At 47.2% G+C, this 141,742-nt stretch overlaps 5 protein-coding genes and 2 pseudogenes across 7 annotated transcripts; 3 read left to right on the forward strand and 4 right to left on the reverse strand.

Moving 5' to 3' along the window:
- Positions 1 to 2,362: 2,362 nt before the first annotated feature.
- On the reverse strand, positions 2,363 to 8,858 carry HMGN1 (high mobility group nucleosome binding domain 1). Its single transcript, XM_054713553.1, has 6 exons — positions 8,648 to 8,858; positions 8,292 to 8,324; positions 8,167 to 8,196; positions 8,030 to 8,080; positions 4,889 to 5,017; positions 2,363 to 3,213 (listed from the first exon to the last, which is right to left on the reverse strand). The coding sequence occupies exons 1-6, from the start codon at positions 8,660 to 8,662 to the stop codon at positions 3,166 to 3,168; spliced, it is 306 nt and encodes a 101-aa protein (XP_054569528.1). The 5' UTR covers positions 8,663 to 8,858; the 3' UTR covers positions 2,363 to 3,165.
- An 8,235-nt stretch (positions 8,859 to 17,093) lies between these two features.
- On the forward strand, positions 17,094 to 38,109 carry GET1 (guided entry of tail-anchored proteins factor 1). Of its 2 annotated transcripts, none has more exons than XM_028151895.2 (5): positions 17,094 to 17,290; positions 22,740 to 22,905; positions 24,576 to 24,643; positions 26,567 to 26,681; positions 38,031 to 38,109. In XM_028151895.2, exons 1-5 carry the CDS (start codon positions 17,189 to 17,191, stop codon positions 38,042 to 38,044), a joined length of 465 nt encoding a protein of 154 aa, XP_028007696.1. In that variant the 5' UTR covers positions 17,094 to 17,188; the 3' UTR covers positions 38,045 to 38,109. The 2 variants fall into 2 exon arrangements, with proteins under 2 accessions (XP_028007696.1, XP_008143921.1); XM_008145699.3 differs by lacking the exon at positions 38,031 to 38,109 and adding an exon at positions 28,772 to 29,914.
- LCA5L (lebercilin LCA5 like) lies at positions 37,977 to 61,812 on the reverse strand. 2 transcript variants are annotated; one of them, XM_028151892.2, is made up of 9 exons: positions 61,681 to 61,812; positions 54,344 to 54,669; positions 53,744 to 53,890; positions 47,545 to 48,059; positions 45,144 to 45,281; positions 43,177 to 43,261; positions 41,069 to 41,175; positions 40,813 to 40,930; positions 37,977 to 38,717 (listed from the first exon to the last, which is right to left on the reverse strand). In XM_028151892.2, the coding sequence occupies exons 2-9, from the start codon at positions 54,660 to 54,662 to the stop codon at positions 37,999 to 38,001; spliced, it is 2,148 nt and encodes a 715-aa protein (XP_028007693.2). In that variant the 5' UTR covers positions 54,663 to 54,669; positions 61,681 to 61,812; the 3' UTR covers positions 37,977 to 37,998. The 2 variants fall into 2 exon arrangements, with proteins under 2 accessions (XP_028007693.2, XP_008143920.2); XM_008145698.3 differs by lacking the exon at positions 53,744 to 53,890.
- Positions 61,813 to 62,064: 252 nt separating this feature from the next.
- LOC103289906 (60S acidic ribosomal protein P1-like) lies at positions 62,065 to 62,494 on the forward strand (annotated as a pseudogene).
- A 15,096-nt stretch (positions 62,495 to 77,590) lies between these two features.
- On the forward strand, positions 77,591 to 104,285 carry SH3BGR (SH3 domain binding glutamate rich protein). The gene is given in 8 exon segments (XM_054713554.1): positions 77,591 to 77,657; positions 77,660 to 77,832; positions 86,984 to 87,169; positions 93,064 to 93,144; positions 98,501 to 98,575; positions 99,629 to 99,721; positions 100,828 to 100,974; positions 103,837 to 104,285. Coding segments are annotated over 7 exon segments (774 nt in total). The 5' UTR covers positions 77,591 to 77,605; the 3' UTR covers positions 100,942 to 100,974; positions 103,837 to 104,285.
- A 12,593-nt stretch (positions 104,286 to 116,878) lies between these two features.
- LOC129148137 (40S ribosomal protein S26-like) lies at positions 116,879 to 133,474 on the reverse strand. Its single transcript, XM_054712812.1, has 4 exons — positions 133,421 to 133,474; positions 133,211 to 133,312; positions 117,381 to 117,497; positions 116,879 to 117,166 (listed from the first exon to the last, which is right to left on the reverse strand). The coding sequence occupies exons 1-4, from the start codon at positions 133,472 to 133,474 to the stop codon at positions 116,933 to 116,935; spliced, it is 507 nt and encodes a 168-aa protein (XP_054568787.1). The 3' UTR covers positions 116,879 to 116,932.
- A 1,220-nt stretch (positions 133,475 to 134,694) lies between these two features.
- On the reverse strand, positions 134,695 to 137,148 carry LOC103289904 (tropomodulin-2-like; annotated as a pseudogene).
- Positions 137,149 to 141,742: the final 4,594 nt, after the last annotated feature.

The following is a 141,742-nucleotide window of genomic DNA, read 5'->3' on the forward strand; positions in this document are numbered from 1 at the left end:
TAGAAATTACCCATATTTTCATTCTACCATGCTTGTTTCAATGGGAAAAATCTCTAAATCAGACAAAACCATGTTCTCAAAATGCTATACAGCACTTACAAATGCTATAGAATTATACTAACATAGAAGTATGAGATCTGCCCTAGCTGGTTTGGCTCAGTGGATAGAGCATCGGCCTGCGGACTGAAGGGTCCCAGGTTCAATTCTGGTCAAGGGCACATGCCCGTGTTTCGGGTTCGGTCCCCAGTTGGGGGTGTGCAGGAGGCAGCCAATCAATGATTCTATCATTGATGTTTCTATCTCAGTATCCCTCTCCCTTCCTCTCTGAAATCAATAAAGATATATATTAAAAAAAAAAAAAGTATGAGATCAGACACATACACATTTCTCCCCCCTGCACCTGCCCAAACCCCTACACTTTTACACACACTTCTGAACATTGACTTCTACAACCAAATCTTTTCCCTTGGGCCTCCATGAGTACTAGGCACTGGTTCGGTGCTTTAAGACCTGATTAATCCTCATTGGAAAGGACAAATTCCACCTGACAAGCCCGAAGGGTGCTTAGTAACTGGTTTTTCTAGTTAATTAGATTGACTTGTTTGTATCGTTATTAAAGTTATCTTCCTTGTCCTTTTAGGATGTCTGAATTGATGTCAAGCCAGACATTCTTTTTTTTCTTTAGCCATTCTTTCTTATCACAGTTCTTTGTTCAGAACTAGTTGTTGAGCCCTGGCTGGGTCGTTTGGTTAGAGTATGGACCCCATACACTAAGGTTTCGGGTCTGATACCTAGTCAGGGCACATACAAAAATCAACCAATGAATGCATAGCTAAGGGGAACAACAAATCAAAGTGTATTTCTCTCTCTGAAAACAACAAAAAACTAGTTGAAAGAACAAGAGATTTTTTTTGTGTAACTGATCCCACACTACATCTCAAAGTGGATCAGTAAAAGAAAAAATTGTTTTCTTTTGACAATCAAGGGTTGAGGGTTCATTTTATCACAAAAGGATAATGCTTAAGGCAAGTAGCATCTGGAATTACTTCTATTCCAATTTTCTCTATAGAAGACAATCTTTTAGGTATCAATCTATAAGAAATAAAAAACCCTTGTACTATTTTTAAAGAAAAATGTTAGTAGTGATGAGAACAATTGAGAAACTTTGACGGTTCAATTTATCACCATTCCTAGGGCTGAGGAAGCTGGATAGTACAAATCAATACTGCTGGATGGGTGTTAAAATTCAGCAGTTTGTTTTTAGGTATCCCTTTAACTGGTACAAATAGGAGCTAGAGAAATCCTGGCACACACACACAAAAATTGCTCAAGTGTGAGAGTGCTTTACTTAATTTACATATTGGGGAACCTGCTTGAGTCCTTTTCCATGCCCCAGCGGTTGCCAAAGCCCTCCTTTTGCACCTGCTTTTCCTAGTCTCACACTTTTAAGATGTCATTACCTCACCACTCCCTGTGAACTCTGTTCAAAATGGTCATTTGTGCAGTCCTTGAAGAGATGTGATCCCCTAGGAACCCTGTTTTTAAAGCATTCTTGCCTCCCACCCACCAGTCTACAGGCACAATCACACACCGAGTGTAGAGAATCTCTCAACTTTGTCCCAAGGCCCCCTCTTCAGCAGTAATCTTGGCAAGTGCCTTCTCTGGGCCTCATTTTTGCATTTGCCAAATCAGCACTAGTGCCCAACACCAACCATCTCTAAAGACTATTTTAATGGCAAAACTCCAAGTCCAATACACAAGAAAGCAAATTTCAAAAATATGCAAATACAAATCACACTGAGCCTAGATCTAGCCTAGTCAGTCCTTACAAGCTTACTTCCTGTGAATACTTACTTTGCTCCAGAGGACATTGGACTATTTCTCCCATTACTGAACCAATGTAGCCACACCAACATCTTTAAAGTACAATGCAGCCCTAGCTGGTTGGGCTTAGGGGATAAAGCACCAGCCCTCAGACTGAAGGATTGCAGGTTTGATTTGGTCAAGGGCAGGTACCTAGGTTACAGGTTAGATTCCTGGTCCCTGCCAGGGCGCAAGTGGGAGGGAACCAATTGATGTTTCTGTCTCTCCCCTCACTTTCACTCTCTCATAAAAATAAAAATCAATGGTAAAATATCTTCGGGTAAGGATTAACAAAAAAGTACAATGTAGATGTGTTCAAGTAATTTACAACCCTGGCGATCAATGGGGTGACAAATGTCGCAGCCAGATCGCCCACACATCCCAGACTGCCCTCACATCCAAGTAGTTTACAGTAAAATTAAATTTTAAGAAAGTTTTGGAAGTGCATGGAACTTGTTTAAATAAAATTTAAGCCAGAACTTAATCCATGTTCCTCAAATAATTCTTTCATAATTGAGATTTTATTGTTTTGAGGATCAGTACACAGACATTTCAATTTGTACACAATTCTTAACATACGTACCAAAAATGTAAAGTCATGTAATTGTGATTCTTTTCTAAACAGTTATTCCAGTGACTTTCCAGCTTAAAATTTAGAGGCTAACTTTCCTTAATAGAGTATCAAGTACCAATATCTTCAAATGTTGATACGCTGTTACATCAAAGTCCCACTAATTCACAATTTAATATCATATATACTACATAATCAAATCTTCAATCTTTCACAGCACATTGACAAAGTTACTAGGAAAACTGGACTACCACACCAAAGATGTTACAGATGCACAAAATTCTGACAGGGAGAGCCAGGATCAAGGAGTGGTTTTCTTTAGGAAATAATTCTACCAAAAACATGTGAATAGAAGTAATTTAAAATGTTCAAGACATAGCAAACGCACGACTGACTCCAAACTGCCATTTAGTATGCTTTGTATTATAGGATATAAAAACTACCCCCATCTATGGAATGTTAAGCCGACACCCAAGACAATCAAAGTCTCCCATATTCAATATCCCACTATTTTCTGGTTGTACCAAAAAATAAACAACCAGCAAATGATTTCACCTCTTAAAAAAAAGCATTTACACTTAAAAAAATGGGATGAGGTGGAATTCCCTCCTTCTTAAAAATGTTTCTAGAGCTACTAAAAAACTTGCATTTACAAAATAGTTGATAAAAATATTCCTCTGGATTGTACAAGAAGGGAGACAGGGACCACTGATAAGACATGGTATATGACATTAATCGGACTTGGCTTCTTTTTCTCCTGCTTCATCTGAGGTTGGACTCTGCAAATCAAAGGAAAAATATGATTAAACATTTGGTTTCTGTGTCATTGCTATGATCTTTGATTAGAATTTAACACAATGTAAGTTTTACATATATGTAACTAATATATACATGTAACTCTTAGGTCTTAAAAACACAGTCAGCTCTTGCCCTGGCCGGTGCGGGTCAGGTGGTTGATGTGTTGTCCCATGCACCAAAGGGGTGCGGGTTCCATTCCCAGTAAGGGCACACATAGAAGGCAACCAACTGTTATTTCCCCCTCCCTAGAAAAAATGAAAAAAAAAAAAAAAAAAAAGTGCCTCAGGTGAGGATCAAAAAAGAAAAAAGTCAATCCTCATTATCTGTAATTCACCCACTCACTAAAATTTATTTATAACCCCAATCAATGTTCATGGTGCTTCCATGATAACACCAATAATCTCAGTCATCCAACATGCACATTCCTGGCTGAGGTTGTGCTGCCCCCCCACCACCCGCCCCAAATATATTTTTATTGATTTTTACAGAGAGGAAGGGAGAGGGATAGAGTTAGAAACATCGATCAGCTGCCTCCTGCACACTCCCGACTGGGTATGTGCCTGCAACCAAGGTACATGCCCTTGACCGGAATCAAACCTGGAACCCTTGACTCCGAAGGCCAATGCTCTATCCACTGAGCCAAACCGATCAGGGCTGTGCTGCCTTCTTGTTTCAGCGCTAACACAATAAACAAGCATCTTTTCCACACTCTATTTAGTCCCACACATTTCACATTTTTTCTTTTTTTTGGGGGGGGATGGAGTTGGGCGTGGAGCGGTGGGGGATGATGTTGTCTAGACAAGTATAGAATTGTCTTCTTGTATTGTCAAGTGCAAGAATGTTGTAATGTGTGTTATGGAGAAAATACACATGGGGGGGTAGCTTCATGTAGGCATGAGTTACAGTGCTGTTTCTGTTGGCCCCAAGTTCAATGCTAATGTACTGACATGTATTAAACAGAAACACACATGAAATAAGGTTATAATCAGTTGATTGAAGTGTTATGATTAGAGTTGAAGGATTCTAACCCTGCATTTCCCCTAACTGTTCAGTATTCACAGCAACCTCTTAAAACATAACCATCATGAGTCATAAGAATCAACTGTAGTTTGATAACATGTATTCAATACTTCCCTGATAACTAGTTTAGTAATGTCTTCTTATATCACATATTAGATGTTGTGGTTAAAACTAGGAATTCAAAGTATATTGTGATTATAAATCTTACAATTTAGAAGGGGATGATTACATTAAAATTTGATCTTTAAATAGAAAAGTTTAAAATTAAGTACCTAAATTTATCTTTTCTAGTTTAGCCAATACAATGTAAAAAGAGGCTTAGTTGGCTTAAGAAGTTATCAAAACCTTGCAGTCCACTTATTATTTATATACTTTAAAATGTTTTTATTGATTTTAGAGTAGGAGAGGGAGAAAGATATAGAAAAACAGATGAGAGAAACATCAATCAGCTGCCTTCTGCACACTCCCCTACTGGGGATTGAACACGACCTCTCTGTGCATGGGATGTCAGCCAACCACTGAGCCACAAAATATTTAATATAAAAAATAGACCGTCTTATCAGCTACATAAAAGTTACAGCTACATAGCTTACTATCTACTGTCGGAGTAAAAAAACCAACAACAAACATGCCAACCTCCTCGTTTTTAGTTTCTCCGTTTTCCGCAGGTAGATCTTCTTTAGGTTCCTGGTCAGCCACTTCGGCCTGCTTTCCCTTTGCTCCCCTTTTCCCTTTCGTTTGCACTTTTTTGTCCGCAGACTTATCCTATGAAGGAGACAGTAGCCACAAGAGTTGCAATGTTAATGTTCTGTTGCTCGTCAGCCTGAGTCACATGACACTTGTTACACGAGCCACCTTAAGGTCCACCACCCCCAGTAAGCAGGACAACCAAGTGCACTAAGGAGAACTGTAACAGGACTTGCCTAGCAAGCCTTAATGATGTTTAAACCTAAGGCCTGAGCTATACAACTTTCCCCCACACCTTCCTCATCACCCACTATTTTCTGAATTTCCTCACGGCAGAACAAATGAGTTGGAGGGATCTCTTTCCCTGGTAACTCTCAAATTTCTCTTAAGCATGATCAATAATCAAACAGTCAAATGACCACTGAGCTGACAAGACAATCACCCTCACAGTAGCCCATTCACCTGAAAGATGTTGTATGGTCAGGTTGACTATCATATAATGAGTAGCTAAAAGGATCAATTTTGAGTTTATCGTTATCATTTAGGTGTTTTGAAGAATCTGAAAGCACACATATTAATTAGTATGATGATAAAATAGGTTTAAAATTTAAGCCACGTTTAAAGCACTACAGAACAATATTTTTGGATACCACCCATCAATGGAAAGTTTAACAAATATTTTAACATTTCCTATAAATAAAGAATGTAGCAACACCAAAATTAAATTATATTAGGTCACCAGAAGTTGTATCAAGACCCCTATCAATACTGATCAATACCCCCCATACCCGAGTTAAATGGCCACAAAGGCAGGCGTGTGGTCTCACAAACATCAATGCTAAGAGGGAAAAATCAAGTGCACTATATTCTGTACCAGTTGTGGCATTCCATACATAAAGATTGCTTGATAAGTATTAACTCCATACCTTTAGGATAAATACTAAATTAGGTAAACAAACATATTTGGGATGATAACACTGTTCCACAGGTTGCTACCATGAAGTGGATTGAAATAATACTTTTTATTTTATTTTTAAAACATATTTTAATTTATTTCAGAGAGGAAGGAAGAGAAACATCAATGAGAATCATTGAGTGGCTGCCTCCTGCACGCCCCCTATTGGGGATCGAGTCCGAAACCAGGCATATGCCCTTGACCAGAATCGAATACGCTCACTCTATCTGCTGAGCCAAACCAGCTAGAGCTGAAATAATACCACTTTTAACTATTAATAGTCAGAAAACTAGAGGAAACAAAATAAATTAACACATTTCTCTAATGTATGCTTCTACTTTCAAAATCCTTCTAAGGAAATTATCCAAGTCAGGAGCACATATTGGATATATATGCTTTGAAAACAGCATGTCTAACCTGTAGTATAGTAATCAACACATCAAAAGCTTTACTTTCATTTAAAGCTTTAAATGGATTAATTATGGGAACAAATAGGTCAATTATAAAACCAAAGATGTACTACGTAAACTAAAGGAAAAAGCCACTGACCCTCCTTTTCCTTCGGGAAGACGAACTGACAGGCTTGCTCCTTAAGGAACACTGAGACAGGACTTACCTGTTGACCTCTGAGAGGAAGGAAATGAAATGTTTATTACATTTGATGTCCCAAACTGGAGTTAAAATTGAACTGTTTACATTAAAATAATTTTAAGGCAGCCCAAATATAGACAGAGGTCGATAAGAAAGAACAATTTAAGAGATAAGTAAGCATAGTCTTTAATCCAACTGGTTTATTAAAATAAAGCAAAGAATAAGCCCTAGCCAGTTTGGCTCAGCAGATAGAGCCCCATCCCAGTAGGGGTCGTGCAGGAGGCAGCTGATCAATGATTCTCATCATTGATGTTTCTCTCTCTCTCTCTCCCTTTCCCTTCTCTGAAATCAACAATAATTTTTTTTTAAAAAAAAGCAAAAAATAAAAGATGGGTAATAATAGTACACTGTTCTTGCCAACATTTTGCAACATGATCCTTTTTTTTCTTCAGCCCAGAAAACTTTGTGGGGAATCGAACTTCGTTTACAGAGAATTTCTGCGTTATCTTCTGGTGTGACAAATTCTAAGCTAACATACTATGTTCATACCTTCCTTGCACCCTTAAAAAAACCACCACAAAGCAGAACTTTTCTTTTAAAGAAAAATTAAGATTTTTACACTCAGCTCTGTACAATGTTTAAATAAAGAACCTCTTTTAGAAAAGGGGTGTTTTTTGGGGGAAGTGATCGAAAATACCGAACTCTCAAGTTCTGAGTGGACAGAAATCAATCACACCATGTGCTCGCCTTGAAGAACATGGAGAGCTCAGCAGAGGGTGATTTCACTGCCATATCCAAAAACAAAGTTACAAATGATTTACATATGTCCTGCCTTTCCAACTTAAGCTGTCACATGTACACATCCCCAGGAACTTCATTCCAGCCACCTGCAAGGTGAGCAATGCGATCATCGATCTCTTCCAGAGCAGCAAGTGTCATGGTTAACACGGTTTCGTGAACTCCTCTACACACGACTGCAAATGAAATACTTTCAGAATAGCATGTTCTCAGAGAACGCAACTCTGGATCTACCCACACACGAGAGGACCCGCTACCTCGGCTTGTGAACTTTACGTGCAAAAACTTACACATTCCTTTCCTCCTGGCCTCAGTCCCAGCCTCGCTTTTATTGTCAAAAGAAACACAAGCATGCGACCACGGACAAGCACCGACTATACACACGCACACAACACAAAGACGGGTTTCCTCGGCAAGCTCAAGTTAATATTGAATACTTTGTCATCTTAAGTTCCCTCAATTCTGCAGCAGCGTTAATGTGACACATCACAGCCCCTTAAGTCAGGACAATTATGTCCACATTTTATTCAGACCAGAAAAAAAAAAGTTTATAGTTATTAAGATGTAAAGCTTAAAAAGGAAAAAAAAAAAGGGTGAAATGCCGACATTTCAGGAGCCTGACATTTAACTTTCCAAAAATCAAGGTCTTAGTCGCCGGCACCGGCGTTCTGTTAAGGAAAGAGTCCCGCGTTCAGCAGCAGCATTTCCAAGACACGAGGGCCCGTGAAGGCAAGTCGGGGACCCACCTTTCCCGCCGCCTTTTTGGGCTTCGCTTCCACTTTTGCAGGAGCAGGTTTCTGGAAGGCAAAGGGAGCAGCACTGAGTCTCCGCCCTGGGTCCGACCCCGCGAGAAGGAGACGGGGGTGGGGTTTGCTCTACTTACGGCTGACAACCTGGCCGACCTCCTCTTCGGCTTTAGGAGAGAAAAGGAAAATGAGCGACGAGTGAAGGCTGCGGCTCCAGCTCCAGCCGCCCTCTCCCCCCCCAGGCCAGGAGCGGGGCCCTTACCTCCTCCTTGGCCGCCCCCTCCGCAGAGCTGACCTGTGGGAGGAAGCGCACGCGAGTGGGAGCAGCCCGCGAACAAAAGTGCCGAGCGCCCCGCGCCCGCCCGCCCACCCGCCCGCAGAACAATGCCCGGCTGACGTCAGGGGCTTCCCGCCGCCGGTTCGAATCTCCCCCCACCCCCCGGAGCTGCGGGCACCGCGCGTCCCCCGGCACCGCGCACTGCCCGCCCGCCCGCCGCCGCCGGTCCCGGGGCGCCTCTTGGGCCCACACCGCCGTGACCGCGCCAGGCCTGGGCCTCGCGGGCGCCGCAGCAGGCCTGGGCGGCGAGGGGGCGTGTGCGGGCCGCGGTCCCCGCTCACCTTCCTCTTGGGCATCGTGGCGGCGGGCCGGGCGCGTGCTGGGTGCCTGAGGGCCGCGGCGCGCCTAGTGGCTTGGCGAACCTGGGCTGCCTGGCCGCTGCCGCGTCTCCCGCCGCCCAAGCTGCTCGGACCCGCGACGGGGGCAGTGGGAGAACCAGATGAAACCGGATTGGGAGCCCGCCTTCTCCTCCCCCCGCGTCCCCCGGCCGCTCGCTCCCCCTCTTCGCCGGCCGGGCCGGCCCCTGCCCCTTCCCATTGGCTGCGGGGCCCACTCGGCTGCGGTCCGCGCCCTGAATAGGTGAGGCGGGCCGTCACTCGACCACTGCGCCCCGCCCCCGCTCCCGGCGCCCCCACTCCCGCCTGCCATCTCGCGGGGCCCCAGACCCAGGCGAGGGGGGCGGGGCCTCGGAGGCCGCTCTCGCCTCACGGCAGTTTGAAGCCGAGCCGCAAAGTGCGGTCTGCCTGCCGATTGGTGGACGCCCGCCACGTGACCTGTGCGTGATCCCAACCACAGCGCTCCAGGGTACCTGGGCTCCTGCCAGCTCTGCGTGCCACAAGGATTCATTCCCTTCCATCCAGGGTGAATGGCGATGAGACACTTAGTCTCGTAGACTGAGAAGGGAGAGGGAATGGTTGCCAGTAGGATCCGTTTCTCCCACCTCAGTCGGCAAGAAAGGATATCTAGGGTCTCTAGCTTCGCAGGCCGGCGGGAAGCTGGTCTCAATGCGCAGGCGCCGGAAGGGAGGCCGTGGGAAGGAAAGCGGGAGCGGGCGACTCGCGAGGCGCCAACCGCGCAGGCGCGGGTCTTTGCGACGTCCGCCGACTCCGGCCGTGTTCCCTAACCGGCCTGGTCGGAGTCCGCTCTTTCTGCGTAGCTTCCTTTTGGTCACCCATCCATTCAGGAGTGCGGGGTGCACGGGGGTCGACTCAGGAGCTTTGTGGGTTCCTGAGCCACGGTCACCCTCTAGCGCTTAAGTGAAGCGGGAAGCACACCCACGCAGTTCCTGCGTGTTTTTCTTTTTCTTTTTAATATATTTTATTGATTTTTTTACAGAGAGGAAGGGAGACAGTGAGAAACATTGATCAGAGAGAAACATCCATCAGCTGCCTCCTGCACGCCCCCCACTGGGGATGTGCCCGCAACCAAGGTACCATCGAACCTGGGACCTTTCAGTCCACAGGCCAACGCTCTATCCACTGAGCCAAACCGGTTTTGGCTCCTGCCTGTTTTTAACCGCTGCTCCCATAAGCACCTTTTAAAGGTGAAAGAAGGGCTTCTGACTTGGGGGGGGGGGGGGGGGTCTGAGCTAGGAACCCCAGAATCAGTGAGGCCGTGCGTTATTCTGTTGTGTGTGTGTGTTTTAAGTGAAGAAATAGTTACGTGTAAAAGATGGAATTGAGTTGGGTGATTATAGGAAAAGGTTTTAATCGGAAAATTGTCAGCTGGAAATCTTGGAGAGGAAGAAACATTAGGCTACTCCGAACCCAAAAGCTTGGAGATGGACCAAATGTCGATCATTTGAGGGGCCCAGATAAACCATGGCATCTTCACATAGTGAAAACCGAGCCATTGGAAAGAAAAATTGAGGCATTGCTTTACTAAGGGAGTGAATTTTGAAAGTTATTAGACTTAACTCTTGATCAATAACTCAAGTGCCTTCGCTTCTCATTCAAGAAAGCCTGAAATCCTTAAAGTGGCTTATACAGCCCTCTGATCTGACCCACTTCGATGATTTTCACTGCTGCTCACCCTGTTCCACCTTCCGAACCACAAACAGGCCCGGCACTCCTTGCTTCAGGGCCTTGTCATCTGCTGCTCCCTCAGACCACTGCAGTTCTCTTCCTCAACCTCCTTCCGGTCTGCACAAATGCCACCCTCTCAATGAGGCCTTTCCTGACCTTTCCATTTAAAATAGCAACTCCTTATGTCCACCTCAGCCTTGCTTTTCCATAGCATCTATTGAGTATATAGGTATATTGAATGTGAAATTATACACTCATTGCATATCTCAGGGAGAATATACAAGGAAGTTGCCAGTGGATGCTTCTGGAGAGAACAATTGGGGGCAGCAGGGTAATATTAAAATTGATCCTTTTCTCTCCGATCTGCATTTAAAAGAAAATGACACCAGAGAGGGCCTGGCACAGATATGTTCTGAATGCCAGGCATTATTCTTGGCCCTGGGGTAGAGAGACTGCAGGCAGGATACCTATCCCAACGACTCGGGGTGGTAATTTAGTGGGAGAGAAAGCACCCAAACTGGCCAGGGGGACAGCACATTCCACAGCATGCGGTCTTAATAGATCCTGACAGCCCTCTGGGCCTTCAGAGTGGCAGGTGATATGGAGATATGGAGAGTGGCGGTGAAGATTTAAGGGAAGAGGCAGAAAACAGTAGAGCCACAGCCTACAGGAGGTGTTTGATGCCAGGCTAAGCAGTTTGGCTGTTATCCAAGGAGTGGGAGACGCTGCAAGGTCTTAAGACATTGACAGTGCTGAGATCTGAATTTAGCTCATAAAGATCTTTCTCCCTGGAGAACTGAAGATGCCTAGGTTAAAGGTGACAAACTGGTGGCATACAGATTTTTAAAAAATAAATCTTTATTGTTCAGATTATTACAATTGTTCTTCTTTTTCCCCCCCATAGCTCCCCTCCACCCAGTTCCCACCCCACCCTCTGCCCTGACCCCTCCCACTGTCCTCATCCATAGGTGTATGATTTTTGTCCAGTCTCCGCCTGCACCCCCCCACACCCCTTTCCCCCCGAGAATAGTCAGTCCACTCCTTTCTATGCCCCTGATTCTATTATGTTCACCAGATTATTCTGTTCATCAGATTTTTTATTCACTTGATTTTTAGATTCACTTGTTGATAGATATGTATTTGTTGTTCATAATTTTTATCTTTACCTTTTTATTCTTCTTACTCTTCTTAAAGAATACCTTTCAGCATTTCATATAATATTGGTTTGGTGGTGATGAACTCCTTTAGCTTTTTCTTATCTGTGAAGCTCTTTATCTGCCCTTCAATTCTAAATGATAGCTTTGCTGGGTAGAGTAATCTTGGTTGTAGGTTCTTGCTATTCATCACTTTGAATATTTCTTGCCATTCCTGTCTGGCCTGCATAGTTTCTGTTGAGAAATCAGCTGACAGTCGTATGGGTGATCCCTTGTAGGTAACTAACTGTTTTTCTCTTGCTGCTTTTAATATTCTCTCTTTGTCTTTTGCTCCTGGCATTTTAATTATGATGTGTCTTGATGTGGTCCTCTTTGGATTCCTTTTGTTTGGGGTTCTCTGCGCTTCCTGGACTTGTAAGTCTATTTCTTTCACCAGGTGGGGGAAGTTTTCAGTCATTATTTCTTCAAATAGGTTTTCAGTATCTTGCTCTCTCTCTTCTTTTGGCACCCCCATAATTCGGATGTTGGTACAATTGAAGTTGTCCCAGAGGCTCCTTACACTATCTTCATATTTTTGGATTCTTTTTTTCTTTTTGCTTTTCCGGTTGGGTGTTTTTTGCTTCTTTGTCATTCAAATCTTTGACTTGATTCTTGCGATTCTCTCGTCTGCTGTTGGATCTCTGTATATTATTTTTTATTTCAGTCAGTGTATGCTTAATTTCTAGTTGGTCCTTTTTCATATCCTCGAGGGTCTCACTAAATTTATTGGCCTTTTGTAGGAAATTCTTGAAAAACCTTATAACCATGGTTTTGAACTCTATTCAGTAGTTTGCTTTCCTCCATTTCTTTCATTCGTGACCTATTTCTTTGTCTCCACATTTCGGCTGCTTCCCTGAGTTGATAGAGTGGTTTTGTGTGCTAGGTGTCCTATAGGGCCCAGTGGCTCAGCCTCCCCAGTTACCTGAGGTGGACACTCTTGGCGCACCCCTTTGTGGGCTGTGTGCACAGTCTTGTTGTAGTTAAGCCTTGATTGTTGTTGGTATCACTGGGAGGAATTGACCTCCAGGCCAGTTGGCTGTGAGGATCAGCTGTGTCTTTGATGGGAGAACTTCTGTGCTGGAGACACCCTTTTAAGACAAGACTTGCTTCATTGGGGCTTTGGTGCTCACTGAGTCTGCCCCATGAGTGTGTCCCTTATGGATCTGAGGAATTGTAATCTGGATGGTCCTACTCTGACCCCTGGGTACACTGGCTCTTGGATCTCCAAGGAGGTGCTAATTTAGCCTCTGCCTGAGGCCACCCAGCAGGAGCAATGGAAAGATCTGCAGATTCCTCTTCTTTGTTTGGGTTTTGGAGGTGCCCAGATGAGGCCCAGCTGTGAAGCAGTGCAAGTTGCTGCAGGGCCTTGGGCCTTCTTTTGGATGTTCTGGGTCTCACTGACTCAGCTGCAGTTTGTTAGGTAAGTTTAGAATTCAAAGGACCAGGCCATTCATATGCAAATGCCTCTGCGCTCAGCTTGGATGGGGCGGAGTCTCAGGGCAGAGCAAACAGCAATGGCTTCCTGACAGCCCTGCCCTAAGAGGTCCCCGGGTCTCAGTGTCCCTTGGTAATCGTTGCAAGCACCTCTGAGAGAAAGCCGCCCCCGAGTTCCGCCTGCTGCCAGACAGTCCAGTTTCTCCCCATATGAGTCTGGGTCCCCAGAGTCTCGCCCGGAACTGGAGTTCAGAGCAGTCAGGAGCTTGTGTCTCCCTCCGGATTGAAAAAGCCAGCCGCGTCCTCAGTTGCCAGCCCTCTCCTCGCGCGCACACGCCTCCGTACCTCTGCACTTTACTTCCACAGCTCCTCTGAGTCTCAGTGTGCTTTTCTCTTTCTTCCTAGTTGTAGAATTTCCACTTAGCCAGCCTTCCTGTGGTTCTGGATGATGTATGTTTTGTCTTTCAGTTGTAGTTTTGAAGTTGTTGTGCGAGGCAGCAAGTTCAGGTTTAACCTATGCTGCCATCTTGATTTCTTCTCCAGATTTTTTTTTTTAAGTTGCCAACACAAGCACATGGAACAACTGGAATTCAGTAGGAAAACTGGCAGTATCTTTTTTAAACAAATCCATGCCTGAGGACATGCTTATTGATTTTATAGAGAGAGGGAAACGGAGAGAGGAAAACATTGATCAGTTGCCTCCTCTACCTGCCCCAACCAGGGATTGAACCCGATATTTGGGTATGTGCCCTCACTGGGGAATCGAACCAGTGCCCTCCCTGGGGAATCAACCAACTGAGCCATACCAGGCAGGGCAGGACTTATAGTATTTGTTTAGCCAAGTCCACAGGAGAATAAAGACTGGGGATGTTTTGTTCACCATCATTTTATACCTTGTAGTTAGTATAGTGTCTGACACACCCAAGGGTTTCATACATACTTTAATAATTAAAAAAAATTAAAATTGTACTAAAAGACCATTGCATAAAACTCACTTACTTTAAGTGTAAAATCCAATGATTCTTAGTTTTCTAAATTTACAGTTTTGCAATCATCACCACAATCCAGTTAGAGAACATATAAAACACCTGGAAAAACTTCCTCCTGTCCATTTTCAGCCAATCTTTGTCACACTCTCAGGCCCTAGGCAATCACTGATCTGCTTTCTGTCACTAGTTTAAAATTTTCTGCTCCTCAAAGAACATTTTTAAGAGAATGAAAAGACAAGCCACAGAATGGGAGAAAATATTTGCAAAACATATACCAGATAAAGGACTTGTATCCAGAATGAACTCAAAACGCTATCCAGTTCTACGAAAATAACTAAGTAAAAAGGGGGCAAAAGATTTCAACAAATACTTCATCAAGAAAGACGTAAGAGTGACAAATGAGCACATGAAAACCTGCTCAATATCAATAGACATGAAGGAAATACAAATATAGCAAAATAGTCTAATGAGATACCATTACATACCTATTAGGATGACTAAAATGTAAAAGATTGACGTTGGATAGGATGTGGAGGAACTGAATTCAAATCTTGTTGGTCAGAGAGAGAAAGAGAGAAACATCGATTGGTTCCCTTCCATAGGTTCCCGAGTGGCGATCAAACCCACAACCGTTTGATGCATGGGAGGACCCTCAACCAATTGAGGCACTCAGGGCACACTAAAATAAAATTTTAAATGTTATTTGGTTCTAGCAATTATTTTTTAAAATATATTTTTATTGATTTCAGAGAGGAAGGGAGAGGAAGAGAGAGAGAGAAACATCAATGATGAGAATGAATCATTGATTGGCTGCCTCCTGCACATTGGACCGAGCCCGCAACTGAAGCATGTGCTCTTGACCGGAATGAAACCCGGGACCCTTCAGGCTAACGCTCTATCCACTGAGCCAAACTGGCTAGGGCACTAGCAACTATTTTTTATTTTTTTAAATTGATTTTAGGGAGAGAGAGATCAATTTATTGTTCCACGTATGCATTTATTGGTTGATTCTTATATATGCCCTGACCTGGGATGGAACCAACAACCTTGGCTTCTGGGGTCAATGCTCTAACCAACAACTACACAGCCAGGGTGGTTCTAGCAGTTTTTAAAAATTTAGGTGAAATTTACATAATGTGCAACTAACCATTTTAAGGGGCATTTAGTATATTCCCAATGTTCAATATCTTTTTTTCTTTATACCTAGCAACATCAACAGTGCTGCCTTTACATATACTTTAACATTTGCATTTAACATTTTTTCATATTTTTTAACAAGTTAAAAAACAGCAAAATAGCTCAAATTACAATGTTATGTTTTTCATTCTGATTAGCTCCTTACACACACATACACATATACAGTACATATATGTGTGTGCACAGAAAGGGAATACTTGAATATTCATCTATGCTAGAATTCAATTTCCTATGAAATCCTCATACTTCATTCATTGTTAGTTATCCTGGATCCTAAAACAGGCTGCCAACCTATCGGACTGTGACAACTAATGAAAAATATGATGGCTAATAATGTGTGCATTCAAGGTAACTCCCTGAGCTTATTTGGTGCCAGTCACCAAAATAAACACTGCAGATTTCACTTAATTCATTCTGGAAAGATGGTCAGTCTGCTCTTTGATTCAGCACTGTGTGTGCTCATCATCATCACTGTCATCATCATCATTTTCATTTAATAAAATCAAGTGGGCAAACCAAAGACTAGGTAAATCCATTCCCGCTAAATTGTTTCTTCTCATTGTACCCTCTGTTTTCACTATTTTGGGAATAGTCGAGGCCATCTTTGTTTCACCTTGTAGTTCAGTGCTGCCTCTGGTGTGCCTGTCTTGAGAAGAATCCACTTTGTGCTGGCTGTCCTCAGTAACTGACTCTAAGGCACTCAGTTTTGAACACATCTCTAGTTCCTAGATCTAGACTGATTTCTCCTGAGATGTCTTGGCTTTCATATTTTCTTTCCACATGTTAGGAAAATTTAGCCTTCCATTGTGCTTTTTTTTTGAGCCCTGTCCAAATGAAGCAATAGGAGAGAGCTGAGTTATTCAGGTTGGGTTGCTCCTGAAGGCCAGGTCCTCTCCCATCACTGCTGCACAGTCAGGGATATTTCTCTTTTCGGTATGTTTTTTGTTTTTTGTCAAATTATCGCCTCACCAGGAATTGGTGAACCTCTTCCTGGGAGGATGTAATAGTGGTGTATGGTGTGGTAGGGGTAGGGAACAGCTGAAACGCTCCTCTTCAGCCCAAACGGTAGAGACAGAGGGGGAGCTGCCATCACTTTCCATGAGGTGGTTTCTCCCTGTAAATTCTTCTGAATCACTAGAGTGTAGAGGGGCCAGTAGCCTGGCTGCATTTGCTGGAGGGGAAGGCTGTGGAGGAGAGGCAGACTCCGAGCCTGTCTTTTGGGCAGGTCAGCATCACCTACCAGCCAAGATGTGTTTCCACAGAAAGAGTTCACTCTGCAATTATTAAGTAGCTTAGCTTCACGTGTTTTCTTGAAACAGAAATTTGTAGAACCACAGCTCCATGATCCATTTCAATTAGGTTTTAGTTCTCAGACTCCAATCATAGCAGAAGAGGCAGCTAGACATCTTTTATTTACTATACATAAATATGAATTGGTGTTCTTTTTGCTGTACTATCCCATTTTCACCTATATGCAGGGTAACAGGCTGATTGTAAACTGCTTTTTAATTAGATATGCAGTTTTGGAAATCGTTACAGTGTTTAGTTTTGACATGTAAAAATACATTTTACATATAACTCCAAAACATTTCTCTTTACAGATACCTGCCACTATAATCATGGCAGCTTTCTATTTATAAAAAGGTTTATTTTAAATAAAATAAAAGTGAATCAATGTAAAGGAAGTGGTACATAATAACACAAGTGGTTTGCAGATGCACCCAAACTAGAGACAGTGGTACCCGAACCACCAGAGTTTGGGAAACTGGTCTCGCGGGAGTTGAGGGGTGGGTGCGAGGAGACGACGGAAGCCCGGAAGGCCATGGAGAAGGCCGGGACTTAGTGGGAAAGCGGCCCCGCCTCCCTGTCAGCGCGGCGAAGTGCGCAGGCGCAGCGGCCTCAGTGCGCAGGCGCGGGTGCGAGCGCCGCCGGCTGGGTCCCCGGCGTCCGCTGGAGCGGAGCTCACGCTGCAGGCAGCGTCCGGGATGAGCGCCGTGGAGGCCGACCACTGGGCGTGGCTGCTGGTGCTCTGCTTCGTGTTTGGGTGCAATGTCCTCAGGATCCTCCTCCCGTCCTTCTCCTCCTTCGTAAGTGGCTGCCTCGCCTTCCAGGGGCCGGTGGGTCGCGGCCTCAGTCCCGCCGAACCGGGCGTGGACACGGGGGTCTCAGACTGGCCGCGTGATGGCCGCATTCGGCCCGCAGAAGCGTCTTGGTTGGACCCTTCTGTGTTTTAAGAAATACTCAAATACATACATACACACGTAAAAGAAACACCTGGCAGCACTTGGCCACGTTTTCAGGCGGCAGCAATGTTCAGGTTGGGCGTTCTTAGTGTCCCCCCCACCCCCCGCCCGACTCCCCGCACTCATTTCCGTTATTTCCCCGTCTCTGGAGGCATCCGGCAGCCCTCGGCTGCTAGGGGGACAGTGCCCGGAGCAACGCGGCGCCCAGGGGTTGCCGGAGGCCTCGGCCTTCTCGCAGGTCCCGGAGAGATGGATCTAAGGGTGCAGGAGCCCCATTCTGAGGGGTGGGGTAGTTGACAGTGTGGACCGAGAACCTCAGGATGGGGTGATGCCACCTTTCTTCAGGGCAGCGCCGGGCGCCGGGGAGCACTGTCTCAGCGGGGCACCTTGCCAAGGCGCGTACATTACCTCGTGTCCAGCTGTCACGGCTGCGGAGAGAGGTGCATGTCGTCCCCTCTTCCTTGACCTCCCAGAGGAGTCTGACTCAGATAGTCATCCAGTTAGTGACTGTTGGGGCGGAAGTTTGAGCCTTGTTTTGTGATTCTCTTCCTTCTGCTCCTCCCGGAGCATGAATGGGGGCTACCGTGGCAACTTGGATGGGGAATGTGTGGGAGAAACCTGAGCTGTTCCCTGGGGAAGGGCGCCCTCTATTTGCCCACAGTGGGAGTGAGGGGCTGTCTGACCCGGACTGAGACCTTGAACATTGGGTGCAGGGTTGCAGCATTATTCTGGAAACTCAGTTCTCCCTGCTTTTCTCTCCTGATACAAATTGCTGCTGGTGATGGGTATTTAAGACTAGGCAGGATTTCTGCTTCTTTGTGTTTTGTTCTGTCAGTATTCACTTGAGTGCTTGTTTTGTGTATTGCCCGAGGCCCTACTGTTCTGAGGCACAGAGACTTCTCTTAGCGCCCATTCAGAATCTTTCCTGATGCTGCTTAGTCTTTAAGATGATGTCCCAAGTTCTTAAAATTGCAGACTCTTGAAGAGCTGGCTCCTGGCCATTTTTCTTCTTTAAAAAAAATTACGCCCTAACTGGTTTGGCTCAGTGGATAGAGTGTTGGCCTGCGGACTGAAGGGTCCCAGGTTCAATTCCGGTCAAGGGCATGTACCTTGGTTGCGGGCACATCCCCGTTGGGGGGTGTGCAGGAGGCAGCTGATCGATGTTTCTAACTCTCTATTCCTCTCCCTTCTCTCTGTAAAAAATCAATAAAATATATATTTAAAAAATTATGGTGATCCATACATCCTCCTATGTAATAAAGAGCTAATATGCAAATGGTCTTCAAGTCCTCACGCCATAATGGCTCAGACACTCAACACTGGGGAGAGAGGCATGGGGACCAGCCAGGCACAAATGAGCTCGGGAGAGAGGAATGGGGACCAGTTAGGCTGTGGCCCGGGAGGGACAAGCTGCCCACCCCGCAGTCCTGGGTGCCAGCGGCTGTGCCTGCGCCTGCTGCTCGGTGTGGGGCGAGGCAGAGGCAGTTAGGGGCAATCAGGCCAGCAGGGGAGCAGTTAGAGCTGATCAGGCAGGCAGGCAGGTGAGCGGTTAGGAGCCAGCAGTCCTGGATTGCGAGAGGCAGTCGGACATCCCCCAAGGGGTCTCGGATTGGAGTGGGTGCAGGCCAGGCTGAGGGATACCTCCCCCCCGCCCCCATGCATGAATTTCCTGCACTGGGCCTCTAGTATATATATAATAATTTTAACCATTTTTAGGTGTAAAGTTCAGTGGCATTAAGTCCATTCACATGGTTGTGCAGCTATCACCACCATCCATCTCCAGAAGTTTTTCATCTTCCTAAACTGAAACTATATCCATTAAACACTAACTCCTATTCTCTCTCTTCCTGGCACCCACCATTCTACTTTCGGTCTCTATGAATTTGACGACTCCCAGTACCTCATATAAATGAAATAGTACAGTATTTGTCATTTTGTGACTGGCTTATTTTGCGTATCATAATGTCTTTAGGGTTCTTCCTTGTAGTGAGTGTTAGGATTGCATTCCTTTTTGAGGCTGAATATTAGCCCATTACATGTATGTCCTACATTGTGTTTACCTGTTCATCTTTAGATGGACATTGGGGTTGTTTCACCTTTTGGCTATTGTGAGTAGTGCTGGTAGAACTGGTGTACAAATATCTGTGCGAGTCTCTGTTGTCAATTCTTTTGGGAATTGGAGTTGCGGGATCATATGATAACTCCACATTGAATTTTTTGGAGAAACAACCCTTCTACTTTTCACAGCAGCTGCACCATTTACGTTCTCACCAGCACTGCACATTCTCCACCACTTGTCATGTTAGGTTGTTGCTTTGAGAATTGCCATCCCAGTAGGTGCAAAATGGTATATCATTGTGTTTTGTTTTTTTTTAAATATATTGTATTGATTTTTTACAGAGAGGAAGGGAGAGGGATAAAGAGTTAGAAACATCGATCAGCTGTCTCCTGCACACCCCCCACTGGGGATGTGCCCGCAACCAAGGTACATGCCCTTGACTAGAATCGAACCTGGGACCCCTGAGTCCGCAGGCCGACGCTCTATCCACTGAGCCAAACCGGTTTCGGCTCATTGTGGTTTTGATTTACATTTTTCCTTACGATTAGTGATATGGGACATCATTTCTTGTGCTTATGGCCATTTGTATCTCTTCTTTAGAGAAATGTCTATTCAAGCCCTTACGCCATTTTTAAATTGGGCACCACGAGCTGTCCCCAGGGGAAGAGCGCCCTCTGTAGGCCCACAGCAGGAGTGAGGGCTGTTTTGTTTTTTTCTGTTGTTGAATTAGGAGTACTTTATATATTCTGGATATGAACTCTTTATTCCACATGATTTGCAGATGTTGTCTTCCATTTTGTGGGGTTACTGTTCATCTTTCATTTTTCCTCCATTCTTCCTATGTACCCCATCCCATTTCACCTCATGCTGGAGCCACATGCAACTAATCTCAGTTCTCAGAGGCTGTGTTTTACGTTCCTCTCTGAATTGTTTGTAATTGCTCCTTAGCTGAGGGGGGAGTTGAAGTGTGTATGTGGGGTATGCCAGGGGCTATAAATAAGACCGGTTATGTCAGGCTTCTTCACCATGCCTACACCATACACTGTCACAAGAGGTTATTGCTGCAGTCTGGACTCGGGTGAGCTGCTGCCCTGTACGGGTGGCTGTTCATCATTTTAGATGAAAGAGGATTTGGTTTGACCTTGGACCTGTGTCACATCAGTGCTGCTTCTTACAGGCTCTATACCCTTTCTAAACTCAAACTGGTTAGCTTTCTTAAATCTCTTTCCCCTTGGTTATGGCACTATTGGTCGGGATTGTTAGCCAGCTTCAGGTTTTCTTAGTGTCCAGCCCTGTTGCTCCACCTGGTCGCTGGGTTGGTGCTGAGGGTCAGTGCACAGCTGTAAGGAATGTACTGGCCCCACGTAGGTAAAGTGCTGCACCATCACAGGCTGATTTAGGACCCACGTGGGAACGGCTCCTAGGAGGAAGAGTTGGATTGGGAATGGGCCACACCCCTGAACTTCAGATCATAACCTTCTTGCAATGTTTCTGATGGTTTCCGTTCAGCCAGAAGCAAGGGAGGGGTGCACCATCCCACTGGCTGAGCGGCTGGCTGGCCCCCTGGCCCGAGCCCTTGAGGAATGCTAATGTCGGGAATCCTCTGCCCAGCAAAGCCTTGCAAGGTCCTGGGTGGGGATCTCAGCCGATTATTGGGATGGGATGCGTGCTTGGATAAGGACACCCTGGTCCAGTGATGGCGAACCTATGACACGCGTGTCAGCACTGACACGCATAGCCATTTCTGATGACACGCAGCCGCTGAGGCGGCCGCATGCCAAGGATGAAACATTTGCTGCTCCTGAGGATGAAACATTTGCTGCTCCTGAGGATGAAACATTTGCGAAATAATGTTTTTTCCTCAAAATGACACACTACCCGAGTTATGCTCAGTTTTTTGGCGAAGTTTGACACACCAAGCTCAAAAGGTTCCCATCACTGCCCAGTCCCTGGTGTTGACTTGGAATTTTCCTGCGAGCTCTTGCTTTTTTCCCTTCCAGCTGGTCACAGGACACATGGATGAGGGGACCTCGTTCATTTTGCAAGACTTGCTTTAGTCAAAGGCGGCCGAGGAGGAGGGGGACTTCTTGAGCACCCAGTCTGCGTGGGGTACAGGAGGCGCACTGCGCAGGCGCCCCAGGACTGCGCGGCACTGGGCGCTGAGGTCTCTGCAAGCAGTGTGCACTGCGCAGGCGCCCCAGGACTGACACGGTGGAGGGCGGGGTGAGGGTCTCCGCGAGTGGTGTGCACTGCGCAGGCGCCGCATGACTCACCCAGTGGTGGAGGGCGGCGTGAGGGACCCAGCGAGTCGCTTGTTCTGCGCAGGCGCCCGAGGCCTGACGGTGCAAAAACTGGCTCCCCTTATCCTTAATATGTTTATTTGAGGAATCCTTTATAACTACCCTTCCACTGCCACCCCCTGTCGAGAACGGATGCCTCTTGGGCTCTGCTAGTGTTTGGTTGGGTACCTTCCTCTTACCACCTATGTGCCCCTTACCCTGCTCCTTCTCTGACTCCCACATCGGGCTGCGCGTTCTGGAGACCCCCGTAGCACTATGCTTGGCTCTGACCCCCCTCCCCCGGCCCCTTCTAGCAGGGTGCCCCTTTGCAGGAATGCCCTCTCACTGTGCTTGGGCTCTGAGTCCTCCTCAGTGGCACTCTGCGCCCGCACCCTGCTGCCTACCTAACTTAGGGCTGGATTCTTCAGGGAGGGCAGCTCCGGGAATGGGAACAGTTTTTATTTTATGGTTCCGATTTTATAGTTATAGTGAAAGATACACATATTTGTACCATAGCAATCCATTGGCATGTCTTCAAAAGGAAAAATGTAATGAGAATAGCGATTCAAATCACAGGGAGGATTTTTATTTTTTTAAATATATTTTTATTGATTTCAGAGAGGAAGGGAGAGGGAGAGAGATAGAAACATCAATGATGAGAGAATCATTGATTGGCTGCCTCCTGCACGCCCCACAACCCAGGCATGTGCCCTGACCAGGAATCGAACCCTGACCTCCTAGGTCATACGTCGACTCTCAAACACTGAGCCACGCTGGCTGGGCGGAAGGGAGGTTTTATGTTTTGGCTGTAGGGAGCAGGACCAGGCAGCAGAGGCTGGCTCTCTAGGTGAAGGGCAGCCAGCCCAGGAGAGAGAGGCAGCAGGTAGGATGGTGGAGGCGAGGAAGAATTGTACCCCAGGTGGAAAGGCGCTGACCCCTGCGTCCACTCCACCAGATGTCCAGGGTGCTGCAGAAGGATGCAGAGCAGGAGTCTCAGATGAGAGCAGAGATCCAGGACATGAAGCAGGAACTTTCCACTGTCAACATGATGGACGAGTTCGCCAGATATGCCAGGCTGGAAAGGAAGATCAACAAGATGACAGATAAGCTCAAAACTCATGGTGCAGTTTGTTTTGTTTTGTTTTGTTTTGAATTTTTCTAAGAGTTTATTTGAGCCAAACTGATGACATTGCCGGGAAGCAAGACCTCAAATGCTCCCCTCATGGTACTGTTTTCATTTGTAGTTTTTGGAAAGCTTCATAAGAGCTGATTCATAGAAAAATCTTTTCTCTAAGGATTCGTAGAATACATGCACTGATTCTTGGATGTTCTAAATGTTGTTATAAACTTTGAAGTTGTCTAGAAGAAACCCAATAATAATAATTACTTTACTTTCTCTTTATTTTGCTGGTGAACCTTTGCTTTCTAACAGAAACATTCAGGATACTCTTAGAGTTTCTTCAGAGCCAACTTGATAGGTTGTCATTTTCAAATTCAACACTTTTCTGAGAGAAGCCTAGAAAAGAATCTTACAGTGGATACTCAGGGGCTTTCTTTCTTTTTTCAAAAATATATTTTTATTGATTTCAGAGAGGAAGGGAGAAGGAGAGAGAGGTAGAAACACCAATGATGAGAGGGAATCATCGATTGGCTGCCTCCTGCATGCCCCCTAGTGGGAATCGAGCCCGCAACCTGGGCATGTGCCCTTAACTGGAATTGAACCCGGGACCCTTTAGTCTGCAGGCCAATGCTCTATCCACTGAGCCAAACCGGCTAGGGTCTCAGGGCCTTTCTTATTCTGTTCTCTAAAAAGTGCTATCCGAGTGTAGACTCAGGCTAGGGCTCAGGTCTTCCTCATTTTGATGTTTGCCACTGTCCCTAACAGTCTGCTGTGATGACAATGATTTTCACAGGGCAGCCTGTGTGCTGAGAGCATGCACTGTGAGAGAGCCGTCTGCATGGCTAGTAAAACAGGCAGAGGGGCCTTCCCAGCGCCCAGGCAATTCGCCTCCCTTATGGATTAGTGTACAGTGTAGACCGGGGAATTGGGGAAGAACCTTTAGTCCTATTGATTGGTAAGTGCATTGTGAAAAGAATCTCTGATTTAGATGAATAGCTTTTTCTAAAAAATATATTGATTTCAGAGAGGAAGAGAGAGGGGGAGAGAGATAGAAACATCAGAGATGAGAGAGAATCATTGATTGGCTGCCTCCTGCATGCCTCAGACTGGGGATCGAGCCAGCAACCTGGGCATGTGCTCTGACTGGGAATTGAACTGTGACCTCCTGGTTCATAGGTTGATGCTCAACTATTGAGCCACACCAGTGAAGCTAGATGAATAGCTTTAAGGGTTTTTTTTAAATTAAAGCTGCACATTTCCCAATCTGTGTGTGATTCTATTTTATTTTTAATGTTTGAAAAATAATTTTATTGATTTCAGAGAGGAAGGGAGAGGGAGAGAGAGATAGAAACATCAATGATGAGGGGGAATCATTGATTAGCTGCTTCCTACATGCCCCACACTGGGGTCAAGCCTGCAACCCGGGCTTGTGCCCTAACTGGGAATTGAACTGTGACCTCCTGGTTCATAGGTTGATGCTCAACCACTGAGCCACTTTGGCCGAGCTCTATTTTAAATAATAGCATAGTGGGCGATGTAAGACATTCTATTTTATATTTACATGCATAATTAGACAATATCTTGTGAGACAAAATAGCACTTCTGTATATTTGAGTATTTTCTTCTCTTTTTTGGGCTGATATAATCATTTCATCTTGTTTTTCCTTTCAGTGAAAGCACGGACAGCTCAGTTGGCCAAGATAAAGTGGGTTATGAGTGTTGCTTTCTACATATTGCAGGTAAGTGTCCTGTTGTGTCACTGGGGTCATTAAAGTTGGTAATGGACTTTGCCCCACTTCAGCCCCTGGAATCCAGGTTTTTACCTTCAGCTGCTGTGCTGAGTGTCCTGCAGGCATGTAACTCCGAACACTCTGAATTTATCAGTTAGACATAAAGGCTTTCTCTTGATTAGTGTTGTTAACTCTTGGGATTTTTAAGCAAATGAACGCCTAAGCCACTCCTCTGGAGTTCTTGATGTGGCCTTTACTCCAGCGCAGGTTTGGGAGGCTGGGGGATGAAGTGAAAGAAGTTTACTTAGAAATTGTGTTTTCTGAGATGGTCAGTGATTTTGGCTGTGGCTTCCTACATGGTATACAGACGGGTAAGTGACTGTCTGCTCTCCAGGTAGGGAACCCGTTATTGTCATTAAAGTCCAGCACCACTGACTCACAACTTTCTTATGGGGGGACTTTTACTTGCTTTACCCTGAGGTTGCGGATCTGCTATGGCTGCTTTAAATGGTCTCTGAGGTTCAGTGTTATGAATGATGTGGACTGGGGTAAAGGACTCAGGCTATTTGGTTATAGTAAGTACATTGATCCTGAGGCGCTGTCACTGAGGTGAGATAGGTTTTTCCAGGGACTGAAGTTAAGCCAGAGGCCCTCTTTTTATTAAAAAAAAAAAAAATTATTGATTTGAGAGAGAGAGAGAAGGAGAGAGAGACAGACAGAGTCAGAGACATCGACTTGTTGTTCCAGTTATTTATGGATTCATTGGTTGCTTCTTGTATGTACCCTGACTGGGGATCGAACCCACAATCTTGGCGTATTGCAGGTGTGGGGACCTTTTCCTGCCAAGGGCCATTGGGATATTTATAACATCTTTCGGGGCCATACAAAATTATCGACTTAAAAATTAGCCTGCTGTATGTGGTCAGACATTTAATTAACTCACCCCGATGCCTTCATAGGGCCAGACCACATGATTGTGCTGGTCTTACATGGCCCGAGGGCTGGACGGTCCCCACCCTGGATGTTGGGACAATGCTCTAACAAACTGAGACCCGGCCAGTGCTGGAGGCCCTCTTTCAGGGCATATTTGAGTGACATATTCAGGGCCAGAGGGGACAGAAGACAACTTGAGGGAATGCTGCTGGGGAAAGGGGAGAGAGAGCATCTCTTCTCTCCCCACCATTGAAACTTGCAGAGGCCCACTTCTGCATGGGAAGGCCAGCGCTAGAGTGTGGATGGAGAATTAACTACTTTTTCAAGGATCTAGAGGCCTAAGGTTGCTTTTGTCGCTGGTACTGTGTATTTAAAAGAGATATTCAGTGAGAAAAGAACACTTGTGTTATGGGAAATCTTCGTTATTTATCGGCTAATTTAATAGTGTATTTAGTTGATGTTCAAACAACATGGGTTTGAACTGCATGGGTCCACTTTTATGTGGATTTTTTTTCAATAAATATATTGGAAATTTTTTTTGGAGAGTTGTGACAGTTTGACAAAACTCACAGGTGAACCACTGAATAGCCTAGAAATATTGAAAATATTAAGAAAAAGGTATGTCATGAATATATAAAATATATATTTGTATTTTCTCTTCCTTATAATTTCCTTGACATATCTTTTCTCTAGCTTAATTGTAAGAACACAGTATATGATATATATAACATCAAATATGTGCCAGTCAGCTGTTTGTCAGCAGTAGGCTATTAGTAGTTATGTTTTTGGGGAGTCAAAGGTTACACTGGGATTTTGGACTGTGGGGTCGGTGCCGCTCACCGTATTGTTCAAGGTCAGCTGCATATGTTACCGGCGGCTGTGGGCTGCAGGGACTGGATTGATAGGGCTGGAGGTCGTCGCTGTGGAGCGTCCTCTTCTTCCTGTGAGGACTGGCCGCGTGGCGGCAGGTGGTTTGCACTCAGCACAGTGTCTCCGCAGGCGGCCCTGATGGTCTCCCTCATTTGGAAGTATTATTCTGTTCCTGTGGCTGTGGTGCCAAGTAAATGGATAACTCCGCTCGACCGCCTGGTAGCATTTCCCACTAGAGTAGCAGGTAAGAGCTTCCTGGGAAACATAGTGGGAGACTGTGGAGCTTAGGAGGAGGTGTGTGGTAGGTTAAGTCAACTCGACCTCATCATCCATTTCACCAGGGGAGAGGTTGGAGGGGCGGGGTAGGGCTTTGTGTCTCAGCCTTGAAGGCTGGCCGTGAGGAAATGCAGATCCAGAGAAGTTCTTTACCTTGTCCGCTGTCACCGAAATGTTAAATAGCAGAGCTAGAGCTCAAGTCACGTCTGCTTCTGGACTCAACCAGTAAGCCCATCCCTGCAGTTGATAGCCTGCTTATTCAAACACTACTTCTAGTTCCCAGGTTTTGCAGCCTCTTTTCAATTCTAGGCATTGCGAGGGCATTTATGGCTCTCGGTCCTTTTTTTACATGTGAAAGATAATTTCTTGTGGATGTTAAAAGTAGTACATGCCATTGTAGGATGACTAAAAATAAAAGAAAAATGAAAGAAAACCCATTAGCTATGGATAACCCCTCTTAGATTGTGCTATATTTTTCTATTAATTTTTATACAGGGGTGGGCAAAAGTAGGTTTACAGTTATGACTACATGAAACACGGTTTATTCTTGTATTATATATTCCATTCGAACAACTGTAGACCTACTTTTGCCCACGCTTGTATAGTTTTTTCTTTTCATTTTATTGATTTTTACAGAGAGGAGGGGAGAGGGAGAGAGTTAGAAACATCAATGAGACAAACATCGATCAGCTGCCTCCTGCACACCCCCCACCGGGGACGTGCCTGCAACCAAGGTACATGCCCTTGACTGGAATCGAACCCGGTACCCTTGAGTCCATAGGCCGATGCTCTATCCACCGAGCCAAACCGGCCAGGGCCACCCTCGTATAGTTAAGGTTGTCTAGTTTTTTGTCCCTTATAACTTTATATTGTAAGCCTTCTCCCATATCAATAAACGTTTTTTTATTAAGGAATCTTGCATAGCTGTTCTTCATTTGGATGTGTCATAATTTACTAATTTTCCTGTTAAAAATTAGGTCCTAATTTTTTCTACCAAGAATAATGCTGTAGCACACCTCCTTTTCAGTCAGTTTTTGGTTGTGATTTGTGATAATGCTGGAGGTGAATTACTAAATTAAAAGGAATGGCTATTTCACTCTAACCACTTCCCTCCCCCACTTTGTGGGACTCAGCCTTGAGGGCAGTACTGGTGCAAGAGGCCACTCTTCCCGGCAGCCAGCAGCCACTGGCCCCTCTTACAGCCCGTCTGCCTGTCTCTCATTGACCAGTGGGACAAGACCGGTGTGGGTAAACATTGCTTCATTCATGACGCTCTCTGAGACGGGAAAACCAAATAATGTCACAGAGTGGCCTTCTAGCCTGTTAATATCGTAAAAAATAAAGCATATTTCTTGGCAGAGAAGAGGAATTCAAACCAATGCTCATTGTTCTGTATAATTCCTGCTCAGTAAGGAAGGCAGCCCTGTGAATTAATCGAAAGTCTGATGCATTGGAACCCACGAAATACAAACTTTGTCTTAGCCCAGCACTGCTCCAAAAGAATGGAACTACTCTTACTTCCTCTAAGACAGTGATTCCCAACATTTTTTTGCCCATGCCCCACCTAAGCATCTCTGAAATCCTGATTCCCCCCCGTCCCCGTGACATATAATTCTTATTATTCAAAAAGTGAACTCCTATTCACGTGGAGGAAGCCTAAAAGGCCATTAACTTGGTCTAAACAAGATTCCAAAGAACATGGCATCCATGAAAGAGAAAAATAAAAGAACAGAAGGACAGTTGAAGTACTGAGGAAGAAATCACTAAGAAATTGTTAAAAAAAAAAAATGAAGTGATATGAAAAAATAGCAAAGTTTCAAAACATATAATAGAGAACTGGCATAAATATGTCACAATATATATTTATATACTGTATATGAGGCCCCTAGAACCATAAGAAATGCAAAAAATGCACTGTTAATAACTCATTCTCGAATCGCCCCCCTGTGGGGCGTGCGCCCCACGTTGGGAACCGCTGCTCTGAGATGAAGGTCGCAGAGGCGGGGAATGTGGGCGGAACTCTGGGTGTGCTCTCACGTTGAATTTCTTTATTTTTAGGTGGTGTTGGAATTACCTGTTGGATTTTAGTCTGTAACAAAGTTGTGGCTATTATGCTTCATCCTTTTAGCTGAAAAAGAAGATGAATACAGCTCTGATACTTTTAAAAATGAATTTTCACTTAGGTTAAAAACCTGACTTATACTGTTTGATTGTCTTTTGTTTATTTGTTTAAGAAACAAAAGAGCGCAGGTTAGTTCTGTCGATGAACCTGCCTGTTCTTGGACTTTACGTGAGATTCTTTTAGGAATTAGATTTGTACACTTGTCATGGAGGCAGAGAGGTCTGTCACCCTCTGTACTGGCCAGCAAAGCAGCAGGTTTGTGATAAGAAACGTGACGTTACAGGCATCTAGACGTTTTACTTGTGATTTGCACATTTGACATATTTTAAGTATTTTTTTTTTTAAACTGATTTCAGAGAGAGGGAGAGGGAGAGAGAGATAGAAACATCAATGATGAGAGAAAATTATCGATTGGCTGCCTCTCATGCACGAACCCTATTGGAGATCAAGCCTGAAACCTGGGCATGTGCCCTGACCAGGAATGGAACTGTGACCTGGTTCATGGGTCGACGCTTAACCACTGAGCAACACTGGCTGGGCATTCTCTTGGCATATTTTAAAGGTCACATTGCCAATTGGAAAGTCAACATTTTCTCATAACTTAAGTACTTTAAAGACTTCATACTACTTGTAATCCAGATTAGAAAGCAATTTAATATCACTACTAGAATTTGAAAATTGGTTTTTTAATCTCATGCAGTATCACTAAAAGAACACTAACTGACATTGCCTGTGCTTACCTTTGGTTTAAAATGTCACCTGTTGAGCAAGTCTTTGTGGAGTATTATCTCCTTATTTGAAGCTGTTATTTTTTCATTTCTGGGTTTTATAAATGTATTCGTGAGATCATTACATATTGTTTTTGTGCTTAAATTATGTGTTTTGTACTTAAAGCATTTCAAATGAAGTGTATTTATAAGCATTTAATATTTATCCTCCATAGAATGGAACAAAGTTAAAAAACAAAGTAGGAAGCCTGATTAAATGAATTTAAATGGATACATGTTTGGCCCGTAAAGTATAATTCTGCTAAATATTTTTAAAACACTTCTTTACTAATTAAAATCTTTGCAAGTGCTTGTCTGACTTCCTTCTTATAGCCACGCGTTTGCTGGGACCAGTCTGTAACCGACAAGTCGCAGAGGGCTTTAACCATTAACCGAGTCGGCTGCAGCACCTTAAAGCAGATTCCATCACTAGTTTTGAAAAGATCATATTCTTGTGTTCCTTAATGATCCAGTAGGGAGCTCCCTGTGATTTCTGCTGGTTGTACCATGAAACGACAAAGTGCCGTGTTACTTTACTTATCGTGACTGGGGTGGTCTCGGGTTCCCTGATCGTGCAGACGTACCTGCAGCAGGTCCTCGGGGCTTTGAGGGAGGATGCAGAGCGAGGAGCACAGCTGTGTTTCTACGGGCAGCATCGCGAGGATCCGACTCCAGCTTCCCTGTCAGGCACCACAGGGTACACGTGGCCACAAGGGGGAGATGCCAACCTGAGGGGGAGATGGCAGCAGCACAGGGAAGTTGGCAGGGTCCAGGGTCCGTAGAGGCCACAGTCTGATGCCCACTGGTAGTGAGCGGCAGGCAGCTGGACGCGTTTCGTAGTCCCGATCGAGCGGCCAGGTGCACACGTCCAGGGACGTCCTTGGGACACTAATCCGTTTCAAGCCTCCCTGACGAGACCCTTATTTATCTCCTAAGGATATATCCTCTCAGTTAGTACTGCAATTTTGACAGATTTCACTGAGGCTAGAGGAAAAGATTTACATTTCACAGCTGGGAACGCTTTCCACATACATTAATAGTTAATGAAGATTAAGTAGGGCAAGTTTAAATGTTCGTCATATTTCACATAATTGTTTTAAAATAGATAATAAACTTGGTATTGCCCTGGCCAGTGGTCAATGGTTAGAGCATTGGCCCGTGGACCTAAGGGTCTTGGGTTCAATTCCTGGTCTAGGGCATGTTCCTGGGTTGCAGGTTCGTTCCCTGGGCCCAGTTGGGATGGGTGCAGGGGGCAACCATTTGATGTGTCCCTCTCACCTTGATGTTTCTCTCTCTCTACCTCTCCCTCTCCTCCTTCCCTTCCACTCTCAAAAAAAAAAAAAAAAATCAACGGAAAAATATCCTCAGATGAGGATTGAAAAAAACAAACATGGTACTGAATTTAAAACATAGAAAGGGATACGTTTAAAAGTTCATTGGAGGCTGGTGTGGCATAGAGAGGGTCAGTGGGGATAAAGGGGGACATCTATAATACTTTCAACAATAAAGATAAATAAAAAACACCAAAAAAAAATCTCCTGACCCTTTTACTGTTGTGTCACCCCATTTTCCACTGTTACCAGTTTCTTATGATTCTTCCGATGATCCCATACATTTATGGATATTGATATGTGTGGTTTTATTTACCTTTAAAAATATTTTTATTGATTTCAGGAAGGAAGAGGGAGAGAGATATAGAAACATCATTGATGAGAGAGAATCATTGATCGGCTGCCTCCTGCACGCCCCCTCCTGGGGATCGAGCCTGCAACACAGGCATGTGCCCTTGGCCAGAATCGAACCTGGGACCTTCGGTGCGCAGGCTGACACTCTATCCACTGAGCCAAACTGGCTAGGGCGATATGTGTGGTTTTAAAATAAATTTTTTTTAAAAAATAAATTTTATTGATTTTTTACAGAGAGGAAGGAAGAGGGATAGATAGTTAGAAACATCGATGAGAGAGAAACATCGACCAGCTGCCTCCTGCACACCTCCTACTGGGGATATGCCTGCAACCAAGGTACATGCCGGAATCGAACCTGGGACCTCTAAGTCTGCAGGCCGATGCTCTATCCACTGAGCCAAACCAGTCAGGGCTAAAATAAAAAAATTTAAATTATGAAAGTAGTACCTAAAACAATAACTGGTGCTTTTTTTTTTAATCCTACTTGAAGAGTCTAGAAAAGGAGTAAGGAAGCAAAGTCTCCCATGATTCCACAGAATGGGCATTACTGGTATTAATGTTAGTATGTTTATGTATACTTAAGGATAGCTATAGGTTTGTGTTTCTATTAAAAAATACTGGGTATAGTTTCTAGCTTTAGATGGGACATCTGTTTGATTTAAAATATCTAAAGCTCTCTTCATGCCAATTGGGTTTCCTGTATATTTATGGTAAATCAAGCAGGGAAATATTTCTATATACAAATCCACAATCATTTTTTTTTCCTCACCTGAGAATATTTTTCCATTGGTTTTTAGAGAGAGTGTAAGGGAGGGGGAGCGACAGAGAGAGACACACACACACGGATTGGTTGCCTCCCGCAGGCACCCTGACCAGGGCTGGGGATTGAGCCTGCAGCCACAGTACCTGCCCTTGACCGGCAAACCCATGACTCTTCAGTCCACAGGCAACGCTCTATGTGCTGAGCCAAACCAGCCAGGGTGAAACAGATGCTTGTTAAATGTTTTTACTCTCCTCATGTCTACTAAACTCCTATTTCCTGTCTGCTTCCATACTGATCAGTGCTTCAGACCTTTTACTCTCTTCATTCTGGTCTCATCTGCTGTTAAGCCTGTTTGTTAATTTAAATTATTTGTCTTCTGAGTTGTCACATATGCTGAATTCTTATTCTTTTTAACCTTTTGCACTTGGATGTCGAGTATGACTCGACACGGTTAGCATTAGAATAAAGGAATCGAGAAAAAAGCAAGCGAGTGCAAAGGGTTAATTCATGTTTTCCAAAACTATTCTTTCTTCAGACGTTTATTTTCTGTGTATAATTCCAATAGGTGAAGTCTTTGCAGATCTGGTCCTTCTATGTTGTTCTTCTTGGATCTCTTAGCACCTAGTTTTTTTGTGTTTAACTCTCTGGGAATTTCCTGAGGCCTGGGTTAAAGATAGCTTCTTCCAGCCCGGCTGGCGTGGCTCAGTGGTTGAGCATCACCTATGAACCAGAAGGTCACAATTCAGTTCCCGGTCAGGGCACATGGCCGGGTCGATGGCTGGATCCCTGGTAAGGGGGCATGTGGGAGGCAGCTGATCAGTGATTCTCTCTCATCTTTGAGGTTTCTATCTCCCTTCTCTGAAATCAATATATATATTAAGAAAAAAAAGAAAAGATAGGCTCTTGCAGAAAGGATATGTATTTCTACTGCTTGGGCTACTTCCAGCCTAGATCTCTTTAAACTTTACTTTTAGGGTCTATCAACCAATCCAGTTTCAGTCTGTCAGACAGGTGAGGGTGGACTGGCTACAGTCTCCGGGTTTAAGACAATTTTCTGAGCTGATTGAGGCCCGAGGCCCTGGCTGTCCAGGTTCTGAGGGAGGAGCCTTCTATCAGGCTTCTGCTTGGGCTGGTGTTCTTTGGCTTTGGCCCTAGAGGCTTTTCTGATGCTCACTTCTCCAGTTTTGGCAAATGCCCTTCAGGCCAAAGTTGACGTCAGAGCTCTGCTTGCCCACCTCCCTGGGGACCTGCTTCACTTGGTGTTCACCAGTGGATCCGTTTAACACGTTTCTTGTAAGGGAACCTTTGGAGCAGCGTTGCCAGCCGGTGGCGCAGACCACTGGCGGCCCGGGAGGTCCGAAAGGTTGGCGGCCGCTGTGCTAGTGCAGACGGCATTTTCAGCTTTTTTATAGCAGGATCACCAGAGTACCTGTCTACCAGAGTACAGGAAATGAATTTCTTCTTAATATTTTAAAAATATGCCTTCATTCTCAGTGAACAGACTAAAAGGAATTTGAAATCTTAAGAACTTCTCTTAGTGAAATTTTTCCCATTTAAAATACACTGGAACTTAAAATGTTTTGTGAACCCATTCAGTCAGTCTCTTTTCTTCGGTCAGTGATGCTAAGTGTTGAAAACGGAAGATTTAATCAGATTCTTGTTGCTCTTAGTAGCAGTAAAGTAAAATTGTACTTCATTCTCCAGCACTTTCTACACCCAAGTGTCTAAAATATTTCATTTAAACTGGTTATTATTTCCATAAGCCAAATGCTGTATATATGTTAACACACGGGGGGAAATGCTGTTTTCTAACAAATATTAACATTTATGCTTTGGTGCTTGACTTAATTAAAAATATTTATTATAAAAATAGGTTTTAAAAAATATGTTTTTATTGATTCAGAGAGAGAGGGAGAGGGAGAGGGAGATAGAAACATCCATGAGAGAAACATCATCAGTTAGTTGCCTCCCGCACACCCCCTGCTGGGGATGGAGTCTGCAACCCAGGCATGTGTCCTGACCAGGAATCGAACCAGCGACCTCCTGGTGCATGGGTTGACACTCAGCCACTGAGCCACACTGGCCAGGCTGGGTCTCTTTTTATATAAAACTTTTTCCTTCCTATTATACAGCTATATTCAGTATAGAAATTCATAGAAAATACACTGAAAATAAATACACTGAAAATAAATTAAAAATGGACCACAATCTCCTTCCTTAGAGATAGAAGTTAGCATTTTATTATCTTATGCATATATCTTTAAAATAATCTTAATTAGATGACTAGAAAGTAATAAGCTTAGATTATATTTTTATTAAATAGTGCCCTACAGAAGCACTTCTAGGTAGTTCTGATTTAATGTTATGATTGTGCTTTTGTGGGTAGGCTTAACGAAAGATCCCCTGAAAACTCCTCCATCTGCTGTCGGGAGTAGACGTTGTAATATTAAGTAAATGTCTTCAGAATTTAGGGCTAGGCAATTAATCATTTCACGTGCATTTGCATAGTCCCCTGTGTAAGCCTATGAGAATTCTAAGTGTTCTCTCTTCCCCCTCCCCCGTCTCTCCTTCCTTCTTTTTTCCCCACTGTAGTTTTCATAAAGGTCAAAGCTTATGCCATTTGTAGTCTTTTTAAAATATATTTTATTGATTTTTTTTTTTTTTTTTACAGAGAGGAAGGGAGAGGGATAGAGAGTTAGAAACATCGATGAGAGAGAAACATCGATTAGCTGCCTCCTGCTCACTCCCTACTGGGTATGTGCCCGCAACCAAGGTACATGCCCTTGACCGGAATCGAACCTGGGACCCTTGAGTCCGAAGGCAGATGCTCTATCCACTGAGCCAAACCGGTTAGGGTGCCATTTGTAGTCTTTATCTTTGGTTTTAAATACAATTCTTTTCCCATCATGACTTATACTCCCTCCATCCTTTTTTACACTTCCTTTTAAAAGTTTATTTTTTATTTTCAATTTTTAAAAGTGTTAATATTACACACCAATCCATAAATACCCTTGGAAATACTATGGTCTAAATCTAATCTAATAATAGACAAATATGCAAATTGACCACACCTTCGCTACACCTAAGCCACGCTCACCAGCCAAGCCACGTCCACCAACCAATCAGGACGAGTATGCAAATTACCCCAACAAAGATGGCGGCTAATTTGCATATCAAGACTGTCAAAAGAAGCCAAGAGCTGCAGAAGGGAGTAAAGCTTCGAAGAAACAAGCAAGCCAGGGGGGCGGGGGGGAGGAGAAGGGAGGAGCGGAGGCAGGGCTGGGGGTGAAGGGAAACGCAGGCGGGCTGGAGAAGGCGGGGCAGGTGACAAGGGCGGAGCGGAGGCGAAGGGAAATGCGGGCGGGCTGGAGGAGAAGGCAGGGCGGGCAATAAGGGTGGAGCGGAGGTGGGACCGGGGGCGAAGGGAAACGCGGGCGGGCTGGAGGAGATGGCGGGGCGGGTGACAAGGGCGGAGTGGAGGCAGGGCCGGGGGCGAAGGGAAACGCGGGCAGGCTGAAGGAGAAGGCAGGGCGGGCGACAAGGGTGGAGCGGAGGCGGGGTAGAGTGCAGCAGGAAATCCTATTGCAGGATTTTTCCTGCAACAGGAACGCTAGTATATATATAAAAGCCTAAGCGACCATTTGACTGTTTGGCCCATAGCTATGACACGCACTGACCACCAGGGGGCAGATGCTCTGACCGGTAGGTTACCTTGCTGCTGGGGTCTGGCCAATTGGGACTGGCCAGTGGGGCCGGACATGCCCTGAAGCCCTCCCAGGATCCCTCCCCTGCCCCGATCGTGCATCGGTGGGGTCCCTCGGCCTGGCCTGCACCCTCTCACAATCCAGGACCCCTCGGGATGTGGGAGATTCACAGGCCAGGTCGAGGGACCCCACCAGTGCATGAATCTGTGCACCAGGCCTCTAATTATAAATAAGTTGCTCTTATAAATAAATGAAGGCAGCCCTGGCCAGGTAGCTCAGTTGGTTACAGTGTCCACTGATGAGCCAAGGTTGAGGGTTCAGTTCTCATTCAGGGCACATGCAGGAAGTAACCAATGAACGCATAAATAAGTGAAACAATAAATTGATGTTTCTCTCCTAAAATATATAATCTAAAAAAATTAATGAAGGCAAGTTAACTGATTAACATTGAGAGTACAGCCCTTTTTGTATAGTCATAAAATATTCTAGGTGTAAATAATACATTAATTAGGAATGAGAAGCTAACTTGTGTGGACACTATACCCATGTGCTTTAAATTAAAAAAATTTTTTTTTATTGATTTCAGAAAGGAAGGGAGGGGGAGAGAGATAGAAACATCAAGGATGAGAATCACTGATCAGCTGCTTCCTGCACGCCCCCTACTGGGGATTGATGCTGCAACCTGGGCATGTGCCCTTGACTAGAATTGAACCTGGGACCCTTTCCAGGCCGACGCTCTATCCACTGAGCCAAATTGGCTAGGGCCCCATATGTTATTTTGAAAGGACAAGATTACAGAAAAAAAAAGGTCAAGGTGCAGGTATGCAACAAATGTATTAAAAAATGCTGGATCCTAGGTGCACATGGGAAAGTGTCGCCCACAAAGGCAGGATATTAGATGCCCAGTTTAGCTGAATAAGATAACACTCAAAAGATAATTTTTAAAAAGTATTATTGATTTTAGAGAGAGGAAGGGAGAGATTGAAAAACAAATGTGAGAGAGAAACATTGATTGGCTGCCTCCCACATGCACCCCTACCTGGGATGGAACCCACAACCTGGGCATGTGCCCCATCCAGGAATTGAACCATTTACCCTTCGGTGTATGGGATGACACTCTAACCAACTGAGCCACACCAGTCAGGGCTCAAAAATAATTTTCATAAAACCAAGCTTGGTGATCACTGCTGTGTTTGTGGTTTTTAAAAAATATAGAGCCCTGCCAAAACCGGTTTGGCTCAGTGGATAGAGCGTCGGCCTGCGGACTCAAGGGTCCCGGGTTCGATTCCGGTCAAGGGCATGTACCTTGGTTGCGGGCACATCCCCATTGGGGGGTGTGCAGGAGGCAGCTGATTGATGTTTCTCTCTCATCGATGTTTCTAACTCTCTATCCCTCTCTCTTCCTCTTTGTAAAAAAATCAATAAAATATATTAAAAATATATATATATAGAGCCCTGACCGGTTTGGCTCAGTGGATAGAGCGTCGGCCTGCGGACTGAAAGGTCCCAGATTCGATTCTGGTCAAGGGCATGTACCTTGGTTGCAGGCACATCCCCAGTAGTAGGTGTGCAGGAGGCAGCTGATCGATGTTTCTAACTCTCTATCCCCTCTCCCTTCCTCTCTGTAAAAAATCAATAAAATATATTAAAAAAATATATAGAGCCCTCTGATCATATTTTATCTTTCAAAACTGCTTCATGCTTTTAAGTTACAATGCAATTTGATTTTTGATAAAATTGTTATGAGATATATATATCTTGGGTGGACTTGAGCAATGGAGTCCCATAGAATATGAAAACCATAATGAGTCATCCAAAAGATAATGGTCGTTTCAGTTATAGAAAAATAAAGGTGTCATTTTGTATTTGAAATGTTGTCATTGTCTAATATAAAATGGAATTTTAAAATTAGCGCCCTAACCAGTTTGGCTCAGTGGATAGAGCGTCAGCCTGCGGACTGAAAGGTCCCAGGTTCGATTCCGGACAAGGGTATGTACCTTGGTTGCGGGCACATCCCCAGTAGGAGGTGTGCAGGAGGCAGCTGATCGATGTTCCTAACTCTATTCCTCACCCTTCCTCTCTGTAAAAATAATCAATAAAATACATTAAAAAATAAAATTAGATTAGCAATAAAACAAAACCTTAATTATACAAAGTCAATTTATGTACTGAAAACACACACACATACACAGTACAAAATTAAAGGCACAAAAGAACCAGAATGTATTAGAATATGGATTTTATTTAAATAATTATTTTTATTTTTCCTTCTGTAGGTGACGATGACTGAACAGAATTCACCACAGTTACTTTAGAATCTCCAAAAGCATTGCTGGCAGAGGCCTGACTAGGGGGTGGCTGCTGCATCTTCTTACTTTTCCAAGTCTCCTCAGACCCTTCATTAGCAGCACTTGCTTGGTCATTTTTAAAGACACAGCCTGATCCGAAGAGTTCCTCCATCAGGTTGCTTTTCTTTTCTCTGAAAGTTGCGTCTTTTGCTTTGGTTCTGGAAGACTTACCAAAAGAGGGCTCATACCCGCTCCCGGAGTGCCTGGGCTTCAGGTCTTTGGCACCGCCACGCCGTTTGCCTGTGCTGTGGTTGCATCTCCAGGCACCTGGTTTGGCTGGCCCACCTGAAGCAGGAAGCCCGTTATGCAAATTTTCCGTGGCTTCTGTGAATAAATAATGCTTTCTTTGCCGCAGGTGTATCTTGGTATTCTGGGCATTTTTGTTCGGTACCTCATCCATGTCGCTTTTTGGGACACTTTTTTTAAGCTCTTTTGCGGCATCATTTTCCTGTTGGCCTCCCCGTTCGGGGTGAATGACTTGGATTCTTTTTGAGGGTAGTTCTTGTTCTTTTTCCGAAGTGGTTCTCTTCTCTTGGTTTGCTTTTTTCTCTCTCTGTCTTCCAGTATTCTCCGGAGCTGCTGGTACTTTCAGGGGTTCCTCTTCCTTTGATAAATCTGTATTAGAAAAATAGTCAATTTGGCGATCTTTAAAATAATGGCTTTTATGTCAAGATGGCATGCATGTTTGCCACACTTATTCACACCTCCTGACAAGCACATTAAAATGACAAAAAAGGCCAGGCAATAGGAGCATATAACACTAGAATACAGAAAGGTGCTACTAACAGGCAGGAATGTTGCACTCTCCTAAACATAGCAAATGAGTGGGAAAGATGAAACCAAAAGAAAAATGATATTCCTGAAAGAATGAAAAGTTGCCAATAGGTTATTACTAGATGTTCAAACACCACTAAGCTGGATGTAGTGCCAGTTAAAACAATAAAGATGTTTTTACCCAATTGGCAAGTCTTCTCCAGAGCTGGTGAGACTCTCGGGAAATTGGACCTCCTGTCCCCAGTGAGTGGGTGTGTAACTTGGTACAGCTTTATCTGGGGGGCAGTTTGGCAGGACCGATGACAATTCTGAGTGAACATGTTCTCGGCCTCAACAACTTCACTTCTGGGACCAAGCCCTACACACACACACACTGGCACGTCGTGTAAGGATGTTACCGACATGGTTAAGTACCAGCGGAACGTCCTAAATGCCCGGCAGAGGGCCCTGGTTAACTACATGACGGCATGTGCGGCCTGCGGGATTCTGGGCATTCGTGGTAGAGAACGACGGCCGCCAGGAAGAGGGTTCAGTGTGTTAGTGAGACAGCCACGGGAAGAAGGGCTGTCCTTTCCCGTCCTTGCCAGCAGCAGGGAGCCTGCTGTCAGCCCTCCCCTCCCCTCCCCTCCCCTGGGGGAAGGCCTGTTGCAGCCACAGCCCAGCAGCCACAGCCCCGCAGCCACGACCAAGGAGCTGATCAGAGGCGGCTGTCATCTACAACGCAGAATGCAGTCATTGTGAGGGAGAGGGACAGAGCTGGATGTGCAGAACTGGAAAAGTTCCTCGCGTATTCCACACATTCTGAAATGAAACTGTTCACCAATACTCGAAAATAATGAGAGGAATTCTAGCAAGAGACGAGATATGTTTCAAGAATTAGCGGTGAGCAAAGAAGCCAGCAAGATGTGTATTTGGTTCTAAGTAATATTATGCCCTACTGATACTTAATGCAGATGTTAAACTTCGCTAACAGGCGAATTGCTTCTTTTCCACCGCCACTGCGCCCAGCCCCAGTCCGGGCCACCTGCGTCTCTTGCCTGGGTGATGGCACCGGGCTGCGGCCTGGCCTCCCCGCCCTGCCCTTCCTTCACCGCAGTCGGAAGAGGCGCCTCTGGTCCCGCTGGTGAAGGCGAAGCCAGGGTGATGGCTGCACCCCAGAGGCAGAGGGCCACCAGTCTGTTGTGTGTTTTTTAAAAAATATATTTTTATTGATTTCAGACCGGAAGGGAGAGGGAGAGAGAGAAGCAGCAATGAGAGAGAATCATTGATCAGCTGCCTCCTGCACGCCCCGCACTGAGAATCCAGCCTGCAACCTGGGCATGTGCCTTTGACCAGTATCGAACCCGGGACCCTTCAGTCCACAGGCCGATGTTCTCAGAACGGGAGAGTCGGCGCAGCCTGTTCCACCCGAAGCTCTCCCAGCCCCGCAGAGCAGCCCTGCCGGAGGCCGTGCGCTGGGTTCTCTGTGCCCAGGACGGTGCAGGACCTCCCCCTGACAGGCCCTTGTTCATCCGGGGCCAGAAGCCAGCGTCTGCCCCGCTGACCCCTCCCTGGAAGTCTTCGGTTGGTCTCATGAGTGGCGTGTTGCCCTTGACTCAGCTGGGTTTGTCTGCCACTCAGCTTGTCAGGAGTGAACATACTGTTTAAGGATACACACAAGGGCAGGGAATTGGGAGGCAGAGCCAGGGAATGAATGCCGGCGTCAGAGGGAAGGCTGGCTGTTTCTGGGGGCAGGGAGGGGATGTGGTGGGGAAGGGGCCACAGTGTGCTCTGGGGACTAATGTTCCATTTGTTAGGGCTAGTGGCTACACAGCGTTAAAGTCTATAACCGTTCTTTGAACAGTGTATATGTCTTATGTATACTTTTATACACGGACATAAAGAATTCACAACTTACAAAAAAAGAATAATTATGACTTAAAAGTTGCCAAATCACCTTCATATTTTCTCTTGGACTCCTCTTGGCTTGGCAGTTTACTGCTACAGTGAGGAATTACATGGACTATGCCAGTGGCTTTTTCTTTATGACCCGTGTTTCCTGTTAGCTTTTTACCCTAGAATTCAGAAAAGCAGCAAAAGCTCATCTTCTGGGTACAATGAATACAAATACTTTTTGTATAGATCAAATGACTGTAGCCTATTTTATAAAGATATGTTTAATTAGATGTTGCAAAATTTCAGATTGGCTGTACCTTTGTCATCAAAGATGGCACGTCTTCCGATTTCTGGGTCCCCTGTTGTCTCGTACTTGTAAATGGAACGCTTTTCCTGTCTGTCTGCACTGATTTTGTTGAAGAAACTGCAGAACAAGTACATTGCATAGAAGAAACATGGCTGACATTTGGAAGCAATATTGACTGCAAGGATAAAAGGACACTCTGCAGCACAATGAAACGAAGTACACTAGATGCTTTCTAAAACCTTTCCATCTATGTGCGACATTTGCCACTATCCTCTTTCTCCTATCATTCCGCTTTTGTCTTCTTATGGGTGTCCCAGAGGCCGCGTCCAGAGCAAGCTGGCATTAGGATGGGTCTGCATGGCTGTTCGAGGACAGGGCTGTCCCTGCTGCAGCCAAGACTCACACTTAGACATGCAACCATGAGAGTGAGTCCTGCCACCCGTGCCACCCGTGTCAGAGCTCCGGCCTGCTCACCAAGGGTTAGGTGGCCCAGGCGAAGGGGTGACCGCTTTTCTCCCATTTAAACGACCCCATGGGTGGTTTTATCATTTTCTCTGCTGGCTGTTATTCTGGATTGTAAACCAGAGGCAAACAAAGGAATGCAAAGAAATGTGAGGTGGTTGCCTTTAAAAGAGCCGGCTGTTGTGGCTCAGTGGTTGAGCGTCAATCTATGAACCAGGAGGTCACAGTTCGATTCCCAGTCAGGGCATATGCCCAGGCTGTGGGCTTGATCCCCAGTAGGGGGCGTGCAGGAGGCAGCCGATGGATTATTCTTTCTCATCATTGGTGGTCTATCTCTCCCTCTCCCTTCCTCTCTCTGAAGTCAATAAAAACACATTAAAAACAGGTAAATGCATAGTTACTTCCACTGAAACAGGGTGAGTGTCCCCAGTGTTCGGCTGGGAGCTCTGTGGGGTGGGAAGTAAGCACACCTTGTCTGGAGGGGAAAGTGCTGCTCAGGAGTAAAAGTGACTAATGACAGTGGCAGCAACATGGGTGCGTCTCAGAAACATGGTGCTGGACGGAGAAGCCAGACCAAAGAGTAGCCACTTAGGACCCCAGTTAATGGAGCTCTAGAACAGGCACACCACGCTGCTGGGACAGAAGGGACTCAGCGGATGCCTCGGGCCAGGGATGCGGGACTACTGGGCGCAAAGTGGGCCCCAGGGAACTTCCCCAGGAGAGTGAAATGCTCCATGCTTTGACTGTGGTGGTGGTTACATGGGGATAAACATACATTTGTCAAAACCCATTGCATTGCACTCTTAAAATGGGTCATTTTAGTGAGGTAAACTGTAATTCAATAAAGTTGATTTTTATTTATTTAAAAAAATTTCTTTATTCTTTAAATGATTTTCAACTGATTTTTAGAGAGAGAAAGGAAGAGGGAAAGAGAGAGAGAAACATCAATGTGATAGCAGAACTTCTATCAGCTGCCTCCTGCACACCCCCTACCAGGGATTGAGCCCGGGACCCGGGCCTGTGTCCTGATCGGGAATCGAACCAGCACTGGACGATGCCCAACCAACTGAGCCACACTGGCCAGGGCTAAAGTTGATTCTTATTTATTTATTATTTATTTTTAAAATATGTTTTTATTGATTTCAGAGAGGAAGGAAGAGGGAGAGAGAGAGACAGAAACATCAATGATGAGAGAGAATCATTGATTGGCTGCCTCCTGCATGCCCCACACTGGGGACTGAGCCCGCAACCCTGGCATGAGCCCTGACCGGGAATTGAACTGTGGTTCATAGGCCGATGCTCAACCACTGAGCATACCGGCCAGGCTAACGTTGAGTTTACATCCACACTCTGGCTAGTAGATATTCTTAGCAAGTTCAACACCTGGCAGCCACTTTGCTTCAAGTTGAGAGTCCCCCTTTCACTCGCCCTGAAGTAACAGCAGGACCGAGCAGAGGGTGGGGAGACAGGAACGGATTTCTGTTCTTCTCTAGTTGTTGCAATCATAGCACAGTTTTATTATTCTCCTAGTCACAAGATGTGTTTCAATGCCTAATAAAATGATTTTTTAAACATCCATTATTTTGGTGATATAAGGTAGGAAAATCTGACTAGATACTTAAGAATAGATTTTGAGGGAAAATAGTTAAAACATACCTATTGGATAATCTTCTTTGTCATGTAAATTTTTCACTATCCGATTAGTGTAGATGTTTTTAATGTCAAGCTCTCGATCTTTCTCCTAAAAAGAACCACAAAACCAATTTTTCTATAAGTATTTGTTTTTATCAACTTTGATTTCTTCTAAAAAACATTTGAGTTTAGTATTTTCTTTTTTAGAGCATATCTTTTTTACTTTTTATTGATTTTAGAGAAGAAGGGAGAGAGAGAGAGAGAAACATCAATGTGAGAGAGATACATCAATCTGTTGCCTCCATATGAGCCCCAACGGGGATCAAACCTCAACCTAGGTATGTGCCCTGACTGGGACTGAACCGGCGACCTACTGGTGCACGCACAGGACAGTGCTCCAACCAACTGAGCCACACTGGCCAGGGCAAGTTCAGAATTCTTTGAATAAAATCTGTATTTCTAGCAGAAATAGAAATAAGCCAAAACATTACATATCATTCCTGACATAAAAAAACACTTTTTAACAGTGACATATTATTGTGATGGGGACAATGTTTTTGAAAAATTTCTGAGCTAGCTTCTTTCACTTTTTTCCATTCTCTATGTTTCTTATTCTTTTGCATGGTGCAATATAGTGGCCACTAGCCATGTCCTGATTTAAACTAATTAAAAAACATAAAAAAGAATGAACTATTACCATTTGTGTCACATGGATGGACCTAGAGGGTATTATGCTAAGTGAAATAAGTCAGTCAGAGAGAGACAAATACCATATGATTTCACTTATATGTGAAATCGAAAGAAAATAAACAAAATAGAAACAGACTCATATAGACACAGAGGAGGGGGGAGGGGATAGGAGGAGAGGGTAAAAGGACTGAAAAGTACAGATCAGTAGTTACAAAACAGTCATGGGAGCATAAGGTACAACAGAAAACACAGTCAATAACATTGCAATAACTATGCGTGGTGCCAAGTGGGTATTGGAAATATTGGGGGGACACTTTGTAAAGCATATGGGTGTCTAACCACTATATTGTACACCTGAAACCAATACAAAATAATATTGAAAGTAAACTAAGTGAAAAATAAAAACAAACCAATGAAACTAAACTAAAATAAAAAATGCAGTCCTCAGTCACACTATCCATGTTTGGCGTGCCCGGCAGCACACGTGGCTGCTGACCACAGTCCTGGGCAATGCAGGCGGAACTTTCCATCATCTCAGAGCGCGCTGCTCCACAGGCCTGCAGGAGCCCAGCACGTGCAGCACGGGGAAGGCTAGAACAGACGCATCACTGTTTAGCTTTAGATCCCAATATTCTTTCAAAAGTCTCAGCAAAATAAAAGGTTTGAAATCCTGGCTTGTTGAGGAAAAGAAAGATTCAATTAAATACTGAACACTGCTTCTTACACATACATCCAGAGGCACGCCTGTTAGAATCAGGACCACTGAGGTGGGCCTATGAATTAAGGATGTCTCCCACGTCCGAGCAGGGAGGACAGCCCAGGAAGAAAGGGCCCAGGGATGGGGCGTGAAGAGAGACAAAAAAGATCTTGAAGTTTAGAGGGGCAAGTTTTGATGATCTGGAAAATTCAGTTATATCTTTTTATTTGAGGGTCAGCATGTCTGTCAGCAGCAGAGAGAAGGAAGAGGCCGGTCAAGAGGTGCTGACTGACAGGTGCAGGATGGCCAGGTCAAAAGGAAGGAACATGAAGGACAGTCCTCCTTCATGCTGGGAACAAAGGTTTGAGTCGGTACCCACCACAGAGCGGGCCCAGAATGGAGGACGACGGGGTCGGAACGCAATCCAGGATACCGTGTGGGTGTGTTCAATGGGTTAATCAAGAGAAACAACAAGAAAGAAAATCAAATCCACATCTCGGAACGCTCATGGAATGCTTGTTGACTATTCGTAGGAAAGAATAGCCCTGACAGTCTGGGAAGCAGAATTTCACCAATGCTGCTGCCTTTTGCTTTAGAGAAGTACCTTCAGTTTCTGCTGGAGGAGTCTGACTTCCGTCTGCAGCGTCTCCTTAGCGGTCTGGGCGGCCAGCGTCTTCTGGTTCTCGATGGCCAGCTGCCGGCTGAAGGCCTTGTTGTTCAACCGCAGCTGCTTCTCCAAGCTCTGGGAACAGGGCATGTTTCAACCGCTTGTGACCAGTGCGCTTTTATCAAAGCTCCGACTTTAACGGCACTCATCACACTTAGGAGAAGTGCACATTTTTAACACAATATTAGTGATGGCTTGTACAGGGGACATTTATAGAACGAAGTAGAACCACAAAGAGACACAATCCCCGAGCACGACTCTAGAGAATATCATGTTTGAGCTGAATGTTTTTTATATTCTGGAATTTGATAAACATTTTTTTGAACAGGTTCTGAAAATCCATCGATATAATCACTGTCACACTTTCAGCCTAAGTAGGTCTGTTATGTGAAGTATTCTGCTAACCCGGCGTAGGTATAATAAGGCCTCACCTAACGTGGTCAGCAGGCTCTTGGAAACCGTGACTTGAAGTGAACGGTGTATAACAAAACCAGTGCTACCTTGGGCTGATGGATATAAACTAGATGAAGTTCCTATGGCGTATTTCTGGCATAAAAAATCACCAAACCTCTAAACAAAGGCCTGAAACATTCTAATATGAAACACGGAAATAAAGGTGAGCTCTACACACATGTAAGACAGATGAGTAAAAGCAGGCTGGTTCTTTCCAACCTGCTGATTCCGGCTCAGGGTTGTGGGGGGCCGGAGCCTCTCCGGGCAGCTCAGGGCGCCAGGCGGGACCTCCCTGGACCGGACACCCCACAGCCCCGCACGCTGGGATCTCACACGCACATCTCTGGGACGTGGGAGGAAACCAGGGTCCCGGGGCAAACCCACTCAGACGTGGGGAGCAAATGCGAACTCCCCAGAGACAGGCCTGGCCAGGAATGGAGGTTTTCTCCTCACCGGTGCTATGATGAAATGATGCTGAAGGGAAGAAGTCATTCGAGGACCTGCTGTGTTCTTTACAAGTCTCTGAGCCTCTCCTCCCCAAGTCGTGCAGCCCCTCGTGGCCCGCGGGCCTGCTGCCTGGGCCGGCAGGGCTCCTGGTCTCAGCGCCCCACACCCCACGCAGAAGGAAGTGGCCACAGCCCCGGGCAGCTCACTCCCGGGAAGAGGACTCTTCCACTGCACATGTTTGGTCTGGACTCTGCAGAGGCTTGGCCAAGGGCCTTTTCTTTATTTTTCCCCATAAAGTATGGTTTGCCCCATTAAAACATTAATTCCTGCCGAAACCGGTTTGGCTCAGTGGATAGAGCGTCGGCCTGCGGACTGAAGGGTCCCAGGTTCGATTCCGGTCGAGGGTATGTACCTTGGTTGCGGGCACATCCCCAGTAGGGGGTGTGCAGGAGGCAGCTGATCAATGTTTCTCTATCATCGATGTTTCTGGCTCTCTATCCCTCTCTCTTCCTCTCTGTGAAAAATCAATAAAATATATTTAAAAAAAAACACAAAACAAAACATTAATTCCTTCTCATTAAAGGAACGTGGGAAGTATGGTACGTACAAGGGTGATATAATCACTAAAACCCTCATTCCCTAAAATATTAACACTAAAACATACCTACATGTTTTGACCCACAAATCTCTCCCTGCACACAATGCCCTACACCCACACAATGCCCTACAACCAAATGGAATTTCCCACATAACCAAGTGCTTCTCATGAGAAAATACTGTTACTTCTTGAATTCTTGTTTTGTTTATCTATATAAAAACATGCAGATGTAAAGTATGTAGATGAGATAAAAACGCAGTTACTTTTACATGACAGACACATGCTGAGATGGACCCCTATTACCTCACAGCCACACGGAGGACTGCGGTCTCCTGCTAGCACGAGTGTGACGAGGTTGCGCGTTATTTTCTGTAGCTCACAGCCACTTTAGGTGAGAAAATTCTCTTTGAAAATAGAGGAGGATTTGACCAAAGAAGAAATAATTGAGATTAAAAAAGCAGATTGAAACGAATTGATATTTTCTAATTATTTCAAGATTGTAAAAAATACTTGTCTCTCACCAACACATATTAAGGAGTAAAACAGTAAATCAATTCCTCTTATATGTTTATGTCTAAAGAGACCAAAAACTATCCGACATAAGATAGGCCTTTTCAGATCCAGAGCCGAGTGCTCGCTCACTGTGACAGAAGAGCGATGTTCAGATCTGGGCTGTTTCTGTCTTTCCTTTGAGCACCCCCTGCTCTGGTCCCTGCCCCCCGGGGACACATCATCAGGGCGAAGGCCTGCAGAGGGAGGCACTTGGGCGAGTACGCACGCGAACGCTTCTGTGTCAGTTCTGAACCCTTAGCAGGCCTAGGCCTCAGCCGGGATACAGACCTGGATTTGCTTGTCGTTGGCCTCCATCTTGGTGGTCAGGACAGCCAGCCTCTCGGTGAGCTCCTCCCGCTCCGCCAGGCTCCTGTCTTCAGAGAGTGTCTGCAGGGCCTGCAGGGCGTCCTTGGTCTTCAGCAGTTTGCTGTCCGTTTCTCTGAGTTTCCGGGACACAGTTCTTTCCTTTTCTTTGGATTTCTTAAGTAGCTGCCTTAAATTTTTCACTTCATTCTGATGTTTAGCCATAATCTGAGGTACATTATTTTGTGAAGTCTCATATCTTCCTATAGCTTTCAAGTGCCTAATCTCAAGCTGTTTCAATAATTGGTTCTCTAAGGTCGTGGCTTCCATCTTCCGATGTATGTCAGTTAATTCGTTTTTCAATTCTTTAATCTTATGGAGCCTGGCTGAGAGCACGCGCTGAGTTATGGCATCTCTTCTCTGGGTAATCATATTGATTTTAGAACTTAGAAGTGATGCATTCCACTTCTGCTTTTTTTCAACTGAGATTTCCTTCTGGCCTGTGAAGCAGATAATCCAGTTAGTTACTAGTTATATATACAGATAGATATGCAGGTATGCAAATATGTATAACGCCCTCTCCTGCACAGATGTACATATTCCTGAGAGCTAGAAGGGGAAAGAACTAACATTGAACAAATATCCATGCTTAGGCTAGGCACTTCATATATAGCTATCTCATTTAATGCAGTTCTCTAAGGTCAGTAATAGTCTATTTTATAGCTAGACATTTTTAGTTGTTTGTCCAAGGTTATATAACCACGAAGTGACATAGTGGATTGAAAGCCAGGTCTTCTTCGACTCTGAAACCTGTACTTATATCTTTTATAAAGCTAAATTAAAGCTCATGACCATAGGTAACATTTATTAAGTGCTATCATATGTCAGATATTGAACTAAATGTTTTATATAGATTATCGGATGTAATCCTTCTAACAATATCTTATGGGGCAATTAGAGTGTAACATTAAAGCCCAATGTAATATATGAATATCTCATATATTAAAAAAAACATTTAAAAACCATTACACTGCTTAGAGAATATATACAGATATTCAATTTTTCAAAAAATCCAACAAAGACCCTTTTTCTTCCATTACTTTGGCTGGGCACTAAATAAAGTAGTCAGGGGGATTGTGTTCAGGAGTTTATTTAAAACAAAATGTTTCTAAACAATGTTACAACAAACTTATAAGCACCAAGCTTACATAACGGAATTCGAGTATGTCAAATGTGTGTGCAACATCACTGATTGTCATCCTATTTTAAAGATGAACAAACTGATGCTTAGCAATGTCACTTGTCAATGGACACAAGTAAGTGGTGAGACAGAACCCAGATCTGTGTGCCTACACCACTGCCTCATATCTATATTCTTTTGTATGATGTATATGTATATATGTGTATGTGTGCATCTGTGCATGTAAACAAATGTGTGTGCATGTGTACATATTAGTATATCTATATTGAGAGAGACTGAGTCTGGATTCTAGAATGTAAAATATCTGGTCCTCATCCTGGAGAGAGAGGGAATGTCATGGCCAAGGTCACTGGTGTCCTAACCTTAGGCTCCTGGCCAAGTGTGGACACATCCTCTGAGACATGGCTTAGTATGTTTGGTATGGGAAAGGCGATTCTACCTGCGATAGAAACAATGAGCCAAAAGAAATAGCTGGTGCTTTCTGGGGACACAACATTTGAATGTTGGCTGTGAAAGACCACATGGATTTGACCACCATTAGTGCCCGTACACATCAATAATTGATGAACTGTTTTTACAACTGTGCCTCCAATGGCATTTATTTTCCCACTGGCGACAGTTGAGTAGGGCTGTGGCTGAATATTGAGTATTTTGGAATCAGCTTTTGAGTACATTGGAAAGCACAGCAGACCAGACTCTGTAACACCTACGGGAAGGGCAGAGAGCAGGTGCTTGAGGCCACTTGAATAGCCTGGCCACTGGCCAGGGGAACCCTAAACCCAGGCCATGTGAATCAGGCTGGACTAAAACGGGGGGAGGTGGCAGTGTCACATTCTTTGCCATGTCCACCATGACTGAACTTGACCTCCAACTTGTACTGTCTTCCAGCTCTTGCGTGACATGACCCTGAAGAGGAGAGGGAGTTCCCCGAGACTAGAAGGGTGAGGGGTGGTGGGTCACGTGGGCAGTGAGGCTTGTATCCCTGTCTCACATGTATTCAAGTGACTGGAGGGTGGGCAGTCAGAATGAGCGGGTGCCTGGGGACTAACCCCACAGCCCTGGCCAAGGCCATAGGTGGGGATGTATACAGAGGGCATGGGTGCTTTGAGAAGAGGAGGTGTCAGCCTTTTAAAGATCACATGGGCCCGACTGGTGTGACTCAGTGGTTGAGTGTCGACCTATGAACCAGGAGGTATTGGTTTGGTTCCTGGTCAGGGCACATTCCTGGGATTGCGGGCTTGATTCCCAGAAGGGGGTGTGCAGGAGGCAGCCAATCAATGATCCTCTCTCATCATTGATGTTTCTATCTCTCCCTCTCCCTTCCTCTCTGAAATCAAGAAAAAAAATTACATGGGCTTGGACAAGAACACATAAGTGATAAAAATAAAGGACCAGAGGCTCTTCTGAAAATCTTGTCTGTGAAAGATCTTCCATATGCCCTCTACTCCCCAAACACCTGAGATTACATTTCTCGTCTACCCTACTGGGCGGGTCTGAGAGAATAAGCCAGTTTGCTTCAGAAATGTAAATATATCACTTGCCATTTGAGTGGTAGAAAACAAATTCATATTCTACACATCATGCATACTTATGTAACTATAAAGCCTGTAGAAAATGAAAATAGGGTTTAATCCTTAATGCTTTTGTACATCACTATCCTAACCTACACATAATAAGGGTAAAACTTACAATTTCTATCCCACTTCACACAATTAAGGCAGATTTAGCTTAATGATTAAATTACTCTTGGGATACTTAATTTTTAAACCACTGAGCTAAAACACTCAAATTAAGTTAATTCATAATAAACATGTACATTGAAGTCCATAGTTAACCAAAAAGGCGCTCACACATAAAGCAACGTGCTCTTCTGAACATTCCAAGAATGTGCCCGCACTCACGCTTCCCCGTGCCAGCCTCTTCCTTCCCGGGTCACCCTACCCTCCTGTCTAGGAGCTATTGTCCTCCACCCCCACCCCCGTCCCCCCGGCCTCTTCTGGTCTCTTCCTCTTTGTTTCAGTGTCTTGTTCTATCATTAAGGCCTTCCATGCCCTCAGTCTGGTTCTGCTCCTTATCCTGAGCCATGTTCCCATCACTCCTGCGGGGCTGCCCTCCACCAGGTTCTCTCTCTTCCAGGTAACACTGTATCTCACCTTGATCGAGATGCCCACTTCCGCCAAGGCCCGGGGTGAGAAGAGGTCAAAGGAAGGGCCCTTTCCCCTCTGTTCTCCACAGTTCCCGCTGTGAGTCTGCTGGCGAGGGCCTCCAACCCTGCCTCCCCCTCCCACCTGCACCTGACTACAGACAACAGGCCAAGGTGTGCTGGCCATCGCAGGAGTGAAATAACTTCCTTTTCGGTACATGCAGTTTTCGAATGACTACCACATATTTTGGCACTGTATTAGCAAAACACATCAAAGGAGAATATACGGGTGGGGCAAAAGTAAGTTTATAGTCGTGAGTGCGTGAAACACAGTTTATTCTTGTATTATTATTTATTATTGTATTATTTTCCATATGAACAACGATAAACCTACTTTGGCCCTACCCTGTATAATTTGAAAGAGTGCTGAAAGTACATTTTCTACAAAAGGTACAATGAAAAAAAATTAAATTGTAGATATATATTGCTGGCTATTATTTACATTGGTTTAGGTAAATCTCTTAATACTTGACCAAAGCAAAAATCCTATCAAATTGAAGTCCTCATTTCATCCTTATAATTTTTCTCTATGAAATATCTTTCTGCCATAAGCTTTGCTTTTCTAAGCTGGGACTTGAACATGATCTCTGATGTTATTATTCTTTAGTGAATGCCGGGTCTCCATTGGTGGTTCCTAATCCAGTGTTCCCAGCCCCTGAAGGTCAGCCATCGGCTTTCAACATACGAGAAGGATGAGCAGATGCTGCCCATCCACGGAGAAGGGGCTGCACTGGCGAAAACATTAAGCCTCTTAGCTTTGGGTTAGAATTTTATCAATTACTTGCTGCTGAAATTTCTTTGGCAAATACTTGCAAAACATGAGCTGTAAGGGAACAAAAGAATACAAGGATAAACCTAGAAACACTTTCTCATTCTGTGACAAAGCTTGATGTGACAACAAGTGTTTTAAGTTCCTGAGGCACTGGTACCAGGGTCCTCGGGGGCATGTAATTTGAGTTAAAGATGCACCCAATATTTAAAGCAATTTCAGAGTATTCATACACAAAAGAGTGCCCTTCAGAATTTGAGTGCACTGTCAGGTGACTGAGTTAATTTAGCTTACTCCCAGTTTATGGACAGGTATCTTGCATAAAACACATAATAAATATCTGTGGAACAAATAAATGAAGAATCAGTTTTAAAAAGTTAAATCATAAGGTTCTTAGAACTCAAAATGCAGTTCATTTTACGTAGAAAGTTTTACAAATGCTAACAGCCTTCTCACAGTCCCACAAAAGCGTAGACTCAGAATACAGTGCAGTACTGTACATAGATCCATGGTCCCTTGTCATAACCTTGGGGCTATGCTGTTTCTGAATTTGGGGGTTTTGTTTTTTAAGGTGCATGAATGGTATTTTCCACAGTGCTTCCATCCTAGTAGGGTTGGGTTCAGTAGACTTTAATCAAATAATGTTTTTAGGTGAAATAGATTTAACTATTCACACTAAGTGAAATAAAGATCAGTCTCATGTCAGTTCAAATCAGGTTTGTTTTTTTAACGTAAATTTCATGCCCAGCCGGTGTGACTCAGTGGTTGAATGTCCACCCATGAACCAGGAGGTCATGGTTTTATTCCTGGTCAGGGCACATGTCTGGGTTGTGGGCTTGATCCCTAGTGTGGGGCGTGCAGGAGGCAGCTGATCAATGGTTCTCCCTCATCATTGATGTTTCTATCTCTCTTTCCCTCTCCCTCACTTCCTCTTTGAAATCAATTAAAAATATATTTAAAAAACATGTAAATTTCACATATACTTCATGTGTAGAATATATGTGAAAATCCACTACAAACTTAAAAAATTTTATTAATTGATTTTGAGAGAGAGAGAGAGAGAGAGAGAGAGAGAGAGAGAGAGAAACACTGATTTTGTTTTTCCACTATTTATATATTCATTGTTTGATTCTTGTATGTGCCATGACCGAGGACCAAACCTGCAACCTTGGCGTATCAGGATGATGCTCTAACCAATTGAGCTACCTGGCCATGGCCCAAATCAGGTTTTTGTTGCTAAAGTAGTTTTGGTGCCAAACATAGGAAAGATGTTTGGTTATCAGAGCTTCCTAAGTTTCCAGTGCAGTTAAGGGATCGTGTAACCGTGGAAGCTGACTGCGAAGCATGTTCTGGTGTGATAACCGCTTCCAAATGCCAGAGTCCCACTGGCAGAGAGGTGCTGGGCTTTCCGTCTTCTGCCCCAGGCCTTCCCAGGGGGTCTGGGACTCCCACCTTCTAGAAAAGGGGCTTCTAACCTCCTGAGAATCTGCTGCAAGCTGTGGTCCCTTCTCCCTAGAAGAGGTCACAAATGGAACTCTGCATAGAGGTTCATGGGGTTCCCAGGCCAGGGTCTTAGGTTAGGAGCCCTGCTCTCTAGCTAAGAAGAGCGGGAGCTGGAGATTCTAGACGACGCAGAGATGGCACAGTGTCCTAGTCAGGCTGGGGTGACAGCTATCGGGTAAATGTGACAGATGTGCCCCACACTTATAGGCTGTTAGCTACTTTCCACCTGCTGACTCATGGCAGTTCTCATGGCCGCCGTGGAAAAGTCCCGGCTATTTCTCACATAAACAATATTTATAAGCCCAGGATTGCCTGAAAGGGGAGGGAGTGATTGCAGTCTGGGCAGGGAGGCAGGGAGTGAGGCGGTCAGGCCATCACCAGGCTAATTCCGGTTTGGACAGGTAGGAGTGGAAGGTGTTGGCACTTCTAAAATCCACAAGGAAATGAGATAATCAACAGCCTTTTGCCATCTCTGTTTCAAAGGGTGATCTTTGCCAATATGCCTCACCAGAGTTGGAGAACATCCTCTCGGGCTGTTGAGACAGGAATTGGTATTTCATTGGTGATTCAAACCATAACTCTCCAGCTGAGATGAAAGGCAAGAAGCCACTGAAATCCAAGCACCGTGGTGCTCTGTAACAAGGACACCTGTTGGCTAGAAAGGGAACCGGCCTCACTGTGGGCGCCAGCAGGTCAGCGTGCAGAGGGCTGGCGCGACATTTCCAGCCAGCTCTCGGTTATTCTGTAATTACTCTTTTGTCATCAAACATCTATTGAGGGTATGACCATTTTTGGCTAGTTTCTTTTTCTGAATACAAAGAGTGAATTTAAAAAGAAGTCATCTGTGAAAGTAGACTAAATGTCAAGTCTTCAAGTTCTGCACCAAGCACAGCCCATCCTGCTCGTGGGAAAGGTAACCAGCAAAGCACAGCCCTTCGTAATTATTCTTTTCTCTACTTCCATCTCCTTCCGTAAAACTTTGCTTACAATACACGTTGACAATATGGAAAGGTAATAAAACTGAATGTGGCCATTTCAAATATTAGTGCATTAAATAATGATGTCATTGTAAGCAGACATTGGGTCTCGGTTGGGACATTTTGCTTACCTTTAGGTTGGAAGAGTTCAGAAACGTAGTTTTTCTTCTCGTTTTTTTCCTTTATCACAGGTTTCTCTAAATAGTTCTCATTAGCGGCTGTTTCTGAACATTCAGAGAGAAAGTCTTCCGAGTAATCATAGTAAGAAATTAAGCTGCAGGAGCACTGAGATCTGCTGTAGTCGACGCTCTTATCGGAGGCGTTGCCATCCCTGGGAAGGTCGGCCAGGCTGGGGCTGCCCCTGGGCTCCTCGGGCAGCAGGCTGCTTCCCAGGGCCACGGCGGGGAAGTGCTCATCGCCATGGGTGCCTGCTGCGCCAGCCAAAGACATAGCACACCTGATGGAAGAAAGCGGCTTTTAGATCCATAGCCATTGACATTAAAATGGACCTGTGTGTTATTACATTGAACTATCTCTCTATATAAAAGCCTAGCAACCGGAATGGCAAAACGACCAGAATGACTGGTGGCTATGATGCACACTGCAGTAGCCAACCAGCCTGATCCAGGCCCCAATTGGCCCCCAACACCTCAATCGGGGGGGGGGGGGGCTGGCTGCCAAGCACCCATGGTGCCTTCCCCCTGCCAGCCAAGCCTGATGGGCCCCCATTGGGGTGGGCCAGCCGGACCCCACCCATGCACAGATTCATGCACCGGGCCTCTAGTCATGGATAAGTAAGAATTCTGAAGTATTTTCTGGAACCATTTCAGTTTGGTTTTTATAGTTTTCTTCATAAACTATAAGAACCCTGAAACCAGACTTTGGTGAAATTATATTCACAGGTAATATAAGATAAAGTTCCTACCAGATAGAAGCAATGACAACAATTTACCAATTAGTGAAATATACTCTTGTTCTCTAAGCCTGACTGCTTGTTGGGATTTTTTTTTTTTTGGCCTTGCTCAGAACTGAAGAAAGTGACCACACTTGCTGGTCTGGAAGGCTCATATGAAATGCAACGCTTACGAAACCCAGACATATTTGTCCAGATGTATACACTTTTCTTTACCAATGATGAATCACATACTTTTGAGATTAAAGATACAGATCAGGATTAATCTACTTGATTCATAATAATAAGGTTTTTAATATTTTAATTCAGGAAATTTGCATTCCTTTTTATGTTTTACTTAGACTACTATAACATGAACATCATTTCCCTGATTGTATTCTACATGATGACAGATGAAGCAATTCAAAAAAACATGCTGATTTGCATAAGAAAATCATCAGGGATCAGAATCCTTTTGAAGAAAATGCACTGAGTGGATAATTTACATTTGTTTAGCAAATAACTAACCTTATTTTCAGCTGTACAAAACCCAAACTTTTATAAAGAATGGATTTGGAAAAAAATCAAACTAAGTTTGTCTAGTTATTATACAGTTAACTCTTCAATGTGAAAAATAAAAATATTATTTGGGAACTAAACAATAGTACAGTAGACTTCAAATAAATATATTAAAAAGATAAAAAAATAATATTGAGTCCTGGTTGGTGTGGCTCAGTTGGTTGGAGTATTGTCCTGTGCACCAAGGGGTTGTGGGTTCAATTCCTGGTTAGGGCACAAACCCAGGTTTCAGATTTGATCCCCAGTTGGGGCACATATGGCAGGCAACCAATCAATGTTTTTCTCTCTCTTGCTCTCTCTCCCTTTCCCTTCCTCGTTCTCCACTTAATATAAATTTATGTTGCTATGAAAAAAGCTCCTAGATTTATTGAATTTCGAGTCCCACCTATCGTTGCCTTGGCAGGGCCAGACGAAATGAAGTCTCGGGCCTTATACGGCCCACGAGCTGGTCGTTCCTCACCCCTGCCTTAGAGTTTTGCCTGTCCTTGTCCCTCCCCACCTCTCCTTACTCATGACCTTGGCCCCTAATTTCCTCCCCATGCATCTTGACAAATCCAGACTGCCTGAACATGGTTGCTTACCCACAAGAATAATTTGGCTTTTGACCAGTTGTTCCTGCCACAAGCTAAACTTTGGCTGACCTCTCCTCCTCACCCCAACTCCGAACACACCTTTGAAAAATCGCCTCCTGGGCACCGTGGGACAAAGGATTGTCCGGCTGCCACAACCTGGGTGTGTGACAGAGTAGGTGACAGACAATTTGCAGGCTGACCAACTTGGGTTTGAATCTGGGTCGGTCACTTAGCTAAGTGATCTTGCCATTTGTAAATGTAAGAACACCAATGTTACAGGGGGAAATGAGTCTGCAAAATACCTATCCCAGTACTTGTCACACAGTCAGCAATCAACACACAGTAGGCTCCCTTCCTGGAAGGGTAATTCTGGGACAAGACCAGGACTGTCAAGGATGCCACTGGTGTCCGTACGTGACGGATACGCGTTGGTCGGTTTCCCATCACCTATTTTACCTGGAACAACTCCTTGGGTAATCTCATTAGACTGAAACACCCTGAAGACAGACTCTTTTTATTTTTTATTTATTTTTTATTGATTTCAGAGAGGAAGGGAGAGGGAGAGAAAAACATCAATGATGAGAGAGAATTATTGATTGGCTGCCTCCTGCACGCCCCTTACTGGGGATCAAGCCCACAACCCAGGCATATGCCCTTGGCCAGAATCAAACCTGGGACCCTTCAGTCCGAAGGCTGACGCTCTATCCACTGAGCCAAACCAGCTAGGGCGACAGACTCTGTCTTGTTCTGGTTGTAGCTTCAGGCCTAGCGTGGTGCTGCCACCCAACCACTATTGTAAATGCCTGAATGGTGAGCACACCACCATCTACTGTGTGCCAAGTACGGAGGTAGGCGCTTACATATATTAGCTTACTTAATTACGATGATAGTGCTGAGAAAGAGGCACCATTAACCCTGTTTTACAGATGAGCAAATTAAGGCTCAGAATGGTTAAGTAACTTTTCCAAGGTCACTAAGCCGGTGAGTGAAAGCACTGAGTTTTGAATCCAGGTCTGTCTGCCTTTAAAGTTCTTTTCACTGTGCCATACTGCTTGACCCAAAATGGATATAATCGGACTCGACTCATTTATTATTACAACCTTAAGATGTCAGAGTCTGTGAAAACCTGCAGTAAGCCTATGGCCGTGGTCGGCAAACTACGTCTTGCGAGCCACATGCGGCTCTTTGGCCCCTTAAGTGTGGCTCTTTCACAAAATACCATGGCCTGGGCAAGTCTATTTTGAAGAAGTGGCGTTAGAAGAAGTTTAAGTTTAAAAAATTTGGCTCTCAAAAGAAATTTCAGCCGAAACCGGTTTGGCTCAGTGGATAGAGCGTCGGCCTGCGGACTGAAAGGTCCCGGGTTCGATTCCGGTCAAGGGCATGTACCTTGGTTGCGGGCACATCCCCAGTAGTGGGTGTGCAGGAGGCCGCTGATTGATGTTTCTCTCTCATCGGTGTTTCTAACTCTCTATCCCTCTCCCTTCCTCTCTGTAAAAAATCAATAAAATATGTTTAAAAAAATAAATAATAAAAAAAGAAATTTCAAACGTTGTACTGCTGATATTTGGCTCTGTTGACTAATGAGTTTGCCGACCACTGCTTTAGAAGATTCTGTCTGTTAAATATCAGTTTTCTCATTGACCTGATAAAAATTGATCGATTACTAGTACCAGACCTGTAACTCCACTTTTAAGTTGATTACATTGTTTTAGACTGTCTTTGTATTAATAGAAATAGGCTATACTTCACCATTGTTATCAGTAAAAACATATATGGATTTCTGGTTATGTGGTGCATTATTGAAAAATCCAGGTCCTAGGCCAACTGCCTCATGTTCTTCTTCATGAACTGAATAATTCATTAACAGTTTAGTCAAAGAACATTTATTTAGTGTCTGCTGGGCACAAACTTCTGCCTTCAAGGATTTGAAAATAAGCAAAGTTAGTAATCATGTAATCAAGCAAAGTTAGTAATCGTGTAATGCTTATTATAGTTAGCACACTAGATTTTGATACATGAAATTTATGGTAGTATATAGCTCAGTTCTTGACAGCATTTATACTTTGAACCATCAGTGTTTCCAGTATAACACTGCCTGTTGTACTGCACTTGAGGCATAATTTCACTATGTCTCTATCAATATAGGGCAGTGGTCTGTAAACGGCGGCTCGCGAGCCACTTGCGGCTCTTTGGCCCCTTGAGTGTGGCTCTTCCACAAAATACCACAGCTTGGGCGAGTCTATTTTGAAGAAGTGGCATTAGAAGAAGTTTTTTTTTAAAATAAATCTTTATTGTTCAGATTATTTCAATTGTTTCTCCTTTTTTCTCCCCATATCTCCCCACCACCCGGTTCCCATCCCCCCTCTGCCCTTATCTCCCCCCCGTTGTCCTTATCCATAGGTGTATGATTTTTGTCCAGTCTCTTCCTGTACCCCCGACACAGACACCCCTTTCCCCCTGAGAATTATCAATCCACTCCCATTCTATGCCTCTGATTCTATTATGTTCACCAGTTTATTCTGTTCCTCAGATTTTTAATTCACTTGATTTTTAGGATCACTTGTTGATAGATATGTATTTGTTGTTCATAATTTTTATCTTTACTTTTTTCTTCTTTTTCCTCTTTTTAAAGAATACCTTTCAGCATTTCATATAATACTGGTTTGGTGGTGATGAATTCCTTTAGCTTTTTCTTATCTGTGAAGCTCTTTGTCTGCCCTTCAATTCTGAATGATAACTTTGCTGGGTAGAGTAATCTTGGTTGTAGGTTCTTGCTATTCATCACTTTGAATATTTCTTGCTATTCCCGTCTGGCCTGCATAGTTTCTGTTGAGAAATCAGCTGACAGTCGTATGGGTGCTCCCTTGTAGGTAACTAACTGTTTTTCTCTTGCTGCTTACAAGATTCTCTCTTTGTCTTTTGCCCTTGGCATTTTAATTGTGATGTGTCTTGGTGTGGTCCTCTTTGGATTCCTCTTGTTTGGGGTTCTGTGCGCTTCCTGGACTTGTAAGTCTATTTCTTTCACCAGGTGGGGGAAGTTTTCTGTCATTATTTCTTCAAATAGGTTTTCAGTATCTTGCTCTCTCTCTTCTTCTGGCACCCCAAAAATTCGGATATTGGTATGCTTAAAGCCATCCCAGAGGCTCCTTACTCTATCCTCACACTTTTGGATTCTTCTTTCTTTCCGCCTCTCTGGTTGGGTGTTTTTTTCTTCCTCATATTCCAGATCTTTGGTTTGACTCTTCGGGTACGGTGGTCTACAGTTGAGTGTCTGTATATTCTTTATTTCAGACAGTGTATGCATAATTTCTGACTGGTCCTTTTCCATTTTTTTGGTATTCTCATTAAGGTCCTTGAAGGTCTCTTCAAGTTTCTCAGCGGTTTTTAGAAGATTCTTGAGTAACCTTATAAATGTGGTTCTGAACACTGTGTCGTCCATTAGTTTGCTTTCCTCTATCTCTTCTATTCGTGACATACTTCGGTGTCTCTGCATTTTGACTGCTTCCCTGTGTTGATGGAGTGGCTTTGTGTGGTCAGTGACCTATAGGGGCCGGTAGCTCAGCTTCCCCAATCACTCTAGGTGGTCGCTCTTGGTACACCCCTTTGTGGGCTGAGTGGAAAATCTTGGTGTAGTTAAAAGCCTTGATTGCTATTGGTACACTGGGAGGAATTGACCTCCAGGCCAATTGGCTGTGAGGACCTGCTGTATCTATAACGGAAGAATTGCTGTGCTGGAGACACAGTAGGGGTTTGGTGCCCACTGAGTCTGCCTCTTGAATGTGTCTCTTATGAGAGTGGTTGAAATCTGGTGTCGTCCACACCGACCACTAGATGCCCTAGTGTCTGGATCTCCAATGGGGTGCAGGTCTGAGGCCTCCCAGCAGGAGCTACAGCAAGAGCTACAGTTTTCTCCTCTTTGCTTGGGTGGTTTTGGAGCAGTCTGACTGGAGCTGCAGTTAATTTGGTTGAGCTGCCACAGAACAGGCCATTTATATGAAAAAGGCCGCTCTGTGGAGCCTGGGCGGGTTTGTAGAATGTGCGGGGCAGGGTCTCAGGGCGTCACTAGGCTGGGGCGTGGCCAACGGCCATGGCTGCCTTCAGCCGTCTCTGCCTTTCCGCGTTTCCAAGTCCCCGTGTCCCGTGCTCCAGCGCAGCAAACCCTGATTGCTGGGCGCACCTCTGCAGAAAAGTCACTCTCACTCTCCGACCGATGGCCGAGAGTCCAGCTTCTCCCCGTAGGCGTCTGGGTCCCCCGCGTGTCCCCAGAAACGAGTTCAGAGTGATCGGGAGTTTGTCTCCCTTTGGTTTGAAGAAAAGCCGTGCGCCCAGTCGCCCGCCGCCAGCCCGCTTCGCTCGCGCCTTCGTACCTCAGCTCTCCAGCGTTTGCGCTCCCTTCTCTTCTTGTTGTAAATCTGCCACTCAGCCAGCTTTCCCGTGGTTCTGGGTGGTAGACGTTTTGTTTTTTAGTTATATTTTTGAAATTGTTGTGCAAGGCGGCAGTTTAGTTGTTTAACTTTGCCGCCATCTTGGTTCCTCCTCCCAAAGAAGTTTAAGTTTAAAAAAATTTGGCTCTCAAAAGAAATTTCAATAGTTGTACTGCTGATATTTGGCTCTGTTAACTAATGAGTTTGCCAATCACTGCTATAGGGTTTATAGTAGTTTCTTTACTGTTGTGACTCGGGAAAAAACCCACAATTAAAAAGCAGGTGGGGAGGGTAGTAAAGGGAAAAGAGGGCCAAATATATGGTGACGGAAGATGCTGTGACTGTGGGTGTTGGCACACATGCAATATACAGATCATGTATCATAGAAACGCACACTTGGGACCTATATGATCCTATAACCAGTGTCACCCCAATAAATTTAATAAAAACAACAACGATGCCCTAGCCGGTTTGGCTCAGTGGATAGAGCATTGGCCTGTGGACTGAAAGGTCCTGGGTTTGATTCTGGTCAAGGACACATGCCTGGGTTGTAGGCTTGATCCCCAATAGGGGGCGTGCAGGAGGAGGCAGCCAATCAATGATTCTCGTTCATGATTGATGTTTCTATCTCTCTCTGCCTCTCCCTTCCTCTCTGAAATCAATAAAACTATATATTAAAAAATTAAAAAAATTCTAAAACAAAACACAAAACAAAACAAAACAACAACAAAAACACTGTTCTAAAAAAAAAAAAAATGTGATCCAGTTGATCATGCTTTTCTGGAAGACCCCATGGTGAAGGAGTAACTACTTGTGACAATAATACATTTGTATAGCATGTTCATTTAATTACAGAATTAGAAATAAGAATGTTCAAGGTCAAGAAATACATCTGGGTCATTCTGGAATACTCCATTCAGTTGTCTTCAGTTCTGCTTTTGCAACAAGGCAGACAAAAGAATGAACACACGCTAGAAAGTTTAAAAAGGATGCATGCATACCTGCTGCTCTTTATCCACCCTGCTGAAGACTAGGAAGATCAGCTGTGTGTTCGGAGCGGAGGGTTCCTCACACTGCAGTATTTATGGGGTTTCCAAGGTAGTATTTTTGGACATGCTTTGGCCTCTTTTTAAACAAAGAATATGTTTCAAAAAACCTAGAATGATATTACAGAAAGAAAATGTTAAGATCTCACCAATAAATATGGAAACCTGGTGTAAGATCAAGGTGAAGAATGTGGACATTTAATAAATGGTGTTGAGAGATGGGCTAGGAACCGGTCTGGAACTCAGAACAAAAGTGAATCCTTATTTCATTCCTCACAGTAAAACAAATATAAGAGAATTAAAAATGTAAATGTTGCCCCTTTCCCCAGCTGCCAGTAGATGCTCGGTTCTTCCGAGGCAGCTAAGGCCGCGTTGGGTGAGGCCTTCACTTCATCTGGCATCTCGCTGGCCCAGCACTCACCCTCCCCATGGCCTCAGTCTGGGAGCTCCTGCATCTACTCGGCCCTTATCCTGCAGGACGATGAAGTGAGGTGACGGAGGACAGGATCAACGCCCTCGTTAAAGCAGCTGGTGTAAAAGCTGAACCTTTCTGGCCAGGCTTCTTTGCACAGGCTCTGGCCAATGTCAACACTGGGAGTCCCATCTGCAGTGCAGGGGCTGGTGGACCTGCTGCTGCAGCGAGTGCTGCACCAGCAGGAGGTCCTGCCCCCTCCACCGCCGCTGCCCAGCTGAGGAGAAGACAGTGGAGGCAAAGAAAGAAGAATCTGAGGAGCTTGATGATGACATGGGCTTTGGTCTTTTTGACTAAACCAGCTCTTTTGTAACACATTCAATAAAAGCTGACCTCTGCTGCAGTTGGGCTTACAAAAAAAAAAAAAAAAAAAAGTAAATGTTAAAAACAAATCTTAAAAGAAAACATGGAGTGCGATAAGAAATAAAGCCCAGAAACCACAAAGGAAACAATTAGTAAAAATGGTGCATAAAAATTTTAAATTTCTGTGTAACAACAACAACAAAAATCAAGTTAAAAGGCACATCAGAAACTGGGTAAACTATTTTCAATATATAAAAAAGAGCTAATTTCCTTAATTTACAAAGGACCCATAATAATCCATTAGTAAAATGGGCAAAGGATATGAACACATTACATAAAAAGCACGTTACAGAAACATAGACAACCAATATGTAAGATGTTCAGATTTGCTCTAAATTAATCAAATGCAAATTAAGACAATTAGATTCCAGTTTCATCTATCAGAATGGCAAAAGGTAAAGAATTGGATGAAACACTGTCATTGTACAGTAATACTGATTCTGCATAGTTTTTAAAAACTCAAAGAATGAAGTATATCTCTGTAGCTGTGCATATGGAGAGATCTCCAAGACACGTTCATTTGCTAATCAGTGTCTACATGTAGTTCATTATGTGTTATAATAAAAGGATTTAAAATCCCACTTTTAGGATTTGAGACTTGCTTGGCCATATAAAAGAACAAAGTTTTACTATTTGTGATGGCATGGATGGACATGCTAAATGAAATAAGTCAGACAGAGAAAGACAAATACCATATAAGTTCACTCGTGTGTGGAATCTAAAGAGTAAAATAAATGAGCAAACAGGACAGAAACGGACTCATAGATACAGAAAACAGACTGAAGGTTGCCAGAGGGGAGGGGGTTTGGGAAACTGGGTGAAAAGGTAAGGGGTTGGGAAGTACAAATTTGTAATTATAAAATAGTCATGGGGATGCAAAGTACAGCATAGGAAATACCCTATATAATAAAAGGGTAATATGCAAATTGACCCTAATGGCAGAACCACCAGTCACTATGACGCGCACTGACCACCAGGGGGCAGACACTCAATGCGGGAGCTGCCCACTAGTGGTCAGTGCGCTCCCACAGTGGGAGTTCCGCTCAGTCACAAGCTGGGCTGACGGCTGTGAGTGCAGCAGCGGTGGTGGGAGCCTCTCCCGCCTCCTTGGCAGCACTAAGGATGTCCGACTGCGGCTTAGGCCCGTTCCCCAGAGCGGGCCTAAGCCGGCAGGTGGACATCCCCCGAGGGCTCCCAGACTGTGAGAGGGCGCAGGCCTGGCTGAGGGACCCCCGAGTGCACGAATTTTTGTGCACTGGGCCTCTAGTATTTAATAATGCAGTAACTAATATGGTGTCAGGTGGGTAGTGAAAATATCAGGGGGAACACTCTGTAAAGCAAATGATTACCTAACCACTATGCAGTATACCTGAAACTAATACAAAGTAATATTAAATGCAAACTGTAATTGAAACATAAAGTAAAATAAAAGGAAAAAAAGATTTAAGACTTGCATTTGGTAGTGTGGTAGGCTGATTACCACCCCTCAGGACATCCACATCCTATCTTCCAGGATCTGTGAATCCCCAGACCCTGGGGACAGAACCTGTCATGTTATGTAGCAAAAGGGACTTCGCAGAGTGATGGATGGATCTCAAGGTGAGATTATCCACGTGGGCCTGATGTGATCACAGACACCTTTCTTTGTAAGAGGGACACAGGAGTCAGAAGAAGGCACTGTGATGAGGGACGCAGGTCAGAGAAAGAATGCCGACTCTGGAGATGGAGGAAGGGGTCACGTGCCAAAGGCAGGCTGTCCTGTAAATTGGAGAAGCACGGAAATGGATTTCCCCTGGAGCCTTCAGAAGGAGCCACAGTGAGACTCATTCCAGACATCTGACCTCCAGAACAGTAAGAGAGTAAATCTGGGTTGTTTTAGGCCAGAATTTGTGGTAATTTCTTTTTACAGCAGCAATAGGAAACTAATACAGGTTACCTCAGAAGACACCAACAATCAAAATGAGACCAAAAGCAGGCTATTGAAATGTAAGTGAAATGCATTATTATAAACTAGAGGCTTGGTGCATGAAAATTCATGCACTTGCGGGGGCGGGGGGTGTCCCTCAGCCCGGCCTGCGCCCTCTCGCAGTCTGGGAGCCCTCAGGGGATGTCCAACTGACGGTTTAGGCCGCTCCCTGCAGGGAACAGGCCTAAGCCACAGTCTGGCCTCCCTTTGCGGAAGGTGACTGGCGGGCTAATCGGGATGGGGCTGGTGAGTGGCTGGCCCCACCCCCCAATTTCCCCTCTGCAACTGCTTATTGCGGCTGCCCCCGATCGCCGTCCCCCCCCCCCCTTTGCCTGTTGGCAACCACCTTGGCTGGCCTGGCACTGCCCACTTGCCAGCCCTGGCCTCTACCCTACCCCCCAACCCCACCCCCTGCTGACCAGTTGTTCCACCATTTGGTTGATTTGCATATTAGGCTTTTATTATAAAGGATGTCAAGAAGTCAAAGAAGAGGGTGAGTTCAAAGGCTTTGGGGAAGGAACTTCATGCTTCCAGAACCTGTCACCTGGACTACATCTGGGAATATAACGCCAACCCTGGGAGCTGGTGGGACTGTTAGTTTTGGAGAAACCAGCAGGACTAAACAGCAGACTCTCCTGCCAGCATCTGGATGGAGAGTCAGAATAAAGCCAGAAGGCTGGCCTTCATGCAGAGGCATAGTGGAGGCACGCCAGGAGGCTGAGGAAGCAGCGTGGGGAGGGGAAGACTTGGGGAGGAAAAGGTGGTGATAAAAGATGACAGGAAGTTGATGAGGTCAGGATATTAATTACACAGAGCAAATCAGTCAATAGAGGAAATAATATACTTAGACTCATGGAAGCCAAGTTTCTTGGTGCCTGAAAGGGTTTTATTTACATAGAAACAGGGAAGGCTGAAAGAACCTGAGGTGTTGGATCAGAATAGGCAATATTGGGTTAATATAGATATCTATGTATCTATATAGATACGTATGTAGAGATAGAGTTATAGATCTGTGTGTGTGTGTTTGTGTGTGTATGCAGGTATCACTGTGTATTTTTCCTACCTCTGCTCTCTGAGAAGGCCTAGAAGCAATGACACCCCAGTAACCATGAGCACCACGCCCCACTAAAAGGACTCAGGGTTCCTTGCAGAAATGGATGATTCAGGGCTGGGGCAGGTGGAGAACAAGGTAAGGCTGGTTTGTGTCCTTCAAATCTGGGACATCTGAGATCAGAATAAATGAGGGGGATATGAGAAGACAATCTGCTAAATTAAACAAGAATCCACGAGTTCATACTGATATAAATGAGGGAGAACGGAAGAGGAAGCCCTTCCTTACGGAAGAATAACAACTAACAAACACACAAGGAATGGTAGAAATAGACAATGGCTATTTGGCAACTATCCTGGAGGTATATGAAACAGGCAAGAGCTGTCAATAGATGCTAACGACCAGTGAATGTAAATTTGATAAGAACAGGATTTGGCACAATACTAACGAAAGGGGAAGAAGGTGACCTTGTAGAGAAAGAAACCTGGCAGACACCACCCCCTTGATCAGGTCATCAAGGTTCATCACCAGTGGTGGGACAGGTGGACCTCATGTGCCTCCCTGTGAGGGAGAAGGGCTCTGGGTCATTTCTGTGGTCTTCCTGCCAGGAGCTCAGCCTGAGTCCGGTCAGGAAACTCCAGCTGGACCCAGGCTGAGGGTCTTCCCACAGAATGAAAGGCCTGAACTTAAAGTTAAGCAGGATGTTAAATGAACAGAAACACTCTCCCCTTAGCTTATAAAAACAGTATTACATAGACAAGATGATCACATATCCTAGGGGTTCAGGAATACTATTTCAAACGTGCATCCACTTTTGAGATTATATGTCCCAATTTTTTGCTTCATAAACTTGGCCACTCTCATATTGAAGACAAGTTTAAGAATGAACACATTGAGAAGAGAGGGAGTATGCTATGCAAGGACAAATGCTTGTGTGGAAAGACATCTGAGTTATATATAGTACCAGCTCTGCCAGGACAAGTAGTGTTTGTCCTGAGTTGTTTAGTGTATGGTATTAGCTGAATGGACTTCTAAAGTCCTGTCCAGCATGAAAATCCGTGAATTAAATCTACCTATATAGATCAGAAATCTTAAGCTTTATCTGATTACTGGAAATGTACTATGTTCAAAGTTTGGATGGTTATAGACAAGTTATGTAGATTTAGATAATTTAACAATCTCTTCCCACCCGCCCCTTCTCCCCCGTTTCCTCTGAGATTCATCAGTCTGTTCCATGTTTCCATGCCTGTGGTTTCCACTCCTGCGTTGAGCGCCTGCCCCCTGGTGGTCAGTGCGCGTATATGTGCATATTAGAGGCCCGGTGCACAGATTTGTACACTGGTGGGGTCCCTCGGGCTGGCCTGTGGGTATCAGGCCGAAACCTGCTCTCCGACATCCCCAGAGGGGCCCCGGATTGAGAGAGGGTGCAGGCCAGGCTGAGGGACCCCACTGGTGCACGAATCCGTGCACCGGGCCTCTAGTTTTATTTATATTTGACAAAAAGCTTGAATTCCTTGCCAGAGTGAGCATACCAAAGAAGCATCTTCAGAATGAGAAACTGTGCCTCTACTGCCACCAAGTGGTGGCAAATGCAACGGACAGTGCAGGCACTGAAGGAAAACAAGTGTGAGCTCCAGGACTACATTTATAGACGGGTGCGTCTTAGCTCCCCTTCCTGGCCGCCGCCACATTTCTCGTTCATTTTCAGTGTTGATCTAATTATTTTTACTACAATTTTCATTCTATTTTAATAAAACTGTACTAAAATACCACACATTTGATACGTCTTACCCATTGGATGCTCATTTCATTCCTTTTCTACACATATTTGGGTGCTTACCATGTGCCAGGATCTGTGTGAGGTGTAGGGGGTATAATGAGCACAAACAGAAGCGTTTTTGTTTTTGTGGAGCTTATATGTCAGTAATAATCACAGCAGTGACTGTTCTCAGTGTTTTCAAGGAAAGAGAGACAACTCTGTGAGGACATATGACAAAGGCATCTGACCTAGACAGTGAGAGGGGAAGTCCTCTGACAGAAGCACTACCTGAGCTGAGAAATGGAGCATCAGTGGGAATGTCTGAGTGGCTTTTGTTTTAGTAGAGAGATAAGGGCAGAAGGCAGACTCCAGTGGGTTGAGGAAAGAGAGACAGGAATGGATGCACTGAACAGGGCAGCTCTTTAAAAATTTGGCCCTTCAAAGGGGATGGGAGGTTGGGCAATAACTTAGTTGGGAACTAAGTAAGCTAAGAGGGCTGGAGGGGAGGGAGGGAGAACATTGCAGACACAGAGAGGACAGCCTAGGCCAGTGGTTGGCAAACTCACTAGTCAACAGAGCCAGATATCAACAGTACAGCGATTGAAATTTCTTTGGAGAGCCAAATTTTTTAAACTTAAACTTCTTCTAACGCCACTTCTTCAAAATAGACTCGCCCAGGCCGTGGTATTTTGTGGAAGAGCCACACTCAAGGGGCCAAAGAGCCGCATGTGGTTTGTGAGCCATAGTTTGCCGACCACGGGCCTAGGCCTGTTGGGTGGAGAAGACAGAGTCAAGGCCTGTTGGGGTGCAGGAGGCCTATGTGGCTGGGGCCAGTGAGGAGGACCAGTGGTTCCAGGGTGTACAGAGGTAGGTGGGGGCGAGCAGCTGCAGGGTCAAGGGAGGGCACGTGTACAATTTGAATAATTAATCCACGAACAACGGGAAGCCAGCAGTAAGCAAAAGAGGGAGACTGGGAAAAGGATGACAGAGTCAGCAATGCCTTCTGAAGAGGCGACTGGGGCTGTGTGTAGAGCGTCACATGGAGAAATCCAGAGCAGAGATTGCAGAAGCCTGGATGAAGGGAGGCTTGGACTAAGGCGCCAGTGACGATGCAGAGATGCGCAAGATGCACAGGGGACGAGGTCACCAGGGCTTGGTGATCCACCGGATGCTGGGGTGAAGGGAAGGTAGAGGAGGAATCCCAGTTTCCCATGATAGAGGTCCCAGAGGGTGGCCTGGTGGGAGATTGTTCGGACCTGTGGGTGTTGAGTTGGGGGTGTCTGAGAGGTCTTAAGAGGCAATGCCATTCAGCTAGCTGGACATAGGGGTCTAGCTCAGAAAGGCAGGCCAAGCTGGAAGGACAAAGTTGGGATTCAAGATGGCGGGCATGGATTTGTGCCCAATGTCAGAATATAGGGCACATGGGGGGACAACACAATGAGAAGACGAGGAACTGCACTATTAATGACCCCAGGAGAGCAGAGTGAGCAGAGTGGTGGCAGGAGGAGCAGAAGGCTGGGGGTGGGGGAGGGTGCAGCAGCCAAGGGAAGACAGTTTCAAAAGTGAGATGGGAGCAGCAGCAGCAAATTTCAGCTGCTGAGAACCAGCGAGCAAGATGAGGCCCGGAATGTCTGAGGGTTTTTGTTTTAGTAGAGAGATAAGGGCAGAAGGCAGACTCCAGTGGGTTGAGGAAAGAGAGACAGGAATGGTTGCACTGAACAGGGCAGCTCTTTAAAAATTTGGCCCTTCAAAGGGGATGGGAGGTTGGGCAATAACTAGAAAATGAAGGGGCACGTGGGGTCAAGGGAGATTCACCCCCTTTTTTTGTGATGGGAGATTTGAGAATGGGAAAGAGCCAGTTGAGAAGAGGTGGCTGCACAGATGAGAGAATGAAAAGCTGACAGTGACAGGGGAGGGTTTTTGACAAGTGGGAGGAGATGACATCCAAGTCATAGGGTAGCCTAGGACAGGAAGTAGTAAGATGGGTACAAGGTAGGTAAGGCTTTCAGTTCTGGTAGCAGGAGAATGGGGAGCTTCCCACCAGGTAGTGTTAGGTTCCTCTATGAAGTGATAGCATGAGAGACAGGTGGGAGATCAAGTTTGAGTGAAGTAGCCCAACCGGTATGGCTCAATGGTTGAGTGCCAACCTATGAACCAGGAGGTCACGGGTCAACTCCTGGTTGGGGCACATGCCCTGGTTGTGGGCTCCATCCCCAGTGTGGGGTGTGCAGGAGGCAGCCAATCAATGATTCTCTCTCATCACTGATGTTTCTATCTCTCCCTTCCACTCCCTCTCTCTCTGAAATCAATAAAATATATAAATATTAAAAAAAAGTTTGCTAAAAAAACACACAAGTTTGAGTGAAGTGGAGGTTGATAATCTGCTATATCCCATAGACCCTTTGCAGGTTGCAGCAATCCTACCATGTTACTTGGTCAATCAGGGTTTCACTCGATGGAAAAAGAGAGAAAATGGGGGTTTGATATTGGCAAGGCTACAGGTGTGTGGGGGCCATTAGTTCCCCAGGCAGGGACCTGTCATATCCATCACTGCATCACTCTGGGACTGACGGGTCAGAGTATCAGAGCCCAGGTCCTGGCTACCAAAATGATCAGCACAAGGGAGAGCATTTGTCTCCATTTCCATGTGCCTCATTTGGTGCTTCCCTGAAAAAAAACAACACCCCCAAACCCCCCAAAGAGTAGGGAACAAACAGTCTAATTTCCTACATGACTTCTCCTCACTGGGAAGAGGCCCGTGGATTATTTTATCCTTCCGCACAGCCAGCTTTAAGGCTCTTGCCATAGTTCTATCCAGGGACACTGTCACACACCGAAGAAAGCTAAGGGACATCTTTCAACGTTTAGCTTCATAGTTAGGTGCTTATGTACCTGGTTTAAAAATTGCGATTCTCAAAAATACATGCTTAAAACATTGTATTTGTATCCACAGAACTCATCTCCATTTTTTTCTGAAGTTATTTACTTGAAGTGACAGAGAAAGGGAAATAGCATAAGACTGTCTGTCAATCCTGAAGACTGGGGGATGGCACGAGCAGGGAGACCAACCAGGTGGCTGCTGAGATAACCAGGCACCTGGTGATGGTGGCCTGGACCAGGGTGCTGACAGTGGTGTGTGTGTGTGTGTGTGTAAAAACGGTAGGACTGTGCATCTGTTCTGGGCACATGCTGAAGGATGTGTTGACACACTGAATGTGGGGAGGAAGAAAAACAATGGTCACGGAGGACAATGCCTGGACAACAGGGAGGATGGTTTCCAGTAACTGGGGTGGGGAAAGGTGAGGCGGGAGCAGCTTTGGGGGAATGTCGAGGAGCTGTTCTGGACCTGCTTGTGCCGGGGACCCCTTCGACGTCTAAGGAAAAGTGTGGGCAGACGTGTGAGTAAAGGGTCACGGCTGGAGATACTACTGGTGGGGGGTCCATCGCATTTAAATGGGTTTTGAGTCTATGAGACTGGATGAATTCACCTAGCGAGTGCAGACAGGAAAAATGTCCAAGGCCATGCTCAGCGGGGGAAAACTGCTCTGAAACGAGTTACCTGTAGGCACCAGAGCGGTAATGAAACGTTAAAGCACTAACGGGAAACTGTGGGCGAAGAGCTCCAAGGCTGAGCGGGTGAGGGGCAAACACACGGCAGGCATTTCAAAGGGTTCAGAGTTCCACGGGCTGGGGCTGGGGCAATGCAAGTGCTAAGGTTAGAAAGAAAAAACAAAAACAAAAAAAGCAAAACCATGCCCGGTGGGTGTGGCTCAATAAGGGTGGGTGTTGACCTATGAACCAGGAGGTCCTGGTTGGATTCCGGTCAGGGCACGTGCCCGGGTTGTGGGTTCAATCCCCAGTAGGCGGCGGATCAATGACTTTCACTGATGTGTCTCTCCCTCTCTCTTCCTCTCCTAATTCATAAAAACATATTAAAAAAAAAAAAGCAAAAGTGCGTAGGTGCAAAACGGAAGACAGATTCCGATATAACAGAAAAAGATCGGGGAAAGCCTGCAAGTCAGGGGGCGGAGGTGGTGGACGCTGCCCTCTGACCGGGGTGACCCGAGGCTGCCCAAGGGCCAGGCCCCTTCCCCAGGGCGTACCTGGCCAGCTCGGGGCAGCCCCTGCCCGAATGCCCCCAGCGGCCAGTCCTCGTGCTGGCGGGTCCCCGGTCGGAGCAGCGCGGTCTTGCGAGCGTGTTGCGTGGGTGCCGTCCCTCGGAGCGGGGCGGGCCGCGCCCCGCAGGAAGAGTGGGCCGGGCCGCCCGGCTCCGTTCCCCACTGGAGTGCGAGCGCAGCACCGAGGCCCAGCCGAGCAGGGGCCAGGCTGAGGGACCCGGCGACACGGGGAGGCCCGGAGAGTCTGGCAGGAGGTTACGGTTGGCGCTGGGCCGGGCCTGGGGCTGCAGGGGGCGTCGGTGGCGGTGACGGCGGCTGCGCGGCCGTTACCTGCTTCGCAGGGCTCCCGCGGCCTCAGACGCGTCGCCTGGAAACCCGCCCGCGGGGCCTGCTGGGAAAGGAGAGCCAGGGGGCGGGACCGCGAGGTCCGCGCGCCTGCGCACTCCGGGCCACGTTGGCCGGGGGCCGGTGGCCGGGGTCCAGGACGGCGCACTGAGTCAGGCCCTGCCTCTCCGCGAGGGCGCGGGGAGAGGACTTGTGCGGACGTCCTAACGGTGCCGCCCGCCGCCCCTCTTCCTCGCCCGGGCGCGGAGGGGGCGAGCGAGCCGGGCCGAGGCGTCCCCGTGGGCGCGAAGACCCCGCTGTCCCGTCCGCGCTGGGGTGCTGTCGCCCAGGCTTCGGGTGGTTGGAATCCGAGTCCGGGAGGGAGTCTGCGGGCCCGGAGGGGCGGGACCGAGGGCAGAGCGTCCCCTGTAGGCTGCTAGGCGCGCGGTGTGGACGCCTGGTTCCCAGGGAGGAGGTGGGCCCCGGCGGGCAGGTGTGGACGCCCCGTCTCTGCCTATTAACCTCTCCCTATCAAGTTGGGTTTCTTTGGAGAAAGAACATCTGATCACAAAGCAATTCATGCAGAATTTAGAATGAACAGGGAATTGTCAAGAAAAAGTAAAAATTACCTAGATGATGGATTGTGTAATTAGCAAACATGTATTTTTTCTTCTCTTCTACCTCTTCCCTCCCGCCCCCTCCCCTGCATTGTATCAACCGCCTTGTACCCTGGTAGGTGAATCTTGAGGGCGCCCCTGTTTCCTTAGGATAAATTCCTACCTGAGAAGTTGAAGGATCGAAGGATATGCCCAGTTTGAGGCTTTCTGAAGAAAGATGAAAGTTTGCCTTCCAGGCAGATGTTTCCAATCCTTCCCCCACATTGGGGATAACCTTATTTCTTTTTAAAATTCCTGTTGTATTGTCAGAAATGGACATCTTTGATTTGCTCCACTAGGAAGGATAAGCATTTTCCCATATTGCTAGTGACCATTAGTACTTAATCTGTGATTTGCCTTTTCTGGCCTTTTGCCCATTTTTTTTTCACTTGGTGTTTGTTCATCTTTATAAAAAATGATTTCTGAAGAGTTTTTGATGTTCCATGAAACTCAGGCCTGTGATATATGTTGCAAATATTTCCTCCAGCCAATTACCTTTTAATTTTGCTTACGGTGTATTTTGATATTTGTGTAGTCACATTTATAACATTTTCCCTTGATGGTTTGTGCATTGATTTTTCCGCAATAGGGGCAGGGCCCATTTCCAAGCAGACTGTTTCATTCCAGCGTTGTAGGGGTGGGTGGGGCAAGCCTTTCCCTTCAGGTCACCACCCCTTCCTCCATCTGCTGTTAGACTGATTGCCCAGCCTCAATTTCGTTGGTCCTGTGTTCCTACAACCTTAGTTGGTGAGTTCTCCTTATCAGATGGCTGGTGGTATATATTTGTTGTTGGGGAGCATCTCCAGGTAGACATGCATGAGACAGGTGTCGCCCTAGACTTGACATTTATGGAGAGGCAGCTAGTTCATGGCTGGTGATCTGCCCAGGACAGTAACAAAATCAGCAGTTTCCTGTGAAGGGACCATCCCAACACTGGTTCTCAGGACTGGAGGAACCTAAAAGATGGTGGTTTCTCAGAACTTCCTTTCCCGTCTGAATGGTCTCTCTCTGTCTCTTTTACTAGCTTTTCCAGCCTTCTCTTCTGCCTTTAAAAGGGGTGCTACCATCTCAGGTGGCAGGAAGAGAGGCCTTGGGGGTACAAAGTTGAAGAACTGCCTTTGAGGTATGGTGGTCACCTCCATCATGCTACATACCAAACATAGGCATTTATTTCTCTGTAGTAGTTTCCTAAGGTGGCTGTAACAAATTGCCACAGGTCTGTGTGGCTTAAAACAACAGGAACGTCTTCTCTCACAGTTCTGGAGGCCAGAGGTCTGAAATCCAGGGCCATGCTCCCTCTGAAGGCTCTGGGAGAGAATCCTCCCTGCCTCTTCCAGCTCCTGTTGGCTCCTGGGGCTCCAATCTCTGCCTGTGTGTTCACATGGTGTTTTCTTCTGTCTCTCTCCACGTGTCTTCTCTTCCTGCAATGACACCAGTTCCTGGATTTGGAGCTTACCTGAGATCCAGGATGATGGCACCTCAAGATCCTCAACTCGTTTCATCTGCAAAGACCCTGTTTGCAAATAAGGCCACATTTTGAGGTTTTGGGTAAACATGAATTTTTTTTTGCGGGGACACTATTAAACTCACTGCAGTTACTGTGGCGGTCACCACTGTTGTTCTACATAATAAAAATATGCCTTTATTTCTGGTTTTATATTACTCATGAAGTTAGCTAAATCAAATATAGCATCTGGTTTCATTATTCATGAGATCATCTGAGGAGCTCTGTGAAGCTTGGAGGCAGTATCTCATGCTTTAACGTTCAAATGAGGTCAGATCCTCCTTTCATAATGTACACAGATATCAGATCATGCTGATGTACAGTTGAAATATCTTAGAGTTTTGTCAATTATCTATACATATAAAAGCCTAAGTGACTAGTCGACCAGTGCTATGATGTGCACTGACCACCAGGGGGCAGACACTCAATGCAGGAGCTGTCCCTTGGTGGTCTGTGCACTCCTACAGTGGGAGCACTGCTCAGCTGACTGATGGGCACCAGAGGCCAGGCTCACAACTGCTGAGTGCAGCTGCGGCAGTGAGCCTACTGAGCGGTGGCAGCAGGCACAGCGGGGCGGGATGAGCGGCGTGGTACCCACCCAGGCTCAGGCTCCTCCCTGGCCGCCTGCCGCTTCGCACTACTACATCCCTCGGGTGATGTTGGATTGCTGATTTTGGCCAATCCCTGCAGGCCATTCCGAGGGACCCCACCGGTGCACAAATCCATGCACCGGGCCTCTAGTACCTCAAGGCTGGGAAAAAGAAAGTTCTGTTAAAAAACTGGGTCAAACCTGAAAGTATTGTTCTCTGACTTGAACATCAAGGACTAGGGATGTGAAAGGGTTAGCCGCCTGTGTCCCCACTGGATCAGGCAGCTTATTTCTGAAGTGCATGTGCTGTCCGAGAGGCACTGAGCTTTATTTTAGGACTCCTTTGGAATGTTCGGTATTCCTGTTAGTTATCCTGAGGCTCATTGGTGTCCCCGTAATAAATTAAAAGACCTTTCAGCTAGAGTTTTCAAATTTCTAATTAGTACATTTTCATGGCATTATTAAAAGGATAGACTTCTAAAAGTGATTCATAGTGAAAAAAGGGAGCTCTGGGAGTTTGAGGTAGGCTGTCAGGAATTTTTCCGGTACGGTGTGGAGATGAATGTGTTCAGTTCAAATATTGGGTACACCGTTCACTGTGCCCATCAGCGCCAGTGCTGAGTCCTCATCCGGAGGAGAGAGAATCGTAGAGCCCAGTTTTGGGGTGTTTGTGCGGGTGAAGGGAGTGGTTTATGCAAAGCACTTAGAGCAGGTCTGGCACGGGCAAACACCTACACATCGTTAGCTATTATTTCAAATTGGAAATTTATTTCTCCTGAGGGCATGCAGATGGGAGGGGTTTTATTACTGAAGGCAGTGTTGCCTTATGTGATCAGGGGATGTGTGTTCTCTAGGGCACATGAGGATCCAGCTATAGTTCATGTTACTAACTTACAAAGTTAAGAAATATGCATAGCTTGTTACTTTCTTAAATAATATCTGGAGAAAAAGAACATGCTTATGTGACAAATTTTATGACCAAGGTGTTAAAATATATTTTTTTATGTTCTTAATGATTTTTAGAGAGAGAGAGAGAGGAAGGGATTCTAGATTCTAGAACAGAGATAGAAACATCATCGATTGGCTGCCTCCTGCATGATCACCCCCTTGTGGGGATCGAGCCCACAACCCAGGCATGTGCCCTGACCCGAACCACCATCTCTTGATTCCTGGGTTGATGCTCCACCACTGAGCCACACTGGCTGGGCAAAAAAAAAAAAAAGATATTTTAGATGACAAAAACTGTACATACTCATTGTAGAAATTTTGAAGATAAAAGAAGAAAAGCAACATTGACCTATGATCTATGGTAGACTTTAAAGTAAATTCCACTGATCATCTTCGCCAGGGCCTACTCTGGGGAGGGGTTAACCTGGCACGTTGAGGCTCTGGTTACATCATGGAGGAGTTATCTCACGCCTTCGTCCTGATGTAAATGAATCTGAGCTATATGCCAGGCACAGGGAATCCTTTCACACCCAAGGCGCCGGCCGGGGGAGGAGAGCAGGACCCCAGGCCTCTGGTGCTCGGGCGGTGCCTAAGCCTGACATCCCTCCCTGTTCTAGAAGCCAGTGCCCCCTCCTTCTGGAGGAGCAGGGGACTTCACAAACCAGAGACTGGGTTATCTAAGAGGAACGGATACCCCCCAGGGGGCTTTTGCCTCCAATGCCCTTGATCTGGGCGTTGAAACCCATCGGAAGAGTTGGCGGCAGCATCTGGGCTTTCCCGGAGTTTGAATTCCTCCCACTTGGAACATGAGTGAGTGATCTATAGACATGAGATGGACGGAGCCTGTTACAAACAGATCGTTGGCACACACACCCCCTTCTCCCTCCTGCCCCGCATGGCGAGGACAATTTGTTTGCTGGTGGAAGCGCTGGTACTGGTGGCGCGGCCGCCTCGCCCTGCCTTGTCTGGGATGTCAGCGAAACCTTACCCGGCTACGCCTGTCAGCGTCTGTTCTGTAAGAGAAACAGGTGGTAAAGGGGCGAGGTGGAACCGGGCCACTGCTAAAGACATCTATTGTATGGCAGCCCACCGGTTTTCTCTGTAACCGGCCAGACTCCTGTTAACGAAAAAAACCATTGAAACCTGTAAAGAATTCTAGTGAGTTTATTTGAGCCAAACTGTCGACATATGCCGGGAAGCAGAACCTCAATGAATTGAGATAATGCTCCGAAGAATGGTGGGTTACATCTGTATTTATACATTGCCATCAGAGGAGGGACATAGGTCGGCTACATGAAATTCATTGGTGACGGATTAAGGAGGTGGGATAAAGTCAAACGGTGGGAAACCCCTGGGATTGGATAAAAAGTAAAATGATGGACACATACTTAGGTGGGTACAGGAACAATTAACATGATAATGAAGGAATTTGAGGCATCTGTCCTGGCGCCCACCACATCTGGTTGTGCCCCAGGGGCTCCAGCAAAAGAAGGAAGTTACAAGTTACCCAGACATCTCACAGATACGTTATCTTAGAGGCAAAAAGGCAAATGGGCTCAGGAAAGAAGATCTAAGTTGATCTTTGTCAGGGAAGATATCAGCTTAGGAATGACTGCCCACTATAACCTGTTTGTAGTTAAATATTTAATTTTCAGACCATCTTTTGTGGTTATTTCAGGTCTCTGAGTTTTCAAGACTGCCACGCAGGCCTCCCCTGAGCTTGTCAGGTTAGCAGGTGGCTTCTTTCGTTCACACTCCTAAGGGAAGGAAGCTGTTCTTCCTTTGTTTAAAGGCCTCTGTGGCTCCTCTGACCCTCCCCGTGTGTTTGCCAGCAATCCCTGCACACACAGCCTTTTCCGAACCCCGAGCCGGTGTGTTCTGGGCCTTTCCAGCCCCCAAGAGCGCCTCCCGTCTCCCGGTCGCCTCCGCCCCGCGCCGCACCCCCCTCCGGCCCGGGCATCTGTGCCCAGGGCTCCGATTGGTGCGCGGTGCAGCCTCGCCTTTTAGGGACTGTCGTGGGGCCTTCTCCGTGATAAGGGAAAGGGTCCAGGGACTGCTTTTACCCACCAATCAGATATTTCCCGGACCGGTCCCCAAATATTCCCGGGCCAATGGCAGGGCCAGGCCGGGATGCCGGGGCTGCTCCCGGGAGAGGCCGGGCTTAAGCGGCGGCAGGCGGGGCAGGGGCGCCCAGCAGCGGAGCGCCCCGCCCGGCGCGCGCCCGGCTGCGGCGGTGTGGCTCTCGGGATTTGTCTAGCGCCCCGCTCCGTCACGGGGGTGTGTTGGGGGGAGTCCTCTTTCCGGCTGCCAAAATGGTTATCAAAGTGTTTGTTGCCACCTCTTCTGGGTCCATAGCGGTAGGTGTCGGATGGAATCGGCGGGCGTTTCCCCGGGGAAGGAAGGCGCGGGACGGCCCGCGCTGGCGCTCAGTTTGTGGGTGAGGGGTGAGCGGGCCCGGCTCGGGGGGGGGGGGGGGGAGCCCCCCGCGCGCCCTGCTTTCCGCCCGTGTGCTGCAGACGTGTGTGAAGTGTGGGAGCTGGGTGCGAGCAGAGACACGAGGAAGGGGGCGTGCTGGGGTCTAGGACGTGTAACAAGGGAGCTGTGTCGCATCTATTACAGAATCAAAGGTTTTGGTGTGTTTGTTTTTGTTTTGGGGTGTTTTTGCCGTTCATCCTGCAAGATCGATGCAAGTTGCCAAAAAGAAAAAAGATACATTGTGTAACAGTAGTTGGAGCTAGGAGAACCAGATTCCTAAAGTGGCTCCTGGGTGTGCTTACGTGTGTGTGTGTGTGTGTGTGTGTGTGTGTGTGCGTGTGTGCAGAAACCATACCGAAAGTGGACCATTAGCGTGTGTAATGCTCTTATTTGAGGAAGATGATGTCACAGTGACCAGAGCAAACACCGCTAAGGCCCCAGTTTTAAACGCTCTAGGAATCCAGGCAGACCCAAAATAGGCCCTCCAAGCCGGCCTCCCTACCCTGCTTTGTCTGGTTGCCTCGGGACCCGTCTGTCCAGCCCCCGCCTTCATCCTGGGCCAGAGAGACCTGCCCTCAGAAACAGGGGTGGTGGACGGTGACTCAGGCTTCGGCACTGCCGTTCCCACCAGCATCTTAGCAGAGGTTTGGGAGGCGGTGGCGAGAAAAGGGTTTGGTTGATCCTGAGAGTTGGAGACCAGCGAGAGGGGTGTTTCCTTTTAGACCCAGGACCTGGCCATCTGGGCCGCAGCTAGGGTTTCAGGCTCACTCTGCCAGGGACGGTACCCCCGGGGAGCCGCTGGCGGGCGCAGTCCCACGGGCAGCTGGCGGATGCCACCAGTCCTGGTTCCCCGTTTCCAGAGAGGGCGAGCCGAGAACAAGAGAAAGGGTAGCTGTTCTGAGCCCGACCGGTCAGCAAGTGTCTGCTGATTTCTAGAACGTCTTTTAACAGAAAAAGTGAGGAGAAATTCCAGATGTGAAAACTGCAAAACCTTCCGGGGCTGTGGATGACCTCAGAATCTCTTTGCTGACCTGCAGTGAGCACACGTTTTTGGGTTATTTAGGTAAAACGAATCTTGGAGGAAAATGGTCTTAGTGGGCCTTGAGCATGCTGCTGATATTCACTGCTGGAAGCGTTATCACCGACCTGCCAGCCTTCTCACATCGTGTCGACCAGGCCATCCTTCCGGAGACAGGGAATACATTTGTGGGGTTTTTCGGGTTATTTGATAGCCTACATTCCTGACGTTTGAGCTTGATTTAGTCAGCCTCGGAGGGCCTGGAGGGGTATCGTTCATTCCAGGATCTTGGAAAAGTCAGGTTAATTCCTGTTCCCTAAGCAAATGTTTTGGTGCCACTCGGAACCGCGTGACCTTGGGAAGGTGACTTCACCTTGCAAAGCCTCGATTTCCTTACCTGTAAAACGAGGACCCGCCTAGCACTCACCCGCCAGGTGGCGAGGACTTAGAAATAACTTGCCTGGTGCCTGGCGAGGTCTCGGGTGCTTAATAAGTATTATAATTGTTAGTTACTGTCACAATTATTAGCTCCAGTTAGTTAGTGCTAGAACAGTTATAACTTAGAGTTATTATAATTGTTAATATTATAGTGGTTGTTATAATTGCTAGTTCACACTAGTAGATCTGAGTTTATGATGATTATTTTTCAGAAGCATTGTGCTAAGCCACATAAATGGAAGAATTTCTGTCTTATCCTGAGGCATGAGACCTGATTATTTCTGTGGGGTCAGTGCTAATGATTTTTCCTGGTGGGGCGTTTCACTAGAAGCTTCTTTTAGGAGAACCGCAGGGGAGGTGCCAGGGCTTGGGCTGTGTGTGGTGCTGGCCTGTCACCCTTTACTCCTTTCGGCTTTGGCCTGTGCGCTTCCAAAACGAACTCTTGCCTGGGACCTCGTCAACCGGGCAGCAAGGCTTCTGTTACACGAAGGACATAAATGAAGAATGAAAAAACAAATGGTAACTTCTTTATGAGGGATGACACATATACTCTGGGCATTCTAGCTCTTGGCTTTTTGGTTGTTTTGTTAATCCTCACCTGAGGTTATTTTTTCCATTGATTTTTTTTGAGAAAGTGGAGGGGGAGAGAGAGAAACATCAATGTGAGAGAGAAACATTGGCTGCCTCCCGCACATGCCCTGACCCTCAACCGCGGTACTTGCCCTTGACTGGCTCGAACCTGAGCCACACCGGCCAGGGCTACAGCTGTTTTAATAGTTGACATGAAAGTGAGGTTGCAGGTTTTTACGGCGAGCTTGGGGCCAGAGACCCTCGGAGCGGGAGAAGGCTGTCCTCTTGTGGGCCCCTCCTCTCTCCCTGAAAGCCACCGCCCCCGCGGGCTGGGGGACGAAGGGAGAGAGGCCGGTCCTCACCGGTTCCAGTGTGCACAGCCCTGCACCCACAGTCCTGGGACAGACCCTCCTGGCGGCTCCTGGGCTCCTCAGCCCTTTCTCCCGCCCCGAGTGAGTGTAGGAACCGTGGGAAACATGGCTTGTGAATTATGTGGATCTGGGTGGAAGCCTTGGAAACTTCTTTAATTCGCTGCCGCCTCAGCTTTGTCATTTTAAAACGGCGATCAGCCCGGCTGGGGTGGCTCAGTGGTTGAACATCAACCTATGAACCAGGAAGTCAGTGTTCGATTCCCGGTCAGGGCACATGCCTGGGTTGCGGGCTCCATCCCGAGTGTGGGGCGTGCAGGAGGCAGCCGATCCATGATTCTTCCTCATCATTGATGTTTCTATCTCTCTCTCCCTCCCCCTTCTTCTCTGAAATCAATAAAAATATATTAAAAAGTAAATAAAATGGTGATCAGAGTGCTTACCTGGCTGGTGATCGAGACAGGTAACGGGGTCCGTGGGCTGCTGGGTGTGTGGCCGAGCAGCTCCTCAGCGTGTGGCACAGATGCTTTGCCACGGTCCTCCTGGGTGCTCACCAGCACCCGGGAGGGGGGCACGCTCTGTCCCTTTGCGGGTGGGGCGGTCGGCCAGCTGCGCCCCTGCTCAGACAGCACCCTCTGAGCCGGGATGGCGACGCCGGCACCTCCCACTCAGTGCGCTGTGCCTGCTGCCGCGGTACAGTGACCTCGGTTGGAAAGGCTCCTAACTGTACAAGACAAAACAGGCGAGTGACCCAGAGAGCCCTCCAACGCGTTAGTGTGACCGCCAGTGGCCGGGTCACTTCAGGACAGAGAGCCACGCTTCTGTCTGAGTATACGGAACAGGAAGGAGGACAGAGCTCTCGGAGCCAACGCTGAGGTCCCAAAGGTCCAAATGGCACAGGCCCCAAGGACCCCCCCGATCCTCGGGAGGGGGCCCACCTTCATGGGGCCACCATTGGCCTGGCACCCTGCGGGGGGAGGGAGAGGGGGGAGAGTGGAGGGGAGTGTGTCTGGTGAGTACTGCTGGGTGCTGTGCGTGCCCCTCCCCCGGAAGCCATGAAGGGGAGGCGCCTAGGGGACTGAGGCCTTGTCCCTGGAGGTCAGCTCAGGAGGCCACATGGAGAGGAGCTTCACTTTGACGGAGGGTCCAGGGGGGCTTCTTTCTTAATTTATTTATTTTTGTAAATTTCACTTTATTTATTTTTTTAAATAAATCTTTATTGTTCAGATTATTACAATTGTTCCTCTTTTTTCCCCCTATAGCTCCCCTCCACCAGACCAGGTTCCTACCCCACCCTCTGCCCTTAACACCGCCGCCCCCCCCCAGTGTCCTCCTCCATAGGTGTAAGCTTTTTGTTCAGTCTCTTCCCGCACCCCCACTCCCCTTTTCCCATGAAAGTTGTCAGTCCACTCCCTTTCTATGCCCCTGATTCTATTATATTCACCAGTTAATACTGTTCATCAGATTTTTTATTCCCTTGGTTTTTAGATTCACTTGTTGATATTTACCTATTTGTTGTTCATAATTTTTATCTTTATCTTTTTCTTCCTCTTCTTAAAGAATACCTTTCAGCATTTCATATAATTTTGGTTTGGTGGTGATGAACTCCTTTAGCTTTTTCTTATTTGTGAAACTCTTTATCTGGCCTTCAATTCTGAATGATAGCTTTGCTGGGTAGAGTAATCTTGGTTGTAGATTCTTGCAATTCATCACTTTGAATAGTTCTTGCCATTCCCGTCTGGCCTGCATAGTTTCTGTTGGGAAATCAGCTGACAGTCGTATGGGTGCTCCCTTGTAGGTAACTAACTGTTTTTCTCTTGCTGCTTTTAATATTCTCTCTTTGTCTTTTGCTCTTGGCATTGTAATTATGATGTGTCTTTGTGTGGTCCTCTTTGGGTTCCTTTTGTTTGGGGTTTTGTGTACTTCCTGGACTTGTAAGTCTATTTCTTTCATCAGGTGGGGGAAGTTTTCTGTCACTATTTCTTCAATTAGGTTTTCAGTATCTTGCTCTCTCTCTTCTTCTGGGACCCCCATAATTCTTATGTTGGTACGCTTGAAATTGTCCCAGAGGCTTCTTACACTATCTTCAACTTTTTGTATTCTTTTTGCTTTTCTGGTTGAGTGTTTTTTGCTTCTTGGTATTCCAAATCTTTGACTTGATTCTTGCGATCCTCTAGTCTGCTTTTAGGTCTCTGTATAATATTTTTTATTTCAGTCAGTGTATGCTTAATTTCTAGTTGATGCCTTTTCATATCCTCGAGGTTCTCATTTAATTTATCGGCCTTTTCTAGGAAATTCTTGAAAAACTTTATAACTGTGGTTTTGAACTCTTTATCCAGTCTTTTGCTTTCCTCCATTTCCTTCAATTGTGGCCTGCCTCTTTGTCTCCGCATTTGAGCTGCTTCCCTGAGTTGATGGAGTTGCTTTGTGTGTTAGCAGAGCCCAGTAGAGCCCAGCCTCCCCAGTTACCTGTGGTAGACCCTCTTGGTGCACCCCTTTGTGGGCTGTATGTGCAGTCTTGTTGTAGTTAAGTCTTGATTGTTGTTGGTATCACTGGGGGGAGTTGATCTCCAAGCCAGTTGGCTGTGAGGATTAGCAGTGTCTCCGCTGGGAGGGCTTCTGTGCTCAGCTTGGATGGGGCGGAGTCTCAGGTTGGTGCAGACAAGCTTTGGTTTCCCGTCAGCCCCGCCCTAAGAGGGCCTTTTTCTCCCTGTCCCGCAACAATGGCTGCACCCCTCTGAGAGAAGGCTGCTCTCGAGTTTCGCCTGTTGCCAGACAGGCCAGTTTCTCCCCGACTGGAGCTGGATATGAGTGCAATAGGGAGGTTTTGTTTTCCTCCCGAACGAAAAAGCTAGCCGCACATTTGGTGCCCGCCCTCTCCGCGCTCACAGATCTCCGCACCTCCACAGCTCCTGAAGCTCAGCGTCCTTTTCTCTTTTATTCTAGTTGTAGAACATCCATATTCAGCCAGCTTTCCTGTGGTTCTGGATGATGTCCGCTCTGTTTTCCAGTTGTAGTTTTAAAATTGTTGTGGTAGGCAACAATTAGGTGTTTACCTTATGCCGCCATCTTGGTTTCTCCTCTCACTTTATTTTTTAAAAATATATTTTCATTGATTTTTTACAGAGAGGAAGGGAGAGGGATAGAGAGTTAGAAACATCGATGAGAGAGAAACATCGATCAGCTGCCTCCTGCACACCTCCTACTGGGGATGTGCCCCAAACCAAGGTACATGCCCTTGACTGGAATCGAACCTGGGACCTTTCAGTCTGCAGGCCGAGGCTCTATCCACTGAGCCACACCGGTTAGGACCAGGGGGGCTTCTTGAACAGAGACCCATCAAGGGGAGGGTGCAGGGGAGTCCCCACCACTCAGGGTGGGCATCAGGGTGTGGGCGAAGGCCACCGTGCCAACCAGGTGAGCGAGCTCACGTGCTCCCTACTGCCCTCTCCCCTCTTCTGGCCTCTCCCTAAGGCCTGTCTCCAGCCCTGGCAGAACTCAAGGTCAAGGGCTCCCACAGGCAGATGCTATGCTTTTGGCCCAGTTTAAGGTTCTGGTGTTTGGGAAGTGCAGAGGGGTACATTTAATTGCTCTTCTCTTTCTTTGTCGGGGGCCTGAGAAATAGCATTTAACACAGTGTTATGCACCCAACAGTCCGTTAACTCCCCAAAGATGCAATTGCTTGTCTTGCGAGAAGTAACAGCAAACAGACCTTCCCTTCCGTTTTCTCCACCTCTGACTTCCTCACAGAAGAAACATGTCAGGACTTCAGGAAATGTTTCTCATCTATTAATCATGGAATCAAGTGAGATCCCTTTTTCATCCCGCCGCAAGTCCTGAGGGATGATTAACAGATGGCAATAATGTGGGGGCCTTGGCCAGGCTGATTTGACTCCTGGGAGGTGTTTGAGAAGGAAGCAAGATGGGTTTGGACAGGATAAAGGAGGTTGTCTTCTGAATATTAATAAAGGTAAACCTGCCTAAAACGAAGACACCTCTACTCTTCAAACAGCAGAGTTATCTGTGACAATACCTAAAGGAATAAGTCATTTATAAAGCGGCAGGAGTAATTGTGGCCAGGTTGGAAAGCATGTAGAGAAAACACAATTCATTAAGGTAATAATTTAGTCCAACAACCTGTCATCAGGTCTGAAGGGATTTTGTAATATTCAGAAATCCAGCCGCGCGGCTGTGGGCTAGGGATTTCCTGGAGGAGGACAGAGGTCAGGGCTCCCCCAGCGCAGCCCCGGGGAGGGCCAGGGTGCAGGCAACGAAGGTCCTCCTCAGGAAGGTGCTGGAGCGCTTAGGCCAGAAGCTCACGGAAAGTTCCATCACTCCACAGCTTCCTGTGTGACTTTTATTTTTATCTTTTGCCCACGCTTGCCCCAAACTGAAATAGATATTGTGGCACAAATCTTACTGATTAAGTGTTGTATGCTGGCTAATAGCCACCTTTAATTTATTGATCTAGTGCTTTTATTCGCAATATCTTTGTTAGGTTGATGGTACAAATGTTAATTAAAAAGCAAATGTGCGATTACCATTTATATATGTGCATATGTAATTTACATATAATTTTCTTTAGGTTAAAAATTTTAATTATTGAATATTAATTTTATATTTATAATTAATATAACATGTACAATCAAATCACCACCAAAACCAAATTATGCAGAGTTTGTTTTTTGGTGATGATTTGATTCCAGGGCTTAAACATTCATACGTGCCTTACTTTTCCTTTAAGAGATACTAATACTCTGGCTCTGGCTGGGTGGCTCTCGTGGTTGGAGTGAGTTTGATTTCCCATCAAGGCACATACCTAGGTTTTGGGTTCGATCCCAGGTCAGGGTGGGTGTGGGAGGCAACTGATCAATGTTTCTCTCTCACATCAATGTTTCTCTCTCTCTCTCTCTTTCTCTCTAACAATAAATAAAAACATACCTTGGGTGAGGGTTTTAAAAAAAGAAAGAAATAGCACTCTACTAGTATACTCAGGTACTTGATAGAATCATTCACTTTTGCAAAAATGAATAAAATAATTTTTTGGCATACTAATCTCTATGAAAGGAATTGGGTTTGCCAAAAGAGGGTTTGACTCCAGACTTCCGGTTTGGGCAGGGCACGTGCTTTCACAGCACTTGTTTGGAATTCTCAAAGTCTACTCCGCTGGTAAACAAGTTCTATGAAAACAACCAGGGACCTCAGGTCCTATAGACCATTTTAATGACTGGATTTCATCATTAGGCAATATTCAGAGGACTTAAAAATTGTTCTTTTTAAAAATTAAGATATTGGATATTTTCATGTAAAAAATACTTATTTAAAATTTTAATCTTAGTTTTAAAAATTGAGCATATTTTGCCTCTATTTTCTTTAGCTTGTTCTCTATCTAGTTTGTGCAAATGAGTTCTTTACATTTTTTCACCTTAAATAAATAGCTTATGAATCTACTTAAAAAATATTTTTATTGATTTCAGAGAGGAAGGGAGAGGGGGAGAGAGAAACATCAATGATGAGAGAGAATCATTGATCGGTTGCCTCCTGCATGTCCCCCACTGGGGATCGAGCTGAAACGCGGGCGTGTGCCATGACCAGGAATTGAACCATGACCTCCTGGTTTATAGGTCAGTGCTCAACCACTGAGCTACGCCCCCCGGGCCGGCTTATGAGTCTGTTCAGATGAAGAGCTTGGCACAGTCTTGCGCAGAGGAGAGTCAATGAGAAGTGTGATTGAGGTTGTTAAAGTCTGCGGGCCAGAGTCTGCTGTAACTCGTTTACCAGGGTTTATTCGAGAGGGCATCACACATTTCTGGGAGCGAGTGTTTTGGCTGAAGAGAGAAAACTGTAATTGTTCCTGGAAAGGAATTCTAAGCTTTAAGGATGGCCACCTCCATCAGAAGTCATTGGCGTGAACCAAGGGCTGAGGAAGGTGCTGTGGCCTTCTCTCCCAGGTGTGGCTGTCAGAGGTGGTGTGAGCAGGAAGGGAGAAATCCGTGGGAGAACAGGATGTTTCACTGTGTTCCTTCTGTACGCCAGCAAAAAACACCCACCAGATTTTCCCAACTTTCCTCTGTCCTTCCCACCCACATCTCCCTGTGGGCTTTCAGTGTCCTGTACTAGGAAAGCTACTTTTGTGAATAAGAATGTGACTCGTGTTCCTGTTTTCATGACTGTGACTAAGTGCATTTCAGTGTGGGTATACTTGGTACTTGAGTTTCATAGTAAATTCACTTTTTTCTCTTTTCTTCTCTCAATCATCATGTTTCTTCATAACCAATTCTTATTTATTTTTTGGCATTAAAGCTTAACAAAGAAGATCTCATACAGAAGCTATGACCAAAGCATGTCTGTTCTTATTGGGTTGGCTATACCATGATTTAAACATTGGAGAGATTAAAATTTCAGAATTTATGTAATCACTCTGTTTACCCTTTATAATGAAGAGGCATGGTTCTATTGTGTTTTTTATTTGTTGTTGTTGTTTAAATACTTTGTGAAATTATTTGTGTTGTATAGTGTAAAGGATTTATTTTATGTAAATATAAACAAAGGATTGGAGAAAGGATTTAATTTATGTAAATATAAACAAAGCATTTTAAAAAAACGAGTCTAATAGTTACCTGTCTCTCCTTTGACCAGATTAGGAAAAAACAGCAAGAAGTAGTGGGCTTTCTGGAAGCTAATAAAATCGACTTTAAGGAATTAGATATAGCCGGAGATGAAGACAACAGGAAGTGGATGAGAGAGAATGTCCCTGGAGAGAAAAAACCTCAAAACGGGATCCCTTTGCCCCCCCAGATCTTCAACGAAGAGCAGTATTGTGGGGTGAGTGTTTGGTTTCTTGGAAAATTCTTCCGTATGTGTGTTTCTCAGAAATTGTTTAAAGCAGATTAATTTTGAGGCAGAATTTGGAGTTGTTCACAACTTTCAGGTCATGACCTATTTCTACCATCCAAGGTCTGGATGGTAGAGCCATTGTGACTAAGCAGCATTTAAGATTTACAAAATGATGGAAACAACAGAAGGATGACTCAGAAGTTCTTGGGATTATTTTAGGTTCCTTATTTCATTTTGAAGAATTGAGGCCAGTTGTTCAAACAAAATGAGCCGTTAGTTGGCAAGGAGTTCTAGTTCACCTGGCAGTGGACACATATGTGCACCCACAAAAACACAGGGTAGGTTTTCACTTTCATAACGAGTGATTTGCAGAAGTCAGCTCTTACTGTGGATGCAAAATAAATTTGTGCAAGTATATCTAAGTAGTTTAAAAACTGTACTGGGCATTCTGATTACAACAGCAATTTTCTTTTCTATATTTAATGGTTCATTTAGCCATAAAGTCACTTTTTCTTTAGAGTTTACAGATTCTATTTAGTAAGTCAAATTGTTGAAAAGACAAATTGAAAAACTCAAAGGACTTTAGAACCTGAGAATTGGAAGTTATTTTAGGGGTCATCTAAGGTCACTGTTCTTTTTATAAAAATCCTCACCCAAGGACATGCTTTATTGATTTTAGAGAGAGGGAAAATGAGAGAGAGAGAGAGAGAGAGGGAGAGAGAGAGAGGAAACGAGAGAGGGGGGAGGGGAAGATATCAAGTGGTACAATCTACGTTATGTGCCCTGACCAGGAATCAAACCTGCCACCTTTCAGTGTACAGGATGACACTCAACCAACTGAGCCACACCGGTGAGGGCCTGCTTGTCACCTTTCAGATGCAGTGATCAGGGCTCTGGAAATCAGAGGAACTGATCAGTGTTGTGCCACACCCTAAGCCGGTATGGCTGCATCGTAACTAATTCCATCTGTAACTATCGTATTTCCAACTTCGTCACTTTCTGAAGTTCTGGGTGCACGTGGATGTGTGGGGCCACTTTTCACCCCCCTGCAGGGCTGCATTTACTTGGCTGTGTGAGCTTTCTTCAGCGGCTTCGCTCAAAGTTTTGTGGCCGTGGGGGTATTTTCTTTTTAATATATTTTTATTGATTTCAGAGAGGAAGGAAGAGGGAGGAGAGATAGAAACATCAATGATGAGAGAGAATCATTGATTGGCTGCCTCCTGCACGCCCCCTACTGGGGATCAAGCCCGCAACCCGGGCATGTGCCCTTGATCGGAATCTAACCCTGGACCCTTCAGTCTGCAGGCTGACGCTCTATCCACTGAGCCAAACCGGGGCGTATTTTCAGTCTTAATGTGGCAAGCGCTTATTCTATGAAACCTACATGGTCCAGTCCGACTCTCTGTGGATATGGAGTGGGGCGTCCCAGAGCATAGAAAAGATTCCCTCTGAGAGGAAGACCCTCCCCCTCCTCCCCCTTCTCCCACTCCTGTCCTCCCCACGCCCTCCCACCTCCCCACATCCTTCCCCCAGACCCACATTCCTAAGACTTGTGGCTCTTTGTGGATGAGGAAAGCAGCTCTTTTGCTATCATACTAGTAGATGTTACAAATAGTTTTTCACATTTCTTATTTGTCTTTTGAGTTTTTAAAGTGATGTTTTTTGGAATGCAGAACTTAAATTTTGTTTTTGTGTAGACAAATTTATTAATCTTTTTTTCTTTATGGTTCCTGCAGTCTTGTTTATTTTATTACTATTATTTTAAAATATATTTTATTGATTTTTTACAGAGAGGAAGGGAGAGGGAGAGTTAGAAACATCGATCAGCTGCCTCCTGAACACCTCCTACTGGGGATGTGCCCGCAACCAAGGTACATGCCCTTGACCGGAATCGAACCTAGGACTCTTCAGCCTGCAGGCTGATGCTCTATCCACTGAGCCAAACCGGTTTTGGCCTGCAGACTTGTTTAAAAAGCCTTCTGTACACTAGAATGATTAAAAGCATCACCTCATGTTTTCTTTTAGTGCTTTTCCAGTGAAAGAAGGATTTTAAATCTCTTACTTATTATTTTAACCAGGCTTTTTAGTTAAGACTAGTGACAGTCAAGACAATATTGAGCTGTGTACTTCCAACCTATGTTAACTCAGAGAGTAAAAGTTCTGAGGATTTTCTGCTATAAAAATAAAACTTTAACGGCCTGTCTCATCCTGTTTTGTTGTGATCTAGCACTTATAATTTTTTTTAGTTCTGGAGGAGAAAGAAAGGGTGTTCCAAATAAGAAAAAAAACCCTTATATTTTACAAATGTATTTTCCTATTACAAATATGAGTCTAATGAGATGAGCATTCAAATTATTTTATGTTTAAAAATAATTTTCTCAGCACGTTCTGCCTTCACAGAGGTATTAGCAGCTTATCTTACTAGCATTTTTGCTAAATTTGTTTTCCTGCAGCCTGTGGGCAGCCGATCCATGATTCTCTCTCATCGTTGATGTTTCTCTCTCTCTCTCTCTCTCCCTCTTCCTTCCTCTCTGAAACCAATACAGGTGCATTAATGAGGCAGAGGGCTTTGTTTCCAGAGTAGGTAAAAGTGATAATGTGTATTGTAGGTTTAGATTTTCAGAAGAAAACTCAAAGGACCTGAAGGACATGTCCGTTTTAAAATGGCATGAATCTGGATGGTTAGTCACTGTATCCTTCTGCTCGCTTGAAGTGTGCACTGTAAGAAAAATTCCATTATTTAACTTGAAGCCCTGGTTTCTGAGGAGTCTCCAGTGGCCCCTGATGGGCCAGACCGGGTGCGGCCGCAGGTGGAGGAAGCTCAGGGACAAGCAGTGGTTTCTCTGTGCCGGGCCGCGGAGGGCTGCATGGCAGGGCAGGGCCGGGCCCCGAAGTGCCCGCCGTCTGACCTGCTGCTCCGGGCGGCCCAGATGGAGATGTTATCCCGTGGGCTTGGCAGACAGCTGTCAGCAGGGAAAGGAGACACCCGCTGGGAGCCCGGCTCAGAGGAGGCCAGGGGAAGCAGCAGACGTGTCTGTCGCTGCCAAATGGGAGCCCGTGCGTCTTAGCCCAGGTGAGGGCAGGGGTGCCTGTCTGGGTCCGAGCACAACCAGGGGGACCGTGGCCGTTCAGCAGAGAGGCAGTGAACTCAGGGCTGCAGGGAGGGCAGGACGAAGCCCAGGTAGGTGCGGGGAGGACTTTTCAACACATGGATGCCATTACATTTTATGTCATTAAAAATTTATTATGAGCCCGGCTGGCGTGGCTTAGTGATTGAGCGTTGACCTATGAATCCAGAGGTCATGGTTCGATTCCCGGTCAGGACACATACCCGGGTTGCGGGCTCGATCCGCAGTGTGGGGTGTGCAGGAGGTAGCCAATCAATGATTCTCTCTCATCATTGATGTTTCTGCCTCTCTCTCCCTCTCCCTTCTTCTCTGAAATCAATAAAAAATATATATTTTAAAAAATTATTATGAAATATGTCATATGATAATAACATGTGTAAAGACCAGTAATAAGATGAACAAGCATGTGCGCACCACCCAGTGTAAGAGGTACGATGTGCACAGACACGTAGACGTCCCCATGTGCTTCTCCCCGTCACGCGCACCTCCCTCTGCACGGGGGCAGCGTGCAGTGAACTGCGTGTTTATCATTCTCTTTCTTTACCTGCAGGTTACATGTGCCTAAAGAATACATTGTTTTGTTTTGCCTATTTTTTATTTTGTTTTTGTTAATCCTCACCTAGAGGATATTTTCCAATTGATTTTTAGAGAGAGTGGAAGGAGGGGGAGAGACACAAACATTGATGTGAGAGAGACACATAGATTGGTTGCTGCACACGCCCTGACCAGGGCCAGGATCAAGCCTGCAACTGAGGTGCGTGCCCTTGACCGGAATTGAACCCAGGACCCTTCAGTCTGCAGGCTGACACTCTGTCCACTGAGCCAAACTGGCCAAGACCTGTCTTGCTTCTTTCACCAACGTATTTTAAAGATACACCCACGTTGACTGGTGCTGTTCATAGTTTATTCCTTTTCGCTGCTTCAGAACGGACATCAGAGTGTGTCTAAGTCCATTTGGACGGTTGTAACAAAATACCTCAGGCTGGGGAGCTTATCAGCAACACAGGTATTTCTCACAGTCTGGAGGCTGGGAAGTCCAAGGTCGAGGTCCCAGCATGATTAAGTTCTGGTGAGGGCCCGCTTCTGTGTTCACTCCCAAAGGCCCCACCTAATACTGTCATCTTTGGGGGTTCAGACCCAAGTGGGGTGGTTTCCGGTGTGGGCTGTCACAGACCGTGCTGCTGAATGGGTGCTCTCCACAGCTCTCTGGTGACGGGCGCGTTTCCCTTGGTTCTGTAACGAGGGGTGGAAAAGCTAGGTCACAGCTATCAGCATGTTTAGCTTTAATGAATAATACAAAGTATTCTTTTATTATTTACTAGAGGCCTGGTGCACAAAATTCATGCACGGGGGCGGGTGTCCCTCAGCCCAGCCTGCACCCTCTCCAATCTGGGACATCCCTCTCACAATCCAGGACTGCTGGCTCTCAACTGCCTTCCCCTGCAGGCCTGGTCCCCCACAACTGCCCTCCCATGCTGGCCTGGTCCCCCCCAATTGCCCTCCCCTGCAGGCCTGGTCCTCCTGCAACTGCCCTCCCCTGCAGGCCTGGTACCCCCCACTGCCCTCCCCTGCTGGCTTGGTCTCCCCTAACTGCCCTCCCCTGCAGGCCTGGTCCCCCCCAACTGCCCTCCCCTGCAGGCCTGGTTCCCCCCCAACTGCCCTCTGCTGGCCTGGTACCCCCCACTGCCCTCCCCTGCTGGCTTGGTCTCTCCCAACTGCCCTCCTCTGCAGGCCTGGTCCCCCGCAACTGCTCTCCCCTGCAGGCCTGGTCCCCCCCAACTGCCCTCCCCTGCAGGCCTGGTCCCCCCCAACTGCCCTCCCCTGCAGGCCTGGTTCCCCCCCAACTGCCCTCCTCTGCTGGCCTGGTCACCCCTAACTTCCCACAACTGCCCTCCTCTGCAGGCCATCTTGTTGTGGCCATCTTATGTCCACATGGGGGCAGCCATCTTTGACCACATGGGGGTGGCCATCTTGTGTCTTGGTGTGATGGTCAATTTGCATATTACTCTTTTATTAGATAGGATTTGTTTATTTATATTGATTTCAGAGAGGAAGGGAGGAGAGAGAGGAACATCAGTGATGAGAGAGAATCATCGATTGGCTGCCTCTTGCACATCCCCCACTGGGGTTCGAGCCCACAACCTGGGCATGTACTCTGACCAGGAATCGAACCATGACCTTCAGGTTCATAGGTTGACACTAAACCACTGAGCCACGCCAGCTAGGTGACTACCTGGTTTTAGAGCACAGTTGACCCCATTTTGCCAAAACAACCTCTGCACTAAGCCCTCCATAATCCTGTGGTTCCTGGTATCAGAAAGCGTGAGAGGAATCTGGGTCCTTAGAAGCTACTCTAATAACAGCAGAGAAATCCTGTGCTGTTTCAGTCTCTGCTGGTCAGGTCTCATCCATGGGGCCAAGTTGTGAGGAAATCAGCCAACGATGTGAAACTCCTGGAGAAGCCTTTTACTGTGTATAGCTGAGTCTTAGCAGTTCCTGAGCATGAACAGTGCGTGTGTGTGTGTGTGTGAATTCTCACTACACTGTAATAGGCACAAAGTGTGTAAAAACAAATGTCAAGTTCACAGTTAGATTTCTTAACATTGGGATTAGTCATCTTTGGCCAAGCAAACTGGCATAACATTTTGTGTTGGCTCCTAAATTAATGGCAAATAAAAAAAGAGATCAACTTAGGTAAAAATCCTGGCTCTCAGGTGTGCAATGGGCTTAAACATTCTTTTTCTTTGCTTCAAGGATTTTGATTCTTTCTTCTCTGCAAAAGAAGAGAATATTATCTATTCATTCCTTGGGTTGGCTCCCCCTCCAGGCTCAAAGGTAAGCTTGGACACCCTATGGGGTCCCAGTACAGGTCTTAATAAATGAAGCTAGAGATCAGCACCTAAGACTGTTTAATAAATGAGGATATTTAAATCAACATGATTTTAATACACTCCTTATTCTGATGAAGTCTTATGTATAAGATAATGCAAGCTTTTTACTAACCCATGTTCCAAAACTGTGCTTTTCTTGTTTTTGCTTCATTATATTTTATTATACAATACAAATAAATAATAAATATAATTTTACAATACTTAAAAAGAAATATCATTGCATTCAAAAATCTTAACCCTTTGCACTTGCTTTTTTCTCGATTCCTTTATTCTATGCTAACCGTGTCGAGTCACACTCGACATCCGAGTGCAAAAGGTTAAGTGTGGTAATTAAATATGCAAAAATATGAGTTCCCAGGTTGTGTTTATGAAATTTTTGTTATGAATTGACTTCTTATATAGCTCATATTAGTTAATTCTATAATGATACAGGCACTATTTTAATTATTTTTTATTTAAAATAAAGTAAACTCTGCTCTTTTAGTCTGATAAAGAGGGAAAAAGTAAGATCTGGATTCAAGATCAAGATAAATTTTATTAGTTTTCTCCCCCCTGGTGCTGTTTCATCTTTGATGAGGTATAATCATGTCTATTAAATAAAGAATTATGCTAATAAAGTTAATATCATGAATTCCTCTATGATGTTCACCGGCTTCACCCTATACAATGGCCACTGCATTCCTTGCCTCCAACCAAGATCTCATACAGGCCTCTCCATAGATACAAGACCTTTCTTTCTTAATTCATTTGTTTGTTTGTACCCACCTTCATTTCTAAAGAGATTTGTGATGACTGAGCCCAAATCTATTCTCACAGAGGAGAAACCACTCAAAATCCGACCTTGTAGAGATGGGCTTGCCTCAGAGGCATGGCTTTCACCTGTCAGCAGTCTCAGGTAATGGCATTGAGGTGCTTAGCGCTAGGCTAACGCACGCAGGCCTGGCACTAACGCCTTCTCAGGTGGTAACATGCAGATTCCATGGTTGTTTTTGAAGATTTGCTTGCCCAGAATTTTTTAGTATACAGAACCATGCAGTGATTGTCAGCACAAAATTGCGCCCTTTCTTCCGAGTGTTTCTTTAGGGCACATTCCCAGTGGTGCTTTGAGTGAGGCAGGCCAAAGGGCCTGGGCATATTATGGGCTTGAACTGTGACTCCGGATTGCCCCCTGCTAGGGCATAACGTGTATCCCGCCGCGCCACCCTGCACCTGCTTCACTGAGCCAACCAGGAGCATGCTCAGTCGCCTTGATTTTAGGGCCACCAGATTGTATTGTAAACATTGGTTTCTGATTTTATTGTGTTATGGAGAGGGAATGTGGTGTGATGAATTTCTATCACCTTTGTAACACAATGTGTAGTTTTACTTCCCTATGAAAAGACTGTTTTGATATTAAAAATTAGTTTTCTTATCAAGCTAATGTTTGTATATTGGGAAGGTCGAATAGTGCTACCAGAATTATTGCAAAAGCTGGCAGGCCCTGCCCCAACCCTGCGGGTTTAATGTTTTCTCCAGCGGGTGCTCAGGTGCGGAATTCTGGGTGGACGTCATTTGGCCTCGGAATTGAGAAGGCGCCGGCTGCTCCGGGTTCTCTAGTCCCAGAGATGCCGCTCAGAGGCCTGATGCCGGTCTGTCTCTTGACCATTTATTTGCGCCTGCTTTTGTTCTCGTTTCTGGGAGGTCTTAGGGTCCTCCTTTTCATTTTGAAGGTGTCTAAAAAGGTGCTTGGAATAGGCCTTTTCTTCATTGTTTGTGCTGGGCCCTTGCCCGGCCCTCCTCTGCAGAGAATAGACCTGCTCATTTGGCGGGGGAGGCAGACATTACAGAGAAATCATGAGGTCACGTTGTTTCTCTCTCCATCCCTCTTTCCCTCCCTCCTTGGGAGCCACCAATACCATGAATTAAAAAAACCACACACACCTATTTATAAAACTATGTTTATCTCCACCAGCAATACATATGTTCTTCTGTATTTTTAATGCCAAATCGGTATCATATTTTTTGGAATGTTCTGCAACTTGCTTTTTAAAAACAACAACATTGTTTTGAGATGTATCCGTACTAAAATATGTAAATGTATTTCAGCTTCTGCTGCGTTCCATCTTATCCCATTTGAAAATATTCCCTCTCTTCCACTTGGTGAAAGAGAATTTCATGCCATGTGACAGTACCTAATCACAAACCAGGGCGGGTACTGTCACATGGCATGAAATTCTCTTTCACCAAGTGGAAGAGAGGGAAGGCCATGGATGAGAAAACCGGCCTAGAGAGGCCCCGGAGGCCAGCCAGGCCCGGTTCTTCTCCTCCCAGAGGAGGAGCGTGAGGCCCAAGGAGCTGAGGTGATCTGCACCAGGCTCGTCCAGCAATTAGCAGCACAGCCCCGCCTAGAGCCTTCGGTGGTGGCAGTGTTTGTAGGTGTTTATGTGTGCACACGGGAAAGTCCTTCAAGTTCCCTTTGGGAAGACAGACACCTGATGATTTATGGAGGCGATATGACAGCATCTCCGTAAATCACCCATTGTCAGAGTGTCTTTTTGTAGTAAACAACATTGTGGAGAAGTCAGCAAGGACGTTAATCTTGTGCTAAGGCTAAAAATAGACATTTGACAGTTAGGCAGACATGTATGCTCCTATCAGCAGCGTTCCTGCTTTAGACAACTTTTCTTGCCTTGGGCAGGTTATACGAGACCAAGCAGCAGGCCAGTTTTCCCAAGAGGCTTTGTCAGTGCACTTCGTTGCCATAAAGTCCACCTTCGCTCTTTACAAGCATCTGGTCACATCCGATTAAATGAGCACCATTCTTCATCCCACACTCCAGCCAAGGCCTTGGTTGCATAACCAGTTTCCAATTATGCCCTGGTAATAAGGAACACAGATTCTGACTGAGCCAGGCATATAACTGTATTGCCATAAATAGTGAAAGGACTCAATAAGAATTTTTAAATTCTGGAGGGGTCAGGCGGCAAGAGTATCATGTACAAACATTTCATTTCAACTTATAAAAGCAGAGTCTGTTGCATTGTTATGATTTATAAGAAGCTTAAGAGGAAGAACAGGGCTTCCTTATATATGCAGAATATAGAACATGAAGGTGACATCAACAGTATTCCAAACAAAAACAACCATCATCCCTCATCAGTTCATTCGGTCCTGTGTGATTGATTCTTGTTCCACTGGATCTGGGGATAGTAGTCTATGAACCCGCCTGCCCCTTGACTACAGTTGTGGAAACCCCGACAGCCCACTGGTATGGTCTGAAAGTCCTTTAAGTGATGCCATCAGAAGCCTGTGCCCCTAAGCACATGCCATGTAACCTTTTTCTGTGGGGCTCTGAGCAGTCATTCTACACGGAAGAGGTACCATACTGGCCTGCAGCTGATTGCAAACGCTTTTAGGGAAGCATCAAATTCAGACACGCTAAAGAATATACCCATGGATGACAAAAGGCCTACAATGACTGTGGTTAATTTATTAGTGGTAATTTTCAGATACGAAAGGCTTGATGAGAATTATAACAAGATGAATGCACCTGACAAGAAATTGGGTTTTCCCCCCATGTGGCATGCAAAACAAAAAAAAAAGTTAATCCAAGAAAGTTTTAGAAAATTATCTAAGTACGTAATCACAAAGGCTATAAAAAAAAAAGACAGCAACAATTATATTTTATTTGTAAAAATGAATGAATATAGGAAAATGTTAATTTTCTAGAGACATACTATACTGCAAATAGCCAAAGAATGTGTACCATGCAATGTACCATGAATGCTAAGCATATTCTTACCATATGTGGTGGGGATATATAAAGACTATCAATAATGAGATCTGGTAGGCCTGGTCCGAGTCACCCATATATTAATAAAGCCGTATGCAGATGACGGGAATCCCAGTTGAAAACCACTGTCCTAGAACATGCTGCCCACATTGAAATAGTTTTGCCACCACTCAAAATTGCTTTCAGCTGAAGCACTAATCCTACCAGAAAATGAGTATCGGAACTTTTGGTTACACGTCAGTTTTGGCTAGATTGAAATGAAAGAAGTAAAGTTATGACCGAGTTAACACTTAAAGCAAATGACTGAAGTTATGACTGAAGCTAACCTGTACCATCATTGTCAAATGTCAGGCAAAGAAGCCCTAGGATCTGTGCCTTTTATGCCTGTCTTAGTCAGGGGGATGTTGTTAAGATGCCAGTGGAAGCTGTCCAGGTAAGTCTGTGAAGAGATCTCCCCCTAACTGGTAGGGACAAGTTCGGCCATGGCAGGGTTAGAGCATTGCATTTACAGAATGCTGTCAGGTGGACTCTTTCACCCGAGTCATTCCCTGGGCGAGGGGCCTGGAGCAGAAGGTGGGAGGGGCTCCCCAGAAAAGCAGCGGCAGGTAGACCAGGACTACCTGACCGCCTTGTCCCTGCAGCGGCAGCAGCCGCAGGGCACGTTGGGTCTTAGCGACTTGGAGCTGGCCCAGCAACTGCAGCAGGAGGAGTGCCAACAGCAACAAGGGGTCCAGCCTGTGCCAGCACGGCCCCTTCGCAGCAGGGGAGGGGAGCCCCACTTGGACGCTCGGCGGGAGAGCGGCAGCGGCGGCCCAAGCAAGAGTCTGATTGTGTCTCCCTGTAGCGCTCGGTGCCCAGTGCCCAGTGCCTGGTGCCTGGTGCCAGGCTGCCTGCCTCTTCTTTCAGAGGCCATGGCTATTTTGCTGGCTCTCCCAGGTCAACCCCTGAGACATGCAGGGTAACTTATTTATGGAGCAGGAAGGAAATGTCAAGGTCAGACTCAGTGACATCCTTGCTCACTCGCTGCAGCCTTCTCTTCCTCCCAGTTACCCAGGGCAACAGTGGGACTGCTGGGGCGAGGATGCCTGATTCCCAACCCCCTTTCCCCAGAACGTCACGCTAAGACACAGACTCAGGCTCCAGGGGGAGGTCCCTGCCTGGACTGCATCTCCCCTGCTTCCCCCTGACGGGCCGGGTCCTCCTGGCTACCCTGCAGGCCCGTCTCCCTCTGTTTCAGGATTGGGTTTGGGTTTCTATCTTCATTATTGTAATGCCTTCCCAGGGGTTTGGAAATAACACTTGTCTCATGAGGAAAAAATGGGCAAAACGTTTGTTTGCTTTGTTTACAGGCCTTTATCTTCTTGTCTCTAAGGTGTGCGTGGCAGTGACTATGACCGAGGTCTCAGTGCTGCTGCAAAGATAAAATGAGGGATGAAGACAAAATACCTGGGAGAGTTAAATGATGTTGAAATGCAAGCTATTATTTCCTCAGAGAAATTCTCACACCCTTTCAATCCGTCTGATGCAGGAGACAAAGCCGCCGGAGGAAGAGCCGTCCCTGCCCAATGGCGAGGTCGTGGGCGAGGCGCAGAGCACCGCAGAGGTAAGAGTTGGTTTCTCGAACCGTCTTCCCGCAGACCGGTCTCCTCAGAACGCCAACGTGGTCCTGATCTTTCTGTATCTGTCTGTCCGTTCTCTATCATCCGTCTATCCTTCCGTCCTTCCTCCCATTCCTCCATTATCTGTGTCTGTCTGTCTACCTATCTCACCTTTTTGAATCTCTAAAATGATAAAGCCTCCTTTCCCCACGAACAACAGAAAACAAACACTGCCTCGATATGGGACCTTTGGCGCTCTCCCCGTAAACCTTCGGTGGGTAAATGGTGACTCCTCACATGGGAGGTGATGACTCTGCCACGCTCGTGAATCAGATTTGTTGAATCTCACCCAGAGCTCTCATCAGCAGTTTCTTTCTTTTTTTTTTTTTTAAATATATTTTATTAACTTTTTTACAGAGAGGAAGGGAGAGGGATAGAGAGTTAGAAACATCGATGAGAGAGAAACATCGATCAGCTGCCTCCTGCACACTCCCCACTGGGGATGTGCCTGCAACCAAGGTGCATGCCCTTGACCGGAATCGAACCTGGGACCCTTCAGCCCGCAGGCCGACGCTCTATCCACTGAGCCAAACCAGTTAGGGCCCATCAGCAGTTTCGATGGGTGGCAGCCCCATACCCTAGGACAGCGATTTGGACCGGTGTGCTGCACGAATGTGTAAAACGGGCAATACCTGGCTATCTAGTCAGGGGCACTGACCTCTTTTCCCTTAGATTGTCAAGTTACAAAATGACAGCAGCCAACACAAGAGCTGTCTGGTGTGAATGAATCAAAATCATCCTATTTAAAAAAATCAGATTGGCAAAAAGTGTAACACTTTCTGGTGCGCTGCAGAAGTTTAGTAATGAGTTATGTGGGCCAGGAGGTGAAAAGGTTGGAGATGGCTGTCTGGGAGCCAAGTGGCCTCAAACAGGAGGCCTCCACTGGCTGTGTGTGTGTGTGCTCTGGGTCCAGATAAAAACCCACAGCACGTATGGCCTGGGGGCTCCTTGGGGGCTTGTCTCCGGTTAGTGACACGGTGGGTTTCCTTGACGACCAGGGAACAGAGGAGGCTGGAGAAAGTGGAGAAAATGAGGCACAAGCGGAGGACAAGGAAGCTGAGGGCGACCTCGCTGAATCCCAAGAGGAGAAGGTGAGTGTTCGCCTTGGCACCGTGGTCTCACTGGACGCAGCTCTGTTCACGAGCAGTGTGAGCGCCTCCCAGGGGCCAGGAGCCTGTCTGGCACAGGAGTGAGGATGGAGGGGAGGCGCCCGGAGTCTCGCCGGGGAGGAAGCAGGTAATTTTCACCGGACGTGTTAACTGCTGTGGTGGAGGTGGGGACGGGGTAAGAGGAAGTCCGAGGAAGGACCTGAACCCAGGTCTGTAGGTAGAGGGTGTGTGTGGGGGGAGCGGGCAGTCTCCACAGGACTTGCGTGGTTTGTGGTGTTGTTAGGCTCAGGTGGGTTCCCTATAAAACAAGGGGCCTTCTTCCTTGGTCAAGATGCCAAGATGGGTGCCAGCTGCTTGCTGACGGGCTGGGCAGCGTTTGGGAGGCAGGTCGGGGAGGGCTGAGAAGACATGAACTTCTGCCAAAGACGGTCTGGGCTGCAGCTTCAGACCCACCGAGGGGACTTCTGGGCCCTGGACAACCAGGGGGCGTGTGGGGGGGGCTAACAAGGTGTGTGGATGGCGCCCGAGGAGGGAAGGAGGAAAGCAGAAGGCCCCCAGCGTCTGGGCACTGTCTCTGGAAGGCCCTGCAGACCCGGGCATCCCGAGAGCTTCGTGAAGCCCTGGCATCATGGTCCATGATTTTAGGCTGTGTTCTCTGCCAACCCGATCCTCTCCACAAGCTCTAAAGACCTTGCCGGTTGTGAGGTCTATCAATCACCCCACTCGGCTTCCCCACAACCAGTCGGAGGAAGGGTGCACCCTCGGGGGGAGGTCTGTCGAGGTCCTGGAGGGGCTCCGAGCCTGGTCCCTGTGGAGCCTGAGGGCCCGGGGAACCAGGTCTGCTCTGATCCCCAGCCGCCAAGGCCAGCTGCCTCCCAGGCCTCTCCGGGCAGCCCTCGGCGTCCCCCACACCACACCGGTCCTCACCCCTGGCCACGGCCACCCAGCAGCCTGCCTCCTGGCTCCCTCCCACCAGCGCAGGCTCCCCACCCCGAGGCTCCCCGACCAGCTTCCTTAGGAGAGCCACACGGTGTCTGCCGACCCTCACCTACTCCTCTCAACAATCAGGTGGTTTTTGTTAAAAACAGGCCGGAGAGGTAACGGAGGAGGGAGCAGAAGGGGACGCAGAGGAAGAGGAAGCTGAAAAAGGAGAAGAAGCAGGAGGAGAAGCAGGAGGAGAAGCAGGAGGAGAAGAGTCTTAGGCCTTCCGTGCCTTATTTCTTCAGCGTTTCCAGGTAGCCGCGCCGTCCCGGGTGACACTTGTTCACTGAGGAGCTCTCTGTGCTCCGCTGAGTGTAGTGGAAGCGGGTTCTAGTGCAGATCGATGCCCGCCCCCAGGCCTGGCTGCCCTTCCGGAGCCACAGGGCTGGTGAACTGCGGACCCTCCGCGCGGGCACCGGGCACGGAAGCCCACGGGCGAGATGACTGCCAGGAAGAAGCGATCCTTTGAGGAAGAGTTTGTTTTGTTCTTATTTTCTCCTCTTTCTCTGCGTGACCTTCATTTACTTCATTTACGCGAAGGTACAGGCAGGGTCCCGTTCCCGGCCTTCTCTTACTGACTCTACTGACCAAAACGCTTACCTATTTATAGGGGAATGACAGTGGAGGCCCATGATGGTGGCAATGAACTGTAGCTTTAAAAAACCACAAAGCCGGCTGCTGTTCATGAAAACAAACATGGCTGGTAGATATCTAGTGATAAGAGCTGGATATCACATATTCACTTATACATGTTAATCAGAACACTCATTAAAACACCATGGCGTCGCCTCAGGGCGTCTTTGACAGGGGCACTTTGCTGCCTTGTAGTTTTAAACTTCTACTGGCCACGAAAAAGAATCCTGTAATGCTTCCCAGTTTGGTAAGTGCCACAGAAATATGTTCACAAGACAATGGGGGCGATGCTCAAATGTCGTGGGCCATCCAGATAAGAAGGAATGTGTGAACACACCTACAGATCGTAAGTGCTATAAAAATACCTGGTTTGACAAGTCATACAGCAAATCCCCATGTAAATGTGTAGTTATTATTTGACCCTGCAACCAATTTTGAGGCGGCAGTTTGCTTTGGTGCTAGCAGAGTTCTTTTTAACATTTACATTAAAATGAAGAATATTCTTAAGTCTCCTTAATGTCCATATTATGCCTCTACTGACACCCCTAAGACAGATTTTGGGGCTGTTGAGGTCAGGGGCGCCAGGGAAGGAGAGAGTGAGGGAGGAAGCCTTCAGCCACACAGCGGGTCCCCAGAAGGCTCTCTGAGGAAGCTCAGAGCTGTCTAGGGAAGGGTGGACAAAGGGCTCAGTTGGAGAAGAAACAAGAAATCCCAGGTGCTTCGTAAATATCCGCTAACAAATAACTCCACTCTGTGTGCCAAAGACCAATTTGAATAGCACAGTCCTCCCCTTAGACATGAAAAGCTGACGTACAATCTTGGAGCTTAATCCATTTTGAGGGAACCTTAGAGCTGGTGAGAGGAGCCATCACAATCTCTGAATGGACCAGGAACGTTCCATCACTCATTTATTTAAATTGCACAGCGAACCTAGCCCATCCTCGGATGTTTTCCCGGGCGGGCTCTTTCATGTCCTGGGCGCATGGATTTCTACTTGAAGGTCTAATGTTGTCGTTTTGGGCACGAGCCCTTTTATTTTATTTATTTATTTTTCCATCGGTTGTTATTATTGAGAAATCTGTTGTCAGTCTTCTTGGTGCCCTAATCCCATTTCTGAGGGATGGGCTGGGACCCATTTTTCTAAAAAGAATATCAGCAAAGTAACTTTTCAGCAGTTCATCTGAAGAATGGTTGGAAAGGAAAGTGGGCTCATATTTGCCCTTATGCAAAACCCCCCCCCACAAAACCACAAATAACCCCAAACTCAAAACCAAACAAACCCGCAGTGAAAGACTCGTCTGTACTGTCTAAATCCATTTCTCGTCACGGATGTAAAGTTCCTTAAGAAGGACGCAGTGCACCTGTAACAGAAGCCCTGAGTGTGAACTGGCACAGCTGGGAGCCCTTCACGGAGGCGGCTGGCCTCATAGGCGGATGGCAAAGAAAGCCACTGCAGCGGTGGCAGCGCATCGGCCAGCTTTTCTGGCGGCTTCTAGTTTGGAATCCAGTCCTCAGTGGTCTGTCCTGAGGTCAAAGTGCCTGACAGTGAAGGAGGGAGTCAGGCAGCTCCCTGCCCCCCACCCCTGACCCCTGCGAGGTTCAGCATCCTCCTTTACAATGCAATCTGGCAACGCAATCCAGCTGCCAAAGACAAGCCCATCTCCTAGCTCCGTGGTCGGCAAACCGCGGCTCGCAAGCCACATGCGGCTCTTTGGCCCCGTGAGTGTGGCTCAGCGTTAGAACCACTTCTTCAAAATAGACTCGCCCAGGCCGAAAACCGACTTCTGCGCGTGGGCCACGAAGTTTCAGTCGCACTGTACGTGCGCGCCCGCACGTGGTATTTTGTGGAAGAGCCACACTCAAGGGGCCAAAGAGCGGCATGTGGCTCGCGAGCCGTGGTTTGCCGATCGCTGTCCTAGCTCATGGATGTTCCAGGCCTTTTCCTTGACAAGGTGGTTTTCAGGGAGAGCATGGCAGGGCATGGAACTCTGAGGGAGGCCTCGTTTTGTGTTTGAAATGGATGCTCAGTTGGTGCCCCCGGAGAAGGCCCCTACTTACCTCTGCTTGAGTCTACCTCGGGCCATTTATTCCTGGTTGATGGACTGATTGATTGGTTGTAAGTGGAAACAACGTGCATTGAGGGATAGAGGGACTTCCTGCAGCCGGCAGGGAGGGGGCCCAGGTGGGGTGCCCTCCACAGGCGCTCCATTCATTCTCCGTGAACACACAGCTGGGACACCATCACTGAAGCCGTCGCCTTCCTTAAGGTGTTCGATAGGCGCACATACAGAGGAAGAGATAGACCTGGTTGACTTCCCAAGAGAAGCATATAGTTTCCTACCTGCACTTGGGAACTAAGGATGAGTAGTGGGCTATGGAATAAAAGGCAAATATCTCCTTGCATGGTAGATAATGAAGATCGTGCGAAACAGTCTCTGTCTCCCTTTAACAGTCGTCTCCTTAATGTTCCTCCTTTCTTTTAGAAAACCCCAGTCACGAAGCGACACTTCCGCTGTCTCCCCCCAAACCAGACTCAGCAAACGCTTTGGCCTGAAGCCTGCCCACCTCTCAGTACACCCGGGGCTCACCGAGGAATCGGACTATCTGACACGGTTCCGAGTACATGGATCCCTCTTCCTACCACATCAACATGAAGTTCATTGTCAAGACAACACGTGCATACCTTCATGGGCCTGACATTTTGGCCCTTTGCTTAATTTTCTCCCTTTTTTTTTTTTGCTCTGCATGCGTAGACCTTCTTACTAATACCCTGAAAAAGAAAATGATTTCAAAATATAGAATTCCTCTTGGTGCTAGGCCAAGAGTCATTCTTTGTATGGGCCTTATACTACTTGTCTCAGAGTTAGCTTTCGAAATGTAGTGCCTTCCAGAGAACAAGCATACAAATAAAGATGGATGGCCAAGACCTTGACCCGAGGAGCATCGGTTTCTTAGCTTTCGGTTCCTGCTGTCTGCCTGAACTCCGGTATCTGTCGCCACCTCCGCGTCCTCAGCAGAACGTTCTGTCTGCATCGGGGCGGGTGTTTCCCATTTCACTGATTGTTTGCTCTGCGTTTTCAGATGACACTGATGGTCTTGTTACGTCATGTTCTGTATCACACACTGCTGTGTGCGCCATCTCGGAAGCCTTCCCCGGCTGTCCCGGGATCGCCCGCCCGTGTGGGAATAATAGTGAGGACAAATACATTTGCAGCCCAGGGCCCTTCACACGTTTTTGCGCTGAAGGGCGCGGCTGCTGCTTTCTCTCCTGCCGTTGATGGATGGGCAGCCATGGCTGCTCGTGCCGAGCCGGTCCTGTAATTTTGTCTCCCGATGCCAGTGTCTGTTCCCGGAGCTGGTCCAGCCGATGGCTTGCTCACCAGGTAGGCGTGACAGTGTTTCTCTGCCCCACCTCCGTTTGTCATGGATGCTTTTTTTGGGGGATGATTTTGTTGACATCCCTCTCTCCTTGGTGAATGTGCTAGTCCTTGCATTTTCCTTGCCGCAGACGTTGCTTCTGTCCTGTTGCAATAGCTCGCCTCCTCGCTTTAGGGCGATTTTCTGCTTTAAGGACAATTCGACATGGAGCGGCCATCAGCTTCTCCTGAGTCCGCCGCTGGTTCTGCAGCTGAGCCTGCTTGTGTCACTCGAGGCTGATTTCTGTGGTGGCAGAAGCCGTGTGGATCCCAGGAACTCTGGAAACCAGCTCTTTTCTGGTTACCCTAGTAACTAAAGGAGGCATGTTGAAGTGAATTAAGCTTATTTTGTTCCAGATAGCTGACGGAGATGGCTTTGAAAGCATTTCTCCCTTTGCTAAAAACAAGATGAGAGACAGAAATTCCCATAATTAAAAATTAATTTCCATCTGCCCTTCACTGCACTAAATTATGGCCCGCTCAAAGCATGTGCCATTTCATAGCAACTGCGTGCACGCTCAGGCCTTAGGCTTCCGCTGCTCTTCGGGCTGGCGTTTGTCTTCTGGGACGGGGGGGGGGTAGGTTTGCTGATCTTCGCGCTGGCGTTGCTCCTGTTTCTCACATTTGCAAATGAAGAAAGTGTTTGTGCTAGTGACAAGCAACGATCACCAGGCCACTGATGTACTTACTTATTATTATTTTTTCCAGACCACTTATTAAAGTTGGATTATTTTTTTCTTATATTGTCTTGCTGTCATTGTAAAAGGAACATTCTAGGAGCATATTTTTAAAAAATATATATATTTTATTGATTTTTTACAGAGAGGAAGGGAGAGGGATAGAGAGCTAGAAACATCGATGAGAGAGAAGCATCCATCAGCTGCCTCCTGCACACCCCCTACTGGGGATGTGCCCGCAACCAAGGTACATGCCCTTGACCGGAATCGAACCTGGGACCCTTGAGTCCGCAGGCCGACGCTCTATCCACTGAGCCAAACTGGTTAGGGCTAGGAGCATATTTTTTATTTATTCACATTTCATTTTCTTTGAAAGTGATTGAAATCTACTAAACAATAAGTGTTCCCTTCCGCACTCAGTCTTTCCCCCTTGTTTTGGGTTGAGATAATTTGGTACAAGGACCCAAGGTACACGCTGTGGATGCTTTGTGGTTGTCATCAGTTTTCTCGATTAAAAGTGAAAGGCACAGCCTGGCTGGCGTGGCTCAGGGGTTGAGTGTCAACCTACAGAATGAGTGGTTTTGCAGAGTTGGTTTAGCCTTCAGTGGCTGGTGGGCCCAGGGGCACTGTGAGGATAGAACCCAAATATGGACTGTGCAGCATCAAAACGTAATGTAAAAACCCACGTGCTTTATCAATATGGAAGTTTCTGGATACTGCATTATGAATACATAGAAAAGAATAAAGGAAAACCCAAGCGAAGCAAAATCACCCTGCAGAAAAAGGAACAAGACCATAAAATGGAATGATTATATGATTTACACACAGTCACACGATGTTTTGAAGCTGATAGAAGTTCCAAGAGTTTGGTTTATAGTCTTCAGGAGGCCTGCACATTCCAAGTAACTTTTGTATTTTTTAACTAGAAAAGCAAGTGCACAGAATGTGAAGGCATTGTTTTTCCAGCCTCTAAACAACACGTGCTCCCTCTCCGCTCGGCCTTTCCCCTCGTTTCCCGGCATTTTTGGAGGCTGAGGTCGTTTGGTACAAGGACCGGGATGTGCTCTGTGGATGCTTTGTGGTTGTCATCAGGTTCTTAGTTTTCCAACTACGTGTGAGGGTTATGGAAGGAGGACGAGCTGTACTGCCAGCAAAGGTCCTTGAGGAATATTTAAAACTGTTTTCTTTCCAAAGCAGTGCAACCGATACACCTGTGCACGCATTGTAAGCTGAGGGACCCCAGCAAAGTGTAATGACAGAGAACGACCATTAGGTGGAGACAACACACAAGCTGCTTGATAGAGTGTCCTGGCCCCAGAGCCCCCGGCCACATGTGCAAGGGAGGGTGCTGTTTAAACCAGACAGAGGAAAAACTAACACACAAACCCACACACCAGTTGTCAGTTAATTAGTGTATTTTTAAATAAGGTTTTTATCTTATTTTGGATAGAATGCTATGCCTTCTTCAAAGCCATTAAAACCAATGATTGTTTGGACTTCACAGCTTTGCATCACACACAGGAGTCTAATGCAGTCGGCAACTGATCGCCTACGGACAATTTTGATGACGATGTGGGACTCCTGTAGCCTATAAATGGGTCTAGCTCAAGCATGTCAAACTCAAGGCTAACACAGGCCAAGTAAACAAGGTTTAGGTTTATGTGGGCCGAAAAAACAAAAGCTTCAATTTTCTTAGAAACGTAGGTTTATTTCGATAGAGACATGCTGAATACAAAGGGCTGAAATAAATGAGTAATTGTTAACATAAAATAATAGAACATTTTAATAAAAATTTATATTTTTTCTTGAACATTAACTTACCAGACACTGAATAACTGCACAAATTAATAAGCGTAACACAAATAAACCTATTTTTCTTGTTCTCTGAAAGCGAAATATTTCCTGTTGCGCACACCAAACAAGTCAGTCTAAGACTAATGCCGTGGCCATCGGCTGCTAAAATATTCACTGCTAGTATTAGTGGAGAGAAATGGTGCACCTGTGCATAAGGCGTGTGAGGGAAATGAATGCAACACGATTATAGTGATCAGTCATTAGCGAATGTTGTAGTTCGTTATTAGTAATCATGTATAACAGGATATTGTAAAAATTAAGTCATGAAATTTTTATTAAAACTTTTCTTACATACCGTTATATTGGCTGGGCACAAAAATATTCATTGTGGGCCGCATGCAGCTGGGGGCTGCAAGTTTGACACACTTGGTCTAGCTCCTCAGAGCCGTGTAAACAGAACCAGGTTGGCCACGTGGCTAATTGTCATTCTGTTTCAAGCCTTTTAGTCCTCATATCAGATATCTATATATATATAAGCCTAAGTGACCATTACGATGGAACAACCAAAATGGCTGATCACTATGACGTGCACTGACCACCAGGGGGCAGACACTCAATGCAGGAGCTGCCCCCAGCCCGCAGGCCCTGATCACCTGATTGGGCCCCAGGCTGGGACGGGGAACTGGACGCTAGCGGCGAGGGAAGGCTAAGGGGGGGGGGGGGGGGGAGGCGGGGAACCTGATTAGCCCTGATCGCTGGCTAGGCTTAGGGACCTGGCCCATGCACGAATTTTGTGCACCAGGTGTCTAGTTTCCAAATATTTGCAAATAGACTCAGGATCCTCACAAAAGCGTTTTATTTTATGGTTGTCTAAGATACTCGGTTATTTACTTGTTTATTTATTTATTTTTACTTCTTTTGGAAGGACTTTCTCGTAAGTGGGAAACTGAGTTGCAAAACCTTGAAAACATATCAGTAGGGCGGGTTGTTCTCCAGAACTAGAAACCCGGAGAAGAGTGTTCAGAGATGAGTGTTCAGAGACGTAGCAATGCTCTCAGGGGTGGGAGATTCGTGTGAGCAGCATGGAGGGGCCGGGGGTCAGGAATGACCCGGGAGGAACTCGCTCAAGTCCAGCAGGTGGATCTTGTCAGTGCAGGTGCGTGACGCCTTCTCTCAACAGCTCACAGGAGTGAAACTCAGTGTAGGATTGAACATAGACCATGGTTATTGTGTTTCAGAGTATTTTTATTTGCTAACATTTATCAGGAGCCTGCTATGCGTCAGGCTCTGTACTGAGGGCTTCACGTAATCCAATCTATGGCAATCCAACGAGGTGGACCCCAGCCTCATTTTATAGATAGGGAAACTGAGGCAGGGGTGCGTTCAGTACGTGGGTCAGGTTCCACAGCCTGGAAATGGCCAAGCTGGGACTCAGATCCACCTGTGTTCCACTCCGAAGCCTGGACCGGCCTTCCCAGCAAACCTTTCCTCCCTGTCCTTGACCAAGGCCTCGCCCCCCGTACAGTGCCTGGCCGGGCAGGGGTCAGTGTGCACCCTGCCCCCAGAGCGCCTCCTCGGTCCACCTATTTTGTCTTTAGACTTGAAACCTCCGTCAAGACGTCCGGACCCTGGAGTAAGGGGACTTGGACTTCTCAGTGGGCTGGTTTCTTAGTTGAACCAGGGACTGGTGGGACAGGGGTGGGGGGACTGGTGGGACAGGGGTGTGGGGTGGGGGTGGGGGAGCAGTCCCGTTTCCTTCCTTCTCAAGTTCTCAGGCTGCTTGCTGTGGCCACCACCAGTGATAGAGGGAACTGAACTCCCCTTCTAGTGACAATTTACTGAAATGACTCACAGGACTCGGGGAAGCATAATGTCTACGATTACGATCTATTATGTAAGATACAAATGAACAGAGCAAGGTCCAGAGGGTCCTCAAGGTGGGGCCTTTGTCCCTGTGGAGTGGGGTGCACCACCCTCATGGTACATTGTGTGTTCGTCAACCAGAAAACTCCCCCAAACTCATCTTTCTGAGGTTCTCATCAAGACTTCAAAGCGTCGGCAGGATCGATTAAATCATTGGCTATGGATGCCTGAGCTCAATCACCCGCTCCTCCTCTCCTCCGGAGATGGGGTGGGATGAGGCGGAAAGTTCTAACCTAATCACGCGGTTGGCTTTCCTGGCAACCGGCTCTCATCCGCAGCTCTCTAGATCCCCCTCCTCACGCGTGGTCTCCTGATCCAAAGGGGCTCATTGTAAATAACAAAAGATGGTCCTGCCAAGGACACACCAAGGTCACTAAGAGCTCTGTGCCAGGAACTGGGACCAAGACCAGAGATATTTCTTATTATGCGACGACACCCATGTTACATGTATGGTCTGATGAGTTCTGACAATGTGTACATTCATGGAACCAACATCCCAACAAGCTCCAGAACATTCTATCACCCCACAAAGTTCCCTCGTGCTCCTCTGCAGCTGGTCTCTCCCCTCTCCCCCGTCCTCAGGCGACCTCTCCTCTGCCCTCTGATGCTGTCGTGTTCCCTTTCTAGAACTTTTACTGACTCTCTTCCGGCTGGCTCCTCTCCCTCCACAAAATGAATTGGAGATTCACTGCGTTGGCACCTGCATTGTTCCCTTCACTGCTGAGTAGGATGTCAGAGTTGGTCTATTCATACTTCTGCTGAGGACACCTGAGTCATTTCCAGTTTGGGGCTATTTTGAATACAGACCATGCACACTTGTGGGCAAGTGTTTTGTAGACAAAATGTTTATTTCTGCTGAGTAAATACCAAGCAGTGGAATTTATTTGTTTTTTAATCCTCACCCGAGGTTTTCTTTTTAAAAAAATATTTTTATTGATGTCAGAGAAGAAGGGAGAGAGAGAGAGAAAGAAACATCAGTGATGAGAGAGAATCGTTGATCGCCTGCCTCCTGTACTCCCCACACTGGGGATCGAGCCCTCAACCTGGGCATATGCCCTGGCTGGGAATTGAACTGTGTCCTCCTGGTTCATAGGTTGATGCTCAACCACTGAGCCATGCTGGATGGGCCCGAGGTTATTTTTCCACTGATTTTTTAGAGAGAGTGGAAGAGAGAAATATTGATGTGAGAGAAACACATCGATTGGTTGCTTCCTTCACGTGCTCGGACCAGGGCCCAGGCTGCGGAGGAGACTGTCACCGAGGTACATGCCCTTGACCGGAATCGAACCCGGGACCCTTTGGTCTGCAGGCCGACGCTCTAACCACTGAGTAACACTGGCCGGGCCAAGCAGTGGAATTCAGATGGGAGGGTTAGAGGACAGCATGCACGTGTCGTTCATCGTTGGGACCCAGAGCACCGTGCCGTGAGCCCGGGTGTCAATGAATTTCTTGTTAGAAAAGGAACTAAGCTTACTGACTGTTTACTGGGCGCCAGATACTCTTTGAAAGATTTTCCATGTGTCGTCTTATGTCATCCTGCCAACGACCGTAAGACCTAAGCGTTATTTCTACAGAATTGTGTTTCTGGCTGGGGAGAAGGAGGCTCAGCTGAGAAGAGGCTCCTCCATGCCTCGGCGCACGTGGCTGGTGAGTTGTGGGTGAGGATGCAGCCCTCTGTTTGACCCCAGAGGCGAGTTGGTTACGGCTATTTCTGGCTGCCTATCCAAACCACCAAAGCCATTTCTCTTACGGGAGGATCTTAAATTCCCCAGACACCTCTGCCCTCTGCGGCTGGGCACCTCTGCCCTGGGCTAGGCCGCACCCTGCCTCAGTGACCCGGAGAGTCCCCGGAACGCCGGGGCTATGACCATCTTGTCCCATCATTGACTATTACAAATGAGAGACTCATCAGCTGGATTTATTTATTTTTATTATTTTATTTTTTTAAAATATTTTTTTATTTTTTATTTTTAAATATATTTTATTGATTTTTACAGAGAGGAAGGGAGAGGGATAGAGAGTTAGAAAGATCGATGAGAGAGAAACATCGATCAGCTGCCTCCTGCACATCCCCTTACTGGGGATGTGCCCGCAACCAAGGTACATGCCCTTGACCGGAATCGAACCTGCGACCTTTCAGTCCACAAGCCAACACTCTATCCACTGAGCCAAACCGGTTAGGGCTTAAAAATATTTTTATTGATTTCAGAGAGGAAGAGAGAGAGAGGGAGAGAGAGCTAGAAACATCAATGATGAGAGAGAATCATGGATCGGCTGCCTCTTGCACGCCCCACACTGGGGATCGAGCCCACACCCCGGGCATGTGCCCCGACAGGGAATCAAACCATGACCTCCTGGTTCAATAAGTCGATGCTCAACCACTGAGCCACACCGGCCGGGCTCATCAGCTGGGTTTAAACATTTACCTGCATTTCCCATGTTATCCATTTTTTGCGATGAATCTAATTATTAATTGTGACCTCGTGGGGATTTGGACTGATTATCTGGCCTTGATGTACTCACTCAGTGAACCACACTTCCCCGCAGTCCGCAGGCTGTTCTGAGCCTTCTCGTTGAGCCACAGGAACCCGTTGGAGAAAAAGAACTTGGTGGGGATTCGGTGTTCTGTGAGTTTTTCATCCATTCATCTCCTCCACGTGGGAGTGAGAGGCAGGCGCGTGCTGGCTCCCGGCGTCCAGTGTGGCACGCGCCCCAGAACCGGGCCTGAGCGGGCTGGGCCGGGCTGGCCTGTGCTGGGACCCACTGGCTCGGCCTAAGGATGGACAGTGATGAAGTAACACTCCTGCAGCACGAGGGAAATGGCCACCCGCCCTGCCCCTCCCCGCAATCCAGCCTCTAACGGGGCGGTTTTCAACCAGCGTGGGCAAGAGTGTTTACAACCTGCAGCGCCCGACTGTAGTCAGGGGCACTGACCTCTTTTCTCTTAGATTGTCAAGTAAAAAAATGACAACAGCCAACACAATAATAGCCGTCGGGTATGAATGGATCAAAATCATGCCTACTAGTATGTTTTTTGTCAGATCAGCAAAAAATACATTTCTTGCTGTGCCGCAGAGTGTTAGTAATTAGCTTGTGTGCCTTGGAAGGAGAAAGGCTCACCATCGCTGCTCTCACGGGTTGACCCCATCCCCGCAGGGGCCGCAGAGCCCCGTCTCAATGTCTCAGCCACGTCTACTGCAGCTGGTGGCCCCCACCACACACACTGTCAAATCGTTTGAATGTAACTCCTGGCAAAAGTTATTTTCAAAACAGAAATGGACAGGTATCTATCTGGTCAGTCGTATTCCTACCCCACTCTTCTACGTTAAAAACCCAGCAAACCATGGTTTTCTCCCTTCACAATGCAAACACAGGCTTTCCGTACAAGCCATCCAGTTAAAGGTTATCTTGTTACAGTCAGACATTCTTTCTCTTAGGATTCTTTGATTTAGGAAGTAAAGAAAAAAAAAAAAGGGATTTAAAAATGAAAAGCAGAGGATGGCAGGGTTTGCATGTGCGGTCTCTCCTCCTCCTGCCTGTGCCGCTTGCTGGGGGGAAGCTGACAGCCCCGGTGCCCTGTGTACGAAGCCATCCACGTGCAGAGAGGGATGGCTTCTCTGAGCGGAAGCCCTGCACATTTCTTTGGTTTTAAATCATAGTGACAAATAGATTCATATTCTGCACAGCCATTCTTTTCCTTGATCAGAATATATATATATATTAGCAAAGGTGGAAATTCATTGAAGAACAAGCACAGACTCCCACATGCGGAGGGGAAAGGATCTCACAGCACAGACTCCCACGTGGGGGAGGAGGAAAGAGTCCCCAGACTATTTTTTAATCAAAATAACAAACCCAGCTTAAGGCAAAAGCAATAGCAGCCTTCATTTAAAAAATGTCAGGGCCCAGCCAGTGTGGCTCAGTGGTTGAGTGTTGACCCATGAACCAGGAGGGCACGGTTCTTTGATTTCCCCGTCAGGGCACATGCCTGGGTTGCAGGCTCGATCCTTAGTATGGGGGCGTGCAAGAAACAGCCAATCAATGATTCTCTCTCATCATTGATGTTTCTATCTCTCTCCCTCTCCCTTCCTCTCTGTAATCAGTAAAAATATATTTGAAAAAATGCCAGGAAGTGAAGATGGAAAGGTGTGAGTGTGTGCATGTGTGCATGTGTGTGTGCGTGTGAGTGCGCACGCACGCATGTGTGTGTGTGTGTGCGTGTGTGTGCGTGTGTTTGTGTCTGAAGGAAATAATACCAGAGAGATGGAAACATTGAGCAGGGAGCTCGGGACCAGGTGCCCACTCCTCGTGATGGCAGTGCCCTGCGCCCCCCGTTCTCCTGCCAGTCACACAGACCCAGGGCAGATGGGCATAGGGGGCAGATGTGGTTCCAAAAGACTGTGGTCATTTCCATGTAGGAGAGCTTCCTCTGGACATCCCTTCTTGGTTCAAAGGTCATTTGACTTATCTCGGGGAAGCCAAAGGAAGCAACTAGAAATATACCTAAGAAGTGGAAAGATTTTGTGTGCGTGATGATGATGGAATCCTTTTCTTCAAAGATGCAATTGCAGATATGCTTTTATTTTTTTAATGAAAAATAGTAATATAATCGAGGCCCCAGAGTCCCCGTTTCTCTTACCAGTATAATCTCGATGTCAGCGAAGCTTAGCTGCCCTTTAAGATTTACTTAAATTTGGCTCAAACTCCGGTTTCGTTCATGGAAGGAAGCCTGTTCCCCAGGGAAAATATCATCTTGGCGACATGTCTCTGCAGAAGATAAAAGTCGTGGCTGCCCTGCTTCCTAAGCCTGATTCTTATTTTTACGAGAATTTTTATTCTGTGCCTCCAGGTCCGGCTCTGAGACCAATGCATGTTGCCAAAGGCAACCGATGACCTCCTACGTCTCCTGTGCCTTGTAGTCCGGCCAATATCCATTTTAAAAAAATATATTTTATTGATTTTTTACAGAGAGGAAGGGAGAGGGATAGAGAGCTAGAAACATCGATGAGAGAGAAACATCGACCAGCTGCCTCCTACACAGCCCCCACCAGGGATGTGTCCGCAACCAATGTACATGCCCTTGATCGGAATCGAACCTGGGACCCTTCAGTCCGCAGACTGACGCTCTATCCACTGAGCCAAACCGGTTTCGGCGCCAATATCCATGTTTACTGCCCCTGGTTGTGTGGTGGCCCTGGCAGGAGCCAGCTTTGTGGGGATGGGAGTTCAGTGGTCCCAGGTAATCCTGAGTAACCGCCCAGCCTCTGAGGCCGCCCGCATGGCCACGCTCCAGAGAAGAGCCGGAACAGAAAGACTGTTCTGCAGAGACCAGACGAGGAAGTGGGCCAGGGACGCTGAGTGCCTCAGGCCTCCTTCAGCAGGAGCCTGCTTGTCTCCTGCCTAGCGCTCCTGTTCCCACAGACGGTGGTTCGGGGGGTCCTTTCCTTTAGTCAAACTAGACAAAAAAGGGACCCGGTGTGAGGCAATCTCTCACGGTGGTTTCAATTCGCATCTCTCTGATGGTTAGTGGCCTTGAGCAGCTTTTTGTGTCTGTTGGCCATCTGTATGTCCTCTTTGGAGAACTGTCTGTTCAGGTCCTCTGCCCGGTTTTTAATTGGGTTGTTTGTTTTGTGTGTGTGTGTGTGTGTGTTGAATTGTCTGGGTTCTTCATAAATTTAGGCAAACTATAATAAAAAACTAAAATAAAAAGGAAAGGCTAAATATAATAATATAAATTCTATAATCAGCATAAGCATCTTAAAGAAAAAGTGAACCTATGTGGTCGGAAAGGGAAGGCCAAATGGTAAATTCTGGAACTACTAGAGAGCGTTCAGGGGTCATGGATACATACGCGTTAGTCAGGATTTGAACCTGGGTCACACGATTCATCTTCCCTATCCCTGTTTGCAGGGACGTGACATTGTAAATATTGCAAATACTTCCCCACTCCTCCTTCCTTCCGACTGTTCCCCCCCCTTCTCTTGTTTCTGTATTTCCTCCTCCCTCTCATCTCTTCTTTCTCCTTCGCTTCTTCCTTTCTCTCTCTTCTTCCTGTCATTCTTCCTTTTCTTTCTCCATTTCCGCCTCCTCCTCCACCTTTCCTTCTCATTGTGATGACAGCTACCCCTTATTGGATGTTTCCCATGTCCAGGTGCTGTGTCAAGCACTTTGTCTGCAATTTCTTATGAAGTCATCCCATTGGTGTTATCCTTCCCATTTTGCCACGGGGAGACGGACACTCGGAAACCCCCTGCGGCTCTCTACGTTCTCACGGTAGCAGGGGCAGGGATTGACCCCAGACCTGCCTAGCTTCAGAGCTGGTGCTCAGAACTGCCATGGGCACGCCTCCTTGATATCCACTCATGTGTCTCAGTCTTAATCATGCAGAAAAAAGCACACACTTTTCCTTCTTGGCCTGCCTTGTAGGTTTTGTAAAACTCCAAGGTGGTAACTGCCCTGTGTGGTTTTATGTTTATGTAGGTGGGATTGATGTGACCCTCACAATGAGCCGAGGTTCTAGTGCCCACATGGAGCGGTCTGTCTCAGCTTCCGCCTGCTCTCTCCATGGTTGATGCACGGGGCCGGCTTCTGTGGACTCTGAGAGACCCTCCTGGATCTACTTCAGGGCTTGTGACCCCCGCCACCCAAGACCTATGCTTCTCTCTAGGACCCAGTATACACCTGTGCCCCACCTTGAGTAATTCCGATTCCTGGAAAAGAATTTATGCTCACGAAACATAACGGATGGTTTTAGTTGGTCGCTATTATTTTTACTTTAATGTATCAGTAATGCATGTTTGAAGAGGAGTGGGTTTATCCTTATTGAAGTAACTCATCATGGGATTCCCTGGTAGGAAGCCCCACCCAGGCCTGACATGGACATGATGTAAAGACATGTATGTAAGGCATCTATACTAATAAAAGAGTAACATGCTAATTGACCATACCTTTGTGACACCCACCAGCCAGTTAGGAGTGAGTATGCAAATTAAACCAACAAAGATGGTGGGTTAATTTGCATACACAGGTGCTGAGCGTCCTGCCCCACACCAGCCGCTCCGGGCCTCTGGGCAGCATGGGAAGGTGGAAAGGCGGCTCTGGCCAGAGCGAAGGTGGTGCCGGCAGCCAGGGGAAGGAAGGCCCATTCTTGCATGAATCTTCGTGCATTGGGCCTCTAGTAAATTCTGTTTGCCAAGCCATGGGCATGATTTGGCACCTCCACACCATCCTCCCAGCTCTCAATTACCAGAACTGCGATGTGTGATTTTCCCACATTAGAGTGCCACGATGTTTTTTATTTTTTTTATTTTATTAATTTTTAAAGGGTTTTTATTTTATTTTATTTATTTATTTTAAATAAGTCTGTATTGTTCAGATTATTACAGTTGTTCCTCTTTTTTCCCCCCATAGCTCCCCTCCACCTGGTTCCCTCCCCACCCTTTGCCCTTACCGTCCCCCAAACTGTCCTCATCCATAGGTGTATGATTTTTGTCCAGTCTCTTCCCACACCCCCCACATCCCTTTACCCCTGAGAATTGTCAGTCCACTCCCTTTCTATGCCCCTGATTCTATTATATTCACCAGTTTATTCTGTTCATCAGATTTTTAATTCACTTGATTTTTAGATTCACTTGTCGATAAATATGTATTTGTTGTTTATAATTTTTATCTTTACCTTTTTCTTCTTCTTCTTCTTTTTTATTTTAAGTACAATTTCCACTTATTTTTCCCCCAGAGAAGTTTTCTTCACTCTTTGAAGACTTAGCTCCTTACATGGGCTTTGGTGGAGGTCGTGGGGCAGCACCCGCAGGCCTAAATCGGGGTGGGGGTGTTCGGTCCTTCCAGGCTTCACGAGAACGATTCCTGACTATCTTGCTGTGAATGGCACAGCTCACATAGTAATGCAGCTTCACATACAACTTGGGAAGCACGTAGGCATCGAAGACACTAGCTTTGGCGATGTCCCTAATGGCCGCAGCCTCTACTATGTTTCGAATGACAAACTTCTTTTTAAAAAAATATTTTTATTGATTTTTTACAGAGCGGAAGTGAGAGGGATAGAGAGTTAGAAACATCGATCAGCTGCCTCCTGCACACCCCCCACTGGGGATGTGCTCGCAACCAAGGTACATGCCCTTGACCGGAATTGAACCTGGGACCCTTGAGTCCGCAGGCCGATGCTCTATCCACTGAGCCAAACCAGTCAGGGCGAATGACAAACTTCTTAATGGCCTTTTTCTTGGGAACGTACTGGGCACAGTTGGTGCAATGAATAAGCTGCACATGGCCTCGGCCTTTTTTGGCACGACCATTATTCCTTCTTTTCTTGGTCTTCTTGGAAACAAGGACCCGAGAGAGCTACCTTTTCTTCTTCCTCTTCTTAAAGAACACCTTTCAGCATTTCATATAATACTGGTTTGGTGGTGATGAACTCCTTTAGCTTTTTCTTGTCTATGAAGCTCTTTACCTGACCTTCAATTCTGAATGATATCTTTGCTGGGTAAAGTAATCTTGGTTGTAGGTTCTTGCTATTCATCACTTTGAATATTTCTTGCCACTTCCTTCTGGCCTGAATAGTTTCTGTTGAGAAATCAGCTGACAATCCTATGGGTACTCCCTTGTAGGTAACTGTTTTTCTCTTGCTGCTTTTAATATTCTCTCTTTGTCTTTTGCTCTTGGCATTTTAATTATGATGTGTCTTGGTGTGGTCCTCTTTGGGTTCCTTTTGTTTGGGGTTCTCTGCACTTCCTGGACTTGTAAGTCTATTTCTTTCACCAGGTAGGGGAAGTTTCCTGTCATTATTTCTTCAAATAGGTTTTCAATATCTTGCTCTCTCTCTTCTTCTGGCACCCCATAATTCTAATGTTGGTACGCTTGAAGTTGTCCCAGAGTCTCCTTGCACTATCTTAATATTTTTGGATTCTTTTTGCTCTTCAGATTGGGTGTTTTTTGCTTCCTCATATTTCAAATCATTGATTTGATTCTCAGGATCCTCTAACCTACTGTTGAATCCCTATATATTATTATTTATTTCACTCAGTGTATGCTTACTTTATGACTGGTCCTTTTCCACTTTTTTTGGCATTCTCACTAAGATCCTTGAAAGTATCACTATGTTCCTTGGAGGTTTCTAGAAAATTCTTGAGTAACCTTTTAACCGTGGTTTTGAACTCTATATCCAGTAGTTTGCTTTCTTCCATTTGTGACATGTTTATTTTTCTCTGCATTTTGGCTGCTTCCCTGTGTTTGTTTCTATGTATTGGGTAGCTGCTAAGTCTCCTTGAGTTGACAGAGTGGCCTTGTGTAGTAGGTGTCCTATAGGACCCAGTGGCTCAGCCTCCCCAATCACCTGAGGTGGACACTCTTGGTGCACCCCTTTGTGGGCTGTGTGCACAGTTTTGTTGTAGTTGAGCCTTGATTGCTATTAGTGTCACTGGGAGGAATTGACCTCCAGGCCAATTGGCTGTGGGGACCAGCTGTGAGTACAGTGGGAGAGCTGCTGTGCAGGAGACACCCTTATGGAGCAGGACTTGCTTCAGTGGGGCTTTGTTGTTCACTGAGTCTGCCCCTTGAGTGTGTCGCTTATGGATGTGAAGAGTTGTAATCTGGGTGGTTTCACACTGACCATTTGGTACACTGGCTCTTGGATCTCCTCAGATCAAGGAGGTGCAAAGTCAGCCACTGCCTGGGGCCACCCAGCAGAAGCTACAGAGAGATCTGCAGATTCCTCCTCTTTGTATGGGGTTTGGAAGTGCCCAGCTGTGAAGCAAGGCAGGCTGGTGCTGGTGCTGTTTTTTGGGCCTTTTATTGATAGGTTAGGGCCATGGTTGGCAAACTGTGGCTCGCGAGCCACATGCGGCTCTTTGGCCCCTTGAGTGTGGCTCTTCCACGGTCTGGGCGAGTCTATTTTGAAGAAGTGGCATTAGAAGAAGTTTAAGTTTAAAAAATTTGGCTCTCAAAAGAAATTTCAATCGTACTGTTGATATTTGGCTCTGTTGACTAATGAGTTTGCCGATGACTGGGTTAGGGAATCTCTGACCCAGCTGCAGCTTGTTTCACAGAGTTTTAGCCTGTGCAAGGACAGGCCGTTCATATGCAAAAGCGCTGCATATAGCTTGGGGTTGTAAATTGGGTGGGGCAGGGTCTTAGGGAATCTCCAGGGCGAAGTAAACAGAAATGGCTGCCAGTCAGCTCTGTACCAGGGAGGTCCCAGCACAGGAACAATGACCCCTGAGAGCACCTCCATCTGGAAGAAAGCTGCCCCCAAGTTCCTGCTCCGATGCCAGACAGTCCAGTTTCTCCCCATATGTGTCTGGGTCCCCCAGAGCTTTGCCTGGCATTGGAGCTCAGAGGAAGTGGGAGCTTGTAAATTCGGTTCATGGTGCTGACCTTTTTTTTTTTTTTTAAATATATTTTATTGATTTTTTTACAGAGAGGAAGAGAGAGGGATAGAGAGTTAGAAACATCGATCAGCTGCCTCTTGCACACCCCCTACTGGGGATGTGCCCGCAACCAAGGTACATGCCCTTGACCAGAATCGAACCTGGGACCTTTGAGTCCGCAGGCCGACGCTCTATCCACTGAGCCAAACCGGTTTCGGCGGTGCTGACCTTTTAAGAGGAGCAGCTGGGTCTCCAGCAGCCCATGTGTCACTCAACCACAATCCGCACTGGTTTTTACAGCCTGTAGTTCTTATGGCCCGGCCAGTAGGGACTTCTTTCCCGGCTCTGGGACCCTGGGCTGGGGGTCTGGTGTGGGGCTGAGATCCCTCACTCCTCCAGGCGGCCTCCTTCCTGATTAAAAATAGTGGCACACGTGGGTGCCGGACCAGCCTGTTCTGTGCTTTCGCACCTCCGCACCTCCTACCAGTCTCAGTGTGCTTTCTTCTTTACTTCTCTAGTTGTAGTACTTCCACTCAGCCAGCTTTCCCGTGGTTCTGGATGATAGTTCTGTATTTTAGTTGTAATTAGATGTGGTTGTGGGAGGCAGCAAGTACAGGTGTTTACCTATGCTGCCATCTTGGTTCTCCCTTATTTTTATTTTTTAAATCTTTATTTACTTATTTTTAATCCTTACCCGGGGATATTTTTCCATTGATTTTAGAGAGAGTGGAAGAGAGAGGGAAAGACAGAGAGAAACATCGATGTGAGAGAAACACATCGATTGGTTGCCTCCTGCGCACCCCTGACTAAGGCCCAGCCGGGGAGGAGCCTGCAACCGAGGTACGTGCCCTTGACCGGAATCGAACCAGGGACCCTTTGGTCTGTAGGCCGGCCGACGTTCTATCCACTGAGCCAAACTGGCTAGGGCCCACCATGGTTTTTAATTCAATAATAAAACCAATAGAAACTGTGTGAATAAAAACCAAGAAATGAGCCTGTTTTCCAGCAATATCTGTAATCTGGAAAGCATCCTGAGAGGGCCTGGTAACCATGGCAACAGCACCAGCACAGTGAAGTGGCTCTCAGAGCTCAAGGCGCTCAGGCAGGAGGCTAATCCTCTAACAAAACCGCCTCTGTGTTACGTGGGCCGAGGAAAGCCACGGGCTGTGACAGCAGCCACGTAAACCCTCAGTCCTAAGACCCAGGAGCCATGGGCTGTGACAGCCACATAAACCCTCAGTCCGAGGACCTGAGAGCCATGAGCTGTGACAGCAGCCACACAAACCCTCAGTCTGAGGACCTGAGAGCCACGGGCTGTGACAGCAGCCACGCAAACCCTCAGTACTAGGACCCGGGAGCCACGGGCTGTGACAGCCACGCAAACCCTCAGTCTGAGGATCTGAGAGCCATGAGCTGTGACAGCAGCCACACAAACCCTCAGTCTGAGGACCTGAGAGTCATTGGCTGTGACAGCAGCCACGCAAACCCTCAGTCCTAGGAGCTGAGAGCCACAAGCTGTGACAGCAGCCACACAAACCCTCAGTCCTAAGACCCAGGAGCCATGGGCTGTGACAGCCACGCAAACCCTCAGTCCGAGGACCTGAGAGCCATGAGCTGTGACAGCAGCCACGCAAACCCTCAGTCCTAAGACCCAGGAGCCATGGGCTGTGACAGCCACGCAAACCCTCAGTCCGAGGACCTGAGAGCCACGGGCTGTGACAGCCACACAAACCCTCAGTCTGAGGACCTGAGAGCCACAGGCTGTGACAGCAGCCACACAAACCCTCAGTCTGAGGACCTGAGAGCCACGGGCTGTGACAGCAGCCACGCAAACCCTCAGTCCTAGGACCCGGGAGCCACGGGCTGTGACAGCCACGCAAACCCTCAGTCCGAGGACCTGAGAGCCATGAGCTGTGACAGCAGCCACACAAACCCTCAGTCTGAGGACCTGAGAGCCACGGGCTGTGACAGCAGCCACGCAAACCCTCAGTCCTAGGACCCGGGAGCCACGGGCTGTGACAGCAGCCACACAAACCCTCAGTCCGAGGACCCGGGAGCCACGGGCTGTGACAGCAGCCACGCAAACCCTCAGCCCCAAGCACCCAAGAGGGAAAAATGTGAGTCTTAATCTTCGCTCCGTTGGCTATTTTATGAGAAGATGGATGAAAAGTGCTATCAAAGCTGATGGATGTCTCCACGTAATGCGGATTCTAGAAGGTGTCTTTGCTTGATTCCACGTGTTCCCACAGGCGTGCATTTGACGCCCATCGTCCACATAGTCGGGATGTGTTCTTCAAACTTTCTCGTTTTAGGTACAAAGTGCACCGTCGCCAGGGCTGTCCCGGATGTCTAAGAGGGATGCACAAGCCACCCTCTCTGCAGAGCTGGTTGTAACGTCACTCCCACGGTGGGAGAATCAGGCTTCCGTTCGCTGCCGCCTTAGCTGCTCTTGCCCTCAGCTCCCTCCTCGGAAATGAAGTGGGGTGACAAGTAGCACCCTTTTGGAGGCTGAGATCAGATGATATGTATCTGAAGCTCCTTTGCTCCTATGCGTTTATTTTTCTTCCTGTGATTGTTGTGCCCAGAGTTCAGGGTCCCCAATAATCAACCACTAGGGAGCCTTTTCTCCGATGCAAAAGCAAAGAGTCTCTATTCAAACCCGGGTTTGGCTCCCAGCCTCCTCCTGACGCAGCAGTGGGGCCAGAGAGCGAACTCCGGGGGAGTGATGAATTATAAAGGGTTGGACATTTGGGTGGGCTTAGGGAAGTGACGTGGGTTACAGAGATTGCCTAATTTGGACTGAATCTACTTCTCTACATTCCTATTGGCAGGTTCATGCAATTGTTACATTCTCGCGGTTTTCTAAGAAAAAGGAGTCATATACATAGTTACACAGGATGGAGGGTACAGTACATTTTGTGCTGTCCTGCTCTGCCCTTTCACTAACCACTGATCAACACTGGTCTGGGAAATTTGGGTTTTCTTATTTTCCAGGTGTGAGATTTTGGGTGAATTATTTAACCTCTTTTTAGGCGACTCTTGAGTTCTAAAATGGGAGTAAAAGTCACCGCCCTCCCCTGAATGCTGTGAGCAGTGACCGGGAGAATCCGTGTGCTGTGCTTTGTACTGCGACTGTCGGGTTCAACACTGTTCATGACATCGGCACAGGCTGAATGGCTCAGTTATAGCTAAGTTTGTCAGATCATGGCGTATGTTTTTGGAAACTGTTGGGTTTAGCATCTGGATATTTGCATAAATATGAAATAATAAAAGTACAGAATGCAGTGACAGAAGGGGACATTGAAAGTTGGCCTAATTCTTGGCTTGTGTTTGAACTACAGTTGACGCCTGAACAACACAGGTTTAGGGGCGCTGCCCCCCACATAGTCAAAACTTCACATTCAGCTTTGGCCTCCCCCAAACTTAACTACTAATGATCTACCTCCTGTGGACCAGAAGCCTTACCCATAACATAAACAGTCAACGCATATTTTGTCTGTTATATATATTCTATACAGCATTTTTACAACAAAGTAAGCTAAAGAAAAAGAAATGCTAATTAAGGAATCCATAAGAAAGAAAAAATACATTTGCTGTATTTATTGAAAAAAATCCACGTATAAGTGAACCCATGGGGTTTAAACGGGTGTTCGTCAAGGGTCAACTGGATAGACAAAAAGGAATAGAGAAAACTCGATTCATCTCAATATAAAATATTCAGAGTCAGATTGATCCTGCCTTGGGTTTTTGTTATTGGATATGAATTTAAACGAGACTCTCAGGTTGGGAAGAAGTTCACTAACTAACCTGCATTGGATGCCTACTGTGTGCTGGGTGTTAGCTTACGTTGTCCGAGTTAATCTTCACAGTAAACCTATGAGGGAATGAGGATTGCCCCCAATTTACAGATACAGAAACCAAGGCTCAGAGAGTTTATGTAACTCGCTCACGATTACATGAAAGAGCTTTTGTGATAGTTTTGACGTAAGATCTGGAGACCTTTATATAACAAACAGACTCAGCTGTTTTTGTTGTATCTCCTTTCAGAAGGCGACGGAGCCAATATTTGTGTTTGGCTGTCCAGGGAACCCGAAAGATAGTTTAGGTGCCAAAGACATCTTCGCAGCTTCGTGGTGCTAACCTTGGGGCCTGACTTTGGGAAAACAATATTACAATGACTTCTCAGAAAAGACTGGCCACAAAACAAAACATAGTTGTTGACATCCTCATTAGTAAGAGTGAAAATACGGCATTTAAAACAAACATGGGGGTTGGGGGGAGCTAGCGTCACAATAATTAAGAGTATTAATCCTTCCGAAGGAAGAATCCATATTGCTTCATCTAAAATGATGCCCAGCCGGCATGGCTCGGTGATTGAATGTTGACCTATGAACCAGGAGGTCACGGTTCGATTCCCGGTCAGGGCACGTGCCTGGGTTGCAGGCTCCATTCCCAGTGTGGGGCGTGCAGGAGGCCGCTGATCAATGGTTCTCTCTCATCATAGATGTTTCTCTCTCTCTCCCTCTCCCTTCCTCTCTGAAATCAATGAAAATATATAAAAAAAAAATCAAAGGACCTGAGACACCCACTTCTGGAGCTGGCCAGCCAGGAGTCAGCTCTTCTCGACCACAGACTGTGGCTAAAAATTCTGCCCGGAACACAAACAGCAATTACCTGGTGCCCCTGGGAGTCAAATAGCGGCAGGTTCCGGAGGGGTCACAGCGCAGCCCACAGGGGTGAGCTTCCTGTTTGTGTTTTCTCCCATCCTTTCCTCTTTCAGCTTTGCCTGTGGGCTGTCCCGGCGGTGAAACTATGCCGTGAGTGTGGGCAGCAGGAACCTGAAGAGAAGCCCTTTTTTCTCATGTCTAGCGTCGTGCCCGGCCCTGGGGCCTCCCTGTGGTTGGGCGTGGAGCGAAGGAACCAAGAAGAGAACCACTTTCAGGTTTATGATTTTTACTTAAAACTAGAGGCCCAATGCTCAAAGATTCATGCAAGAATGGGCCTTCCTTCCTCTGGCTGCCGGCACCGCCTTCACTCTGGCCAGAGCCGCCTTTCTGCCTTCCCATGCTGTCCAGAGGCCTGGAGCCGCTGGGGCGGTGTAGAACGCCTGCGTTGTCGCCATGGTGATGACGCAAGCGTCCTGCTCCCCGCCCCCCGGGCCGCTCAGCACCTGTGTATGCAAATTAACCCGCCATCTTTGTTGGCTTAATTTGCATACTCACTCCTAATTGGTTGGTGGGCTTCACGAAGGTACAGTCAATTTGCACCTTTCTCTTTTATTAGTGTAGACGAACAGTTCTGGGGAACGACTGGCTGAGATGGCAAAGCCAGGAGGCACTTGTAGGTGGGATTGTAACACTCGGTTTGGGTTCAACAGGGGCAGGTGACCTGGGGTGGGAGCTGAGGGTGATGGCAGAGGATGCCCAATGCGTTAAACAGAAACGTCTTGAAGAGCTGTTGGAGGGCAAGTGTGAAGGCTGTGAGGGAGGTGGCCCTGTCCTTGCTTGTTCGTAGCACCTCCCAGGAAGGCCTGGCCTCGTAACGCACTGAGTAGAAACTTCTTTTACCAACAGGGAGCGTTACAACTTCAGATCAGCTCTTACGACCACTGAACACACAGAAGGCCAGCCTGGCGGGGGGCTCAGCTGGTTGGAGCGTCGTCTTGTGCACCAAAAGGTTTTGGGTTTGATCCCTGGTTGGGGAGCCTATGGGAGGCAACCGATGGATGTTGCTCTCTCACATCGATGTTTCTCTCTCTCTCCCTCTCCCTTACTCTCTCTTTCAAATCAATAAAAACATACCCTTGGATGAGGATAAAAAGAGTAGAAAACACAAGTGAAATTTATGATGCTTCATTTACAAACTAGGCATTAAGCACACACCATTTTTTACGACCCCCTTTCCAAGATTAAAGCCCCTGACGTGGAAAATGCCTGCTGGGGTCCCTGTGGAGAGTCCTGGGTGGATTCTGTAACCTCTCTGCCCCGACGGAAGCTGATCCTCTGCAAAGCTCTACCCTCCCTTTATTTAAATAAATAAAACTATTTATTCGGTTTCCCTGGTTTTCTAAATGTATGAATTTAACGCCAGTGGTTCGATTCATCCCAGACTTTTTTCAGTAATGGCAGGACACCGCCCTCTCTTACGGGAAGGGTGCTTTTGTGGTCGACGGCCACTCTGTCCCGAGGAACACAGGAAGACGTCGTGTTCATGGTTCCGTGGGTGGGACTGGGCACGTCCAACAAAAATACCGATGACAGGGCGTCTCTGCTAGTTCAGCAGCTCGGGGGTTTCCCAAAGTCCTTTTCGTGTGACCAGGGCTTGTGGCAAGTGGCAGAATGAACAAACACACTGTCCCCCAAATACGGACCATGACCAGAGTAAAAAGGTGGAGAGACAGGGCACTGTCCCCCAAGGCCCCTGTCCCCTGCATCCTCCCCCTTGGTGCTCCCAGCCTGTGGCCCAGGCTGCTGTCCCCTGCGTCCTCCCCCTCGGTGCTCCCAGCCTGTGGCCGAGGTCCCTGTCCCCTGCGTCCTCCCCCTCGGTGCTCCCAGCCCGTAGCCTCGGGTGCTGCCCTTCTGCTGGTAGTGCTTTTGTTTTAACGGAGCCCTTCCATTCAGTTTCAGTCTGAATGACTAGCAGCTGGCTGTCCCCAGCGATGGGGTGAGAACAGAAAGCACTGCTGACTTTTCCTCGTCCTCCTCAACCTACGAGCCCCAGAGGAGGGGTTCTCGGGGTCATAGCGAGGCAGGCAGGGGTTCCCTCAGCTCTGCCTGCGCATTATTTCACCCTTAAAGGGTAACGCCGTGCGAGGTTCGGCAGCAGAAAAACAAATGACATGAGCCCGGCTGGTGTGGCTCAGTGGTTGACGTTGACCTTTGAACCAGGAGGTCACAGTTTGATTCTCCATCGGGGCACGTGCCTGGGTTGGAGGCTTGATTCCCAGTAGAGGGCGTGCAGGAGGCAGCGGATAGGTGATTCTCTCTCATCATTGTTTCTAGTTCTCTCTCTCTCTCTCTCTGAAATCAATAAAAATTTATCTTAAAAAATGACATGAGGTCTCTGTCCCCAACGTGAGCCCAGAGATGGTGGCCCCCATGGTGCAGGGTGGCGAGGGCTGCTGCAGGGGCAGGGACAAACATGGCAGGAGGAGGAAGTCACTGACTCTGAGCAGGGGCGAGAAGGTGGCATTTGATGTGGGTTTTGATGGATGCATAGGAGTTTTCTAGGGCCCTGGGGAAGGGAAGAGAGGGCAGGAGAGGAATAAATAATGGCAGAGCGGTGTGTCCCAAGTGGCAGACTGGTTGGTGAGAGGGGCTGGACAGCGCCTGGCCAGGTGAGCAGCTGGGGCCAATGAACCGTCCTTCAGTGCCCATGCCTCTGACCAGGAGTGACCATGGGGTTCAAGCAAGGGCCCCATTTAATGAGGCGAGCGTCTCCTGGCAGCGGCGCTCAGGAGGCCAATCCTGGGTGCTTGAAAGTGCCAGGCAGAGATGGGGAGGCCTGGGCTGGGCTTGGAGGAGGAGCTGGGGGACAGACAGGCTTAGGGGGGACTTACCAGATTCTGTGACAGTGAGAGAGGAGGGGCCTCGGGCTTCTGTCCCGGGTGTCAGGCTGGAGAGTGACAGTCCTGTGAGCTGTGGCAATTGTCAGAGAGCAGACAGGTGGAGGAGCTTACAGAGGGGCATAGCATGTCCCAGCCGCCCCCACCATGCCCCGGCTGTCAGAGATGCAGCCTGGAGGAGGGGGCGCGGCCGGGGCGAGGCTGCCCACAGGTTTCTGTGCGAGGCAGGCATTTGGGCTGGCGTGGGCATTTCCTTGCCTGGGCCTTCCATAAACGGGGGTCGGCCCATTGGCCGGGGCCTGGGTCTCAGCCCAATGAGTGGATTGGAGTGTCCTGCTTTTCCACTTGCTTCTTTTTGGACAAGACCTGTGAGAACTCCAGCCTTCTGGGTGGGGTGGGGGTGGCAAGGCAGAAAGTGCTGAGAAAAGCATGTTCTTATTAAAAAAAATATTTTTTTTTATTGATTTCAAAGAGGAAGGGATAGGGAGACAGAGATAGAAACATCAATGAGAAAGAATCATTGACTGGCCGCTCCTTGCATGTTCCTGGGCATGTGCCCTGACTGGGAATCAAACCCGCAACCCAGGCATGTGCCCTGACCAGGAATCAAACCGTGACCTCCTGGCTTGTAAGTCAATGCTCCACCACTGAGCCACGCCAGCCGGGGGAAAGGCATGCTCTCTTGGCTCCGGGGAGAGGGGGGCCCTGCTTGAAAAACATTCCGTAAACACCAGGCTTTTCTTAAAACATTCACATTTGCTGCCAAGCACAGCAGTTAGTTTGTGCCCCGTGGACTTGGGGGACAGTGTGGTCTGGCTCCGCAAATATGAAAAATTCAAGTTCAAGTCCACGTCTCCAAGTGCCTCCACAAGGCTCCTTTCATCCGTGTGCATGGACCGAGACGTCTTGTTGCCAAATGGGCGTCAGATCTCAGCAGAAGTAACAGAGGTATCACACCACGACTTATTTATTTTGCTTTAGCGGGGATCTGGGAACATCAGTCCTCCAACACGCTCTTTGCAAAATGGGTTGCATGATTAGCGAGGCGAGGAAAAGGCTGCCTTCTCGATGCCCCTCTGGAACCTTCACAAGTCAAGTAAAGGCTCTGAGAAGGCCTGCACTAAAAAACTACATAGTCATGCACAATAGGAGGGCTATAGTTAACAGTGCTGTTCTGCATATTTGAAAGTTGCCAAGAGAATGGATCTTAAACATTCTCGTCACAAGGAAACACTGTAACTAAGTGAGGTGATGGATGTTAACTGAACTTATTATTTAAAAAAAATATATTTTTATTGATTTTTTACAGAGAGGAAGGGAGAGGGATAGAGAGTTAGACGTTTCTCTCGCATCGATGTCCACCCCCAGTCAGATCCATCGGCTCTTCCTCTTTACCCCTCACATTCTGTTAAACTTCTGCTAACCTCCACGTCCTGGTCCAGCTCCTGACCTGGCCAGTGACTGACACACTCAGGGGGCAGACTCAGTGAGCACAAAAGCCCCACTGAAGCAAGTCTTATCTCATAAGGGTGTCTCTAGCAGAGAAGTTCTCCCATCATAGACACAGCTGATCCTCACAGCCAATTGGCCTAGAGGTCAATTCCCTGCAGTGATACCAACAACGATCAAGGCTTAACTACAATAAGACTGTGCACACAGCCCACAAAGGGGTGCACCAAGAGTGTTCACCTCAGGTAACTGGGGAGGCTGAGCCACTGGGCCCTATAGGACACCTAGCATGCAAAGCCACTCTATCAACTCAAGGAAGCAGGCAAAATGCGGAGACAATGAAACAGGTCACAAATGAAAGAAATGTAGGAAAGCAAATTACTGGTTATAGAGTTCAAAACCATGGTTATAAGGTTTTTCAAGAATTTTCTAGAAAAGGTCGATAAATTTAGTGAGACCCTCGAGGATATGAAAAAGGACCAACTAGAAATTAAGCATACACTGCCTGAAATAAAAAATAATATACAGAGATCCAACAGCAGACTAGAGGATCGCAAGAATCAAGTCAAAGATTTGAAATACAAAAAAGCAAAAAACACTCAACCAGAAAAGCAAAAAGAAAAAAGAATCCAAAAATATCAAGATAGTGTAAGGAGCCTCTGGGACAACTTCAAGCGTACCAACATCCGAATTATGGGGGTGCCAGAAGAAGAGAGAGAGCTAGATATTGAAAACCTATTTGAAGAAATAATGACAGAAAACTTCCCCCACCTGGTGAAAGAAATAGACTTACAAGTCCAGGAAGCGCAGAGAACCCCAAACAAAAGGAATCCAAAGAGGACCACATCAGATTCCTGCAACAGAGAGGAATTGACAGGAGTGCTCCAGCCATGAAGTCAGAAGAGAAACAGTCCAGAGATGGAAGACGTTGACCATGCCTTTCCATACTAGCAGTCAGCAGATGTGCGTCACTGCAGATTGCCCAGGACCAAACCAGAGAGGGTCGGACCTGCATTACCACCATTTGTCCACCATCTAGAACTGAAATATCATTGCTGCTATGTACACATAAACAACTGTTGGACATAGAAATCGGGACTCAAAAGAACTGTTGGCCCAGAAAGAAACTCACTATAGACTGATTCATTTGCCTCTCAGCATAACCATTACTGCTTGTCTCATTTTCAGTTCCTATAAGTGTATTCCTAGTATCACATGAGCTCACTCATCTAGGGGAAATGATGAACAACATAGACTGAAGAACAAGAAGAGCATTGATCCGACTGTCAGACCTCAGAGGGAAGGTAGGGGAGGGTGGGGACAAGGGAGATAGATCAACCAAAGGACTTGTGTGCTTGCATATGAGCCTAACCAGTGATCACGGACAACAGGGGGATGGGGGCATGCGTGTGTGTGTGTGGGGGGGTTTGGGATGGGAATGGGAGGGGTTGATGACAAATATGTGATACCTTAATCAATAAAGTAATTAAAAAAAAAGAGGACCACATCAAGACACATCATAATTAAAATGCCAAGAGCAAAAGACAAAGAGAGAATATTAAAAGCAGCAAGAGAAAAACAGTTAGTTACCTACAAGGGAGCACCCATATGATTGTCAGCTGATTTCTCAACAGAAACTATGCAGGCCAGATGGGAGTGGCAAGAAATATTCAAAGTGATGAATAGCAAGAACCTGCAACCAAGATTACTCTACCCAGCAAAGCTATCATTCAGAATTGAAGGTCAGGTAAAGAGCTTCACAGATAACACAAAGCTAAAGGAGTTCATCACCGCCAAACCAGTATTATATGAAATGCTGAAGGGTATTCTTTAAGAAGAGGAAGAAGAAGAAAAAGGTAAAGATAAAAATTATGAATAACAAATACATATCTATCAACAAGTGAATCTAAAAATCAAGTGAATAAAAAAATCTGATGAACAGAATAAACTGGTGAATATAATAGAATCAGGGGCATAGAAAGGGAGTGGACTGACAATTCTCGGGGGGAAAGGGGTGTAGGGGGTGCGGGAAGAGACTGGACAAAAATTGTACACCTATGGATGAGGACAGTGCGGCGGTAGGGGGGGGCGGTAAGGGCAGAGGGTGGGGTGGGAACCGGGTGGAGGGGAGCTATGGGGGAAAAAAGAGGAACAATTGTAATAATCTGAACAATAAAGATTCATTAAATTAAAAACAAAATTAACAACAGCAAAAAGAACAACAACAACAAAAAAGGAAGTACGAAATACAGCAGGTACTGAGGCAAGTTCCCATACTATTAACGTCACATTGGCCGTGGCCTGAGGGCTGGGGGCTCTATTTCTCAGAGGTGCCCGTGTCGTCTGAACTCAGCCCTCCTCGCTCACCTGACCTCTTTAAGCCAGTGCAGACTGCCCTTTCTGGTCCCACTCAGAGTGAGGACCCCTTCATTGCCTGGGAAGGTTTGGTCCCATCTACTTAGAGCAGTGGTCGGCAAACTGTGGCTCTCGAGCCACATGCGGCTCTTTGACCCCTTGAGTTTTTAGCAAAGGCCAGCTTAGGAGTACCCTAATTAAGTTAATAACACTGTTCCTACCTATATAGTTTAAGTTTAAAAAATGTGGCTCTCAAAAGAAATTTCAATTGTTATACTGTTGATATTTGGCTCTGTTGACTAATGAGTTTGCTGACCACTGACTTAGAGGGGTGAGCGGCCGGCCATGCTCATCCCAACCTTAGGGCGTCACTGGCCACAACCTTGGAGGGCTGTCCTGACTCCAGCCAATAGCTCCTCGGCCCCTCGAGGGGTCGGGATTACAATTACGTTCTGCAGCCCCCACCCAGTCGGGGAGAAGCGGGCCTCTTGGTGGGGGGTGGTGTCAGGCCAGGCGGGGCAGGCTTTTCTGGGCCATGTGGGCAGGGTGTCCCCCGATGGCTTCGCTGGGGCCCCAGGACGGTCAGCCACTCGGCCTGCGTGTGCACCACCCTCTAGGCTGCAGGCACGTCCTCTGAGCGCAGACTCAGCTCCCACAGCCCCCTCCCGCCACGCCAGCCTCCAGTCAGAGTCTCAGCCCCCACAGCCCCCTCGCGCCACGCCACGCCAGCTTTGTTTAACGGTTCAGAAACCTGCCGTGGGCCTGAAAAACCTTCCTGGCTCCCTCATGCTAATTAGGGCAGCAGCTGCCCTGGGAACCCATCTTCAGGCCTCAGAGAACCTCTGCCCAGCTCTCTGAGTTCACACAGGGTCCAGGGACTGTCTTGCTCAGAGGCTGCGTGCACCCAGGTTCTTCCCTCGGAGGTGCAGGGTTCTCCACGGAGACGCATTTCTGACCTCAGAGATGGGGGAGGGCACAAACCCCCTCCCTCCGGGATCACCAGCCTGGATGAGGAGGGAGGGTCTCTCCCTGCCTCCCAACCCCCCCCCCCCCCCCCCGAGACCCAACCAGAGGCATGACAGAGTTCCCTGCTCTCTCTGTTCCCCGGGCCTCTGCACACATCGTTGCGGTTTGCTCCTTCATTCCCTCACTTATTTATTCAACAACTATTGTTGGGCAGCCCTCTGCCCCGCCCAGCCCGCTGCTGGGGACGTGGTGTGCACCCTGAGCCCTGCTCTGCCAGGGGCCACAGGGCACACGCCAGGGAGTAAATGGATGCCAGGCAGCCCAGCAGAGCAAGGCGGGCAAGGGCCTAGGTGGTGAGGGGGAGGCTGTGTGCCCTAGACAGTGTTCAGGGAAGGCCTGAGCGGAGCCAGGGTGAAGCAGGGAGAGTCCCGTGAATACCTGGGAGAGGAACATTCCGGAAGAGGGGTGAGGAGGCGCACAGAGCCTGTGATGGGAATGAGCTCAGCCCACCTGAGGAGCAAGGAGGCTGATGGGGCAGGTGGACTTTGGCCAGGAGCCCCATTCGGTAGTAAAACTGTCCCGTCTGAGAAATTGCCCTCTTTCGCAGGGCCAGCCCCGATAACGTGTGCTCTGCTGCTGTCTGTGGGCCCGGGCCCGACTGCCTCAGGCATGTGGCAATGACTGGAGACAACATGCGTGTGTGTGTGTGTGTGTGTGTGTGTGTGTGTGCGCGCGCGCGCGCGCACGCTCCTGGCCTTAGAGGCCTGGGATCCTGCTAAACACCCTACAACACACAAGTCAGTCCTCAATGAAGAACTAGTTGACCCCCAGTGTTAGTTGTGCTGAGGTTGGGACCCCTGTTTGGGGTCTCAGCAACCTGGGAAGCCTGGGTGCTTTGATGGCGGTCTCGGTCCCGTGCTCTGGAGGACCTGGGGGGCGGGCGTGGGGGACATGTGGGAAGAGGCGAAGCTGCTGTCAAGGGCAGCATTTGCATGGCCCACAGGTGAGATCCAGCCATGAGGAGGGGGCAGAGCAGGGCACTGCCTGGGTCCTCTTGCAGCTTCGCAAGGGCCCCGACCCCTGCGTCCCCGACCCCTGCCTCTCTGGTCGGAGTGTGAGCAAGGCTGTGAGATTTGTGCGCACTGACCTATCTGGTCTGCTCTGTTCTATGAGCCCATTTCCCACATGGTAAGACTGAGTCGTGGCAGGCAAATTCCTGCCTCGGGGCCTCCCCTCTGCCTGGAAGGCTCTCTCCACACCTTCTTGTGGCCTTTTCATCATCCCAGTCTTAGCTGGACCATGGCTGTGCGAGGCCCTGAGGGGACACTCACCCTCCGCTTCTCAGTTCTGTCTTCCCCAGGCACCTTCCTCCGGTCCTGCCCTGTGTCCCAGTCCTCCAGGATGCCCAAGGCTGGTCCGGTGAGCCATCTGAGCTGAGGGGCCTGTGGCTGACAGAGGTGTGACACCTGGAGGCGATGGGGAAGGCAGGCAGGGAGGGAGAGGGCAAGGAGGCGGGGGTGTGGAGGGAGGGCAGGCGTTACCTTATCCACCCTCTGGGCTGGCGCCAGCTCCATCCAGGGGCTGTGAGGCTGCATCCTGCCTGGGTGTGCTGGCTAGCAGTGCTCAGCCCCAGCGCCAGGCCCATGTGGTTACCTAAGGGTCCTGCTGCCTGTCGGCCAGGGCGGGGCGCTGGGGAGCTGTCACATCTGGGCTGCTGATGGCGCTACCCTGCCACTATGCTCTCACTCATCAGCTTCTTCCCTGCGCCCGCCCTGCAACCCACAGCTCCTCCTGCTAGTTCTGAGGCCTCTTCCTCACCCTGACTCTCAACCGGCTCTGCATCTTGTTTTTTAAAACATCATTTTTGATTCTTGTCACCCACTAAGATCTGCACGTGCCCACTGGTGCAAGTTGCCAGAGGTGCCCGTGAGCAAATACAACAACTGTAGGTGTTAAAATCCCAGGTAAGTAAGTGGCGCTAGAAAAAAGAAAATTACTAGTTGTGTTAATTGAAATGAACAACCTTTTAAAAACTAGATTTTTATTGACTTCAGAGAGGAAGGGAGAGGGGGAGAGAGATAGAAACATCAGTGGTGAGAGAGAATCATTGATCAGCTGCCTCCTGCACGCCCCACAATGGGGATCGAGCCTGCAACCCAGGCATGTGCCCTGACTGGGAATCCAGGTGGTGACTTCTTGGTTCATGGGTCGATGCTCAACCACGGAGCCACGCCAGCCAGGCTTAAAAGGAGGACCTTTTTTCGGTGTTTCAAGAGCGTTACTGCAGCTTGGTTTGACATTTGTACTGTTTCTATCATTAGTAAAGTTATGGCTTCTTGTAGGAAAATAATTTTATATATATATATATATATATATATATATATATATATATATATATCCTTGAAGCCCAAATGGATGCATTGCTCAGGAGGCAGATAAAGACTAGTGGCCTTGAAGACCAAATGGAACCATCACTCAGAAAGAAGGTCAAGGACAGACCCTCTGTGAAAAGGAGTCAGTGTCTCGGGGCTGATCTTTACAGCATCTTGGTGCTAATTTTACAAGGACCAGGACAGAAAGCAGACGGGAAACTCACGTAGCTGTTACGTGTCATTTTTAGGTTTTTTCCTCCCACCTCCTAACCCTATGTGCACAGCGAGCTTGGGAGGAGATGTCAGGGCGATTTCCTCAAGGTGTTAGGCCTGTCGCCCTCTCTGATCGCCGGCCGTGCGGACAATGAAGCGCACCACAAAGGTTCAACCGCGCTCTACTGATCTGACTCCGGTAATCACAGCATCGGACACTTCGTTCTGTTTCAGAAGAAGAGTTTTTGTTCCTTTTTAAATGGCCGCCGGGTGGAAACTTCGCCTCTTGTGGAAACTGACCCTTGGTCTCCTTCAACTCACGTTTCACAAACCAGGTCAGGACTCTCTGTGGTGGCAGCCGCCCCCTTGCTCGTGGCCCTTGCTCGGTAAACCGATATCCAAGTTCAAGGACCCTTGAATTCTCCAGGAGCATCTGGGCAATGTCCATCTCTACGGCTGTTCCAACTGCTGTCCCTGGCTGTCCATCCTGGTTTGGGTCACGGTGTCATGTTCTCTTAGCGCCTCTGCAGGGCTGGGACCCGAGTTCCTGTTAGAAAACTGGGTTCTATGAGTAGGCTTTTCTAGGTCTGGTTTACTTTCAGAATATCTGCAACAGCAATCGCCCCGGGGTCACTGCTGCGGGCTGTGAGTTACATGCAGGTTGTTGTCCAGAGCATCTGCCAATTCCTCGAGGGCCGGAACTGGAGTGTCTGCGGCTGAGATTGGCTCCTTGGAGGCCGGGATGGCTGGCTTTCAGCTGCAGCCTTACTCCCACCTCTGTGGGGTTGGGTGGTTGCTCAGAGGCTTGACCTTTCACCTTTGACCACATTTCTCTCAGGCCCTTGATATGGGATGTTTCTTCACCAAACTTTGGATTATTGAGCACATTGTGTAGAGTTCAGTGTCGGAGGCACTGGCCAGAGTTTCTTCTGGTTCTGGATCCAGGGTCACGTTCCCTTCCTCTGGGAAAGACGCTTCTCTCCCTTTCTTTTCTCCGGGAAGGGCAGGGTCTTCCCCGTCTCTCCATTCCAAAGCCTCCTTCTCCAGGGACGTGAGGAGGCAGGTGCTCAGGGTCAGATGCCTGGTGGCTGCTCTCTGTCTGGTGTTTCTGTTGGAATCCAGCTCGTGGCAGGGCACTCGGGGGATCTAGGTCATCGGGAACATTTTCCAAGAGTTCCAATTCCTCTTCGGAGAGTTTGCCAAGAAGTCCATCTTCATCAATGTCCATGTATTTCTCTAACTCTTTTTATTATTATTAATCCCCACGGGAAGAAATTTTTTCCATTGATTTTTAGAGAGATTGGAGGAGGCGGCGGGGCGGGGGGGGGGGGGGGGGGGGCGGTGAGAAACATTGATGTGAGAGAGACACATCAATTGGTTGCCTCCCATATGAGGGATCGAACCTACAACCCAGGTAGGTAGGTGCCCTTGACCAGGAATTGAACCTGAGACCCTTCAGTGCCCAGTCAGATGCTCTAACCACTGAGCAACAACGGCCAGGGCTCCATGCTTTTTGGAAAGGGAGTGCCGTGGTTTCTTACACGCCTTTCTCATGGACCATGAACATGTAAGTGGGCCTCAGAATACCGTGTGTGAGCCTGTCCCAGAGTGGCGGTGTGAGCCCTCAGTCTGTCCCCAGGGAGCAGGGCCCTGAGGTAGCGGGATCAACAGCAGGGGCAGCATCAGATTCTGCATCTGGTCGGCTGTGGCACTCCACCTCCTTAAACATTCGGGGCTTCTTCACCCCTCCCTCACATGAGCCCATTTCATTCGTCTTTGCCCAAGAAGGATCCCATGCCAGCCACAGGAAACTCAGGCGTGGCATTGTTCTGAAGCGAGTGGACATGTGAGATTGAGGAAAAGAAGTCTGATTCATTCGGCCAGGGGTAGGGCCCGAGCATTGGGGAGTCTCAAAATTTCCAGACACGGCTGACATCCACTGAATTAGATGATCCTGACTCTTAAAAAGTATCCGTGTGTACTGTTGTAGATAAGTATATGCATATTTTCCCTGCCAGAGAAAGCTGGGGTCCCAATGGCATCATCCCATCCATCTCACTACTCATCACGCCTCTTAACTTCTCTGCGCCTCAGTTTCCTCCTCTGTGAAATGGGAATTGGAATAGTACCTACTGCATTCGGTTCTCCTAAGGATTAAACAGCCCCCACACCCCCCCCCCCCCATTCCCTAATCTGACCTTGACTCATTGCTGTAAACAGCCCGTTTGCTATGAAAAAGCCTCTTTTCTGAAAGGGGGGAGGGTGTTCTTTCTGGAGGCATCAGGGCTTTGGGGAGCACAGGACCGCGCGGCCTCCCGAGAACAGAGTGTTCGAAAGTTAACTCTGGACCCGTCCCCCGGGAGGGCAGGGGGTGCGCTCCAAGAAGGCGCCGCCCTAAGGGGACGTGGGCAAATTCCAACACCGCGAGCGTCTGGCGCGCAGGGAAGGATGCTCTTCCCTGGAGGCCGCGGAGGGGAACTTTGCAGACGGTTCCTGCCGCCTCCCGGACACCCGGAGCCGGGTCCTGCGGCTTCTCGGAGCCCCGCGGGGCGGTGGAGGGGATTGGGGCGTCCCTCTACTCGCGTCCGCCCCACAGTCGCCGGGCGCAGCGTGTGGCCCTCCACCTTCCCCCGCCCCTCACCGCCGTCGCCAGCCTCCGCACCTATCAGATTCAGGGCGCACATCGCCGCTCTTCCTCCCCCCGGGGTGCTGCGCGGAGGTGTGAGCGGCGCACGGCCGGGACCCCGCTCCTCCCCGACCCCCCAGGCCGGGCTCCGCTGGCCCCCGAGGGGCGCTGAGCTTCCTGCGGCTGCAGCCGGGCCGGACCGCACCGCACCGCACCGCAGAGGGAGTGCGGGCGCACCGCGAGGGCCGGAGGTGCAGGCACGCCGGGGCCGGGCTGGGCGCGTGGGCACGGGGGCCAGAGGAGGTGTGGGCGCAGGGCCGGGGCTCTGAGGGTGCAGAAGCGCGGGGGCGCGGGGGACGCAGGAGGTGGGGGCGCGCGGGGACTGGGGGAGGTGGAGCGGGGTGGCGGGGGGGACGCAGGAGGTGGGGGCGCGCGGGGACTGGGGGAGGTGGAGCGGGGTGGGGGGGACGCAGGAGGTGGGGGCGCAGGGCCTCAGGGGTCGAAGGCAGGAGATTTAGGGGCCGGAGTTGCTGGGGGTGGGGAGGGGGACGCCGGGGTCCCCCAGGAGGTGCGGACCCGGGGACTCTGGCGAGGGTGGGGGCTGGCGTTGGCCCGGCCTTGTGCGTTTTTGACTTGAGAGCCCTTCCGAGGACGTGCACTGCAGGCTGTGGTCCTTTTATTCTCCTTTTTATATTAAGGGGGGAAAATGGTGACAAATTTCTTCAAACTTGATCTACCAATGTATTCATTTTTTCATATACGTGTGTGTGTGTGTGTGTGTGTGTGTGAGAGAGAGAGAGAGAGAGAGAGAGAGAGAACATTCCAGCTCTACTCTCAGCACATTTCCGTTATACAACACAGGGTTTCACGTGTGGTCCCATGTCCGGCCCAGGGTCCTCAGAACCTCTCCTTATTTTCCCAGCTCAGCCCCCTCTCCTCTGTCTCTCTGAGCTTGACCTTTTTTTTTTTTTTTTTTTTTTGGCGCCGTGGAGTCCTGGAGTATTTGTCTTTGTAGGGACGGCTCCTTTCCCTTAGCGCGATGTCCTCCTGTCAAGGCTTCCTTCTTTGTTACAGACGGCATACTAGTTCCTCGTAGGTAAACACAGCATCGGCTTCATCTGTTCATGCGTCCACAGACACTTAGGTTGCTTCCACACCTTGGCTGTTAGGAGGAATGCTGCAGCGAACACGGGAGTACAGACATCTCTTGGAGATGTTTTCGTTTTCTTGGAATTACATGCCCAGGAGTGGGGTTGCCGGGTCCTAGGGTAGTTCTGCTTTTAGTTTCTGAGGAGCCTCTAGTGTTTTCTGTAGTGGCCGGGCCAGTACATTCCCATCAGCAGTGCACCAGGCTCCCTTTCCTCCACATCCTCTCCACCTGTTACGTTATCCCTGGTCTTTCTGACCGGAGACATCCTGGCAGGTGTGCAGCGATGCCTCCTTGGGGATTGACTTGCATTTCCCTGGTCACTGGTGCTGTTGAGCACCTTTTCATATACCTGCTGGCCATTTGCGTGTGTTCTCTGGGAAAATGCCTATTCAAGTCCTTCCCTCATTTTTATTGGATTATGTATGTATTTTTTAAAATTGATAACTCGATACTGATGTAGTCATTTGTGAAGCGTTACCTTATCACACCACGCAGGAATGGGAGATTCCTGTAATACTGTCCTATCTAATAAAACCCTAGTATGCAAATCAGCCAAATGGCGGGATGACAGGAGGAAGTTGTGTTGCTCACTGGGCACTGTACAAACATGAGGTTAGGGAATTAACATCTCACAGTTAAAGTGAATAATCCAACCTGAAAACCACCTCCCCCCAGCACTCAGCACAGACAGTTCCCTGCAGAGGGTGGGGGTGGTGGGGGCTGGCGGGCGATGGTGAAGGACATCTCTTCACTAAGGAGTGGCAGGAGGCGTTTGACTTTGTGGAGAGGACCAGAGGGGAGACTCTGGGTCATTCTTAAATGCAATAAGGTGCCTTCAGAGTTTAAAAAATATATATATATTTTTTATTGTTGACTAGAGGCCTGGTGCATGGCATTCATGAACTGGGGGGGCTGGGGGCCTAGGGAGGGTCCCTCAGCCTGGCCTGCGCCCTCTAGCTCTGCCACAGAGGTGGGAGAGGCTCCTGTGCTCTCCAGCCTGGCTTGTGGCTGAGCGACGCTCCCCCTGTGGGAGCGCACTGACCACCAGGGGGCAGCTCCTGCATTGAGCATCTGTCCCTGGTGGTGAGTTCGCATCATAGCGACCGGTTGTTCTACTGTTTGGTTGATTTGCATATTAGGGTTTTATTATATAGGATAGTATTACAGGTATCTCCCATTTCCCCCTCCCCTTTCAGTCCGCAGGCCGACGCTCTATCCCTTTACCCCTTCCTCCTAGCCCCTAGCCTTCAGATTTTGTAATCAACATTTTTGGCAATATGTATACCAGTGTTTTGTGTGTGTGTGTGTGTGTGTGTGAGAGAGAGAGAGAGAGAGAGAGAAAGAGAGAGAAATATACCCTGTTAATATTGCATTTTTAATTTTTTAAATATATTTTTATAGGTTTTAGAGAGGAAGGGAGAGGGAGAGAGTGATAGAAACATCAATGATGAGAGAGAGTCATGGATTGGCTGTCTCCTGCACACTCCACACTGGGGATCAAGCCCACAACCCAGGCATGTGCCCTGACCAGGAATCGAACCGTGACCTCCCCATTCAGAGGTCTACCCTCAACCACGGAGCCATGCTGGTGGGGCTAACTTTTTTTTTATCCTGTTTCTGTTTCACTTTTTTTTGTGTGTTTGTTTAGGTTTCTGACTCCTTGGCCATAAATATAGCTTCCAGTAATAGAAAACCCTACTTAAACCTTCCGTTAATCAGATGTTGTGAAGTCATTTTTCACTCTTTATAGTAGCATGATGGACTTTTAAAAAATCACCTTTTGTAACTATAAACATCACCTCCCATGTTCGCGTCTCCCTCATTTACTACTTCTGCCCTTGTTTCGTGAGAAGGAAGAGGAGAGTTTAATGAGGATAGCGATCTGGAGAGGGTCAGATTCCAGTGAGTGCTGCGGGTGGGGAAGGCTGCTGTTTTGTAGATTCACATTGGTGGGGAAATGCATGTTTATTCTGCCCATCCTTACAAGTAATAAACTACTTCAGGTAAGTTATATAGTCTCATACCTGCCCACCTTTTATGGAGTTTCTTCTGAAACAGGTACATGTCATATGCAGATTGCCTCAAAGGGAGAACACGATACCTTCCTTTCGGTGACTAAGTCAGACGGAGGAAGACAAATACTGGACATCTTACTTACATGTGGAGTCTAGCAAGACAAGACACAACTGAACTCACAGATACAGAGAACAGATGGGTGGTTGCCCGAGGCAGGGGTTGGGGGGTGGGCAAAATGGGTGAAGGGTTCAAAAGGTACAAACCTCCAGCTGTAAGAGATGTTACTCCTGGGGATATAGTACAGCCTGGTAAAAAAATACGAGTCTTCCTTTTAAGGAATGGCTGCGCAGCAATTACAGTTTACATTTAATATTTTTCAATTACAGCTTACAGTCGGTATTTTGCATTGCTCTCAGGTGTATAGCAGAGTGGTTACACAATCGTATACTTCTGTTTTCATCTTAAATCAGGTCCTTCGTTAGGGAAGTTAAAAATAATTAAACCCAGATGTGTGCAGCGAGCACCTCAATGTGAGGTCCCTTGACAATTTTTTATTTTAAAAATATATATTTTATTGATTTTTTACAGAGTGGAAGGGAGAGGGATAGAGAGTTAGAAACATCGATGAGAGAGAAACATCGATCAGCTCCCTCCTGCACACCCCACACTGGGGATGTGCCCGCAACCAAGGTACATGCCCTTGACCGGAATTGAACCTGGGACCTTTCAGTCCGCAGACCGACGCTCTATCCACTGGGCCAAACCGGTTAGGGCCCATTGACAATTTAGCTCCTGGAAATGCAGCGAGGTGTATACAGATATTTCCCTAAGCCGTCACTCAGCAGATTGACAAGGACAGGGTGCTCTTTGCAAAGGTTTTTCCAGACACTGGGCACCCTTTCTTTTGTAGGGTTCTAGGGAGGTACTTTGAATAAACAAGGACCGCCGTTTATTTTGGATTTTATGAGAGTCTACATCCCTGGCCACACGGGTGACTGTCTTCATCCTTTCCTTGGTCCGGCACTTACAACTGCAGACTCGGGCCAGCCCAGCCCAGTGCTGGCCGGGCTGGAGGGCGGCACACCTCCTTCCTGGGCATGGCGTTGGCCTCGGGCTCCGAGCCAGGCACCCGTGTCGCAGGGGAACCCTCGGCCTCCCCAGGATGCTTGTGTGTCCATTGGACTGGGCTTCTGATCAAATTTCTACTTGATTTTCTGCCAGGACTGCATCCTGGTTTCATGGCCACGAAACACTGCTTGGTCCTTGTCAGCCTCTCCCCTGTCTCTCCCCACCCCCCTCACTCCCCGGGGAGAAATGTCTGTTCAAGTCCTTTGTCCATTTAAAAAAATCAGGTTGTTTGTTTTGTTGTTGTTGATGAACCCAGCGTGTTAACAGATAAGGTACTCTTACTATCATGAACTGTAGTTCTGGGAAAGAGGTTGAGTGGCATTTCTTTCTTTTCCGGTTTCTTCTTTCCACCATAGTT

The sequence above is a fragment of the Eptesicus fuscus genome, chromosome 3 (genome assembly GCF_027574615.1).
Source record: "Eptesicus fuscus isolate TK198812 chromosome 3, DD_ASM_mEF_20220401, whole genome shotgun sequence".
Classification (NCBI taxonomy): domain Eukaryota; kingdom Metazoa; phylum Chordata; class Mammalia; order Chiroptera; family Vespertilionidae; genus Eptesicus; species Eptesicus fuscus.

Excerpts from the sequence above, each read along its gene's own strand:
- LCA5L (XM_028151892.2), bottom strand. The coding sequence starts at position 54,662 with ATGTCTTTGGCTGGCGCAGCAGGCACCCATGGCGATGAGCACTTCCCC. Across the intron at positions 48,060-53,743 it reads GAGGATGTTCTCCAACTCTG|GCCAGAAGGAAATCTCAGTT; the intron begins GTGAGGCATATT and ends TCTGCTTCACAG. Across the intron at positions 45,282-47,544 it reads CCAACGACAAGCAAATCCAG|AGCTTGGAGAAGCAGCTGCG; the intron begins GTCTGTATCCCG and ends CCCTGTTCCCAG.
- LOC129148137 (XM_054712812.1), bottom strand. The coding sequence starts at position 133,474 with ATGCAGCCTCACAGCCCCTGGATGGAGCTGGCGCCAGCCCAGAGGGTG. Across the intron at positions 133,313-133,420 it reads CAGCCCAGAGGGTGGATAAG|CTCAGATGGCTCACCGGACC; the intron begins GTAACGCCTGCC and ends CAGGCCCCTCAG. Across the intron at positions 117,498-133,210 it reads ACAGAACTGAGAAGCGGAGG|AAGACCAAGAAAAGAAGGAA; the intron begins GTGAGTGTCCCC and ends CTTGTTTCCAAG.
- HMGN1 (XM_054713553.1), bottom strand. Across the intron at positions 5,018-8,029 it reads CCAAAAAGGCGGCGGGAAAG|GATAAGTCTGCGGACAAAAA; the intron begins GTGGGTCCCCGA and ends TCTCCTTCATAG. Across the intron at positions 3,214-4,888 it reads GAGAAACTAAAAACGAGGAG|AGTCCAACCTCAGATGAAGC; the intron begins GTTGGCATGTTT and ends TTTGATTTGCAG.
- GET1 (XM_008145699.3), top strand. The coding sequence starts at position 17,189 with ATGAGCGCCGTGGAGGCCGACCACTGGGCGTGGCTGCTGGTGCTCTGC. Across the intron at positions 22,906-24,575 it reads AGATAAGCTCAAAACTCATG|TGAAAGCACGGACAGCTCAG; the intron begins GTGCAGTTTGTT and ends TTTTCCTTTCAG. Across the intron at positions 24,644-26,566 it reads TTGCTTTCTACATATTGCAG|GCGGCCCTGATGGTCTCCCT; the intron begins GTAAGTGTCCTG and ends GTGTCTCCGCAG.